This window comes from Theropithecus gelada, chromosome 2 (genome assembly GCF_003255815.1).
Source record: "Theropithecus gelada isolate Dixy chromosome 2, Tgel_1.0, whole genome shotgun sequence".
Lineage (NCBI taxonomy): Eukaryota > Metazoa > Chordata > Mammalia > Primates > Cercopithecidae > Theropithecus > Theropithecus gelada.
Genome location: NC_037669.1, coordinates 97,305,078 through 97,448,935, shown reverse-complemented (window position 1 = coordinate 97,448,935; position 143,858 = coordinate 97,305,078). Strand labels below are relative to the sequence as shown.

The window sequence follows — 143,858 nt, the reverse complement described above, 5'->3', positions numbered from 1 at the left end:
AGGGCCTCTCATGCATGCATTAAGGGTGGCAAGGCAAAATGGAGAAAAATAATTCAACTTACAGAAAAAAAAAAAACTTTTTCCAGCAAAACAAGATCCAAGAAGAGAAAAACATAAAGACCTTTTAAATATACCTAGAACTTGGATATCCACTTTTGTTTTTTTGAGATGGAGTTTCCCTTTTGTTGCCCAGGCTGGAGTGCAGTGGCGTGATCTTGGCTCACTGCAACCTCCGCCTCCCGGGTTCAAGTAATTCTCCTGCCTCAGCCTCTGGAGCAGCTGGGATTACAGGCACTTGCCACCACACCCAGCTAATTTTTGTATTTTTAGTAGAGAGGGTTTCACCATGTTGGCTAGGATGGTCTCAAACTCCTGACTTCAGGTGATCTCCCCACCTTGGCCTCCCAAAGTGCTGGGATTACAGTTATAAGCCATCATGCCCAGCCTTGGATATCCACTTTTAATTAAGCTGAGCATTCCTTAATAAAATCCTTTTAAATCCCTTATTACCCAACTTTAGCCATACCAAGCAGCCAATATTTGTGGCTTTTGATCTTTATTGAAAGTAATTTCACAGGTCAAACCAACAAGTCTCAATTAAGGCATGCAAAGCACACCAGGTTGGTTACAGCTTAAGATCAACCTCATAAATCCTTTCTCATTAATCAGAACTTTACAGAGAATATAAACAGTGATCCTTAGCATTCCTTTTATTGGTTTGCACAGGGAGAGAGAGGCCAAAGGCCTGACTGATAAAAAAAAAATTTTTACCCTTTGTCGGCATGGCAGGCTTCTGGGTCCCCATCCCCCAAGCTCAATTCCAAGCCAACTAGACTGAAGATGAATGGCTTCTTGTCTAGAAAGAGGGAAGCAGGTGTTCCTGGTTCCCTTCTCTTCCTAGCAAATGCCTGGGGTATGTGAGGAAGAGAAGGAACAAGGACCCTCTTTACTTATTCCATCCTTATATCCCTAAGTTCCACTGACCATGAAAGGGTGCTGCCCATGGGTGTCAGTGCGGCTTTCATCCATGTTAACAGGGGTCTAGGTGGTGGGATTATCCACTCTTGCCTATGTACACCCTGTTCCCATGCTATCAGTAGCCTTCAAGTTTATAAGCTTGGAATTGAGTTTGCGACAAAAATATGTCTCGGGGGTTACATGGACTCCTTAGCATAAGCCAAATACTAAAGGTGAAGCTGTGAAATTGAGCCCTCCTCCAACAAGGGAGAGAAAATGGTATCTTGTGAATTTGGGTCCTGGCCTAGTAAAATGTCTTCTAAAAGAAAAAAAAAAGCCTCTTGCATAAAAGTTAACTCCTGACAGGGTAAAGGAAAGATAAAAAACAGCTTAAGTGTAGGGCTGTGTTAACTGCCAACAGGGTAGAGAAAAGAAAAAAAAACAGCTTAAGGGCAGGGTGGGAAAGATACCTGGGGGAAAATCCTCCTATTCTTATGACTATGGGTTTCTCCAACAGGGAGAGAAACATTTTATTGCTGTTGGACTGAGCTGGACACCTTGGCCGGGGGAGGGGAAGACACTGTGGGTGAGTGGCAGGGAATGCTGGCCAGCCAGCCAGCCGCATGGAGCCCTTGGGCCGTGTGCCCCAGTCCCAACTGGGAGGGGAGTGGGGTTGGGGAGCTGCCACTCACCTGTCCATCCTGTGCACATACCTGTGGTCATTAAGGTGGGGGTGGAACACCCCCAATATTGTAAAAGAAAAGATAGGTGACATTACAGTCCCCCCCCAAAGTAAGGAAAATACCATAGAAAAGACTGGCTTGGACAAGGCCGACATTCCCAACCACCTGCGAGTGTCAGTGGAAGGCAGGGAGACTGCAGTTTCCTCTACCTTCAGCAGATGTCTGAGGATGAGAAAGCTCAGAAACGAAGGGAAAACAGATTTTTGGGTCTTCATTTTACTCACCTTTCCTCATGTCCCTGTATGAGCCACCAAAGTGATGCAGAATTTTTGCTCCTTAGTTCAGCTAAAATCCGGGTTCTTGTCTCACGAACTATTAGACGTGCAGACACATTGAAAAGTGAGAAGGGCAGGTTTTATTAAGAGAAAAGAAAAATTCTCAACAAAAAGAGGGGTCCTGCATGCAAGTTTTCCACCTCACAGATTGAATAACAGGCCACCACACATGAATTGAAGAGGCCAGGCTCCTCCCCGCTAAATAAGGCACAAATTCCTGGTGGCCCCACCCCATTCTGTCAGTGCATGTGGGCCCTTAGTCTGAGCCCCTCCACTTTGATTTATTTCCCATATTGTGCATGTGTCGAGGGATGGAATTTTTCACCATGGGCATGTTTAGGCAAGCCCCATGTGCACAATGACCTGGGCAGCATTTTGCTGTCTCCTGTCTCTGTCATCATGATGCACCTTTCAAACTTGATGAAAATATACTCTGAATTCTAGATTCTCTAATGGATAACTTCCCATCTTTCTGAGGTAACTTCCAGATTCCCTACCCTACCTATGTGACTTTTTTTTTCTTGTCACATCACAAAAAAGAATTGTCTGGCCCCAAATGCCAATAGTGCCGCTGTGGAGAAACCCTTGTATAGACCAACACCATCTGGAAGTGTGTTAGTCATGTCTTGGAGCCTTTAAAAACCTGCTACCTCTGAATTTAGGATTGGATCTAGAAAAAACAAGCAAACAAGCAAAAGCCTGTGACAACGGATGAATACATTTCAGCATAAAGGGAACACCAGGGGATGGAACACAAATTTATTAAGAGGAAGAGTTTTTGTCTATAGTGGGTACTCAAATCATTTGTAAAGTCAGTCACTCTGCCTACTTGGAAAGTTAATTTTCTCTCTTAGTCAAAGTGAGTGAAAACACTAGAAGATATTAAAGAGGAACCACAAAAGTGGGAATAGAAAATCAACATAATTTCTCCTAAACAGCTACTGCTGCTCACCCTCTGCCTTACTGATGCAATACTGCTCTTGTCCTAAAGCACCGGTAACTGAGGTAGCATCTGGAGGTATGGGACTCTGCCTTTTCTTGCCAGTTTAATTTTTAAAACTTCTCTGAAGTCACTGCTGAAACAGAAATGATTTAATGGAGATATAGGAGGATAGGGACAAACCCCTAATCCTGTTTCTTAAAGACTAAAACTACAGAATCAGGAAGGCCACATTTAAAAAAAAATCTTAACAAAATCTTTGGTAGTGCTCAAGAGCGAACAGAAGCCCTTTCACTTTCCTGCAATCAATACTAGGTGATGCAGTGGATTTGATTGGTTGCTCCTCCAGCATTCAGTCTCACTTTTATTCTTTGTAATAGGTAGCCACATTTCAAAGCCATATAAGACGGGTTTAACTACACTACCAGCTACCAGTAGGTAAGCCCTGACTGGCTTGAATCAATTCAAACAGTCCCATTTCTTTTGCTACGTTTATTGGTTAGGGATGGGCATGTGACCAGGGCTTCCCCAGAGTGAAGCTCAGTACTTTAAAAAATAGTTTAAGGGAAAGATTTCCTCGCTTTGCCCCTGGATTTAAATTGAATAGCATATAGCCACGGCCACTACTAGTCTATATAGTGCCTTTGTACAAATTAGAAAGAAAGCTTCCCTGTGGAAAAACAGATTAAAGTACAGCCCCTGTGGGACTGAAAAAGATGCTTGATCTAGGTGGAGAACTTAGAAATAGGTACTCCTCTGGGCAGGTGCAGCCCCATAGGTTCAAGTTTGGAGTCTCTGTACTAAGCAAAGTTGACCCTACCTATGGGTGCAGACAGCTTGCACCACAGCTTGCCAAACAGAACAGTTTAAATTTCTGCCCCTACGTTCTTCCTGGAAAAACTGCATAACTATATGTGGAGCCTCCTACATATGGCTCCAGAAGCAAGAGGTAGCTAACTTTCTTGTCACTATGAGGACAAGAGGGAAGAAAATAGAGTCAAGAGAATTGCAGAGAAATGGAGCTGTAGCACCACCGGCACCAATGATAACATGAACTGTTGGATCAGACCACATTTGAAAGCCAAACTACCTGTAGAGTTTTTTTGTTGTTGTTGTTAAATGAACCAATAAATTTGCTTTATGGTTATACCTATAATTCAGATGTTTCTATTATAAGTAAAAGCACTCTGTTTTATGCAGTCAACTGAGTCCCCAATATCATGCCAAAAGGAAATGGTTTGTTAAGTCAGAACAGTATCCCCTTCAACCCTCTCAATGAGTATCCTTCCTCATGTTCCTTTCAGATGTGAACTTGGAGGACCAAGAAAAGGGAAATTTCTCCAATAAGCAGAATCTGAGACAGCCACTTTGCCTTACCGAGGACTCACTCCATTTCCAGAGGACCATATTCATCCTGCAACCATTTGAGTGTGACAATGAGTAGGAACAACATCACTAGAGCTGCAGAGGTGGAGAGGTGGGCCATTTCAGTATTATACCCTTCTTTTCCACTTGACCCTAGTTTGGGGCCTAGGACTTGTGGTTTGCTGGTCCCAACCTTCCACTCTTCTGATGCTTCTCTTGGAAGCTTTAGTTCTGTGAGAGACAGAAAAAACCAAAGTGTTTTTCCCAGTCTCATACCACTTAATACAACACTTCACCTCTGATCACCAAAATGTGTAGGGGTTTCACTCCACCAACAACCAGTTTTCCAGCAAACACCAACTGGGTGTCCTATGATTTGATTCAATTTGACACTACTTGGAGTAGGGTTAGTTCCCACATATTAAGTCACACACTACTGCCTCCCACTTCATGTGCCAATCACAATAGTAGGTTGTCACTTACCCTTCTGAACAACTGGCTACAAATTGGGGTTCACATGACCCTCTTCTTGGATTTCAGTTTGGGGCTCCATTTTTTTTTCTTGGCTTATAAATCCTCTATCCTTTGATTCCTCCAGTCTCCTCTCCTGTGATCTTGTGATTATGGGCCTGGATCCATGGAACTTCCAGTATTCTCAGGTTTCTACCTAGATTAATCTGTGCTTCACCTCAGCATTCTGATAGGTGCCTGTTATCTCCCTTTTGTGAGCATAGAGTCATGCCACCAATATACAATGTCAAATGTTAAAATAGAGCCTGGGGTAGAGGTTCTGTTCAGGAGTTGTGATCAGTCCAGTCTTGCTGACATACTGCCTTAGCTCATGAGAATCATACTTTTCTCAATGAAAGGAATTAAGCCAGAGGTTGACAGTTGTGTCTTTTAAAGCCAGGCCTCAGGTGAGCTTGGGTTCCTTCAAACTTCTGTTCACTTGAGTTTTGAGGTAAGTCAACGGAGGCATTTCATTGAATCTGTGTCCAAAGGCACAGGCGAAGATGTATCCATTTGTATTGACCAGCAGGATGACCTTTGAGAGGTCCCAGGTAGAATGAGATAGATGCACAGAAGTGCACCTGGCCTGAGAGGACAGGATGAAACCTGGAAACAGAGTGGTGGCAGCAAGAGATGCCCTTAGGACGTGGAAATACATGAAGGGCAAACCAAACCAGTTATATGGGAATCTAATCCTTTATTAAACTAATATTTGAATATATTGGCAAAACATCAAAATGCAAGAGGTTCTAACAAACATTTATAGATTATATGATTGATAATTTGGCATTCATTGATCACAGGGTCAAACTAAAGGCCAAAGTTGTTTATATTTCCTGCAGTAAGGCTTTCACAGGCATGTGAAATCATATTATAAACCTCTAACCATAGACCCCAGTATCTGTGTCTCACTTCCTGCCCAGTAGAGGACATTCCCACCTAACAGCTTCCTGCCACTGCGTAATAAAAGCCTTTCCTATGATTTTGCTTCACATCTCTGCCTCCTGGCCTGGTACTTCCCCATATGGCTCTGCCTGGTGTGGCATGCCCCTTCTCTTGGGAGCTGTATGTGATAAATTCTTCTTTCAAAGGCAGTTGTTTCTTTGTCTGTCAATTACTATAACCGATTAAAACAAATCCCAGGTATATTTTTAACACAAGGAGAACCCCACAATGTATAAATTGTTATGCCAAGTAATAGTAAGTGCTATGAAGGACAACAAAACCGGGAAAGGGGATAGAGAGGGATAGGGCAGTCAAAGACAAACTCTGATGAGGGAACATTTGAACCAGAGACTAGAGTAAGATAGGGAGCAAGATATGCTGATGAGTGGGAGCATAGCATTCTAGGTAGAGGGAATAGCAAATACAAAGGGCCTGAGGCAGGAGGGAGCATGCTTGCAGTGTGTAAGTAGAGAGAGAGAGAGAGACATTGAGATGGCAATGCTTAGGAGTGGGATGGGTTCAGAGTATGGGAAGTGGACTGAATAGTGTCCTCCAAAAATTCATATATAGAAGCCCAAACCCCTGGTACCACAGAATGTGACTGTATTTGGACACAGGGCCTTTAAATGGTAATACAATTAAAATGAGGCCATTAGAGTGTGCCCTAATCCAATCTGACTGTTGTCCTTATAAGAAGAGGAGATTAGGGCATGGTAGCTCACGCCTATAATCCCAGCACTTTGGGAGGCCAAAGCAGGTGGATCAACTGAGGTCAGGAGTTTGAGACTGGACTGGCCAACATAGTGAAACCCCGTCTCTACTAAAAATACAAACATTAGCCGGGCGTGGTGGTGGACACCTGTAATCCCAGCTACTCAGAAGGCTGAGGCAGGAGAATTGCTTGAGTCCAGGAGGCAAAGTTTGCAGTAAGCTGAGATCACACCACTGCACTTGAGCCTGGGTGACAGAGAGAGACTTTGTCTCAAAAAAAACAAAAAACAAAAAACAAACAAGCAAAAAGAAGCGGGGATTAGGGCACACAGAAAGACACCAGGGGTGCACATGCATAGAGGGATGGCCATGTGAAGAAATGTCAAGAGAGCAGCCATCTGCACACTAAGGAGAGAGGGCTCAGAGGAAACCTACCCTGCCAGCACCTTGATCTTGGACTTCCAGTCTCCAGAACTGCGAGAAAATAAATTTTGTTGTTTAAGCCACCCAGCCTGTGGTATTTTGTTATGGCAGCCCCAGGAAACTATTATAGGAGGAAATGACATCAAAGACAGAGCCAGGGGTCAGGTCATATAGGACCCACTTGGCTATGGTGATCACTTTGGATTCTGCTGTAAGTATGAAGGAAAGCCAATGGCAGATTTTGAACAGGGGTGTGTGGCCCAAGATAGCTTACTATTGCTGAGTCCTGACTCACATGCTCATTGGTTTTCACATTTTGTGGCCAAGTCTAGATGCAAAGGCATCTGGGAAATACCTTTATTCTGAACATTCCCTTGACCAGTTAAATACAAGGATGTTATTCTTGTTGTTGTTTTATCTCTGTCAACAAGGGAAAAACATTTTGAGGGACAACTAAGAGTCTCTTAGAAGCACCAAATGTCTGTAATACCTGGAACTGTGAGAAGAATTTCTGTAAGTGGGATGGGTAGGTTGAGTTATTAATAGATGTATTTAGGGGAAGGAAGTTATTTTAGTTGTAGGTCTTAGTAAAGATTCACAGAGAAAGTGACATCTGAACATTTGGCAATAGGGATATGGATAGAAAGGAAGGGCAGGCAGGCATTGCAGAGAGAACAGGCACAGGCAGGAACATATTTATGGCACAGATGAAATTTAAGTGTGGCAGTGAAATGTGTGGGCAGGGAGGTAAGGGAGGCCAGGTTGGAGATGATTTGGGGCATACTGTGGAGTCCTAAATCCTTGGGTGAGGGATTGGAGAAACTGAACTAGGCACTGAGGGTGTTTGAGCAAGGAAGTGGTAATGTTTGGTTTTCGCTTTGGCAGTACATATAGACAAAAAGAGTATGGAGAGAGGTGATCCCATTTATTTTTGGAAATGTTTAATGAGCCTTCAAACGTTCTAGCCTCAGATTTTGCCATAGCCTTCAGGCTTCCCTGCACTGGGGTGAGTAGATACAGTGATAGTTGGTGAGTGTATGTGAGTTTACTAGGCACTAGTCTGCCCCAACAGCCAGATAACCAGGAAATGCTAAGACCACACTGCATGCTACACAGTGAAAGAAGGAGTCTGGCTCCATTTTTGATATTTGATTGCTGACGGCTTTCAAGCCCCATCACTCCTCCTTCTCCATCTGCTTCATATCTGGGCAAGCTGATAAAAACCCTCAGGTGCTGCTTTCCTTACCTGTCCCATATGGAGAAACCCTCACTTCAGCCCCACCTTCCAAACACCATAAAACCCAAAACCAGAGCCTTTCCCCTGCTCTCTCAAGCCATTCAGACCAGCTTGGGAGCCTGCCATTACTCGTTATGGGAGTAGTAATTCTTTTTCTGCTCCCTTGGTGTGAGCATGATGTCTTAAGTCTAGAGATCCAAACCAAATTTGGGGTGAGAGACCATGCTGTATCTATAGGGTGACCACAATACATAGTCTACAGACTACTATGTATGTGGTCACCCTACATTATATTTCTGTATTTTACAAGTGCCTATTGTGACACAGTATTTCACAAGTGCCTATTAAGTGTCAGATGCTGAGGACAGAACAGTGAATTGACTGTGTTTGAGTTCATATTGTTGTCAGGAGGAAGAGGCAATAAGCAAAAGGAATAAATCATATATGCTTGAAGGAAAGGAGTTGTGAGTGCTGGGGATGGGTTTGCTATTTTTTTTTTTTTGAGATGGAGTCTCCCTCTGTTGCCCAGGCTGGAGTGCAGTGGCATGATCTCAGCTCACCGGAACCTCCACTTCCCAGGTTCAAGAAATTCTCCTGCCTCGGCCTCCTGAGTAGCAGGGATTACAGATGCCCACCACCACGCCTGGCTAATTTTTGTATTTTTAGTAGAGACAGGGTTTCACTATGTTGGCCAGGCTGGTCTCAAACTCCTGACCTCAGGAGATCTGCCTGCCTCAGTCCCACAAAGTGTTGGGATTATAGGTGTGAGCCACCGTGCCCAGCCTGGGTTTGCTATTTTTAAATGTTTGTCAGAGTAAGACCTCCCTGAAAAAGTAAAACATTGAAAAATATCCTGAAGGATCTTTTCTTTTCTTTTCTCTTTTCTTTTTTTGAGAAAGAGTCCTGCTCTGTCGCCCAGGCTGGAGTGCAGTGGTACAATCTCGGCTCACTGCAAACTCCACCTCCTGGGTTCAAACGATTTTCCTGCCTCAGCCTCCTAAGTAGCTGGGATTACAGGCACCTGCCACCACGCCTGGCTAACTTTTGTATTTTTAGCAGAGATGGGATTTTGCCATGTTGGTGAGCCTGGTCTTGAACTCCTGACCTCACGTGATCCACTGGCCTTGGCCTCCCAAAATGCGGGATTACAGGCGTGGGCTACTGTACCTGGCCCTTGGATATTTTTACTTAACATAAAATTTTGGGTTTACAATTCTTTTCTTTTTGCACTTGAAAAATATTGTTCCATTTAAAATTAGAGCAATGTGCATCAATGTTCCTCTATAAATAATGCATTGTATTTTTCTGACTGAAGGATGTTTTCACTGAACATAGAATTTTGGGTTGGACAGTTCTTTTCTTTTAGCACTTTAAAAATATTGTTCCATTTATGGCCAGGCATGGTGGTTCACGCCTGTAATCCCAACACTTTGGGAGGCTGAGGAGGGTGGATCACTTGAGGTCAGGAGTTCAAACCAACCCAGCCAGCATGCTGAAACCCTGTCTCTACAAAAAATACAAAAATTAACCAGGGAGTGGTGGTGCATGCCTGTAGTCTCAGCTACTCAGGAGGCTGAGGTAGAAGGATCACTTCAACCTGAGAGGCAGAGGATGCAGTGAGCCAAGATTGTGCCACTGCACTCCAGTCTGGGTGACAGTGACAGAGTGAGACCTTGTCTCAAAAACAAAACAAAACAAAAAATGGTTTCATTTAAATTATTTTCTTGTAGCACTTTAAAATATATTGTTCCATTTAAAATTAGAGTAATGTGAATCATTGTTCCTCTATAAATAATGCATTTTTTTTTCTGACTGCTTCCAAGTTTTTTCTGTTTCTTAAATACATTTCTTTTTTTGAGATGGAGTCTCACTTTGTTGGCCAGGCTGGAGTGCAGCAGTGAGATCATGGTTCACTGCCTTGACCTCCCGAGTTCAAGCAATTCTCCCAGCTCAGCCTCCTGAATAGCTGGGGACACAGGCATATGCTATCACTCCCAGCTAATTTTTGAATTTTTTCTGTAGAGACAGGATCATGCTCTGTTGCCCAGGCTGGTCTCAAACACCTGGACTTCAGCAATCCTCTCACCTTGGCCTCCCAAAGTGCTGGCATTACAGGCATGAGACACTGCGCTCAGCTTTTAAATATTTTTTATTCTGTAGTTTGATTATGCTGTATTTAGGCCTGCGTTTGTGTTTATACTATTTGGAATTCACCAAGCTTGAATCTGTAGGTTTATGTTTTTCCACCAAATTTGGAAAGTTTTCAGCCTTCGTTTCTGCAGATATTCATTCTACACCACACTCTTTCTCTTCCCCTTCTGAGACTCTGATGAAGTGAATGTTAGACCTTTCGATATTGTCCTCATAGGCCCCTAAGGCACCTTGCATTTTTCATCTTTTTCTTCTGTTTTTCAGATTAGATAATGTCTATGAATCTGTCTGCAAGTTCACTGTCTTTTTCCTCTGTCCTCTCCATTCTGCCATTGAGCTCATACACTGAGTTTCTTGTTTATTATTATTTTTTTTGTTCTAAATTTTTCATTTGGTTCTTTTGTTTTCTATTTCTTTGGTGAGGTTTTCTGTCTTTCCATTCACTTCAAGAGTGCCCACTCTTAATTGTTTGAATATTTTTGTAACAGGTGCTTTAAAATCATTCTGAGATAATTCTAACCTCTGTGTCATCTTAACATTAGCATCTGTTGATTGTTTTCTTCAATGAAACAATATTTTTTCTGGGTATATTTTTTGTATGCCAAGTAGTTTTGTATTGTATCCTAAGCATTTTGAATGCTGTATTATGAGACCCCGAAGCATGTTTAAATTTTAAGTATAGTGCTACTTTTTAAAAAAGCAGTAAGTCAACCCTGTTGGGCTCAGGGTGCAAAATCTGGCCATTTTTCTTTGATTTTTTTAAAATCCTAATATCAGTTCATTTTTCAAAACTTTTTGTAATACTATCCATATCTGTCCCCTGTGCAGGTTACTGAGGAGCCATTCTGGGGCTTGGGAGGTGATGTATTCCATATTTAGTTCTGTCTATGCTGTTTGGGGTCACATCCATGCATGTCTAACTCAGGAGTAAACCCAGGAGTTTATAAATAACTTTAACAAATTGTCGTACTGACCTCAACCTTCTCTGAAACTTCGCTAGTAGTTTCTGGTCTATTCGTGCTTTTCTTTCTTTCCTTTCTTTCCTTTCCTTTCTTTTCTTTCTTTTTTTTTTTTTTTTTGAGACAGAGTCTCACTTTGTTGCCCAGGCCAGAGTGCAGTGGCACGATCTTTGCTCACTGCAACCTCCACCTCCTGGACTCAAGCGATTCTCATGCCTCAGCCTCTCAAGTAGCTGGGATTATAGGCGCCCGCCACCACACCCAGCTAATTTTTGTATTTTTGGGAGAGATGGGGTTTTGCCATGTTGGCCAGGCTAGTCTCAATCTCCTGACCTTCAGTGATCTGCCTTCCTCAGCCTCCAAAAGCGCTGAGATTACAGGCGTGAAGGTGAGCCACCTTGCCCGGCCCTTGCCCCTCTTTTCTGATCCTCCAGGTAGAAAGCTGAGGTTTTATCTAGACCTCTCTGTTATAAACTTTTTGCAGTTGAAACTGTATGCTATTCCCTTATGGTCACACTAAGCAGTGAGAGGACGGAGAAACAAAAAAAGCAGCTTGAGTTTCTCTCACCCTCTTGAGATCACAGCTCCTCTGATCAGAGAGAAAGATTCTTACTCTCTCTGAGTTTTAGGTTTTGGACAACACCCATTAGTCTTGCTTCTATCCCCAGCACAGATTACTTGGGACTGGGGCATGGAAGTATAAAGAAAAGAAATCAGAGGATTTCTATTCTCTTCCAGAGCATCAGATGACTACTTTCCACTCCTTGAGCTATCATAGAACTCAAGGGCTTCTCCCTTACTTCTGTCTCTGCTGATGCACACTTTCAGAATTTGGGCTATGTACAGTTCAGGTTAGGGAATATGAGAAGAAAAAATGGTAAGCTCAGTGTTGATCTTGTGGTATTTTCACTTCTGTTCCTCCTCAAACAGCTTGCTCCTGTTTACCTTTCAGAGTCAAATACCTACTGTATGCATTCTACCCAAGTTTTAGACCTGCATTTAGTAGAAATAACTAGGTAAAATAGGCTAATTATATCTTACCTAGAACCTCATGCATCTTTTTACTTAACATTTTCTATGTGTTTATATTTAAAGCATGTTTCTTGTATGCAGCATGCAGTTGATTCTTGCATTTTAAAAGAAATCAAATCTTACACTCTTTTTTTTTTTTTTTTTTTTTTGAGACAGAGTCTCACTCTATCGCCCAGGCTGGAGTGCAGTGGTGCAATCTTGGCTCACTGCAACCTTCTCTTCCTGGGTCCTGGTTCAAGTAATTTTCCTGCCTCAGCCTCCTGAGTACCTGGGATTACAGGAATGCGCCATCATGCCCAGCTAATTTTTGTATTTTCAGTAGAGACGGGGTTTCACCATGTTGGCCAGGCTGGTTTTGAACCCCTGACCTCGTGATCTGCCCACCTCAGCCTCCCAAAGTGCCAGGATTACAGGCGTGAGCCACTGCGCCCGGCCTCTGTCTTTTAATTAGTGCCTTTAGAGCACTATTTAATATAATTATTGATATGACTGAATTAAAATCTATCATTTGCTAATTGTTTTATATTTGTTCTATCTGTTCTTTTTTTTCTCTCTTTTAAATCTTCTTTTGAATTGAGGATTTTCTGTGATTCCGTGTTATCCCCATAATTGATTTATTATTTCTACTGAAAAATTTAATGCATGTTTTCAGAGCTTACAATATATATCTATAATTAGAGTCTATTTCCAAATAATATTATGCCACTTCTCATGTAGTGTATGGGTTTTGCAGCACAAACTGCCAAACCTTCTCTCCCAACATTTGTGCTATTTTTTGTCATGTCTTACTTTTACATATGGTATTAACATAGTACCTTGATATGATTTTTCTTTTGACAGTGACTTATCTTTTAGAGTAATTTTCAAAATAAGAAAAAAGTTAATTTTATATTTATTTTCATTTCTTGACATTTCTAGAGGTCATCATTTCTTTGTGTACGTCCAAGTTTTTGTCTGGTATCATATTCATTCTGCCTGAAGAACACCTGTTAACATTTCTTATGGTACAGATCTGGTGGCAATGAATTTTGTTTTGTTTATCTGAAAAAATCTTTATTTCTCCTGCATTATTGAAAAATATTTTTGCGGGATATAAAATTCTGGGTTGATGAGTTCCTGACCTTTCTCCGACCTACCATCAGCACTTTAAAGATGTTACTACATTATTTCTGGCTTGCATGGTTTCTGATGCAAAATTGGTTGTAATTCTTATTTGTGTTTCTCTGTATGTAAAGTGTCTTTTTTCTCTGGCTGCATTCAAATATTCGTGTATGTATATATACATTTATATACACATACTATACACATATAGTATACACTCATATATGCACATACACATACATACACACAAATACATATAGTGACTAAGGAAAAATGAAACAGGCATACTTTTTCTTTTGGTAGATCTTTATTGTGGAGGCTTGAGTTGATCTAATCAGGAGTTAAACTATGTTTAGATGTTTTTGTTGCTATGGTTATCCACAGGCTTTGAATTCTTCCAGTATTACCTTGAATTTAGTGTGTGGGATGGTTTGCTAAAGGAGATTTTCTTAGTGTTTGCACCACTCTCACCCTGAGGCCTTCCCTTCATTCCTGTGCCTCAGAGAGGGGTCTTTCTCCATGTTCTTATCCTTCTAGCAGTAGACTGCTGTTCTTAGTGACTCAGCATTTGATATTTTGATGGTGGTAGAAGGGATGGCATTTTCTGTTGTGATTCAGCTTTAATCTTAGGTAGGCACTGTGTCTCTGAGACTTAAGGGTGGGGTCTATTAAGGGATGTTGCCCTATCCCCAGCTGTAGGAGACCTCTATGGTCTGGACCCAGGATGTAATTCTACGCCTACTTCATGAATAGAGAGCTTTTTGTTCTCTTTCCTCCCCTCAGTTCCACTGGATCTTAACCAGTCCCTAAGGGTGACAGGATTTGCTTCTTCATCCTCAGAGGCTTAGGGCTTTTGTTCTGCTGGGGAAATAGGGGAGAAGGACCTGGATGGGGATTCAGGTCTTTTCTAGGGGGGGAGGTTTTCATAAGATTCTTCTTGCCTTACTGTCAATTGTATGTGTGTATGAGTGTGTGCACACATTTGATGATGTCCATAGAGAAGAATATACAAGAGGGTGGAAATTCTGCTTGTGTCTATGGTTCACAGGAGTTCTGTTAGTCTCTATATTCTCAGGCTAGCCAATACGTGGACCTTAGCAATTCACTATACATTTTAGCTGATTTCTTCTTAACAGCTTACATGCATCCAATGGCATCTGTCTTACGTAAAAAGTGCTTACAACCATCTCTCCTTGAAAGTGCCTGTCTTACATCAGATTTTAGATTAAGTTGTTTGTCCCCAGATCTTAGCTTTCTGATGTGTTCAAGAGAAAATTTTAGATTATCTGGCTGTTTTTTGTTGTTGTAAGGGTGGGGCCATGCTCTTTTCAGTTTTCTACATCTTGAGGTGAATTTCTTGATTTTTAAAAAAGAATCACACTTTTAAAAACACTGAAAAATAAAGAAAAGAGACTGAGCTACCAAAACGGTGCCAGCAGTGACTTTGGGTGGCTCTCACTTATGTCAGGCACAGGGTGAATTCAGGGCTCTGGGCTATTAGGGGTAGACTGCAAACCCCTGCAGCAGATGTGAGCTGCATGTGTGGGCACCTGTGTCAGCCTGTGCTCATTTGTCTTCCTACAGTGATGTCATGTGATACACAATACCCAAAGACAATTACCCAAAGACAATGGAGGTGGGAGCAAATGTCCCTTATTCTTCACACCCTTCACTGCTGGCATCAAGGCAGTTACTGTACCCTCGCCACAGGCTTTGGCACAGCATGTCAGGAAGTTCTCTGGGGTGGCCACACCTATATCCTCTAAGGGCTTTCAACAGGTTTCTCATCATGATAGGTATCCTTTCTTACCTCTAATTGATGCAGTGACGCTGTTTTCCTGGGACAGTGTTAAGCTGTGCCGGACAGGGGATGAATATTTCTTGGGTAAATTGACCACTCTCACTTTGCCCATGGTCCATTGCTAATCCTCTCTGCTAGTGGTAATGTATGGAAGTGAGATGCGTCAGCAACATTGAAACACATCACATTCTAGGAGTGCAACCATTACAGCAATTCAAGAGAAGTCCTGGTTGTATAATGTGTGATTCGTTGATTATGCTATAACAATCCAAATGCTAAATTTAACAAGATCAGTAAAACATATAACCAATCACATTTTCTTGCATATTCTGGGTAAGACTTGTAGTTGCAGTTATTGTAGAATAGTAATAAAGGCACTGGAAGCCAGTATTCAAGGTTGGCAGGATGATGCAGTGTCACGAGCAAGGTGCCTCGACTCAGAACCGGGCTCTGGAGGAACGCGAAGAGCCTATCTCGCCAGCGTGCCCTTTTCCTCGCGGGAATTAGGAGGGAAGCACCAAGATGTGGGGTCCTCCAGGAGTCCTAGAGAGAAATCCAGAGAGTGTATGGGTTGGCCAGTCAGTGTGATGACGCACTTCCGGGACCGCCTTCGTTTTTGTCGCGTGAGGTTTTGGTTTGTGAGGATCGGCGAGGGGCGCCCACCATCTCTGCTTGCTGAAAAGCTGCAGAGGCCGCCAGGAGTCCACGGTGAGCGGGTCTGAGGAGGACGGGAAACGGCCACGAGGGAGGCGGGCGCGGCTACTGCTGGTACTGGGGTCCTCATGCCGATCCCCGAGCTTGGCTCGGTAGCGTCGAGACGGGGAACTGGCAGAGGCCCGGAACGGTGGCCGCGACTCCCACCCCCTCGTTTCTCTGTACCCGGGGCAGCCTGTGGCCCACTCAGAGTCAGATACGGACACACATTCACATGTTAACTTCGAAGCCCACAAAAAGTTTTAACTGTCCACACTCCAGAACCTTCTAGCAACAGAACACGCCCCTCGGTCGCTCCAGCCCCCTTGTCTTTGCCCCGGATGCGGAAACCCCAACCCTATCCCTCAGCTTGTCAGTTTCCCCGTTTTCAGTTGGTCACAGAAAATCAGTTGGTGATCAGTTATTTTCGCCTGGCATAGTGTACGCCAGTCTTGAAACTTGTTACTGTTGTAGAGCAACCAAAAATTTGAGAATACTAAAATGTATTCCCTACCCGTCCGCGGGATGTCCCATTTTGGAAAATATGGAGCCCTGCGATTTGGATTGGCTCATATGAATGTTAAATCTGAAAGGACTAGTCGTATCCATTATGCACCTAATATGTGTCTAGTGTTTAACATAGTTTCTGTGTACAGGATTGGAGATGTCGAAAGATTTCTTGACCTCTTAACATTACTCATTATATTCTTTTCATTACATTCTCGGAACTTTTACTCCACTGTCATAATTTAATTGTCAAGGTTCATAGGTTAACATTCGATGTCCCTGCCATTAGTCGACTATGTTGGGAGTGTGACTTGTTCTCCAATGTGGCTTGTTATTTATGCTTCACCTCCACATAGTTTTCCCTATAGGAAGACACTTCCATAGTGAGTGTTTTGTGTTTTGTAGGGTGGCATCTGTTGTAGTTCTATTTCCAGATGATTTCCCTTTCACAGATTGTCAGCTGTGCACATCAGACCTTTTTGCTTAAGTCCTTTTGTTTGATGTGCTAATCCTGTTAAGTATCCACTGTAAGGGACATTTATTGCCGATACGATTATAGTATCATGATTTTAGAGAATTAGACACTCAACTACAAGGGTTACCTATTTACTCAGGATGAATCACTGCTTTTGTTACCCTTCCTTGGACAGAAACCATCCATGAATTTAGCAGCATTACTTGTGTAGGTTTACACTGTGTTTTCTTTTAAAGTACTTCTCTTTACACTCATAAATATTTCTCCTTACTGGACTCCCTGTTAACTTCCAAGATGCCGTTTCTAGCGTCTCCTGACAGCTGTTTCTTTGACACCTTCAGCTTCCTCTACCTTCCTGAATAGCTTTCTGGATTCACTAAGAAGAGTCATTGGAGGGAGGGGCAATGCACTGGCTTTATAGTCTTTTGTCCCATGCTGTTGCAATATCCTAAGACTTAAGGCAAAATGCAGATACGGAGTTGGAATGGAAGTTGTTTTTAAGGTCTATGAGTACATGCACTTTTATGTGTTTATATGCTTTTTGAATATCTCTGATCCACCTGTTGGCAGCTCTTTGTATTTCAGGTGTTGCCTTTAATGCATAAATATTGATGATTCACTCTTGAAAGGCAAAAGACTTACTTCCTAATGATGAACTAATTAAATGACCCAGAATGAGAGTTGGAACTAGTTTAGAAATGAAATTGTTTTGTTTCCTTACACTATAACATTGGGAACTTGGAGTATTTGGGACATATTATGAAGTTGATGGATTCTTTTAATATGGTAGTGTTTTCTTTCTCATTACCCACTCCCAACACCTTTATAAAACTGAGTATCTTGTATTTAGGGGAAAAATAGTAGTAGGGAGACATCAGAATATTCCTAATAACTATTTTCTTTTTTTTTTTTTTTTTTTTTTTTTGAGACGGAGTCTCGCTCTGTCGCCCAGGCTGGAGTGCGGTGGCGCGATCTCGGCTCACTGCAAGCTCCGCCTCCCGGGTTCACGCCATTCTCCTGCCTCAGCCTCCCGAGTAGCTGGGACTACAGGCGCCCACAACCGCGCCCAGCTAATTTTTTGTATTTTTAGTAGAGACGGGGTTTCACCGTGGTCTCGATCTCCTGACCTTGTGATCCGCCCGCCTCGGCCTCCCAAAGTGCTGGGATTACAGGCGTGAGCCACCGCGCCCGGCTTAATAACTATTTTCAAAGTCTGTTAAACTTTTATTACTTCAGTCGTAGAAACTGTCTTGTTCTAATATTAAGTAGCATGGGAGGAAAAACATGCTGAGGTCTTACAGTGTTTAATGGATTTCTTTTATATAACTCATTCTTATCTGTACTGTATGGATTTCAGGGATCTTAACTGTTCAGAATTCCGACTTTCTTTTCCACCTATAACACTCTGTCCACCGTCTACCTTAGTTTCCTTTTCTGTTTTCTTTCCTGTGATATCTTCTCTGGATTAGCTGAAATTACGGTTTTCTCAGTCCACTTTTTAATGACTCATTTCTTGGATGTTTCTACCTCCTTTTTGCATTTCTCTGTATGCCTGCTATCTCGCCTTTGTGAGACTGATGATAAACAATAACTCATGAACAGTTATTTATATAGCCTTCAAAACAGGATGGGTCAGAGGTTGTATGTAGGACTTATGGTCAATAAAGTTATTGCCATTAATGTTTTTTTCTTCACCTTCAGCACCTGAGACTTTTACCTTTACCCAAGAAAGGAATAAAAGAGGTCAGATGATGACAGCTGTGTCCTTAACAACCAGGTCCCAGGTGAGCTGCTGCTTTTTTCTGTCTCTGTACGTATCCCTGTGTGTATATACATATATGTTTATTAGATACATACATAGAAATATCTATATATACACGTTTACATAAATATATAACATAATTTTATATATGCATATATATATACACACACACACATTTCTCATTGAGGTTTAACTTTTATAACACAAGTCTTAACAGTATAGCTCGCTTTTTAGAACTATGTACACTTGTATGACCTCACTCATAGAAACACATAGAACATTATTAGCACCCTAGAAGTCCCTTTCGTACTGCCTCCCAAGCAATCCACTGCTCATCCCAAAGTTAACCACTATTCTGACCTCTGTCACGATGGGAAAGTTTTGTTTGTTCTTGAACTTCATATAAGTGGAATCATTAAACATGCATTGTTTTGTATCTGCCTTCTTTTGTTCAACATTATGTCTGTGAACTTCACTGACTTTGCACACAGCGGTGATTTGTTCTTTTTCACTACTAAGTAGTTTTTCATTTTGTGATAATAGCACATTTTATTCATTCTATTGTGGATGGACTTTTGGTTGTTCCCATTTTGGGTTACCATGAATAAGAATGCAGTGAACATTCTTGTCTTTTTGTGGACATAGATGCTCATTTCTCTTGGGTATGTCTCTTTGAGTAAAATGGCTAGCTCATAGAGTATACATTTGGTTAGTTTTAGTAGATGCTGCCCAACAATTTTCTGAAATGATTCTTCCAATTTGTATTTCTATCAGCAGTGTACAGTTGCTCCACATCCTTACCAATACTTGTTGTCACTCGTTTGTAGTATCTCATTGGGGTTTTAAAAATTTCCTCATCTCTAGTAAGCAGTGATGCTGAGCACCATTTCATAGGTTTATTGACATATCCTCTTATGTGAACTCCCTGTTCAGATATTTTTTTCATATTTTTTATTACACTGTACCCTTTTTCCTCCTAAGTTGTATTGTTTCTTATTTATTATAAGTCCTTTGTCAGATATATGTGTTACTTCTCCCAGTCAGTGGCTTGCATTTTCACTCTCCTAATGGTATCTTTTGATAAACAGATTTTACTTTTAATGAAGTCCAGTATATCAGTTTGTTTTGTATAAGAAATCTTTTCTTACTCAGACATCATGAAGATGTTCTCATGTGTTTTCTTCTAGAAGATTTATTGTTTTACCTTTATACTTAGGTGTGTGATTCATCTCAAATTAAAGGTGTGAGGCATGGGTCAAAAGTTCTTTTTCCCTCCATACACATATCCAGTTGATTCAGGATTGTGTATTGAAAAATCTATCTTTTATCCACTGAATTGCTCTAGTTACTTTGTCATACATTTGGTGAACATATACGTCTGTGTCTGTTTTTAAAATCCCTTAGATTTTAGGTTCCCTTAATCTCATACTCCAAATTAAGACCATTTCCACTAAAGCTCTATTTCTGAAATACAGAGCTTGACTCCAGGGCTTAAAAACTTGAAATAGCCACCTTTTTAGGCCTATCTTGAGCCTTACGCACCACCGTAGCCTTTCTCAAGTAAGCAGTATTTTCCTATACCTCTCTAACCTCATTACCTCTGCATGAAGACAGGCTGCGGGTGGGAGTTCATTGACTGATGGGAGAGCTTTGTGCTTGGGGTAGTGGGCAAGGAGACAGGCAAGAAAGAAGGATTAGAATGAAAGTAGAATTGGGAAATGGAGTAATATGAGTAACTGAAATAATCACTGGGATATACACAAATTAGGGAGGGGCTTAGAGCTAAGCTGACAGCTATGTTCAGGGGTCAGTTCTCCTTCCACATGTGCACTTCTGTGCTCGGGCCCAAGCCCAGATCCTATGCAGCAGGTTCAGTGTCTGTGTGGAGGTCACATGTTTAGAAGCTCATAGTGGAGGTGTACTTGGTTCTTACTGGGAAAGTATCCTGAACTCTGACTGGCTACCTTTAATTCTGCATCTTCTTCCTCCACACCTAAATTTTACACAAAAAAACTCTGTAGGCATGTGAAGGACCCAATACTGAATACGTATCATTATAGGTGCCCTTCTCAGGTGTCTCATTGACAGATTTGACCATCATGAAAGTACTGAGGTCTGGGAAAGTAGGAACTTGTCATTTCAGGAATCAGTGGCTTTTGAGGACGTGGCTGTGTACTTCACTACGAAGGAATGGGCCATCATGGTGCCTGCCGAGAGGGCCTTGTACAGGGATGTGATGCTGGAGAACTATGAGGCTGTGGCCTTTGTAGGTAAGGCCTCTCTGCTGTTGGTTTCTGCCTGGGCCTTCAGGTTGAAGGGCTCTTTTATAATTATTAGCTGACCCCAAATAGTGATGTCAGAGGTTGCCAGGTATAGAAAGCCCTGGTGTCTATTGACCTGCAAAGAGCTTTCCTTCTTTTTCTGTCGTAAAAGCTGCCCTCCTTCCCTACCTGCCTCAGAGGTGATTCTGAGTACAGTAGGGCTTGAGCTATATCGTGATACCCTTAGACTAGTATTGAACCTCCAATTTATCTTGAGAGAACCCAGCCACTTTGTCTCCCTCTGGGAGTTACTCCTATGAGCCATTTGTCTTTTTCCCATAGTGGCAGATTTTCATCTTCTGACAAGGTAAAAAATCTTGTTGCCCTTTAAATAGAAATCTGCCTTCCAGGATATTTCAGGCTTCCTTGGAAGAACCATCCTGACTCTTCTTCCCAGGATCCCTCCCAGTACCTCTTTAGGGTACCTCTTCTATAGCTCACCCAGGAATTACCCTCCTCACCTCCCTTGCTTGTTCTTGCAGCCATGGGCTTGACTTTGACCCCTATGACTATGCTCATTATTCTGTTATGTTTTCTTCTTTTCAAGCAGTGCCGCCCACTTCCAAACCAGCTTTGGTCTCTCATCTGGAGCAAGGGAAAGAGTCCTGTTTCATTCGGCCACAGGTAGTCCTAAGCAGGAGTGACTGGAGAGCAGGCCTGATAGGTGAGTTAAGCAAGAGGGATCTTCTCCAGCTTTGTCTCTTCCTTTGCCTTCATTTCATCAAAATGAAAGGTGTGTGTTCTCTGTGCCCAACATCATGGAGTACACAGGGATCCTCGATCACATTTTTTCTGACTGATGTGTTATTCATAGCTTCCCATTCCTTTAAAATGTAGTGCACAACACTCTGCTTCTGTATTTCACACACTGGGATGCTTTTATCTCTTGGGGATATGTGGAACAGTTTTTCTAAATACTTTGCAGGTTATTTGTGATCACTTTTTTCCAGTTTCTCCAGTTTTACAAAATTGATAAACTTGGTGCAGTATTATCTTGTCCACTGACCAATAGAACAAGTAGAAAAATTTCTGTTTTTCATGAAAACTAATATATTAAAAATTTTAAATAATTTTATACTGAAATATTTTAAGGTAGCTTACAGTTGTTATGATTTTCCTCCCCTCTAGGATACTTGGAACTAAGAAGATATACTTACTTAGCTAAAGCAGTGTTACGTACAATAGTATCAAAGATTTTTCAAAATCGTCAATGCTGGGAAGACAGGAGAAAGGCTTAATTCTTGATATTTAAATACCAGTTTTCCAAGTAAGGAGTTCATGTAAGAGCCACCTTAAACGATGTCAAACACACATTTTCTTTTTTCTGTAGACTGGTAGATTTAATGTTTTTCATTCATTAAAATAACTCATTCTGATGTACAAAGCAGGCTATCATGTCCTTTTTTAAACAGCTTTGTGGAGATACAATTCACAAATCATACAATTCACCCATTTAAAGTATACAATTAAGTGGTATTTAGAATATTCACAGAGTTGTGCAGGCATGCCACAGTCTGCTTTTAGATCTTTAGAAACCCCTATCTGTTAGGAATTATTCACCATACCCAACCCCAACTCTTGGTTTTACACAACTACCTATCTACTTTTTGTTTCCATAAATTTTCTCATTAGGGATAGTTGGTATTAATGCAGTCATACAACATGTGGCCTTTTGCCACTGGCTTTCACTTAACATAATGTTTTCAAGGTTAATCCATTTTGTAACATGCATCAGTATAGTAGTATACAAGTTATAATGCAGATGTGTTTTCTCATGGGTACATACTCTGGATAGATACTTGTTGGGTCTTAATGGTAACTCTTTGTATAACATTTCGAGGAATGCCAAAACTTTTTCCGAAGTGGCTATACCAATTTACATTTCCTCCAGCAATGTGTAAGGGTTCCTAATTCTTCACGTCCTTTCCAACACTTAATATTGTCTACCTTTTTGGCTGTAGGCATCCTGGTGATGTGAAGTGCTGTCTCATTGAAGTTTTTATTTGCATTTCTCCAGTGACTAATGACATTGAGAGTCTTTCAATGTGCTTATTGGCCATTTATGTATCCTCTTTGGAGAAATGTCTTTTCAAGCTGTGCAAATTTTAAAATTGGTTACTTTTCCTTTTATTTTTGTGTTTTAAGAGTTTTGACATCTGGATACTAAATCCGTGTCAGATACATGGTTTACAAATATTTCATCCCATCTTGTGAATTGTCTTTTCACTTTCCTAATACTGTCCTTTGAAGCACAACAGTTCTGAATTTTGGTGAATTTCTTTGTATTTTCTATATACAAAATTATGTCATCTGCAAATAGAGTTTTACAAACTCTTCTTTTCTAATCTGAATGCCTTTTACTTTTTTTCTTGCCTAATTACTCTGGCTAGAACCTTTAGCACAATGTTGGATACAAGTTGCAAGAGTGGACATTCTTGTCTTATTCTTGATCTTATGGGGAAAGCATTCAATCTTTTACCAGTAAGTATGATGTTAGCTATTATTTTCTTGTAAATGCTCTTTATTAAGTTATCAAGTTGCTAATTTGTTGAGTTTTTGTCGTGGAAGGGTGTTAAAGTTTGTGAAATGATATTCTGTGACTGATAAATTTGGTTCTTTCCTGTATTCTATTAATGTGGTATACATTACATTGATATATTTTGGTGTGTTGAACCCCACCCTCCATTCCTTGGATAATTATAGTCAGTGATGTACAATCCTTATACTACTGGATTTCATTGGCTAGTCTTTGGCAAAGACTTAGTGACATTATGATTCATGAGTGGTTATTTTGGGTGGTGGGTTAGATATGCATTCTCCAAATCCAGTACTATGTTCTCTAACTATAGTATGTATATTATCTTTCCCAAGGAAGTTACAGGCTTTCTGACAGCAGGAATAATATAATACTTTTCTCATTTATGCCATAACACTTTATGCAGAGTTATTTGATATTTTTTGTTGTTTTTCACTTAATTAAGAGATTCTCTCCTAACTTTATGCCTCCCAATTATGTCTCCATTCTTTCCCTACTGTGTCTGAGTCCTCTGTTTCATGTTCCCATCCTTATCTGTTGTTGGTATTTTTACACTACCGCTCATTCCCATAGCCCATGACCTTCCCTTTTTGATTTCTCCTATCTTCTTAGCTGTCTTCTCATCTTGAACTCCCTTTGGACTTCTAAACTCTGATAAAGCTTTCTCTTCCCTCTCGGGATTCAGGACTTTTCCTTTTCTCACTTTATTCCCTAAATGCTCTAAAGGCATTTCAGGTGTGATGGCTCATATCTGTAACCCCTGCTACTTGGAAGGCTGTGGCGGGAGGATTGCTTGAAGGTAGGAGTTTGAGACCAGCATGGACAACATAGTAAGACCCCCATCTCTGAAAACATACCATTAGCCAGGTGTGGTGTTATATGCCTGTAGTTCCAGCTGCTTAAGAGGCTAAGGCAGGAGGATTGCTTGAGCCCAGGAGTTCAAGGCTTCAGTGGGCTGTGCTCACCCTACTGTACTTAGTCCTGGGTGACAGAGTGAGACCTTTTGTCTTTAAAGAAAAGCATTTTATAAGGACACAAAAGCTGTGTAATAATAGGACATACTAATCTTACTTGCTGATTAGTTCAGGCAAACTATGACCCATAGGCCAAAATCTGGCCTACCACTGGTCTTTTTGTAGATGACCTGTGAAATAAGAATGGTTGAATTTTTAGTGGCTGAAAGAAATCAATAGAAGAATATTTTGTAACACATGAAAATTATTTGAAATTCAAATTTCAGTGTCTATAAATGAAGTTTTATTGAAATACAGTTATGTTCATTCATTATGTTTTGTCTATGTCTGCATTCACATTACAATGATAGGGTTGAGTACTTGCAACAGATAATTCTATGGCCTGAAGAGCCTAAAACATTTACTATCTAGTCGTTTACAAGAAATGTTTGCTAACTTCTGGTATACTTCCCTCTAGCATTGCTGAGAGGTGGGTATTTGTATTTCTTCTTCTCTAATCAGGTGGAAAAACCTCGGCTGAGAATGAGCATCTGACGTCAAAACAAATACTTTCTGATAAACACAAATCTTGTGGCATGGTATCAGGTGAATATCTGAGAGGGGGACCTGATATTCAAGATAATTTGCAGATCAAAGGGCAAGTTAGTGAGACATAAAAGAGATTTCCAAGGGATGAAATGAATAAAAACGAGAAAGGTTCTGTGAAGGAGATAATCAGTAATGAGAAACTTCATATAGAAAATACAAACCATCTACAAAAGAAATCAGAAAGAAATACTAGTGTTAGTTCTCAGCATGAAACGCATCTACGAGGACCAGGTATACAGATTTTCTATAAATCTGATGTATGGGACAAACATTGCAGTCACAGTTCAGACTTTTTTCAGTGTCAGAAAAACTACACTAGAGCTCCCCCAAATGCCGTCTTCACTTCTGTCCTCCTTTCTGTGATCTTTCCTGGACTTACATAGGCCCTTTGCCCTTTGTAAATTTCATACTGGCTTTTACATTCAGTCTTACTTGCACCCTCCTCCATTTTGCATTTTTACCTTTCTGTAGATGGCCACAGCATGCTTGCTGGTCAATTTTATACCCTGTGGTGGACATAGGTTTCTGTTTTTGTCTGTTGTAGCAAGGGCAAGAAGCAACGATTAGGTGAAAAAAGGTCAGGAAATATGAATATATTTCCACTGTAAATGAATATATAGCATGATCATTTGAGTACATTATAAGAATGGCAGAAGTGAGTGAGTTCACTCAACTCAGGAAGAGAAGGATTCAAATAGAAACTGAAGATATTGCTGCCAGAAATGGACTTTTTAGAGAGGTGTTTATGCCTTGACCTCATAGGAGGCCGTAACATAGTAGTAAATGGGAACCGGTCCTCAGTTTTACTTTTTCAGGGTTGATTTCATCTGGGGTGCAACATTCATTGAATACTAGCCACTGGGTTCATTTGACATTTCACAGGAGACTGAATTGTTAAACAAAAAGTCAGTTTGTGGCTGGACATGGTGGCTCAGGTCTGTAATCCCAGCACTTTGGGAGGCTGAGGCAGAAGGATCCCTGGAGGCCAGGAGTTCAAGACCAGCTTGGGCAACATAGCAAGACCTCCATTTCTACAAAAAATAAAAAAATGAGATGGGTGTGGTGGTGCACACCTGTAGTCCTAGCTACAGGAGGACCACAAGGCAGGAGGACCACTTGAGCCCAGGAGTTTGAGGCTGCACTGAGCCATCATCATGCCATTGCTCTCCAGCTTGGGTGACAGAGCAAGACCCTGTCTCCAAAAAGTCAGTTTGTTATTTTCTATATGGGGACATCTTTTCTAGGTCCAAAAGAATAATTTACTGTCTACTTTTCATGTGTCTGTCTTTTCTTCCTTCCATAACTGGGTCAAGCAGTGTTATTTATGAAAAAGGTATATAAGCCTTTGTAGGTTGACTGCTTCTAGATGACATTTTCGGGAACAGAGTGATGAATTACTTCCCTTTCCCTTGTCTCCCCTTTGCAAATGTTACCCTTTGTTGTAGGCAAAGGTTGTGCTTTGCAAAGGTTATCCTTTGTTATGGTCAAAGGTTACCCTTTGTCATAGTCAAAGGCTATGCTTGGCCAGAAGCTACAGTTTAGAAAAATGTAAGCGAGCTAGATGTTGGTGACTTTGAGCCAGAATAGTCACAACCTACTTAGAGACCAGTTTATCCAAGGTTAGAAAGTATGAACTCAGAACAAGGTCTTGTAGCTGAAAGCAGCATTGTCACGTAGAGAAATGGTCTAGAGGAGACATACTGTGAGCTGAGAAAAGAAAGAACCTCAGTTAATGGAGTCCACAGATTTATTCAAACAGCAAAGAGGTTTGGGAACCCCAGGATGAGGAGTATCAATCCAGAGAGCAAGAAGAAACATCCCTGGAGGTCCAGGCTGTGGTATTTATGGCCTGAGTGCATTATTGGTAACTACATTGCGTATGATGGATGATGGGTAATGCATCCATGGACTGTTTCTAGATATCTGACAAAAAGGGAACTTGTCCTTGAGATCCGTTCATAAGATTGAGAAGTTACCAGGCCAAGAAGAAGATAAAGGAGACTGAGTACTCACATGAGGCAGTCTGCCCCACCTGTATATTAAGCTCAGACCAACTGGATTATGTTAATCTCATTTATTTGTAATTACCAGCCTGCATGGAACTCCTTGTGTCTGGGGCATATTAGGCCATCCAGACATAGTAGGGAGCTGAAAATATTTAGCGTGATGTTGAGGGTTACTCTAAGAATTAGTGTTGAAGAGGTGAACAACATTTAAATTACTAAGAAGCTGGTATGCCATGCTAATGAGATTGACTTTATTCTTGCCAGGGGAAGCTGATCAGGAGTTTAAAGCAGGGCTATATGTATAGTCAATCTGCTTTCTAGCAAGGTCATTGACAGCATGGGAAGAATTAAGGGTTGGTGAAATAGGAGCCAGGCAAAATAGACCAGCAGTTCCAAAATGGGAGTCTGTGGACTAGGGGAAGTCCGTGATAAAATTTCCACTAATTTGAAGTTAGAAAATGAAGAAAATGTGGTAGAAATCTATGTATATATGAGGTTTATATGTATACATAAGATGACCCACAGTTCTTGGAAACTTACGCATTGTTGTTCTTTCTCTTTTTGGCGTAAAAATTATCTTTTTTGAAGTAATCATGAGCCTTGTATGCTTTTGTTACAGTTATGCATTTGTTTTTGACGTCCTTTATTGGAAAATAAGAAGATGACCATGTGATATTTCTGTTCCTTCTGTCTGCCATTCATGTTTTAAAAACTGTTTTGTGAAATAGAAAAGATAGCTAACCAGTCTTGTATTAGTCAGGGTTCTCCAGAGGGACAGAACTAATAGGATATATATATATATGTGTGTGTGTGTGTGTGTGTGTGTGTATATATATATAGACACACATGGAAGGGAGTTTATTAGGGAGAATTGGCTCACACAATCACAAAGCGAAGTCTCACAGTAGGTAGTCTGCCAGCTAGGGAAGAAAGAAGCCAGTAGTGGTTTAGTCTGAGTCTGAAAACCTCAAAAGCAGGGAAATTGACAGTGCAGCCTTCATTCTGTGGCCAAAGGCCCAAGAGCCCCCAGCAAACCACTGGTGTAAATCCAAGAGTCTAAAGGCCAAAGAACCTAGAGTCTGATGTTCTAGGGCAGGAGGAACAGAGGGAGGCATCCAGCACAGGAGAAAGATGAAAGCCAGAAGACTCAGCAAGCAAAGATCCTACATTCTCCCCCCTGGTATGTTTTAGTTGTGCTGGTAGCCAGTTGGATGGTGCTCACCCACATTGAGGCTGGGTCTTCCTCTCCCAGTCCACTGACTCAAATGTCAGACTTCTCTGGCAACACCCTCACAGACACACCCAGAAACAGTACTTTACCAGCTACGTAGGCATCCTTCAGTCCAATAAAGTTGACACCTAATATTAACTATCATAAGTCTGCTAAGCTTTTCTGGATCGTCTTTGGAAAATTGAGTGGAGGTTAAACCAGAACTTTCCATACTGCCTCTGGTTAAGGATTAGTCTCCCACTCCCCCCACCAATCTTTCAGAGACAAATAAATGCTTCTGTTGCACATGACTAACACATAGTTCATGCTTCATGTGACCCGTTGATGGGTTCCAAACTGGTATAAACCTTGTGTGAAATGAGTTCGCTGATCATATGCTTGGATGTCCTGGCAATGTAAAATGCTATATAAATTTTTAAACATTTATTCTCAATTTCTGGACTTACGAGGCCATTGAGAAAGAGTCCACAGATGGACACTAGCCCACAAACCACCCTTTGAATTGTAGGGCATTAGACTGTCTTTATGGATCAAATCAGGAGTCTGTCAGGTTAGTGGGTTGAACAATTGAAGAGAATTTGTTGGCCCTACAGTCAGAGTACCTTCGGGCAAAAGGCAGTGCTTTTCCTGGGATCTTGGGAGCTAAGGGAACTCCATTAAGCCCTGGAGAGATAAGTAGTGTGACTGGACAAGAACTTGGGAGTGTAAAATTCTCAGAGGAATAACTGGAACCACCAAGAACCCTTCTTAAATAACATTTTTGCTTGTTTGATTGTTTTGATACTGAGTCTTGCTTTGTGGCCTAGGCTGGAGTACAGTGGCACAATCTCCGCTCACTGCAACCTCTGCCTTCTGGGTTCAAGTGATTCTCCTGCTTCAGCCTCCCAGGTAGCTGGAATTACAGGCACCCACCACCACACCCCGCCAATTATTGTATTTTTAGTAGAGATGGGGTTTCACCATGTTGGCCAGGCTGGTCTTGAACTCCTGACCTCAGGAGATCCACCCACCTCGACCTCCCTTCTCCAAACTGTGAATTGCTTTTAGGGTAGATACTGTGTCTTTTTTTTTTAAGACAGAGTCTCGCTCTTTTGCCCAGGCTGGAGTTGGAGTGCAGTGGCAAGATGTTGGCTCACTGCTGCCTCGACCTCCCAGGCTCAAGCACTCTTCCCACTTCAGCCTCTCCAGTAGCTGGGACTACAGGCATGCACCACCACACTTGATTTAATTTTTGTATTTTTTGCAGGGATGAGATTTTGCGTTGTTGCCCAGGCTGATCTTGAACTCCTGAGCTCAAGCAATCCATCCATCTCGCCTTCCAAGGTACTGGGATTGCAGGCATGAGCCACTGTGCCCGGGTGAGACTGTGTCTTAATCACATTCCCCGCCCCGATATCCATCCAGTTGGTGTTAGTTCCTTTTTATTAAAATGCATTGATGGGCATTAGGACATTTCTATCTGTGAGCTATTGCAAATAGTGGTGTTCTCAACAATGTCATAAATATAGTGCTTTTTTCCCTTTCTTTTGAATGATTTGCTTGAAATAAATTCCCAAGAATGAGATTAACCAAATCCAAAAATGTAATTATTTTATGTTTTAAAAACATGCTGCAATATTGCCTTTTTAAAAGGTTGTACCAATTTATTCTGCTATTAGAAATGTATGAATACAGTACTTAATTTCAATCTTATCAACAATAAATATTACAATTTAAAATTTTAAAAGTTAATTGGTATGATTGTTTTTATTTATATTTCTGTTTTTTTTTTGAGATGGAGTCTCGCTCTGTCGCCCAGGCTGGAGTGCAGTGGTGTGATCTCGACTCACTGCAAGCTCCACCTCCCGGGTTCATGCCATTCTCCTGCCTCAGCCTCCCAAGTAGCTGGGACTACAGGTGCCCGCCATCACGCCCGGCTAATTTTTAGTATTTTTAGTAGAGACGGGGTTTCACCGTGTTAGCCAGGATGGTCTTGATCTCCTGACCTTGTGATCTGCCCACCTCGGCCTCCCAAAGTGCAGGGATTACAGGCATGAGCCACCTCACCCAGCCTTGTATTTCTTTAATTAGTGAGGTTGAATTTATTGTTAGTTTACTAATTTTAATTCCACAGTGAAAAATTTCTCTTTATGTCATGTGCCTTTTAATATAGTAAATTCTTAATGTTATACCTAAGAATTTGAGATATTTAATGCAATATATAAAAACCCATTGTTGGCCAGGTGTGGTGGCTCACACCTGTAATCCCAGCACTTTGGAAGGCCAAGGTGGGTGGATCACCTGAGGGCAGGAGTTTGAGACCAGCCTGGCCAATGTGGTGAAACCCCATCTCTACTAAAAATACACACAGACACACACACACACACACACACACACACACACACACACACACACACTAGCTGGGCTTGGTGGCATGTGCCTGTAACCCCAGCTACTTGGGAGGCTGAGGCAGGAGAATCGCTTGCACTGAGCTCCGGAGGTGGCAGTGAGCTGAGATTGCGCCACTGCACTCCAGCCTGGGTGACAGAGCGAGACTCCATCTAAAAACGGAAAAAAAAACAAAAACAAAAAACCAAAAAACCCATTGTTAATCAATCTTCAGAAAAGTGATACCTACTCATTTCTACTTTATGCTATATTTAGCAAATATAACTTGATTTAAAAGCATCTAACCACCTGGAATTTTTTTTTAAATACCTAGAAGTATTCCTGTAAGTAAATAAGTATTCTGAGACCCGTTGATTTATGATGGCTCTCATAATCATGTGTTTAAATTCTAACATAAAATGGGATTGATTTCCAGGCTTTCTATTTTGCTCCATTAATCACTGAATCTTTTTTTCTTTCTTCACAGCAATATGTTAAACTATTAATTATTAGTTGCTTAGAGATTGTTTTAATTTCTGGTGGGACTATTATCCATTCATTGAGTATATTTCAAGTACATTTGTTTCAACATTCCCTGTACTTTCTTAAATATTTAAAATACTTCATAATTTTAAAGTGTAAGAATACATACCGTGTAACCATCACCCAGATTTTAAAAAATGTTAATCTGTTATGCACTCATTTATTTTTCCACACTCTTTTTCTTTTTTCCAAGTACTTAAACATTTTTAGAGCACTTTTAGGTTCACAGCAAAATTGAGAGGAAAATACAGAGATTTCCTGTATATCCGTTACTCCAACACATGCGTAGCTTCCCCAATTATTATTATTTATTTATTTATTTATTTATTTATTTATTTATTTATTTATTTTTGAGACAGAGCCTCACTCTGTTGCCCGGGCTGGAGTGCAGTGGCGTGATCTCAGCTCACTGCAAGCTCCGCCTCCCGGGTTCACGCCATTCTCCCGCCTCAGCCTCCGAGTAGCTGGGACTACAGGCGCCCGCCACCACGCCCGGCTAGTTTTTTGTATTTTTAGTAGAGACAGGGTTTCACCATGTTAGCCAGGATGGTCTTGATCTCCTGACCTCGTGATCCACCCGCCTCGGCCTCCCAAAGTGCTGGGATTACAGGCTTGAGCCACTGCGCCCGGCCCCCCAATTATTAACATCTCTTACCCGAGGGTACACTTACTGCAGTTGATGACCCTACATTGACACATCGTTATCACCCAATGTCTATAGTTCACCGTAGTGTTTGCTTAGCTCTGTTGCCCCGCCTGGAGTGCAGTGTCACGATCTCGGCTCACTGCAACCTCTGCCTCCTGGGTTCAAGTGAGTCTTCCGCCTCAGCCTCCCCAGGAGCTGGGACTACAGGCATGCACCATCATGCCTGGCGAATTTTTTGTATTTTAGTAGAGATGGGGTTTCACCATGTTGCCCAGGCTGGTCTCGAACTCCTGAGCTCAGGCAGTCCACCCACCTCGGGCTCCGAAAGTGCTAGGATTATAGGTGTGAGCCACCGTGCCCAGCCTTGTTATAATCATTATTATATATGTATAAATTTTAGTACCATACAGAATATTTTCACTACCCTAAAAAAAATCCTCTGTACACATTTCTCATGGTTATATTGAGCTTATCAAATCTTAACATTGAAAAAGTGAGAGGGAACATTGTGTAACAGCATGAATATGAAGCATTATTGCGAAGTTCTTTTCTCCCTATTTTACTGACTGACTTGTCCTTTACTTCATCTTTTGTTAAAGCCAAGAATCATGTTGATTACTGTGGGGATAGATCTCCACTGAGGAAAGAGCACAAAGACCCTGCCTCACAATTATGAAGCTCAAAGAGTACTTGCCAGTTGTGAGGTCAAATTTGTGACCCAAAAAACTAGTTTCTTCTTCCACCCAAACAGAGGTCGATTTATAAAGTGGATTGGAGGGAGAGTTTGGGGAAAATGATCCCTGCTACCTCTATCCCTTCCTGGATAATTCAGGGGAAGAAGTGGGATGGGAGACCTAATCTTGTCATGTCCTCAAGTGAGGTGACTGAACTGAGGGCCAAGTTCCCACATCTTTGGAGTTTACTTATTATGGTTGTTGTTGTCGTCGTTTGAGACGGAGTCTTGTTCTGTTGCAAGGCTGGAGTACAGTGGCGCAATATCGGATCACTGCAACCTCCACCTCTCAGGTTCAAGTGATTCTTCTGCCTCAGCTTGCTGAATAGCCTGTAATAACACAGGCACCCGCTACCACGGCCAGCTAATTTTTGTATTTTTAGTAGAGATGGAGTTTAACCATGTTGGCCAGGCTGGTCTCGAACTCCTGACCTCAGGTCATCCATGTGCTTCAACCTCCCAAAGTGCTGGGATTACAGGCGGGAGCCACCGTGCCCAGCTATGAGAGACCATTCTTTGCCTGCCATGTCTTAGCCATGATTGTTTCTGCTAAGTGGAGTTTGGCATGGGGGGGTTACAGTGTTTCCAGTAGGCATAAGGTAGGCTATGGAAACGGGATCCTAAAGTGGTTTGGAAGACCCACAGACTTCTCTGTAGTGAGAGGAATCTATTAGAGCTGTTGGAGTAGTGAGAACGAGTGGCTTGCCTCAGTAGTATTGCCTATGCCAAGAAACTGCTCAGATCTAATTGGGACATGAGTCTAACAAGCCACACCACAAAAGAATCTGCATTGCAGGCCATATTAGTCTGTTTTCACACTGCTGATAAAGACATACCTGAGACAGTAATTTATAAAGAAAAGAGATTTAGTGGAGTCACAGTTATATGTGGCTGGGGAGGCCTCACAATCATGGCAGAAGGCTAAAGGCACGTCTTACATGGCAGCAGGCAAGAGAAAATGAGGACCAAGCAAAAGGGTTTTCCCCTTATAATACCATCAGATCTTGTGAGACTTACTCACTACCATGAGAACAGTATGGGAAAAACCACCCCCATGATTAAATTATCTCCCATTATATCCCTCCCATAACACGTGGGAATTACGGGAGCTACAATTCAAGATGAGATTTGGGTGGGGACACAGCCAAACCATATCACAGGCCATCCATGCCAAGGAGCCAGCCACCAGACCAACAACTTGAAGGAAGGAGAAGCCCTGAAATACAGTTTGAGCTGGAGAGTTATTGAGATGATACATAAAACAATTTCTTGACAGCACCATATTTACTGGATTAGACTTCAATAAAGGTTTTTTTTTTTTTTTTTTTCTCCAGGCAGAATGAGATCTCAGAAGTGTCTATGCAGTTATAACAAAAATGGTAGTTTACTTTTACTGAGTTTTGTAGCACAATGGGAACTGAAACAACATTAATTGCAATGCTAGGAAGTGAGTTACGTTTTTATGAACTTCACCCCAAAGTTGCAGCTAATAGGGATGTAATAGACCAGTTCTGTGTTTTAAAATACCATTCAGAATGTTTCAACTTAAGATGATGAGTTGAGCACAGACATCCAACTCTCTAACTCCCCACCCTTGTGGCCTGATGTTGACCTGAAAAGAATAAAAGACTACGTAAAGAGGAGAGTGAATCTCAATATACCACTTGTCTGAATCTGTTAGTGCTGCTATAACAGAATACCTGAGACTGAGTAATTTATAAAGAACAGAAATTTTATTTCTCATAATCATGGAGGCTTGGAAGTCCACTAAAGGCACTAGAAGATTTGGTATCTGGTAAGGGTGTGGTCTTTGCTTCAAAGATAGTACCTTAACCCTGCATCCTCTGGAGGGGAGAAATGCTGTCTACTCAGAAGGTGGAAGGGCAAAAGGGAATCAAACTTCTTCCATCAATCCTCTTTATAATAGCATTAATCAATTCCCTCATGACCTACACACCTCCCAAAAGACCCCACCCCAGCATTGTTCCTTTGGGGATTAAATTTCCAACACATGAATTTGTGGGACACATTCAGACCATAGCACCACCTTATTGCTTCTAATTGATGACTTTCTTCAGGCTGGTACAGATGGGTCTGGACTGAAGTCTTCTTTGAGAAAGACTCAAGACCTTTTCTGAGAAAGTTTACAGTAATTAGAGTATATCCACGCAAGATTTTACGAATGTCCCTGAGTTTGGAGGCACTAGATAGAGCATGCTAAGTTACTGTGGAGGAATCAAATGAGAGTGTCAATATTTGTTGCAAAAGCCACGTAGCAATAGAAGCTCTGCTAAACAAAGCCTAAGAAGGTTAGGCCTTTTCTCTAACATGGAACAATAGTAAAAGGAAAGAAACTACATGCAACAAGGCCTGAGGTCAGTATGTGGTGGATCGGTGGCCTCAAATACAAGAGAAACCACTGTGCTTCCTCAGTGACAGTTTTTACCAAATTCTTTTTTTCCTGGGAGTGGGCCAGATTTCTTTGTATGCTTTGTAATTTTGTTGTTGTTGCTGTTGAGAACAAGACATTCTGAATATTAACTCCAGAGTGGTAACTCTGGAAATTTGATTCTTTTACTACTGAAGAATTGTTTATTTTTGCTTGTTGAGTGCTGCAGCCATCCATTTGTGTCTTTTCTGAACTATTTTTGCAAGATGTGTATTCCTTATTTGTGGTCACTGAAGTTTCTGATCCATTATCGGTGGTCAACCAGTCACCAAAACAAGACTGCTTACCCACCCTCCCACCCCCAGGCAGTCTGTTCCTTCACTGAGCAACCTGGTTGTTTTAAGTATCTGATCAGGTTCCAGATTTCTGAATGAGCTGATTCCAATTGCTCTTTCCAGCCCAGTGTTTGCTTTGGCAGAAAGACCAACTCCTAGAGCTTCCTATGCTGCCATTTTGTGTGGTCACTTGTCCTCAATAATGTTTTATAGTTTTATGTGTAGCATTTTAAAGATCTTTTGATGGATTTATTCCTAGATACTTGACATTTTAATGCTATTATAAATTGCACTGTGATAGGCAGAATAATGCCTCCCCCCAAATATGTCCATGCCCTAATCTCTAGAATCCATGAATATATTGCTTTATACATATTATACATGGCAAAAGAGACTTTGCAGATGTGGTTAAGGCTAAGAACCTCAAGATGGGGAGATTATCCTGGATTATCTGCATGGGCCCAATCTAATCACCTGAGACCTTGAAACTGGAAATCCTTTCCTGACTATAGTCAGAAAGGTATGTGACTTCGGAAGAAGACGAAAGTGATGCAATGTTACTGGTTCTAAGAATGAAGGAAGAGAATCATAAGCCGGAAAAGGTAAGAAAATAGATCCTCCACTAGAGGCTCCAGAGATCAATACAGCCCTGCTGATACCTTGATTTTAGCCTGATGATACCTGTGTCAGACTTCTGATTTATTGAACTATAAGATAATAAATTTGTCTATACATTAAAAAAATTTAAAGAAGTAAATTTGTTATAATTTGTTACGGCAGTGACAGAAAATAAATACAAGTAGATTTTTAAAGATTTAATTTGGCCAATGTTACTGTTATGTAGAAATATAATTGCCATTTTTATATTGAGTTTATATCCATGTATTGTACTAAACTACTAATTCTCATAATTAATTTGTAGATTACTTTAGATTTATATCATTTGTAAATCACAGTTCTGTTTCTGTCTTTTAAATCCTCACACTTTTTATTTATTTCTCTTATTAAACCAGCTAGAACCTCTGTTACCATGCTGAATAGCAGTGATGATAGTGAGCTTTCTTGCCTTATTCCCAATCTCAATAATTTCATTATTAAGTATGATCTTTACTGTAACTTTTCATTATTATTATTATACTTTAAGTTCTAGGGTACACGTGTACAACATGCAGGGTTGATACATAGGTATACATGTGCCTTGTTGGTTTGCTGCACCCATCAACTTGTCATTTACATTAGGTTATTTCTCCTAATACTATCCCTCCCTCAGCCCTACTGCAACTTTTAATAGATATTCTTTATAAGATGAAGGGGAATCCCTCTGCTTCTAGTTTTAGCACGGTTTTTCCTCCCTCCCTCCCTCCCTCCCTCCCTCCCTCCCTCCCCGCCCGCCTTCCTTCCTTCCTTCCTTCCTTCCTTCCTTCCCTCCCTCCCTCCCTCCCTCCCTCCCTCCCTCCCTCCTTCCTTCCTTCCTTCCTTCCTTCCTTCCTTCCTTCCTTCCTTCCTTCCTTCCTTCCTTCCTTCCGTTTTGTTCTCTTCTCTTCTCTTTCTTTTTTTGAAACAGAGTCTTATTCTGTAGCCCAGGCTGGAGTGCAGTGGTACAATCACAGCTCACTGCAGCTTCAGTTTCCCAGGCTCCAGCAGTCCTCCTGCCCCAGCCTCCCAAAAGTTGGAACTATAGATACGTGTAACCATGCCCAGCTAATTTTTTTTTTTTTAATTTTTAGTGGAGATGAAGTCTCACTATGTTTGTTGTCCAGGTTGGTCTTGAACTCCTGAGCCCAAGTGATCCTTCCTCCTTGGCCTCCCAAAGTTTTGGGATTAGAGGTGTGATCCACTGTGCCCAGCCAGTAAGGTTTTTGCCTTCATTTATAATTAGGAAAGAGAAGAAGGTTGAATTTTATCAAACGCTATTTTGAAATCTATTGCAATGAACATAGGATTTTTATCCTTTAATCTATTAATGTAGCCGATTACATTGATTGATTTATGTTAAATCTTTCATCCCTGAAATAAACTAATATTTGTAATGATATATTAGCTCCCTCTCCCCTTTTTAAAAATTGATGTTTGATTTACTATTTGTAAATATGTATACTGTATAGTATTATATAGCAAACTTCCCTGTATTTACTACTTTATCCGCATCTCCAAATTTTGTTACCTTCATAACAGATATGTATACTATATTGTATACTATAGAGTATTTTGGCATCCATGCTCACGAATGATATTGGGCTCTAAATTTTCTTTTTATACCATCCTCATAGGGTTTTGTGCTATCAAGATTGTGATAGCCTCATACAATGAGTTGGGGAGGATATACCTTTTTCTTTCTTTCTCTGGAAGACTTTATTAAGATTAGCATTGTTTCTTCCATGTTAATTTTGTGGAAGCCCAATTGAATGCTTCTGGGGATGGAGATTTCTTTGTAGGAAGATTTTAATCATTGATACAGTCTATTTCATAGGATGATTTCAGATTTTTAAAATTTCTTTCTGTTGTATTTTTCTGAAAAAATTTTCATTTCTTGTTTAAATTATAAATGTAGTGACATAAAGTTATTCATATCATCTTATTTTCTTTTTAATTATTGTAGAATCTGCAGTTATGTCTTTTTCATTCATGATATAGGTTATTTGTGACCTCTCATTTTTCTTGATCAATCTCACTAGAAGTTTATCCATGTTATTAGTCTTTTCAAAGGACTTTAAATTTCACTTTAATCTTCTTTATTGTATGTTTGTTTTCCCTTTTATTAATTTTTGCTCTCATCTTTACTAACTTCTTCCTTTTATCCTTTGTTTTTGCTTTTCTTTTTATAACTTCTTGGGCTAGTGTTTAACTCTTTAGTTTTCCACCTTTTTATTTTTTAATATATGAATTTAGGCTGTTAACTTCTCTGTATTTACTACTTTGTCTGCATCTCCAAATGTTGTTATCTTCATTTTCATTCAGTTTCAAAAATTTTCTAATTTATATTATGAATATATTCTTTGATCCATTTGTTATTTAAAAGTGTATTTCTTAATTTCCAAATATATGAGGATTTTCTAGTTATTTTCTGTAACTGATTTCTAGCTTGGCTGAATACTTTGTAAATAATATACTCTTATGATTTCAATCCTTTGAAATATGTTGAGACTGTACAATGGATGCTTAATTTTAAGAAATGTTCCATACTTTAAAATAACATGTGTATTTTGCAATTTTTGGTTGCAGTATTCTGTAAAGATCCATTAGGCCAACTTTGTTTTATATTCTTCTCATCTCTTATACCTTGACTCAATATTTGTCTGGTTGTTCTATCTGTTATTTTAACCTCTCCTATTGATTCTGGATGTGTCCGTGTTTCCTTGTTTGCTTGGTAAACTTGGAGGCCATATTTTCAAGTCTGTAGAGGGCCTAATGAGTTGGAGCTGCCATGACTGAAATGTCAGTAGATGGGTAGGCTTCATGCCACTGTCTGTGGTCCTGAAATGTGCTCAAGATCCATTTTTAATTTTTTCTCTTAACCTGGGGCAGCAGTGCTTCCTATGGATTCTTGCAGGGATTCTGAGACTGGGTAGGGGAAAGGTAACAAGTTGGGGAGAAAGGAGAGAGGAGAGAAACAGACAAGGGGTCAGGAAAGCAGAGTTGCCAAAGGAATACCAGGGAGGGAAAAGAGAGGTCATTATTTTGAAATGTTTTCAAATATTCCTGGTTGCCAAAAAGGGAATTATTACTTTTGCAGAGAAGGTTTTGAGGGCTTTGCCCTATTGCTTCCCACCATGCCTTCAAATGCTGTCCTTATGAAGATGGGTATTTTGTATTCCTCAAACACAGCGGAAAACTCAGCTTCTTGCTCTGTGAAGTCCAGAGGTGACCCTGCTCAGACTCCATGCACAGCATCCTGTTCTCTTTGACTAGAATTCCTCTCTCCAACCCCCAATTTATAGTCCATCTGGAGAACTACTCATCCTAAACACTCTTTTGACTAGAAGCCCTGGAGGCCTTAGCTCATTAACTCAGGCAAGTTGAATTCCTCTTTCTCCTCCAGGTATCAAGAGAAGCCTGCTAATTCCTTTCTTATAGCTCTGGTTATATTATTCATGTTCATAAGTGTCTGTTGCCCACCTAGAGATACTTGCAGGCAGAGGACTGGTGTTCTAGTCATCTTTGTCACCCTAGCCCCATACACAATTATTGGCACATAGGAGGTACTTAATACGTATTGAATCAAGGAGTGAGTGAAATGATTTCTGAAGTCAGTAGATATATCATATATTGAATAGTTGAATCACTTTTATATTAGTTTGCTCAAAAACATTTATTAAGCTCATTCTCCATGCCAAGCATCATGATTGGTGCTAAGATTACATCTTTGAATAAACTGTCCTCATATTGTTCAGGAAAACCCATAAGTAGATAGGCAGCCATATATGGTAGAAGACAGGAACTGTGGCAAGAAATATGTTTTTATAAACCCCACATTGAGAGTTCAGCTGGCAGTAAATCGGAGTAGGGTGGGGTTTGTACAGGTTAAAGTATATAAAATGCCATGACAAGAGGTTGAATTAGAGCCTCATTATGAAGTTAGGAGGCCCAAAATACAATGGGCACATATCCACAGATCTTGTTGAGGAACAGATGGAGGGATCAACTGTGCTCACTGCCCTTATTTATCTTATTTCTCTCTCCACCCCTCTGAAGCCAGGACATTATACAGTAGCTAGGAAAGACTCACGGCTGAATCCAGGCGTAGAATGACTTCCATATGGAATGTTGGCCACTTGGTGGTGCTATTTGCTGCTTCAAATTCTCGTTATATTTCTTTCTTGTACCCTTGATTCTGGGATCAGCCTGGATGTGTCAGACCCTGCCTGCCAGGCTTAGAGCTCAGTGCATTTCTTCCCTTTTATTCCTGCCGACGGGATTGCTGGCCGTGACTGGTGAGAAGAGATATCAAGGAACCCATTACTATGAGTTCTCAGGTTTCATCTTCAAATCTCAAATGATGTGGTCAGTTAAACCAAATTAAAAACAAGCTCTTGTTAAAGCAAGTTAAAAACAAGCTCTTGACCTTGCGAAGAAATGATTGGTATTAGGAAGACTGTTGAGCTGATACTGCCCTTCATTCATTCTCTACCCTGGTGCTTGGATACAGGAGAAGAGTAAGAAAATAATCACAGCTTTATTGAGGGCTCTATGAGCAAGGCTTGGTGAGGATGGAAGAGAAAGGGGCTATCATTTGATTAGAACCTACTAGGTGTTGAGCTCCTTTCATCCATTGCCTATTTAAAACTTTCTAACAACTTCATGTATAGGCGTTATCCTGATTTTAAAAAAATAGATGTGGAAACTGGACCTGGAGAAGGTGTGTAATTTGTCCAAGGTTGCACAGGCAAAGGGGCAAAATTCAGCTTTAAACCCAGGACTGTTTCCACAGCTCCAAGTTCCCTTTCTTCATGGGATTTGTAAGCTGGAGCCCCTGCCACTGTAGCATTTGTAATTTACTTTGGAGAACAAGATTCCTGAAAGTATGTTTAATAAAAAAAGATGTCCAGCTATGTGCGGTGGCTCATGCCTGTAATCCCAGCACTTTGAGAGGTCAGGGCGGGAGGATAGCTTGAGGCTAGGAGTTTGAGACTAACCTGGACAACATGGCAAGACCGTGCCTCTAAAAAAACAAAATTAGCCTGGCGTGGTGGCATGCACCTGTAGTCCAAGCTACTCAGGAGGCTAAGGTGGAGGATTGCTGGAGCCCAGGAGTTTGAGGCTGCAGTGAGCTGTGATGGCGCCACTGCACTCCAGCCTGGGCTTATACAGACTGAGACCCTGTCACAAAAAAAGAAAAGAAAAAAGACGTCAACAACTTAATATTAATGAAAGAGATCTCTTTGCTGACATGTAAATGGTCACAATATATTGTTAAGTGAGAAAAAGCAAGCTTGAGACTAGCAAGGTAGTATTTAGCAGAGGCAAATAGTGAGATTTATTGTACCCTCCACCCAGATCAAGGTAGCACAGACGGCTTCCTCAAAGTTTTCTTACAGTCAGTCTCCTCCCAAGGGTTAGTTACCATTATGATTTCTATTACTATAGGTTAGTATTATCTATTCTACATATAAATAAAATCATTTAAGATATACTCTTTTATGTTTAAATGCTTTCACCACAATATATCTGTGAGAGTTATCCATGTTGTTGTATGTAGCAGAGGCTTTTTAAAATTGCTGAATACTCTTCCATTGACTGAATATACCACAAGTTGATGGATATTTGGTTGGTTTTAGATTTGGAACTATTGTGAATAAAGCTCATATGGACATCCTTTCATATGCCTTTGGGATAACTTATTCAGTACTCCTTTTTGGAGATATATATATGTATATGTAAATATATACATATACACAATATATGTATATGTATACTAAACATATGCCTACACGATAATAAAACAATTCCATTCCCATATATATGTATGTGTATATATGTAAATATATAGCCTGTATGAAAAAGCAAGCTTGAGACTAGCATAATCAATTTGGTCGTAATATACACTTTTTTTGATCATAATATATGCATACGTAATATACACATACATATATATGGGAATGGAACTGTTATAGGGTAGGCAATTGCATTTTTTACATTTTAAAGGGTTGTGACAACCCTGCATTGAGCAAGCCTATCAGCGCCATTTTTCCAACATCATGTTCTCACTTTGTATCTCTGTATCACATTTTGGTAATTCTTGCAGTATTTTAAAGTCCTTCATTGTTATTAAATCTGTTATTACAATCTGTGATCAATGATCTTAGTTGTTAGTATTGTAATTGTTTTGGAGCACCGTGACCTTCACCCATATAAGATGGCAAACATATTCAGTAAATGTTGGTGTGCTCCACCAAGCAGCCATTTTCTCCATCACTCTCCCACTCCTCAGACCTTAATCATATTTAAATTAGGCCAACTAATAACTATAAAATGGCCTCTAAGTGTTCTGGTGAAGGGAAGAGTCACACATCTCTTACTTCTAATTAAAAGCTAGAAATGATTAAGCTTAGTGAAGATGGCATGTGAAAAGTCAAGACAGGCCAAAAGTTGGGCCTCTTGCCCCAAACAGCCAATTTGTGAATGCAAAGAAAAAGTTATTGAAGGAAATTAGAAATGCTACCCTAGTGAATTCACGGAAGTGAAATAACCTTAAGTTTTAGTGGTCTGGGTAGAGGATTAAACGAGACACAAAATTCCCTTAAGCCAAAGCCGAATCCAGAGCAAGATCCTGACTCTCTCCAGTTCTATGAAGGCTGAGAGATGAGGAAGCTGCAGAACAGTTTGAAGCTAGCAGAGGTTGGTTTGTGAGGTTTAAGGAACGAAGCTGTCTTCATAACATAAAAGAGCAAGATGAAGCAGCAAGTGCTGACAGAGAAGCTGCAGCAAGTTATCCAGATCTAGCTAAGATAATTGACGAAGATGTCTACACTAAACAACAGATTTTCAATGCAGATGATACAGCCTTATGTTGGAAGAAGAGGACTTTCATAGCTAGAGAGGAGAAGTCAATGTCTAGCTTTAAAGCTTCAAAGTGCAGGCTGACTCTCTTGATGAGCTGATGCTGCAGGTGACTTTAAGTTGAAACCAGTGCTCATTTACCATTCAAAAACAATCCTAGGGCCCTTCAGAATTAAGTGAAATCTGCTCTGCCTGTGCTCTATAAATGGAACAACACCTAGATGACAACACATCTGTTTACTGAATATTGGTTTACTAAATATTTTAAGCCCGCTTTGATATCTGTTACTCAGAGAAAAAAGATTTCTTTCAAAATATTACTGCTCATTGAAAATGCACCTAGTCATCCAGGAGCTCTGATAGAGATGCACAAGGAGATGAATTCATGTTGTTTTCATGCTTGCTAACAAAACATCCATTCTGCAGCCTGTGGACCAAGGAGTAATTTCAACTTTCAAGTCTTATTATTTCAGACATACATTTTGTAGGACCATAGCTGCCATAGATGGTGATTCCTCTGATGGATTTGGACAAAGTAAATTGAAAACCTCCTAAAAAGGATTCACCATTCTAGATGCCATTAAGAACATTCATGACTCATGGGAGGAGGTTAAAATATCAACATTAAAAAGAGTTTGGAAGAAGTTGATTCCAACTCTCATGGATGATTTTGCAGGGGCTCAAGCCTTCAATGGAGGAAGTCACTACATATATGTGTGTGTATACATATTGCTGGATTTATTTGTTCATACTTTGTTTTAAGACTTTTGCGTCTATGTTCCTGAGAGGTAAGGGCTTATAATTTTTGCTCCTTGTAATGTTATTGTTAGGTTTTGGTATCAGGGCCTCATCAAATGAATTGGAAAGTGTTCCTACTTTTCTTTCGTCCTCTGATAAGGTTTGTATTATTTCTTTCTTAAATATTTGGAAGAATTAACCTGTGAAGCCACCTGGGACTAGAGTTTTCTTTGTGGGAAGGCCTTTAATTTTGAATTCGATATCTTTAATTATATTCAAAATTTCTATTATTCTTTTGCTACTTTTGGTAAGTCGTGTTTTTCAGAGTATTTGTTCATTTCACCTATCAAATTTATTGGCATGAAGTTGTTCATAATATCCTTTTATGTTTTTAATGTCTGTTGTAAATCACTCTGCCAGGTGGAACCATTCACCCACCCATGCATCCAAAATTGGATTGGGTATCAAAACTGATGGTGCCACACATGTACAAAGAGGATAGGAGGGAATTTTTACTTAAATATTGAGGCTTTCTGGGGAGGGCTGGGAAGGCACCCAAGCCAGTCTGAAAGTAGGTTAAAAGAACAAGGAAGGGAGAGTGGCTTGAAGTTTAATTGTGGTTATGGGGTAGAATTGGGGTGAGGGTTCCCAGTGTGCCTGCAGGGGCTTACATGGTTTCAACTTGCTGCTAGCACCAAGGGAGGAAGCCCACAGGCATTCTAATAGGCTTGTCCAGGTGTGGGCAAGAGGGTAAGAGGAAGAGGTGGGAATCAAAAGTGTTGGCTGTCAAACGTCAATAGTGGAGTTAGACTATTACAGTGTCTGTAAGATCTGTAGTGGTGAGGAGATAATAAATGTTTATATTCACGGGAATAATACTTACCTAGTGGCCTGCACTTGGAACACAAGACAAATAAGGATAAAAATGAGATACTCATATCTTAACTCTTTGGGCTTGGCCAGTGAATTAGTCTTTAAATGTGATATATCTTTTCTGGTTATGCTGTGACTGTTTGCAAGTGAGAACTAGTGTTAGAATTCCAGAAAAAGTACAATTATTTATACTATTCAGTTATAAATAAGTAATAAGCTTAAATAATATGTTTTATCTAAATTCTTCTAATTGCTTGAAAAAGTGGAGAGAGAGAGTAATTTTGTATTTTGATAAGAAGCTTATAAATGATAAATGGCTTGCCCACAGTACAACCTTCTGAAGCAGTAATTTTAGACCTAAGATTTTGAAACACAGTGTCAGAAATGTATTTAAAATATTTAAATAATAATTTAATTATTTTAACATTAAAATAATTGCACATGTATATAGTGGATTGGTGTGAAAGAATTTCATGCTAGCTGTGAGGTAATGGTCATGTGCCTTGGGGGTCTGAATTTTCTCTGGTTTGACAGAGTCTTTTACTCTTGTCTCTCAGGCTGGAGTGCGATGGTGCAATCTTGGCTCATTGCAATTTCCACTCCGCCTCCCAGGTTCAAGAGATTCTCCTGCCTCAGTCTCCTGAGTATCTGGGATTACAGGCAACTGCCACTGCGCCCAGCTAATTTTTGTATTTTTCAGTAGAGACAGTGTTTTGCCATGTTGGCCAGGCTGATTTCAAACTCTTGACCTGAGGCGATCCACCCGCCTCGGCCTCCCAAAGTGCTAGGATTGCAGGCACAAGCCACCACACCCGGCCAGGGATGCAACTGTGTTTTGTTTTTTTTTTTATCTGACAGAGTTTTGCTCTGTTGCCCAGGCTGGAGTGCAGTGGTGCGATCTCGCTCACTGCAACCTCCACCTCCTGGGTTCAAGCGATTCTCCTGCCTCAGCCTCCCGAGTAGCTGGGACTACAGGTACCCACCACCACGCCCGGCTAATTTTTGTATTTTTAGTAGAGACAGGGTTTCACGGTATTGGCCAGGCTGGTCTTGAACTCCTGACCTTGTGATCCACCTGCCTCAGCAACTCTTAAACAAGGTCCCAATCTTCCAGGAACAAAGTAAGTCACCAGGAGAAGTAAAGAATAGTGGGATTATGAGGCCCTAATTCATTCGCCTATAATTTGCTGTCCTTTCCTTAGAGTTCTCCAATTTGCTCCTCTTTGCCAGTATGTCTGATCTTTGGTTGACTCAGATATGATTCCTCTCTAGCCAAGGAAAGGACAAAAATCCATTTTCCTCTTTCCCCTAGTCCATAAGTGATGGAGTCTAAATTTTTAGCCTCAGTTTATCCATCTATAAAATGGAGAATGTAATAAAATGGAAAATATAACAGCTACTTAATGGGGCTGTTAAATATATTTAAAAAATTAAATGTACATGAAAATACCTTGCACTATACTTGGTACATTGTGGATGCTCAGTAAGTGTATCAGTTGCTAGTTGAATCCATCTGTTCTGAAAGTGGATATGACTGATATATCCAGTGGGCTTCCTTTAATCTAGGGTGACCAACTGTCCTGGTTTGCTCAGTACTGTTCCAGTTTAGCATTGAAAGTTCCACGTCCCAGGGAACCCCTGCTTGGGACATGAAAAGTTCCAGTTTTTGGTGCTGGTTGGGGAAGACTGGGAGAAAAGTACATAAACCACATTGCTGGCCAAAAAATAGGGGCTGAAAGCAATACTAGTTTTAGTGTCAAATGGATAAGGTATAGATTATCTGCCTTTTGTAGCTGCTCTTTCGTATTTTTCCCTTGACCACCGATGTTGACAACCATGATTTGTGGTTCACAATAATGGAGTATTCATTGTAGCTTCACTCCAAGTGATGTGACCTAAGGGTCCATCTTAAGTGTGTTGTAATTGTGAGTGTTAACAGTCTGTTTTTGATTTTGTCTGGATCAGCTGTTGAACTTTGTGTTGAGATAGTGCTGGTTTAATTTTTAACATTGTGAATATTATGGCCATGTTTTCTGAGAGTTCAGATATTGAAAATAAGAATTATTATTATACTATTGCCAGCATGACCCAGATATCACTGCAAAAAAAGACTAAATAACTTATTTTAATGATAGATGGAAGGACACATCCAGCCAGATCAGGGAGGTGAATAACGGAAACAAAGCATGTTGTACCCTGTTATGGAAAGAATTTGGGATTGGGCGTGGTGGAGAAGGAGATATGAAAATGCAGATGGAGACTGAATCTCACAAGTCTAGGATAAGAAATTCAAATACTTCTAAATCAATCAAAAGTATTTTTTCCCTTCTCTTGCCCAAAGGACATCAATGTTCAGTCAAACATAGAGGCCACTGAATTAGCTTGGGCATACCACATGAATGAACAAGCATGCATTATTTTATTGTTCCTTTGATTGCTCTATGAAACCGAGTAAGGTTTTTTCCCTGATTATAGAAGTTGCAACTAAAAAGTCCTGTGGGCTCTTAGAGGGGGAAACTGCTGTGTTAGCCCCCTAACATATAGAGCTGATTCTGTCAAATCTTACCAATGATCATACTTTCTACCATACATTAAGTGATGTGTCAAATCATAGCAACAAAAAATGTCCCTACCTGTTAGGTAGTTTGATTTGAAAAATGAGGTTTCAAATCATTTTCTTGATTTCTATTAAGATCTTAATAAAACTACAGAAAACACAAAAGATAATTGGTATTGTGTTCAACTACAAACTAGACTTTACTCAGCAATCTGCCTATTCAGCACACAGTGCAAATACAAATTTTGGCAAATTCCATTCAGTCTATAAATTTCTTACCAAAGAAAGAAAAAGAAAACACCTTACCTACTAAATAACCTGCATATCTTATATACAATACTGCTAAAAAGGCATATAATTTGCTTACGTGACATTGAGCCTTTTATAATGAAAATTTTTGGCCACTTAAAAATTCCTCAAAACCTGCAGAAACACTTAATAAGATTTTCGACTATATAGAAGTGGAAAACACCTCTTTAGACATGGCTGTCATTGTTGTCAACCATAGAAAAGATACTAAAATGTTGGCCTGCCGTAAAATAATATTTTCCAAGTGTGGGACAAAAGGATGTCTGTTTTAGTAGGCTTGGGCTGCCTTAACATAGACTGGATGGCTTAAAAAGAGAAGACTGGAAAGCAAAAGAGAAGCAGATAAGCTATAAGCCTGCCTTTCTTCATGGTCCACGACATGTAGCCTTCTTGAGTCCAAGGATCACCAGACACCTGCAAGTTAGCTCACTGCAACCTTGGTGTTATCAGTACTGCACAAAGCCCTCTTCAGCATAAACACTATTGTATGAAATCTCTAGCAAGCCCTTTTTCTTTGCAGTCAGCTCTTCTCATGTTGATTTACTCATTGCTTTCTTGGAATGTATTTTCATACTTTCTCTAACAAATCTGTCTTTGTTTATTTAAAACTGTCTTGGTGAATTCTTTTCCCTCTCCATGTCATGGGCCCAGCTAGTCATTGCCCACCCATGACACAAGATAAATTTATTTTCTCATGGTTCTGGAGACTGGAAGTCCAAAATCAAGGTGACAGCAGGGTTAGTGTCTTGGCGAGGGCTCCCTGGGTTTGCAGTCCATAACAATGTTCTTCTTCAATTTGGAAATATATTGAGGATGAGAATGGAGAAAAGATTATAGTAAACACGTTTATACACATTTATATGCTGTTTCTCCAAAACTGTTTGATGCTCTTTGAAGAGACCAACAAGGAGCCTGAAAAAGGATGAACTGACTACACCTGAGTCGTTTGATGGGTATGCGTAGGTTGTTTCAAAAACTTTAGCAAAAAATGACTTGAGCTTTAGAAGATGATTTCAGAATTTCAAAAACTGTCACCAGGAAAGGGCAGCCAAGATAAATAGGATTTAAAAATTTTCTTTATTAAAGACTGTAACTTATTTAGAATACAACTTTAATTTCAAAATATAAAATTACCTTTGTGCTTGTTCTTCACATGATGCATCATCAGAATGTAAAGCCAAGCAATACTGCACAAGCACACAGAGTGCTTCTGTTTGCTCACGTCTTATTGGTCAGAGTTAGTCCATGGCCAACCCCAACAACAGTGCCGTAAAGATATATGCTCTGCTCGCAGCAGGGGGAAGGGGAGTAAAATGGTTTGGCTGTGTCCCCACCCAGATCTCATCTTGAATTCCCACATGTTGTGGGAGCGACCCTGTGGAAGATAATTGAATCATGGTCTTTCGCATGCTGTCCTCCCCAGCCATGTGGAACTGTACATCCAGTTAAACCTCTTTTTCCTCCCAACCACGGGTATGTGTTTGTCAGCAGCGTGAAAATGAACTAATACATTAAATTGGTACCAGTAGTCTGGGATGCTGCTGAAAAGATACCTGAAAATGTGGAAGTGACTTTGGAACTGGGTAACAGGAAGAGGTTGGAACAGTTTGGAGGGCTCAGAAGAAGACAGGAGAATGTGGGAAAGTTTGGAACTTCCTAGAGACTTGTTGAATGGCTTTGCCCAAAATGTTGATAGTGATATGGACAATAAGGTCCAGGCTGAGATGGTCTCAGATGGAGATGAGGAACTTCTTGGGAACTGGAGTGGAGGTAACTCTTGTTATGTTTTAGCAAAGAGACTGGCAGCATTTTGCCCCTGCTGTAGAGATTTGTGGAACTTTGAACTTGAGAGAGATGATTTAGGGTATCTGGCAGAAGAAATTTCTAAGCAGCAAAGCATTCAAGAGGTGACTTGGGTGCTATTAAAGGCAATTTCATAAGGGATGCAGAGCATAAAAGTTTGGAAAATTTGCAGCCCAATAATGGGAGAGAAAAGAAAATCCCATTTTCTGAGGAGAAATTCAAGCCAGCTGCAGAAATTTTCATAAGCAACGAGGAGCTGAATGTTAATCCCAAAGACAATGAAGAAAATGTCACCAGGGCATCTCAGAGGTCTTCACAGCAGCCCCTCCCATCACAGGCCCTGAGGCTTAGGAGGAAAGAGTGAATTCGTCGGCTGGGCCCAGGGTCCCCATACCGTGTGCAGCCTAGGGACTCGGTGCGCTGCGTCCCAGCTGTTCCAGCCATGGCTGAAAGGGTCCAATGTAGAGCTTGGGCTGTGACTTCAGAGGGTGCAAGCCCCAAGCGTTGGCAGCTTCCACGTGGTGGTGAGCCTGTAAGTGCACAGAAGTCACGAATTGGTGTTCGGGAATCTCCACCTAGATTTCAGAGGATGTATGGAAATGCCTGGAAGTCCAGGCAGAAGTTTGCTGCAGGGGTGGGGCCCTCTTGGAGAATCTCTGCTAGGGCAGTGTGGAAGGGAAATGTGGGGTGTGAACCCCCACCCAGAGCCCCTACTAGGGCACTGCCTAATGGAGCTGTGAGAAGAGGGCCATCATCTTCTAGATCCCAGAATGGTAGATCCACCAACTTGCATTGTGAACCTGGAAAAGCCACAGATACCCAACGCCTGCCCTTGAAAGCAGCCAGGGCGGTGGGCTATACCCTGCAAAGCCACAGGGATGGAGCTGCCCAAGGCCATGGGAGCCCACCTCTTGCATCAACATGACCTGGATGTGAGACATGGAGTCAAAGGAGATAATTTTGGAACTTTTAAGATTTGACTTCCCTGCTGGATTTCATTTACATGGGGCCTGTAGCCCCTTTGTTTTGGCCAATTTATCCCATTTGGAATGGCTGTATTTACCCAATTCCTGTATCCCCTTTGTATCTAGGAAATAACTAACTTGTTTTTGATTTTACAGGCTCATAGGTGGAAGGGGCTTGCTTTGTCTCAGATGAGACATTGGACTGTGGACTTTTGAGTTAATGCTGAAATGAATTAAGACTTTGGGGGGACTGTTGGAAAGGCATGATTGGTTTTGAAATGTGAGGACATGAGATTTTGGAGGGGCCAGGGCAGAATAATATGGTTTGACGGTGTCCCCACCCAAATCTCATCTTGAATTCTCACATGTTGGAGGGACCCTGTGGGAGGTAATTGAATCATGGGAACAGATCTTTCCCGTGCTGTTTTCGTGATAGTGAATAAGTCTCACAAGATCTGATGGCTTTATAAGGTGGAGTTTCCCTGCACAAACTCACTCTCTCTTTGCCTGCTGCCATCCATGTAAGACATGACTTGCTCTTCCTTGCCTTCTGCCACAATTGTGAGGCCTCCCCAGCCATGTGGAATTTTAGGTCCATTAAACCTCTTTCTTTGGTAAATTGCCCAGTCTTGGGTATGTCTTTATCAGCAGCATGAAAACAGACTAATATAGGGAATAAATATTTGCTGAACAATAATGTAAATTACCTCAGCCCCCCTCAAATGCTTCTGTGGGCTCCACCAATGACTTCCATTTGCTTCTTATTGGCTGTTCCTTTTTGCAAGGGAGGTTGTGAAATATATAATTTTTTGGCTAAGTGTACTGCTGCCCCTTAAAATATAGGAGTTAAGTGAATGAGAAAAAAAGAGAGAATGTAAACTGGATGCTAACATTCTCTGCTGCAAAAGAAGTTTTTTTCTCATTCGTCATTCTTGGATTCAATAAATGTTTTTGAATGTTTACCATGAGAAAAGTCCTGTCCTTGATGATGTAACTTATATGAGCGCACTACATGGTTGCAGGAATCCAGGGAGTTAGGCTGGGCTGGGATGATGGTTCTTACTTGTCAGATGAGGAACTTGAAGTCAGTGGAGAGGAAGTAGCTTTGCTGAGGACCCATGCTCTGTGAGTGGTAGATGCAGTTTTGAACCTCAGTATTCTCTGTCTCATTCCTTTATTCAGAAGCATTTATCAAGTAGCTACTTGGTGCCAAGGAGATGAAGACAGAAGGCCCAGAATGGTTCTTTCCTCTAGGGAGGGAAGGTCACAGGAGATAATATTTGCAACAGAGGAACTTCAGGGGACATGCTGTGCTGAACCTTCAGGATGGAGAGGACTGGTGCAGGGAGATATGTCAGGTTGGAAATAGGAATGTGTCAAGAAAAGGCTTTGAGATGGAGGAAACTGCCCTGAAGGAGGTTTATGAGTGTGTAAAAGGCCTGAAGAGGTAATAAGAGGTCAAACCTTGAAGAAGTCTGAAAGCTATCCTGCTGAGGAATTTGCACTTAATCCTGAGAGTTATGTGGAACAGGTCAGTGGCAGACCAATGTTTATGTTTTGGCAGTGATGTGCAGGATGGATTGGAGAGAGCAAAAGTAGAGCCTGAGATGCTAGTTGAGTTTCTGAGAGTAGTGTAAGTGATGACAAAAGTTTGAGCCAAAGAACTGGCCATGAGGAGGAGAAAGATTCCAGAATCATTTAGAAAGGCCATTTGGATATGGGAGCCAAGGAAGAGGAATTGCTTAGTTCAGCAGTTCTCAGCCCTGGCTATGGTTAAACAATATAAAGACACTCAAGCCTTGGAAATTTTGATTCAGTAAGTCTGGAACGGAGCTAGACATGGAATCTTATTAGAGAGTGGGCCTGTTGGGCAGCTGCCTGACCAGTTTATAAGAAACCCTAAAACGTCCTTAGAGCAAGTTGGAAATCTCCTGCTAACTGGTGAAAGAGAGAGTCACTCCTATTGAACTTGGAAGCACCCTCTCATGAAAATAATAAAATATTCCTCTCTAGCACCAACCTGTCTCAGTTGACTGAGTTGAGTGTTTCCTACTTGCAAGGTCCGCAGTGTAACCAGAGGCTCTGCCAACAACCTGGGAGCAGCCAACCACCAATCAACCAAAATTTGGAAAGTAACAAAACAAGAAGTGTTGTTTCCTAGAAGGGAGGGATTTACTGGTTATCTAAATTTAAAACCCTTTAATACAGTTTCCAAGAAGTTGCCTAGTTCAGGAAAAAAAAAAAAAAAAAAAAAAAATTACAAGGTGGAACTTTGAATTACAAAGAGGAGTGGAGTGTATAATCTTAAATAGGTCAGGGAAGGCTTCACTGAAGAGGTGACACTTGGGCAAAGACCTGAAGGAGATGAGGGAGCAAACCATGGGGATATGTGGGGCATTCTAGGGAGAGGGATAACAAGTGCAAAGGTCCTGTGGTGGGATCATGCCTGTAATATGCAAGGAACAATAAGAAGGTGAGTGTGTCCTGGAGCACAGTGAGAGAGAGTGTGCAGAGATAATGTTAGAGAAGCAATGAGGGCCAAAGTGTGAAAGGACTTGTAGACCCCTGTAAGATGTGGCATGTTACACTGCAGGAGATGTGAAGCCTATGGTAGGTTTTGAGCAGAGAAATGACAAAAATCTGATTTATGACTCTTTTCAAGTAATTCTTCTTAAAAGTAATTTTATTCATGTTATTAGGATGGACCAGGATATGCTATAACAACAAACAATTCTTTACAACTTACCCATGTTCTTGTGTGACATTTTATTTGGCTGGGCTAGATCCTGCAGCAGCTTTTCCCAAGTGTGTTCCATGAGTCATCGGAGCTGCTTCTTTTGAAAAACATTTCTGCTTCCAGTAATCCTGGAAATACTGGGCACTCTCTTCCTAAGTTAATGATTTGAGAGCACCATTAAAAATATGTAAAATTGAAATAGAATAGAAAATGTCAGAGTGCATTACATGAAGTAATGTTTTATAAAACGTTCTTTTAGTTACATTTATACATATATGTTTAATGTACATCTTGTGTGGAGTCACAGTCAGAAATGAGACTCAAAAGATCACAGCGTCTCCCTAAACATCTAAATACAAACCTGAATGGTTTGTACTGTCCTCCTCCCTCTTCCCTCATTTCCCAACCAGGGCTCAAACTCTCTGTCCTTTCAGTACTCCATATGCACTGACAAGCTGCAGTTTGCAGTGCTACATCCTGCCTCCTGTTTCTGCCGTATTAAGTCTTCCTCTTCGTTTCATGTTCTAGCAAATAGACTTGGATTTGCTAAACTGTTTACTGGCTATCTGGTCTCAGGAGAGTTACTTCACCTCCCTAATCCTGACTTTCCTCATTTGCAAAAGTTTTCCTTTTAGGATCGTTTGTGATGATTAAATGAAATAATGTACAGAAAGCATCTGGAATGTTAAGGACTCAATACTTGCCCTTCATCTGTTCCTCCCGCCCATATACACATACACAATTTAAGGGGACCCTCTGGATCTTTGCTTCCTTTTAGAAGCACTGCCATCAGTGACAACCTCAAATCATTCTGGGGCAGATGACTGCTGGGAAGATGCCTGTCTTCGTCTAACTAATGATGCTTCCTGTTAGTTTCAATATTGGAGGCTAATTTTTCAGCCTGGCCCCCAAATTCTCTCAGGACACCCTACTGCTGAGTCTGCCTCACCTCCATCTATTGCCTACAGGCTCTTAAGAATCCTGGGGTTCAAACATTGGGCCACTGGGGGACACAAGTCATAAAGACGTCTGGGGACTGGTCGATGGTCATCCAGCTGTGAATAGTGGGGCTAGCCCTGATTTGGGGACTACAGACCCCCCTAAGCCCAGGACACTCCCCAATGAGGAGCAGATACACTCTCAGGTCTTGCTCTGACTGTTCCACTGTTGGCAGTAGGTGACTCTGCAGTAGGTGACAAAGGCACTGTCTGTACATCCAAAGCAGAGAGGTATCAGCCACTTCAGTCACTTTAACAGTGATTAGTTCTCAAGGACAAAAACTCTTCATTGTTAATTAATGTAGTGGTCAACGGATTTTCCTTCCAAATCCTCTTGGGGACCGAACCCAAACAAAGCGAAGAAGTGACAGTAAAAAAAGACTTGTCCTTCTGACAAGCGACAGTAAAAAAAAAAAAAAAGACTTGTCCTGCTTGGCAGGAGAGGGTAGCAGTTTGGGCAACACTCAGCTCTATTGCCGAGTTGCAGCGAACTCACCGAGCACCCTCACACCTTAGAGGCGTCCCTCACCGCCCAGCCTTGACGCATCACCTGGCAGGCGGGCAGGCAGGGCGTGGACCTTTCCTTCCTAGCACCTGGGCCCCTACTCCAGAAGACTGCGGCTGGCCGAGCCCCCGGCAGGGCTTTTATTGTGAAAGGAGCTCCCCCCTCCCGCGCTTTCGGGGGAATGGGGAGGCTGGGCCGGGACGCGCGGCAGGGACTTTGCAAACTGCAAACGTCCCCAATAAACCGCAGAGGCTCGCGGCTGCGGGTAGGCTCCCGCAGATCCCCGCAGATCTCAGTAGATCCGGCGTGCATTCCCCACCCGCGGAGTATCCCGGCGTGCAGCGATCTCCCGAGAGTTGGCGCGGGGCCACTTGGCTGCAGGGAAGGTGTGCACCTTGAGTCCGGGAAACACGCCCCAGCCGAGTAGCCGTGCATCCTGTGGAGCCTGGCGAGCCACGGCGCCGGGGGCGGCCAAGGGGAGGCGGGATGAGTCTGCGAGCCGGCTGAGCGCGTCGAGGAGCCGGCCAGGACACCGCCGGGGACATGGTAGGACTCGCGGGAAGGAACGCGCAAGCAGAGGGTGGGGCGATCACCCGGACAGGTGGCTGCTGGCAGCGCGCAGCGGCCCTGGGCGCGCGCAGCCTGCGCGGCCTCCCGAGGCTGGAGTTGTTCCCCGAAAGTTGCATGGGGCGGCGGCGGCTTTCATTTCTGCACCAGAACTGGGGGCAACGGCTCTACTGCCGCTCTTGGCGGGGCGGACGGTAGTAAGGAGGCTTTTATTACGGATCCTCACACCTTAACCGAACCGTAACCCACTCGCAACTCTGCGCAATCTTCATGCAATCCACAGGGTAGGGAGAGGGGAGCATTCCCTGGGGAACCCACGGCAGCCTCTGATGAGAAGCTTTTGAAGTCATTTTAATACTCTCCAAAATTTATGTGATTATGTACTATCTTTTCTAATTTAGCTATGTATTGACATTAAAAATAATATCCTAACGTTTATTACTACTGAGTTAAATTGGCTTTAGTAAGGTTCCAATCCGCCTCCCTCTACCTCCCCGACAGGAGGACTATCGGGCAGTCGTGGAAGCACTGGTGGGTCTGGAATGTCACGATGAAACCAGGGTCTTGTGGACGTGGTCCTTCCATTGATCAACCTCACAGACACTAACAGGCAGAAAAGAAAAACCCATTGAGAATATGGCCCAGGCGGCTTAGCTAAAGGACACATGCAACCCCAGGAAAGGGGCGTCCCTCAGGCCCGGCCACTGGTTAGTTGCTCTGCTTCTCTTGCAGCAGAAAACCCCTGCAACCCCAACTGGGCTCCTGCAGTTCACCAGGCTCCCCTGTCTGCTTCCGTGCCCTCTCGCCTCTTTCCTTCCCTTCCAAGCTCACAGAGGGCAGATCGGAACCCCACCGGAGATGCTTCGTGGGGAGTTTCGCTGGGCCTGGAGTTTAGAAGGCTGTCTAGAGACTGCGCTGTAGGATGGAGGGTCTCTGAGAGAACAGCTCCTTTGCGTGCAGGGAGGCCTGGCAGATGGCTGGAGCAGAGGTGGAGGGCTGGTCATCAGGCGCTGGGGGCTCAGGAAGGGTACCTTTGAGGCCAGGGGTGTGTGTATGTTTCACCCCTCCTAACACCTATCCAGCTTCAGGTTTTTTCTCAAAGCTGCTAAGAGAAGGAAATAGTGGAATCTTAAGCTTCAAAAGGGGGAATAATTGGGGGTACAGATGTGAAACGAAAAGAGTGGAGATACCCTATTACAAATTCCCTGTTTAAGAGCAAGAGTGTTGCCAGAACTGAGGCCACAGCCATCCACTCTGAGGGGCATTAGCATTGTGCTGGAGTCTCCTGGCTTTAAAGGCAGATGTAGCAGAGGCTCTGTGGTCTGCTGCTGAAGCAGAGTGCCTGGAGGAGAGATGGTACCTGCCTTCTGCTCAGGCTGCCTAGGGGAACATTGGTGTGTTTGCCCCACTGCCAGTGCAAGCTTCCAGTTCTGCGAGTCAGTGCCGCTTCCCCGTTTCATGTCCCTGGCTCTGGGTTCTGGTATTGCGTTAGGAAGAGGACTTGTGTCAACATTTCGTAGTCTCAGTGTTCACTTGCAGAGAGAGGGGCCTGGGGGCATCCTCTGGCAGTGAAATGGCCTTGGACATCTGAAGGCTCTCCTTTGTTTCTCCCTCTGAATGAAGGCTCCTGAGGTCCAGAGGCCACAGGGCAGCGTGGCACTGGCTGGAAGCCACATGGGAGGAGACAGGGGGCTAGGAATCCTTTGAGGATCTTAGTTTCCTCTTCTGTAAAATGAGAGATTGGACTAGATGTTACTGAAGGTGCCATTTAGCTCCAAAAATGGGTGATATGTGAATAACTTTGAGATTGGATCTCAATTCTAGTGTTGAGCTATGCTTAGCATGAACAACTAAAAAGGTGTGGGGAAGAAATGGTTCTCAGCCCTGACTCAGGCTGCCCCCATCCCCCAGCCCAAATCCAGATGAGACCCAGACCAAGGGATGTTTTCAGGCTCTGCAGGTGAGCCCAGTGTGCTGCCAGGGCTGAGAACCACAGGGCAAGAAGGCTGAGAGAATGGGGGAAAACTGGGGCTCAAAGCTGCACTTCCCAAGGTATTCTTATGTCCATAGAGTGGTCATTCCTTGAGATAGTCCTAAAATAGTTTTTGGGAAATGATAGATGCTATGTCATTTCCCATTATATGATATCGCATATATCATATGCTATATCTCTTTGAGGGTCCTCCCGTAGAGTATCCTCTTTTAATTCATTACACTGAGATTTGAACTTGCCCAGCTTGTTTGAATATGGTATCCTTTATTCAGTAATTTCCTAATGCCATCCTGTTATTGGTCCGAGGTACGTATGATGGGAAACTCTGGGTTAGAAGTACACAAATAAAAGCCTAGAATCCTTAAATGTCTTTTTGGAAAACGAAAAAAAGAAAGAAAGAAAAGAGCATTGAGCTGCAGTATCTGTGGGGGCATTTTTGATCATCCTGCGGGGTCAGGGGTCGTGGCTTGGTATGTATTTAAGCTAAGATTGGAGCACTTGTCAGTTTCTTTCCTTGCGATGGTGGTGGGAGGTTTGGTGTTTGCCAAGGACTCTGTACTTGATGAAAAATATTGATAGAATCAGATGTATATGTGTTAGGTTAAAAATTAAAAAAGAAAAAATATTGATAGAGAAAGTTGAAACTATTACTGCCAATTAAAAAATGTTTTCCTCCTGATTTTTGAGAAAAAATATACAACTTCTACAGGAACCACGATTATCATTTTGGCATATTTCCTATTCTCTTTGAGTATTATTTTAAAGAGCTGAGATTTCACCACACATGCAGTTTTGCAGTCTGATTTGTTTTACTTCAGTTTATATCAAAACATGTTTCCATGTCTACATCTCTAGAAAAATCTTTCATAACCGTACATTTAATGCTCAGTACGATGACTTTGATAATCGTCTCCCTGTTTGTGGACATTTAGGTCACTTCAGGATTGGGGCTGATTTCAGTGGCATGTGGCCACCGTCTCATTATCCATGGAAATGAGGACCTGAGTGCCCAGCTAAGTGGAAATCAGACAAATTCATAAGAACGAATTGCTCCGGCCTCTTTCTCTATCCAAGCTTTTACTGTAACTACCCTCCCAGGGCCCAGCGTGCTGTGGGAGGAGTTTCCTCTTGCCTGTCTTCACTCTGTGCTGTGGGCAGGTCATCAGGCAGGCAGCAGTGGAGGAAAGGGAGTCCCAGGGGAGCCCACACGGGCCAGTCCTCCTTGGGAGAACCAAGAGCTAAAATCCCTGGAGGTTAAGACTCAGAGGAGGAGGAGCTGAGGCTGGAAAAGGGATGTGGCCTCTTTAGGGTCACTTAAAGCCGGGCTAGGGCCCAGGTCTCCTAGGGCCCAGGTCCCCCTCCACTCCCTATGCAGGTCCTGTCACAGGCACTACAGCCCCATCATAGACTTGGATGTGGTGTGGCTTGGAGTGGCAGAGGAAAGGCCCGGGGTTTGCCGTCAGAATGGGGTTTGTGCTGGGCTAGGTTACCGTGTGGCTCTGGGTAAGTGCTGCCTTGCTCTGAACCTCAGCCCCTTATCTGTAAAAGGAGTCATTGTGAGGAGCAAATGGAGTCATGGAGGTGAAAACACTTGGTGTCTCAAAGGTGCTGTAAGATTGGGGGCTTTACAAAAGACCCACAAAAATAGGTTTGCTTTTTGTTAGGGTCTAAAACAAATGGTAAGGAAGTCACAGGCGCCTTTCATTCAATACCAGTCAAGGGGGTGCTTATGGAACTCTTCTCTAAGTAAGGATCTAGTATAGACGGAATTTATCCTCAAGTAGTTTTCTTGCTTCTTTTAAGTCCATCTTCCCATCAGGCAGGAAAACCCAGCCTGCAGATGTTTGTCCAGTCTCCCACGCACCTCCTTGCACAGTGTTGCTGACTGGATGAGAATGTAGCTCCCTGAACAGCCGCAGGCCCTTGGAGTCTAATGCTGGGGTCCCCTCATTGAGTCCCTCTGCACTGAATGAGTCCTAAAAGTTATCAGGCTCAGCTGAAGAAGAGGTTAAACTGGTACTGGAACTTTGAAATGCAGCCCATGGAGCCTGTGGGAAATTTGATCCCCTCTCTCTTCTGGGGTACAGCCCTTACTTGTAGCTCCTGCTGCATACCTAACCCAGGCTTTGTGCAGGGCTGGGCAGGGAGCAGAGTGTTTTAAACCATCCACTGGCCCCAACCATACCAAACAGGGGTTGGTCCAAAAAACAGGGATGTAGGGGATGGCGGGAACAGGTCTCACAAAGAAATGAGTTCCTTAGTTGTTTTAGGGACTAGTGAGAGAAACATGCTTCAGCTTGGCCTCAAAGATGCTGACAAATCCCTCCAAGTAGGTCTGGGAGGCCCAGTATCCGCTCCCACCTAAGGTACTAGTAGAGAAACAGAGTGCATCAGTTTTCTTTGAGGCATGGTTGCTGTGAGTCACCTGGGGCTGTCTTTGCTTGGATCATCTTGTGATGTGACTGCTAAAATGTTTCCGCCTAGGGAGTTTAGGACGTGATCCCTTCATTTTCTGGATGTGTCTGCACAGGACTGCGTGTGAAGGACCACTTGGCCTGAGAGTGAGAATGAGAGGGAGACATGATTGTGGGAAAACCCCAGGACGCCCTTCTTTATGTGGATTTCACTTCCTATCTCTCTCTCTCTCTCTCAGACACACACACACACACTCACTCTCACACATCACACACATACTCATACACACACACGTGCATGCACACACACACTCACGCATGCACACATACTCCTGGGAGTGGCCTGGGATCTGATCCTATTCCCCAAAGTCCAGCGAGTGGAAGATGGAAAGTCTTTATGATAGCATCTGGTGAATCCTGGGGTCAAGGAGGTTAAGAGTGGAAGGGAAGCAGGATGAGGGCTGATGTGAAGGGTGAGGAAACAGCAGGAGTGTAACCGAAATGCAGATTCAGTCACTCACCACTTGTAGAGTCCAATTAACCAGAGTGAGGTCTGGTATAAAGAAAGTGACTATATTCTAAAGCTTAGCCTAGAGGAAGAGGTACAGGCTCCTGCCTTTAAGGATACTGCTTTGCTTTAGAGCAGAAAGCAGGGTCCTTTAAAGGGATACTTGGCATGAATGGCATGCAGGGGAGTGAGCAAGCCGGTGGGGGTCTCCATGACTTGCTTGGGTGCCTTATCTACCAGGGAGTTGAGCTAGCACCATCACAGGCAGATCTAGGTTGTAAGGTCGTCGTTGTCTTGAGATACTCTGCAGGTGGGAGAGAGTTTTGGAGTGGGCATAATTTAGGTTGTAAATTGACTGTTACCTCTCGAGGCAAGCTCCTGGTGGAAGGTAGCTCAGGCTTTGGAGCTTCTAAGTAAGCACATAGTTAGATAAGCTTTTCATGTAGGGAGTGTTTAGTGAAGGGAAGGTAGAGCTTCTAACTGCATTTCTAAAGAGCTAAGTAGGAAGCAAGGATTGAGGGAAAAAGAAGAAAGAGAGAAGAAGAAATAATTTTAAAAAATTTATTCTCTTTGTCTTAGACAAATGGGGGTACTTGGTTATAGGGGCCTCACTCTGATCTCTAGGCCTTCATGAGCTCTGAAGGAATGAGTGTCTCCATGGGCAGGGGCTGAGTCTTGCTCCCAAGTGGCTTTGGAATTCCTGAGTGGCATATCAAGAAGGCCACAAAAGGAGGATTCACGTTCAATGTGTAAATGTGTGTTAATGCTCCCTCTGTCTCCCTGCCGCCTTGTCATTCATTCATTCATCAATTCATTTAGAAAGTGTCTTCTTTAAGCCAGACATTGTGCAGGGCAGAAAACAGAAAAATCAAAAACACATACTCTGCCTCTGAGGAGTACACAGTCTATTGAGGCTGCCTGTGCGTACGTGTGTGTGTGTGTGTGTGTGTGTGTGTGTGTGTGTGTGTGGGCAGAGGTGGTGGGGGCAGGTGGTAGGTGCTAGGTTCAGGGGAGAGGGAAGCACAAAGAAATGCGTCAGCCCTGTAGGCCAAATGTTCTGCTGAAGATACAGAGAAAGGATAGACCCAACCTGAGGAGTGAGTAGGGCAGAGGGAGGCTCCAGGACAGGGAGTATCCGAGGAGGATCTGGATTCTGTCAAGGGAAGAAAGGAGAAGCCACTGTACATCTGTTAGAATAGTTAAAAAGTGAAACAAAACACCCTGACAACCTCAAGTACTGGTCAGGATGCCAGCAACAGGAACTCTCCTACATGAAAGTGGGAAACAGTAGAAAGCAGTTTGTTAGTTTTTCATAAAAAGTTAAACATACACTTACCATATATCCCAACAATCCCATTCCTGTGTATTTATGCAGGAGGAATGAAAACACATGTCTACAAAAAAACCTGATGCAAATGTTTATAATAGCTTTATTTATAATTGCCCCAAACTGGAAACAACCCAAATGTCACTCAGCTGTAGATTGGATAAACTGTGGTATGTCCATACGGTGGACTACTCCTCAGCAATAGAAAAGAACCATAGATCCATGCAACAATGTGGAGGGATGTCAAAGGCATTATGCTGAGTGGGAGAATCCAATCCTACAGGTTACATACTGTGGTATTCCTTTTATATGACATTCTAGAAAGGGCAAAACTATAGGGATGGAAAACAGATCAGCAGTTGCAGGGGTTAGGGGTGGAGAGGCTGTGATTATAAAGGGGCAGCACAAAGGAGAATTCTGGAGTGATGGAAGTGTTGTGTCCTGACTGTGGTGGTGGACATGCATATCTAATACATGTGTTAAAACTCATAGAATGATACAGAAGAGTTTCAGTTTTACTGTATGTAAGTTAAAATATATATATAACAAAAAGAAGAGGGAAAGAGGCATTCTAGCAGAAGGAACAGCACGTGCAAAACCCCTGGAGGCAAAAATGAGCTGTTAAAAGTTGGCTGGGAAGGAGCTGGGCTGGGACCACAGGGGAACTTCCTGGAGATGGGACTGGGGCCAGGGCCTGGTTCTTGGATGTGGGTGCTCTCCCCACCCAGCTAGGGGTTTGTGTTATTGTCCCTAGGGCGGAGGGGACAATGGAAGGGCTTTTGAGCTTAGAGAGGTGGGATTGCATTTGCATTTTAGAGAGCAGTTTTGGGGACTGAGAAGAAGGAGTGTGATCCAGGGGGCCAGGATGGAGGTATGGATTCTGTAGCAGGCTGGAGGAGCAGGTAGGAGGATGTTTGGGCAGGAGAACCTCCAGCCCTTGGTAATCTCAGATGTGGAGGCTGAGAGCAGGTCAGGAGTGACTCCAGGTTCTTGTTCAGGCATCTGGATATATGGGTCTCTGTCAGCCTTCCTCCTTTCTCTTCATTTTTATTTAAATTTAGCTTTTGGTGTTTCTTTTCTAGTCACACTTAGAAATTGTTAGGAATAATGCTCAAATCCTAAGGAAATTGAAGATGCAAACAAAAGATTCTTAACAAAGCAATTTTACTTCTGTGCAGAGGGTTTCCTCCTTGGCCAGTTACCATGAGAGCACACCTGAACAAAGGGGCACGAGAGCCTTTATTCCTGACACTAGTCCTGCCCCTGTACCCTTTCCTCATTGGCCGGGGTCGGGTCATACAATCTAAACTAATCCTGGTGGGCTAAACATTTGATTTTTTTTAGATAGGGTGGGCACGTAAAAGAAAGTGGAGAGGAAGGGGAAGGGGGTGTCTGTAATGAGCTAGAAAGTAAGTCCTCTTTCCAAATAAGGAAAGGAACGCGAGCTGGTACTGATAACGCCTGGTGCTGTGGCGTGCCTGGGCATCTAACAAAGGCAAAAAGGAAAAAAAAGGAGAAAAAAGCGGGGGGTGGGGAGTGGGTACTATGAATTACAGAATAAAAGATTGATCAGATTATTTGAAGAGAAACCGCATCATATCCCACCAAATGATCATATATAGAAGTCACTTAACAAAGATACTAATCATTTTAGTTCTATAAAATCACTTATGTTATATTCTTAAAAGCAATGGTGAAATGTTGATACTTCTCCTTTAAGCCTTTGAACTGATTTTGTACATATTGCCTTGATAATCACAAGAGTAGGATAGAGAGAGGCTGGGTGTGGTGGCTCACACCTGTAATCCCAGCACTTTGGAAGGCTGAGGCAGACGGATTACCTGAGGCCAGGAGTTTGAGACCAGCCTGGCCAACATGGTGAAACCTCGTCTCTACTAAAAATACAAAAATTAGCTGGGCATGGTGGCATGTGCCTGTAGTCCCAGCTACTCGGGAGGCTGAGGCAGGAGAGTTGCTTGAATCCAGGAGGCAGAGGCTGCAGTGAGCTGAGATTGAGCCACTGCACTCTAGCCTTGGTGACAGAGCGAGACTCTAGCTCAAAAAAAAAAAAAAAAAAAAAAAAAAAAGGGGGATCGGGGGTAGGATAGAGAGAATTCCAGTGATAATTGTGTGTATAGGTTTATTTATGTCCCCCAAGCCACCTTGCCTGTGGTCCCTGATGCTCTCCTGCAGCCGGTATAGACACCTGGCTCCCTTCCTTCTGGCCTCCAACCCAGCTGACCACCACTGCTGGAGAGTGGGTAGGGGCTGTGGCCGCTGCATCCTTCCTAGCCCAACTTCTCCACCTGCCATGGGCTTGGATTTCTGCTAAGTGGCCACAGGAAGGGGCTGTATCACATGCTGTTTACTTGTGGGCAGTTTTTGTTTGGCTTTTGAGGGTGTTTGCTTGCAATGAGCAAACAGCCTCTTCAGAACCAGCTGGAGGATTCAAATCCTCCCATCTTGGGGAAGCAGGTTCATGGTTCTGTAAGAGCCAAATTGGGTAGGGATTTTTCCAGAAATGCCATCAGCCAAAGAACTGGTCAGAGACAGCAGAGGGGATAAGAGTAGAAGAGAGAAAGGGAGGGAAAAACGAGAAGAGTCAGAGCCAAAGACACAGGGATGCGAGATGAAGAGAGTGAGGCACAGAGACAAACGAGACCAGCTCTGTGGAGAACCCTTCACGTCTAGGCATGGTTCTGAGCCAGGCAGGCGCCCCTTTCAGCTTGTGAGCGTGCCATGCAGCGGGGCTCCTGGACTGCGTGGAGCACATTCTTCTGAACTGGCTTTCGTCAATGTTGTTGCCCTTTGGCAGAGCAGTGCTGTTTTCTGCTGGCCTGGATGGACTGAGGGCTGACTGCCACTGCCTCTCTGTGCTTCACATGCTCCAGGGCTGTCCCTAGTGTCAGCTCTGTGCTCCTGCTGGGGGAGGCATTATCAGCAGGACAAACCCAGTGGTTCCACTGGCCAGTCTTGCTTCTAGCTAGACTGGCTTTGCAGCAGTGTTGTGAGTTGACTTCCAATGCACTGGGCACTAGGAAATTCTCAAGATATTCTGGCAAAGTAACTGTAGTGTTTTTAAATGCTTGGTGGTATCTTTGAGATGGGAAGGGAAGACCCAAATACAGCCAACCCATAACATTAGAGGGGCGTAATTTCAAAAAGTGCAGAAGCCGCAGTCCCTTTCATTCTTATCTACAAAGGAGATGAATGAACTGCAGCCCAGGGATAATGTGATAACTCTTACTGGCCAGGTGGAAGGAAAGGGGGAGACATTGGTAGGGGGAGAGGGTTGCAGGGAGGAGCAAGGAACACATTTCCTACAGAGCCTGGGAAAAGGCGCATTAATGGATGGGGCGGGTCCTCACGTTTGCTTTCTGTCTCCGGGTCTGTGCAATCTCTTTCTTCTAGGTGCCCCATTCTGTCTGTCTGGACTTCCCTTTTAGGGTTCAGAATGCCATTGATCTTTCTTTTTGGTGAATGTAGAGTTGAGGTAAGATTCTTAGAAACTTGTCCTTTTGCATATTGTCACTGCTTCTCTTCCTGACCTGATCATAGGGGAACGTTTTCCTCGATTCTCCTTTTGGGCCTGATAGGGTTTTGCAACTCTCTTGTTTTATCTCTGTCTTTTGTAAATTGTAAGAGCAATACCTGCTTATTGTGGAAAATCCTACCTGCTTTTGGGTCTCTTTGGAGGCGTCTCTGTGTGGTGTTCCCAGCCTTAGACTCACAGCATAGACAGATGGACCTGCTGGGAGGTCTGCATGGTCAAGAGTCCCTGTGCAGGGCCAGGTGTGTTGGCTCATGCTTGTAATCCCAGTACTTTGAGAGGCTGAGGAGGGAGGATCCCTTGAGTTCAGGAGTTCAAGACCAGCCTGGGCAACATAGGGAGACCCTATCTCTACAAAAAGTTAAAAAGGTGCATGCCTGTAGTCCCAGCTACTTAAGAGGCTGAGGTGGGAGGATTGCTTGGGCCCAGGAGGTGGAGGGTGCAGTGAGCTATGATCATGCCACTACACTCCAGCCTGGGTGACAGAGTGAGACCCCATCTCAAAAAAAAAAAAAAAAAGAGGTCCCTATGCATACACCCTTGGGGATAACTCCCAACGAACTTCTCAGAGTACTGCTCTGCCTGCTTCTGGGACAGCAGCGGTGGTTGTCTGTGGTGGAGGAAGGGACGACAAAGGAAACCCACATTTACGAAGTTTGTTTATCAGAGCGGCATCTGCCTGCCATGTGCCCAGCCTCCATTTGAGCATTGAGATGAGAATGAGCATGCCTTATACCCTGGGCCCCTCAGGAATTCCGAGTCTTGGGGAGGATGGGGGCCAGCCTACTTGCCTACTTAATGACAGTGCGTCGACTGCATCCCAGGTGTGAAGCTCTGAGTCCCAGTGTGATGTTCTGAGAGTCCCAGGTGTGATGTTCTGAGTCCTGGCAGTGTTGTTCTATGTTCCAGGCATGTTGTTCTGCGGGCCAGGTGTGTTGTTCTGTCAGCTAGGTGTCACTCTTTTTTATTACTGAGGAAACTAAGGCTCAGAGGAACCAAATGCTTTGCCTGAGCTCTTGTGGCTGGGAAATGGTAGGGTAAGGGGCTGGACCCAAACCTGAATGAGCTCGAGGCCTGTGCCTGGGGCGACTGTGGACAAGTAAGCAAATGATGGGTGCGGTTATCTCACTCTTTTCACCCCAGCTGGTTGGGAGGAGGTCTGGGGACCCCTGAAGTCTCTTGGATCTGTCTAGGTGGAAGCAGTGGGGGTGGGGGCCAGGCCAGGCCACTGGCTGGGGAAAGTTCCTGTAAGGATGTCGTCTGAGGTCTTGGGAGTCTCCTGGGGACTTCTCTTCTGTAAATTTCCTTTTCCTGCTTTCTTTTTTTCTTTCTTATTTTTAGTAGAGACAAGGTCTCACTTTGTTGCCCAGGCTGGTCTCAAACTCCTGGCCTCAAGTGATTCTTCCCTTTCAGCCCCCTAAAGTGTTGGGATTATAGGATTATAGGCATGAGCCACCGCGCCTGGCCAATCAGTCTTTTTCTTGCTGTTGTCTCTGCTATTCATACCCTCTACAGAGTCACGCAGATATACACACACACATCCACCCACTCCATGCACTTAGATGCATTATTCACACACTCACACATAAACCACATGCTCACATTGACATTCACAGTGTCACAGTGAAACACACACACACCCACACACTGGTAATCTTGCATACACACTCACACACCCTCATACACTTGCGTAGCCATAGAGCTGCTGCAGAGGTGCTGCCTGGGCTCTGAAGCAGAGGTGTTTGATGGAGTAGTGGGACTGGAGCCAGGCTCAAGCTGTGCCCAGACTGTGGTGGGGGCTGCGGTCACGCTGCCTGGGTGCCTGGGCCCAGCGGAGGTGGAGGCTGCAGGCAGTTTGAGGGCTGGAGGCTGTAACGGCCAGTGAATGGGCCATTTGGATGTCTGTGCCTGTGCTGGAAGGAGAGTGAGTGGGACACACAGGGTTCTTTCTCAAGGACAGAGTGGCTCTGTTGTCTGTCCACATAGAGGCTCAGTGTGTGCCTCCTGGGGACCTGGACCCCAGCTCAGGGACTGGCTGCTGGCAGGGTTGCTTCCTGGATAGCACGGGTGCTCATTCCCAGCCTCCCTACATGCCTGGCCACTGTCTGCAGGCCCTGGACCTAGTGGGCTCTTACAGTTACTCACCACATTCTGGCCCCCCACCCCCACCCCTCTGCCCAAGATCCTGTTGCAACTACAAAGATGCTATTGTATTCCTTTCTTTCAGAACATTCTCCCCTGAAACTCTGGTTAAAATCCTCTCATCTCCCTTTAGGCTGACTGGGCAGGGATGCCTTGTGTAGTCACTTCGCTGGGAGTCTGGAGAGGCTCCTGGCTCCTGGTTCACACTCACTTCCCTCCCTGGCGGTGGCTGAGTTTAGACTGTAATTGTCGTAATATCTTACTTGGTGTGGCTTTAAAGCATGAAGGGTTCAGAGGATGAGTTGTAATCAGAACTGAATTCAAACCCTGCTCACCACCTTGGGCATGTCAGTGAAGCTTTAACTTCTTAGCCTCAGTTTCCCTTGGCAATACCAGGGCCTCCTTGTGGGACTGTATGCTCAGTGCTTTAATGAGCATGAGGCACCTTGCACAACAGTCAGCACATAATCACTGCTCAGTTAATGGGAGCTGTGATTACATTGTCCTTGGACAACAGACAGGCCTGAAGGCACAGCAAGGCCTGGGCTTCTAGAACTGTCAGGAGGATCCTTCAGTGCAACACTACGATTAGGAGTGGGGGATGCCTTAGACTCTGGCTCCCCTCAGAAGGAGTTTGGGATGTATGCCAAAGAGGGGCTGCCTTTGCCTCATCCCCAGGGATCCATCCCTATGACGGTGAAGTGGAATTCAAGGAAGGGGAAAGGGATGCCTAGTTCAAGAGTTCTTGATCTGGGGTCCAAGCATGTGATAAAAGAAAAACTTCAGCCGAATTAAATGTAAAAGGGTTTAATTGAGCAGTGAATGATTCGCAAATCGGGCAGTCCCCAGAATCACACAGAGACTCCGGGGGTGCCTCATGGTCAGAACAAATTTATAGACAAAAAAGGTAAAGTGACGTACAGGAATCGGAAGTAGGTACAGAAACAGTGAGATTGGTTACAGCTTGGCGTTTGCCTTATTTGAGCAGTTTGAACATTCGGCAGTATATGAGTGGTTGAAGTATGGCTGCTGGGATTGGTGAACACTCAGCCGTTGTTACTGCCGCATACTATTAAGTTAGGTTTTTAATTTTGTCTGACTATTAAGCTAGGTTACAGTTCATCCACAAGGACTCAAATATAGAAATACAGAGTCCTTCTCAGGCCATATTTAGTTTGCTTTAACGCATGGAATTCAGGGGAGCACTAGGTTAAACAAAGTTACATCTTTATTTTCACTCATCTCTAACTGGAATTCAGTGTTTCTTCAATAATGAATGTAGGCACCAGCCACAGTAGCATTGGCAGGACCTGTGACTTTGTCATCAAGAGAAGTCACAGATATTTTATGTAATGACAGCAGAAGCAGATACTTTGAAATATAGTTTTCATTCGTCACTGCTTTGAAAGTGCATTTGTTTTTAGATATACTGATAGATACTGGTTTTTAATGTGTTAATAAGGAAGCACGTGTAGAATTATATCACACATTTGTTTTTTAGAAGATCTGGATAATTATTTCAATGTAAATGATTATCTTGGTAACCCTGTATTTTTCATTTTATACAATAAAAAAACGCATCTTGAGAAGAATCTTCAGCTTCACCAGGTGGCCAGAAGGGTCTTTGGTATTAATAAGATTCGGAACCCCTGCCTCTGCGTAGATATTCATCAATGTGATCTGTTTCTGGGGGAGTGACAGAAGCCCCTTTGCCTAAAAGCATCTTTCCCCAGCCTCTACTCCACGGCCATTAAAAAATAATCTTTAAAAAAATTAAAACCTGGTGTGTGCCAGGCACCGTGCTGGGTGTTGGAAGATAATTTCCCCTCAGTGATAATAACATACTGTATTTACAACATATTGTATTATGTCACTGTAGCATAACAACCCAATAACAACAATGCCCAAAGCATTAGACTTTGTAACTTTCTCATTCATCATCTCCTGGAATTCTCATCCTTTAAATGTTAAGACTACTGTGTGAGACTCATTTTAGAGATCCGTAAATAAAGGTTCAGTGAATCTGAGTCATGGCCAAGTCATGCAGTTCATAAATATGAAGGACTTCCAGGTGGGCCCTCCAGTCACAAATGCGATGCTTTTTCCACTCAATCAACCTGAAAATTCCCACACTTGGACTTAGCCCTTGCATTTTGATATCTAGTCTTTGGAAATTTTTTTGTTAAAAATAAATATCCTTGGAAATTAGTTTGGTGCATCAAGCATTGTCCCAAGGGTCTAGGTCTCAGGGGCATCTTGTATAGACAGAGGAGAAGAAAGGGCAATACTAGATAATGGGCCCTGGGTCTGGATTTGGGGAGGCCTGGGCAGAGGACAGCCCCAGGGGAGGCATGGAGGCAGGAGCCGGGCCTAGAGGGATGGGGAAGGCCAATGCTGGGGAGGAAGCACTGATAGGGAGGGCAAGCTCTGAAGCCCAGTTTGACTCTCTTTGTGTGTTTTGCTTGGGGAGCCTCCAAGACACATGCATGGAGACTCAGCCTCAGTCTTCTAAGCAGCATCTTCATGAGAGGGCTGAGGGAACCTCCATTTCTGGAGGCCACCGATGCAGTTTTCTGCTTGGGACTGGGCCGAGAGGGCATGCGGTAGACAAGCAGAGCATTTTCTTTGTGCCATGGACACAGAGACCTGTTCGTCTTCTCTGAATCCAAGAGGGTCCATCAGACACTGCGAGGCACTTCTTCTGTCTTTGACTGAGAAGTCAGAGACTCTCTAATTAGGCTTTCTCCCTAATTCTTGGAAGGCAGCGGCCCCAATGTATATCATTTCCCCCAACAGCGTCCAGCACAGTGTAGATGTGGAGGATGTGGGCAACAGATGTTTCGACTGGTTGTTAGCCTCCTACATCTTATATTTAAATATCTCTGGAGTTGTCCAACAGAACTTTCTGAGATGATGGAAATGTTCTATCCTGTGCTGTCCAACATAATAGCCACTACTTGCAGGTGGCAGTTGAGCCCCTGAAATGTGGCCAGTGCAACCAGGAATGGAAATTTTTAAATTTTAATTAATTCAAATGTAAATAGTCACATGTAGCCAGTGGCTCTCATATTGGACATTGTAGCCCTGGACCAAGAGATATAAACTGAAGTGCAGATGGAGGCCAGGCTTCTAGCATAAGTGAAGGAAGTGGGCTGGGTGTAACGAAAACAAATCCGCCTATGTTTTGTTTTTTTCAGGTTTAATTGAGCTGTAGTCAGAGAAGTGTTCATCTTCTGTAAGAAAAACAATAAGGCAAATGAGATGCCAAAGGCAACTGTCCTTCCTTGGTGTTGGGAGACAATAGGGAGTTGTGGGGCCTGTGGGGAACTTCAGGGAGCATATCATTGAGAGAGAGTGCCATACTCTACGCCAGCCGTATAGGGACCTGGGCCCACAGTGTAACTAGAACTTCCCCTTTTTCGAGGGAAGCTGGAAATTTGAATTTTTATGTGAAATATCCTGGATTTTAAATATTGGTTCAAATTTATTTAAAACACTACAAGCCAAGCAAAACACATCTGCAGGCCAGATTTGGCCTGTAGGTCCTGGTTTATAAGCTCTTCTCTAGGTCTCATCCTGTATGAGTCTCTACCGCCTCCTGGAGACTAGGGTGGATGTCCGGTGAAGAGCGAGGTGGATTCTGTCCTGAAGTATTCCCAATTGGCTCGGCCTCCCCTGTTGTCACGTGTTTAGTCAAAAGAGAGTCAAAAGTGCACAGGGAAGGCACAGACTTGCTCCCCTCCCCTTCTTCTCTGAGGTTGCATCTTGGCCTCTGAGCAGACAGGGAGCAGAAATCTCTGGAAGGTTGGAAAGGTATAGCCCAGAAAGAAACTTGCTTTATGTTTCAGCAGCAATCCCCACCCCTCTTGATCCCAGCCCCACTCTCAGATCTGAGAGCAAAATATGTGGCTGTTAATACAAAGGCAGCCAGAGAAATTTTCCAACAAATGACAGGGTCTCCAAAATTCCATCTGGCCTGTGGTGTTCCCACACTGGTGCTCTTGTGAGCGGGAACAAAATGCTAATTCAGCTGTGGATGCGGAGAGGGCTCCTGGGGCCAGCAGGGCTGCAAAGCCCCAACGTATAATCAACGTGGAGCCTGGACCAGGGCAACCAGCAAACTGGGGGACATAAGGGACACTCCGTTGACATTCCTGCCTATGGGGCTCTTGCTCTGAGCACAGTGCCAGGATCCCTGCCATGGAGTTGATCCCATGGGCGTTGTTAGAAAATTACCATCATGGTAATAGCAACAATCCTAATGACAGCTAACATTGACTGAACTTAACTGCATGTCAGGCTCTGTTTTGAATGCTTTATCTACAACACCTCATGTCACTCTCATAGTGTTTAGTAGAGTGATTTTATTTTTATGATTGACAAGTCACATTCTTTTCCTGTCAGAGTGTCACCACCATAAGAGGGCTTTTGTCTCTTTTGTTCATGGTGTTTCTCTTCTGCCTGGAACAGTGCTTGGCTCAGGAAATACCTGCTTAATGAACTAATGAATGGACCACCCTATGAAGGAGGTACTAGGTACTGTTATGACCCCCATTATACAGATGAGGAGATCAAGGCCCAAGGTCACACAGCAAGGACACAGTGGAATTGAGATCAATGCCCACAGTGGAGTTGGGATCAATAGCCCATGTGTTGTTTGCAGCTATGCTAGGCTGGTGATGGCAGGAGGCCACGGGGACCTGGCCATCTCCCCTCTAGGCCCAGAGATGAAACTTGTCAAATAGTTTGGGGACTGGAGAAAGGTCATGGTCCTGTGGTCAGGGACTGAGGGGTACTCCCTGTGACCATTTGGGTATAGGATACTCAGTTCCTGGCTCAGCCTGTGCCCCGTGGGCTATGGGTCATCCACACTGAGTCTCAGGACTTGTGGTCTCCTTGGAGAATGTGCACAAACTCTGAGAGGCCATTTGTCTTTCTGATGACAAGTAGGTCACTCTGTCCCTGGAGCAGAGAGCTGGCAGCTGCATGTGCGAAGAGCCCTGTGCAGAACTGCACATCCCGTGCACCCTTCATAGGCCGAGCAGTTTCAGAGCGGAGGCTGGAACCTGGGCTGGAATCATGTCCAGGCCGAGGGGCCCTGCGATGAGCAACCCCACCAGCCAGGGTTCCTCATCTGGGACAGGAGATGAATGATTTTTTTCTTCCTGCCCACACTCTACCCTCTGCTACCTGCACCTTGGGTGACATCTGCAACTCCATTTCAGAGAGGCAGAGGAACATAGTTTTGTGTGTGAAGTGTCTGGGGTCGAGTTGCTGGGTCTGAGGGTGAGAAGGCCTCAGTAAGTCTTGCTGATCCCACCTCTGGCCTCTGCTCCCTGCTCTTCGGAGCCCCCTTTTGGCCTGACTTTCTGTGTTTCAAGTGTCAGGTATTACATGTTCAAGCTACTACTTTCACATGCATGAGAGACAGAGAGAGAGAAGTGAGTGTGGAAAGAGAAAGAGAGAGAGATAGATCTGGGATCCACAGAGATGGAGAGAATCATCTTCAGATTGGAAAACAACACATGCACATTCTTTTTCAAAGGTGTGTCTCCCAGGGGCCTCTCCTCCATGGGCTGTTCTGGCCCTCACTGGGTGCAGATTCTTCCCTCCTCAGTTGTACCTGGAATAAAAACTGCACAATAGAGGAGTTCTCCTCCTCTTCTTCCCCCTCATAGCTTATGTTTATTGAGCATCTATTGTGGGTCTAGAATAATGGTAAGCATTTGACAGTTATTTCATTTAATTAGTATAATGGCCCTATAAGGTTGTGTCTTAGGTTGGCTTTCTCCAGAAGGAGACCTTGAGACCAGGATTCCAGTGCAAGCAGTTTATCTGGAAGACGTCACCAGAAGACAGCAGCAGGTAGGGAGGAAGCGAGACAGGGAAGACAGCCAGTGCAGGGTGCATGAGAGGGCAGGTTCCTGCTGGGGACTTTGGGGGCTCGGTCCTGCTGGGAACTTCTGGGAGACCTTGAGGAACATGCCACTCTTAGGAGTTGTCCTCCCCCACAGGTAAAGAGGATGGAGTCTTTATTCGCCAATTTCTGTCTACCATAGGTTGAGGGCTGCTCCTGGGGATATTAGCTTCCCAGCAGGCACACTGCTGCTGACCACTTCTGAAGTCCTTTAAGGGGTCTGGGACATCGCCTTGCTGTCCACTATATGGAGGACATTGGTTGTGATGAGCTCCAACACTGCAGAAGACGCAGCTGGGAGAACTCCTAATGGAAGGGGTCTCCACCCAAGAGCTGGTTGGATGAAGGGTCAGCTTTTGTGGAATGTTCTGTGGGCCTCATATCTGAGAACCAGGAGAGGCTGAAGGAGAAGAGGTGGTGGGGGCAGGGCAAGTGATGGAGACGCACTCGGGACTGGGCCTCCTGGCAGAGTTTGTGGCTGGTGGGTGTGTCTAGCGTGGACCGGGAGCTCAGCTCCTTAGCCCAGTTTACCCTTTGCTGTAGCTTTTTCTTAGCAGGGTAATGTTAATAATGGGAGCGACCACCTTTTGAACAGTTACTATGTCCCTGTGACTTTTATAGAACTGTATACGCATTAACTCATTAAACACTCATATCAACCCTAGGAGGTGGGTGCTAAGCTTTCCACCATTTTAGAAATGAGTGAAGAGCTAGGATACCCGGGACAGGTGTCTCAGCAGGAGTGTGCGGCGGGCACACTGCCTCCTGCTATGACAGACTGCCTGTGTGGGTGGCCCTCTCCTCTTGGCTCTTCCTCCCACCTGCTCACTCCTGCTCCCTGTGACCTTAGGTGCTAACCTGGGATTTTCTGGTGCCAGTTCACCTGATATCACTTCTCTGGTTATAACTGGTGCTGACTTGTTCCTCCATGGCTACTAGTGATGCCTAGATTTGGGTGGAGGGACCCTCTAATCCATGTCAGCTTCCCTAGGTTTCAGAGGGTGGGAAAAGCCTCTTTGTTTCTTACTGCCACAACTATGTCATTTTATGTGTTGGCTTTTGGACTTTTTTTTTTTTTAAACCAATATGCATAGGGATACATTTTACATTGTGACCCAATATATGTGTGTGTGTGTGTGCACATGTACATATCAGTGTGTATAGCTGAAATTAAAGTCTCATAAAATAATATACCCTGATGACTTACTTTTTTCCTCTCTTCTTTTTCTCTTTTCTTCCTTTTCTTTCCCTTGTTCTAATGGGTTCCAATCACAGTGTGACAATCTGATTGAACTCCTCTCTCGTTTTAATGGAGCTGCCCCTCTTCTGGAACTTGGTTCAGGTTGGTGGGTATGAAGCCAATTTGGAAGGCAGTGCATGCATTGTTGTATTTTCAAATCACCGCTCCTGCCTATGTATTCTCCACATTCTGGACGGAGCTGGTGCACACTGGTGCTTCTCCTCCACAGGTAGGCGCCTTCCACATGCAGCAAACCCTGGGGTGAAGGTGCTCAGCAACCTCTGTCCTGGGTCTAGCTGTCAGCCCCAAGCCTGCCTCCCCACTGTTCCTCCCAGGGCAGGGCTGTCTACTGAGGCTTGTCTACTGAGCTTGTCTACTGAGGCTTCAGTGGCTGGCTCTCTCGCAGCCCACCCTGATGTACTCAGATTCCTGAGGTGGGCATGCGGGGCCTGGCCCTCTTGGCCCCCTTGCTGCCCAGGGACTCCTACAGTAGAAAGGCATCTTAAAGAGGCCATGCCTCCAATCTCTGCAGCAGCCAGTGTAGGGGTTGTGTTCGTTTCCCATTGTTGCTGTAACAAATGAACACACATTGAGTGGCTCAAAACAACACAAATTTTTTCTCTAAGGCTCTGCTCGGAAGTCCAAAACCAGTTTCACTGGACTAAACTCAAGTTGTCAGAAGGGCTGGTTTTCTTTGGAGGTTCTAGGGGAGAATCCTTTTTCTTGCCTTTTCTGGCTTCTAGCAGCTGCCTGTGTTACTGGCTTGTGCCAGGAATTCCTCTATCTTCAGAGACCATCATTCCAGTCTCTGCTTTCATCATCACTTTGCTGTCCCCTCTTCTGTATTCATTTCTCCCTCCACCTGCCTCTAATACAGACACTTGTGATCACATTTAGAGCCCACCCAGCTAATCTAAGACAGTCTCTTTCTCTCAAGAACCTTAATTTTATCACATGTGCAAAGGTCCAGGTCCCAGAGATTAGGGCCTGAACATCTTTGGAGTCAGTATTCAGTTAACTACAGGGGCTGTCCAGGCTCTGCCTTGAGGACCATGTGTTCTTACCCATCATCGGTTGGCCCAGTCCTGTGAGAGCGGTCAGGCTGGGGCTGTGTGCTCCTGGGACTGAGTTAGACCAATGTGGCCTTTCCAAGGCTTTGTGACTCCCATCTACCAAAACAAGAAAAATCAGTAGTTACTAGATATTTAACAAGTAACTGCTGTGTTCTACCACTTCCAGAGGTAGGGATTGGCTCTTCAGTCAGGTTCCTCTTTGAGTTTGTGGACAGGCAGCCAGAGTCTCAAAAGCAGAAGGAGATCGCATAAACAGGGGACTCAAACTGGAGGCCCCTGGGCCAATCAGCAAGATTCTCCAGGCTTGGCTTTTGATGCTAAAGAGAGAGATGAAGGAATCTGGGAAATCTTCTCCCAAGACAGCAGCCATGCCTACACGACCATGCATTTCCATATAATTCTATTTCACACATCGGAAGGCGAACATTCCCTTGGCCCATGCTGCATATTATCTTTGTAACATTCCTTGTCACATTTCCCAGAAGATGAATAAGATCAAGCTCAGGTTCTCAGGAAAGCAAGCAGGAAAATGACATTCATACCTTGTAAAGAATATCCTTCTCACTTTAGTTGTAGAGTGCTGCTCCCAAGGAATTAACTGTACAGTCATTCAACACATGGATGAGGTGATGGACAATTTCATTGTCATTGTATTTTGGGGCAAGGTGGGGCACGGAGGACAGTGAAGATTAATTTCTCCTGCTTGCTAGTTTTGTCTTTGAAAATCTGGCCTGGACTCATTTCCTCAACTGAGTTTTACATTTCCATGAAGACAGGAAAAGCTTTGTTCTTTTGAGACTCTATGGCACCATCATGAACTGGTGGAGATGCCTGGGTGCCTGTCACAGAAAGGTAGAGGGGATTGAGTCCCCATTTCCCTGCCTAGGAGGAGAGCTCTCTCCTTGGCTCCTCTTCCCCTCCTCCACCCCTGCCCCGCCCTGTCCACCAGATGCATCATTCCAGACGCCTCAGTGTTGGGAACACCCAGTGCCAGATCTTCACCTTGGCAGAACCCTGAGCAGGGCCCAGACATTGTGGGCCTAGTCCAGAAAGCTGACCCCAGGTCATGTGCTGCAAGAAGTTCCACGTCATGACACAAGGGAAGGAGCAAAACCCTTCCAGCTGCTGCTTTTCTCCGTGGAACTTGATGATATGCAGTCCGGGAAAGCCATCATTCCTTCTAACGCTGGATACAGCTAAATCCAAACAGCACGTGGCCACATCTAGCCTGCAACGGACTTGGCCTGGCCAGAGCAGGGCAGGAGGCCAGAACAAAGAAAAGGAGCCAGATATTATGAAATATTGGTCTGTGCTCAGCAGGCTCATGCAGCCTCAAGCATGTGGACAAGAATGCAGAGCTTGCCTATTTGTTTGTGAACATGAAGCTGCAGACAGGGAGCTGAGGGGAAATACTGATTAATTTGATCCCTTTCAAAAGAGAAGAGCTGAAATCCAAGGTGAGGGGCTATGGCTACTTACTTCCAGGGACACTTTATTTTTCCAGGCGCCTCAGTGAGACATGAGAGGAGGTGAGAAAGGTGAAGGTGGGGACAGGTGGGCCTCTGCGGGTGTAATTAGACTGCTGGCAGTCAAGTTTGCTTTGGAGGAAGAATTTCTGAGGGGTAGGGAGGCTTCCTGTGAGGTGGGTCCTTGCCTTGCCCCTTCCCCTTCTCCTGCAGGCTCCAGGGGTCTGACCAGCTGCCTGTCTCTCTTCAACCACCCTCTTTCCCACCCGCAGCTGTGGCTCCTCAAGGCTTCCTGGGTGCCCTGCCCTTTCTACTGTCACGTATGCCCTCCCTTCCCTTTGGGATGCTTTTTATTACTAAAAGTTACACAGCATAGAAAGCTCGCTGATTGGAAGTTTTGGAAATCAGCTTGCTATTCTGGTGTTAATAATCGCTGGTCTCCTTTTAAATGTGAGTGGAGCCAGGTAGGTCCGCAATCAAACATTCTTCTTCCCAGAATCCTCCTTGTCAGATGGTTTAGTTTGTTTCTCAAGACTGACAATCCCAGAGGCTGAGTATGTGACATAATTTTCCAACTCTGCGGTTTTATTTTGTTGAGACAAAAGACTCAGCATGTGTCCTAAGACTGGAGGAAAAATTGATGGTGTATCAATTTCTTAAGGGATTTTCAAGGGTAGTTCTGATCTGGACTTAATTTTTGTCTGATTTGCTGTATTCAGAATCTGACTCTCTGATAAGTTGGGACTCTACTGTACCACAATTTTTTATGCTTGCTTTTGTGTTTTTATTGGTCTGAGTGATCTGCTGCTGTTTATCCTTTAGTATCGCGTTTCTCAAGCATTCTTTGGGCTCCTGGGGCTCCAAGGACCTCTGCCTTGGTTTAGAGCTGTGCTGTTCAATATTGCAGCCACCAGCCACATACTGAAATGTAGCTAGTCTGAACTGAGATGTGCTGTTTGTGTGAAATACACATTGGATATCAAAGACTTTACAAAAAATGTAAAATATCTCATTAATAGTTTTTATACTGATAACATGTTGAACTGATAATATTTTTATGTATCAGGTTAAATAAAATATATTATTAAAATCAGTTTCAATTGTTTCTTTTTCATTTTTAAAAAATTTGGCCACTAGAAACTTTGAAATTTCCTATGTGGTTCACATTGTATTTCTATTGGGCGGTTCTGAGTGAGGAAAACATTGGTTTACAGCCATCTCATTCTTCAGTTCTTTTATGCTTGAAAATGAAGCTCAACAATTCCCACCTTCCTTGTTTCCAGACTTTTTTCTCTGATTTTCATTTCTGAATGTTTGAGAATGACAGGTGTTCATTATGCCTTAATTCTCTTATTCAAATGTGCCTGGACTCCATTTGATTAATTTATTTCTGCAATGAATCTCTAGGGCGCTGATCTTAATCTTGGTGATCCTCCTGACTCACACAGCAAAATAGCTACTTTACTTAGTCCCATAATCCCTTCAGATTATGTCTAGTACACTGTGGATAAATATGCATTTTAAAAAGAGAATAGATGTGTTAAAAGTAAAACCTTAGAGGACGGACATGGCGGCTCACACCTGTAATCCCAGCACTTTGGGAGGCTGAGGCAGGCGAATCACCTGAAGTGAGGAGTTCGAGACCAGCCTGACCAACATGGCAAAACTGTGTCTCTACTAAAAATACACAAATCAGCCGGGCGTGGTGGCAGCCACCTATATCCCAGCTACGTGGGAGGCTGAAGTGGGAGAATCGCTAGAACCAGAGAGACGGAGGTTGCAGTGAGCCGAGATGGCACCACGGCACTTCAGCCTGCGTGACAGAGTGAGACTGTGTCTCAAAACAAAACAAAACAAAAAATAATAATAGATGATAGACAGACTCAAACTCAAGTCACTCCCTGCCAGAGTCATCTTGTGTGTGAAGGCAGTCTGCTACTAGATCAAAGGTCTCAAAGTGGGGCTCAGCCACTTCAGTGGGTACACTAGACAGTCCACCAGGTGCAGCAGGAAAATATCAGAACTGCTGTTTATGTTTATTTTACCTAATTCTTTTATGATTTTAAATTTATTGTCCATGTTTTATAATGAATATATTTATGTAGTATTACATGCTTCTAATTTGTAAATAGTGGAAAAAAATGGTTTGTAAATATTGGAAGGATGTTCTCAGATTTTTTACCAGTAAAGGTAAATGACCAAAAAGTTTTGGGACTACTGGCCCAGAGAAGGTGATTTTGCTCCCTAGTGATAATTGAATCCCACTACTGTATCAGTGACTCTTTTGAATATACGCACTCCATTCATTCATTCATTCATTCCTTCATTCATTCACTCATTCTTTCATTTAGGATCTATGAGGCTGTCGTTGTTTTGGTAACATTTACCTGCCCTCTGAGAGCCTGGATTCTGACTCTGTTATTTTCCTGCCTGCCTCATGGTTGAAGAACTTTGGCAGGCTTCAGGTGTTTGGGAGTGGCAGAATGAGTGAGGAAGGCCTTTTTTCTTAAGCTTCCCGAGGTGAGTTTTTAGTATTTAGCATGTCTTCGATGGGGAGAGATGTCTGGGTCAGGCCATGGAAAATAAAACCTGTTGACTTCAGGTGAAAGCTATTTCGTTGGCCAAGGAGATGTTTAGCTGCTCAGAGCGAAGGCTAATGAATGACTTCTCACCTAGCAGTTGACACTGCAGATGTCAGATCTTGCCAATAGTTCCCCCAGGTTAACAGGGGGATGACTAGGTTAACTGATCAGCTGTTTCATTGCTTAATTAAGACACAAAACATAAACTAGCTTATGAGTGATCATCACACAAGAGCCCACACCCACCCACCCTCTTCTCAGGAGAAGATGACTCACAGGATAGCTCAACTACAGCTTCTCTGGAGTTCCTTTTCATCATTTATCAAAAATGAGGGTGGAAAACTGGAACAGTGCTTCCCAAACTGTTCTCAATTTTGGCCATTATTTATTCACTCCCTTCTCTGGAAGATGAGGATTTGGGCCTTTCACCACGTTTCCCCACCTCCAGTACAGACACATCATTCTCATCCATCCATTCCCCCAATATAATTAGGTAATAATTTTGGTGAGATCAGTGTTTACATTATGACTACTTAAAACCTATTCACAGCTATATTAGCTTCGTATTGGTGCTGTAACAAATTGCTAGGAACTTGTTGGTTTAAAATGACACAAATTAATTTTCTTACAGTTCTGGAGACTAGAAGTCCAAAGTAAGTCTTATATGGCTAGAATCAAGATGTTGGCAGGGCCGGTTCTTTCTGGAGGCTCTGGGAGAGAATCCATTTCCTTGCCACCTCTATCCTTTAGAGGCCACCTGCAGTCCGTGGCTTGTGGTCTCCACCTCCATCTTCAAAGCCACCAGTGCAGCATCTTCTCTCTCACTGACTCTGATTCCCTGTTTCAGTCATCACATGGCCACCTTCTTGCTTCCCTCTTAAAAGGATACTTATGATTACATTGGGCCCATCAGATAATCCAGGATAATCTCCCCATTTCAAGACCCTTAATTTAATCACACGTCCAAATCCCTCTAACCATGTGAGGTAACTTGTTCACAGGTTTGGGGATTAGGACATGGATATCTTGATGGCTGAGTGCTATCCAGTAGTACCCCTTATCCTTGGTTGCATTTTCCACAGTTTCAGTTACCCAAGGTTACCTTCAGTCTGAAAATATTAAATGGAAAATTCCAGAAATACACAATTTATGTTTTCAATTGTGTGTTGTACTGAGTAGTGTGATGAAATCTTGTGGCATCCCGCTCTGTCCTACTTGGGACATGAGTCATCCCTTTGTCCAGTATATTCACGCTCAGACGCTCTCTGCCCATTAGTAACTTAGTAGCTATCTCAGTTATCAGATGACTATTGGAGTATTGCATTGTCCATGTTCAAGTAAACCTTATTTTACTTCATGATATGGCCCCAAAGTGCAAGAGTAGTGATCCAGCAATTGGAGTATGACAAAGAGACGCTGAAAGTGCTTCATTGAAGTGAAAAGATGAAAGTTTCTCGACTTAAGAAAAAAAATCGTAGGCTGGGGTTGCTAAGATCTGCAGTAAGAATGAATCTGCTATCTGTGAAATTGTCTTCTGAAGAAAGAAAGAGAAATTCATGCTAGTTTTGCTGCTGCACCTCAAACTGTGGCAAAAGTTACAGCCACAGTGTGTGATAAGTGCTTGGTTAAGATGGAAAAGGCATTCAATTTGTGGGTGGAAGACATGAACTTCCAGGAATGTGTTCTGATTTATGGCAACTGGGTTTGGTACTGTCCAAGGTTTCAGGCATCCGCTGGGGGGCTTGGAACGTATCTTCCAAGGATAAGGGGTGGGGACTGCTGTATATGTTATGATCACTTTTCCTTTCCTGGGCACCTTTCTGTTTCTCTGTAGTTAGTAATCGTCTTTTTTGTTTCCTTAGTTTTTTTCATGTACTTATCACAAGTTAACTTCCTCTTAATAGACTCAAGCACACATCAATTTCACCTTCTTTGGAAACCCCCTGCCCAAAACCTTTTGACCTGCCCCTTCTGAGCTGGTCGCTTTCTTGGTTGCTGCACAGCTGTTGGCTTAGGATGCTCCTTTCCCAGCATCCCGCGAGTCTCTTTGCCTCTCTTGGGTTGCATCTTTGTTTCCTGTATCCTGTGTCTTCCTCTTTATTGGCTTACCTCCTGGTTTTAGTGGAGTAATGTATCCAAAAGCTTGTTAAAAGTGGCTACAGGAGGGGTAAACCATGTTGAAATGTTATATGCCTGAAATTGCCTTCATTCTACCCTCATATTTGATTGATAGTTTGGCCTAAGTATAGAATTATAAGAAATAATTTTATGTCAGATTTTGAAGGCTTTGCTCAATGGTGCTCTAGCCTCTGGTATTGTAGTAAAGAATTCCACAGCCATTCTGATTCTTGATTACTTGGTATAAAACTTGTTTTATTTTTTCTCCCTCTTTCTCTGGAAACTTGGAGGATATTTTCCCCAGTGTTCTGAAACATTACATTGATGTGCCTTGGTTTGTCTTAACCTGGTTTTCTAATAACAGAGCCCGAGGCTGGAGGCTTATGTGCTGTTATTTGGGAGTACAATCTCAGGAAACACCCAAAGAGAAGCAGGGAAACAGGAGAGATGATATGGCGATGTATTATCAAGCTGGCTGCTGCTACAGGCAATTGATTGTGTGATCCTATGGACCTATCCAAGAAGCTGCATAAATTGAATTCAGGACCACTTGAATTTACCCACTGCCTTCAGTCTCCCAATGATCAAAGCTTTGCTCCACTTGACATAAATTTCGCTATACTTCCGGATTGTGTACCCCTCAGTATCACACACCTGGTAGTCACAGGGAAGCAGGTGAGAGGCACAGCACAGCCAAGTGGTGAAGCTCAGGATAGGTGACCCCAAGCAGCCATTGCTATGGAAGTTTTTGCTTTTAATGGCTGCAGCAACCAACTGTCTCCATGACCGTGGAAACAGGACATACTGTTGCTAGGGGGTGATCTCGTCAAAATGCAAGTGTGTGGGACAATTGCAAATAACTGAATTCTATACCACTAAGGTTTCACTTTTTAGCCATTGTGTTGGATACCTAGGGGGCCCTTTCAATAATTCAATGTTCAGCATGTAAATGTTCTCTTAAAACTCCTGTTTTCAGTATAGTCCCCACGGCCCTCAACTGTCCCACATGTCTCCCAGCATGTAGATTCCCTGGTTTTCTCTCTCCATAGAACAATCTTCAGTCTTTTGCTGGGTGCAGGAGGGGCATCTGCCTGACATCACGGTATGGAATAAGAGATCTGGGTGTCTATCTTCTTCTTAAGTTAACTTTCAGCCAATGCTTTTGTTTTTTATTCATCTTTACTGCCTCCTCTGGAGGCACCTGGCAGCACCAGTCCTTGACCTGTTAGGGGATCCCTTGGTGTAAATCATGTTGAGTTTTGACCTGCCTTCTAGTTTAGGATTCAGCTTTCATGAGTCTGCTAAGGCCATTGCTACTTATTCACCTGCTTTCCAGCTTCCTGAATTTTGCTTTTATGGTTGTCTGCTTTCCTGTTCTCTTTATCCTTAGGGGTTTGTTCTTTAAAAATAAGAACACTTTATTATTATTTTCATATTTCAGGAGGAAAGAAAGAGAATGGCAGGTGCTTAATCTACCATTTTTAGCTGAACAACAGCATTACTTTTCTAAATCGAATTGTCTGGTTCCAAGCCTGTCCTCACCCAGGTGACCTGATATCAGTCAGACAGCCCAGCTCAATTTACCTCTAGGAGCCTTGCTTGGCTTTTAAAGCAAAGGCCTTTTTATTCTATCCTGGGGCAGAAAGAGGTTGGCTTCCAGCTCTCCAGGTTTGCTTGCTTGCTTGCTTGCTTGGAGAAGGGAGGCAGGTGGAGAAACAACTCATTCTTTTAGGCTTCTATAATAGCAGGGTCAAAACTCCGGCTAATAAACTGATGGAGTTAGCTAGACCTGGGTTTGAGTCTAACTCTGCCACTTAGCTATGAGGCTGTAAGAAACCAACATAAGCTGTCTATGTCTCAGTTTCCTCAGCTTCCCAATGTGAGGAATGATACCTCCCTTCCAGGGAGGTAGCAGGAAGCAGAGGAACCATCGTGTCAGGTACCTGGCACAGGGCCTGCCATGGGAGATGCTCAGCAATGCTGGCTACAGTTGGTGTTCTGGAGTCTCTCAAGGGAGGACCTCCATGCCTCCATGGTGCCACGTGCATCCCCAGACGTGGCTGACTGCTTCCTTCCTAGTCCTCTGAAGCCGGAGGTCACCTGGCTGAAAGGGGCTCTATGCCCACGGTTGTCAGGAAATGCCTCATGAGCATCCCAACTGCAGGGCCTCTTTATTTCCCATTCAGTTTACAGACTTCCTATCTGATAGACTCACTGAAGGAAAAAGGAAAGATTTAATTTTTCTATCTCAGATTTCAACTATAGCTTTGTTTTAACCTTCTCAAGTGCCAATCTTCTAGGTATTTTGTGTCTGAGCCCTGATCTTCTGCTGCCAGGCATCTGCCCAGGAATGCTTTCACCCTCGCCAGGACCCTACAGGTGTGTACAGAGCAGCCATGCTTTAGAAGTCAACTGCACTTGGGAGCAGCAGAGCAGGGAGTCAGAGGTCACTCTTTTGGTCACTTGAGCAAGTGGTGGCTCCGAGGAAGCACCTTGGCATCAGTCCCTGAAACCTCTTCACATGCTTTCTTCTCAGTCATGGTTTACCAGTGTTCAGAGTGCTGTGACCCTAACTGTTACCAGCCCATCCACAGATGGAGAGAGTGTGGCAGGGGCAGTAACTTAAAGGAGATGCCGGAGTTACCAAGTACCTCGGAGATTTAATAATCATGAGATTTAATGATAACGCTAAGTAATAACTATAAAAATGTATGCAAGGCTCTGTTCTCAGCACTTTATATATATTAAAATGTGTTGAATCCTCACAGCAACCCTTTGAGGCAAAGGAGGAACCATTTTCATACTCATTTTTCAGATGGAGAAACTGATGTGAAGTTATATGCTCATTAGTGGCAAAATTGGGGGTTGGACCTAGAGAGTCCAACTCCTGTGTATCCTTCAGTGCATCCTTCCAGATGCTGCCTTTCTGAAGTGAGTGTAAGTATTCGTTGAAGGATAACACAATTCATCATCTCCTGTGCCTCAGCTGGTGTCAGAACCCCAGCCCATGTAATGAAGATACAGATCAGGTATTTCTCAGGTCTTTAAAATCCTTCTGCTAGCACTGCTTCCCCCAGATTATCTGGGAGCATTGAAAATGCTTCTGGATAAATCCCTCATGGCCCAAGCTAATTCTTTCCCCATGTGCCCTTAAGTCCCCAGGGCCAGAATTGGCTCCTGTGTGCTGGGAAGGGCTTGGTCTCTGCAGGCTGGAGGCCAGAGTTGGAATCCCAGCTCTTCTACTTAGATGGTATGTCACCTTGAGCAAATTTCGAGGTCTCTTTTTCAAGTTCCTCAGCCATAAAACGGTATGATATTTGCTTCCTATGTGCTAGAGCCATTGTGAGAATATCTGGAGGTAACATCCTTCTAGCCATAACAGTGAAAAACATGTAACAAACTCATGGTGTCATCAGACGTTGGTGGAGTCCTCAGGTGGTGGCACCCAGAGCTACTGTCCAGCTTTCCATGCTTCACCAGCCCTGTCCCACAAGCTTGGAAAGATAAGTGGCCTGAATGTAGGCAAGGCTAAATTTGCCAGAATTGGCATGGAGGAAATGATTAGATTATTACCTCTTCGCTTGAGACAGTGAGTTGCTGGAGGGCAGAGGCCAAGCCTTCTTCACAGTGGTGTCCTTATTTCTTGGTCCAGTGCTTGGCATTAGGGGAGGTCAGAATAGAAGGATAGAATTATAATGCATCACAATTTGTCTGGGGAGCAACCTCACCCCTACACTGTTCCTTTGGAGGAAGCTGCCTCCTGCCCCAGGGTGCTCTGGATTCCCACACTGGTGCCCTGAGGGTCTCCAAAGTGCCTAACATCACATGCCTTTCCCAGTATCCTTCACTCCCTGTTGCCTACCAGACACACGTTGGCCTCCAGGCAGTTATAGATAGCAACTCAATACCTACAACAACAGAAACCACTCTGGTGAAGGAGGGAGTCTGAAAAGGTGAACTCATACTCAGATATTACCCAGCCAGAGCCTTCTTCCTGCTAGGCCATACTCTTCAGTAGAACCCTAATGCTTTCAAGGCTTTTCAAGAAAGCCTACTTCTTGAGGCTTTCTCAAATCCCCGAATTTGAGAAACAACATGATAGCATTTTATGTTCTCCCATGAAATGCAATAGAGTGGGCTGTAAGAGTTAAAATTTCAATTTCTATCACTGTTCTTGAAAAATAATTTTTACCTTGGCTGAAACCTTTGCTGAAATGATTTTTTGAATTGCTTTTCTTATTTCATGAGGGTGGAGAATTCATTTGGATTATAGATTTCTGCAATCTCTAAGTCTGACATTCCTTTCTTTATTGCCTTAAAAGCTAATATTTTCTGGGTCTTGTCTCCCTGTGTACCACTCCCTCCCCATGCCCATCCCAACTGAGAACCATCATTTTCTAAGGCTTCTTTTGGTTTTTATTCCTTCCCCAGCACTAGCTATTGCCATTTGTTCACCAAGGAAGTTTCCATCGCCTAATAAGATTACAATATCCCTGATATTATGCTATGGAAGCTAAGCAGCAGAACCTGGGCAGACAGCCATGGATGTGTGGCTGGCTCCTCCTACTGTATTTGCTTGAAGTAAATGAGATTCAAATCTGAGCTCAGAGGAATTTCAAATTATACCCTGCCATGGACCTTTAGCCTCCTACCTCCCCCAGCTCCCACCTCTCCACCCCCCAACAAATCCATTAAGGTCAAATATCTATAGTGCTTTTAAGTGTTCAAAATAGTTTTCTTCAAATGTGGCAAGAGGGCATTTGCTTAGGCAGATTAAGAAATGGGCCGGGTGTGGTGACTCACGCCTGTAATCCCAACACTTTGGGAGGCTGAGGTAGACAGATCATGAGGTCAGGAGATCGAGACCATCCTGCCTAACATGGTGAAACCCCATCTCTACTAAAAATACAAAAATTAGCTGGGTGTGGTGGCATGTGCCTGTAGTCCCAGCTACTTGTGAGGCTGAGGCAGGAGAATCACTTGAACCCGAGAGGCAGAGGTTGCAGTGGGCCAAGATTGTACCACTGCACTCCAGCCTGGCGACAGAGTGAGACTCCATCTCAAAAAAGAAAAAGGAAAAAAAAAAAGGTTAGGAGGAGATCGCAAGAGATTTTTATGGCAAATAGGAACATTTTTCTGTATGTAAGAACCCACTGTGTGAGCTGTCATTTACAAGGCAGGGCTGGCTTCTAGGATTTAGCACACACTGAATTGCAGCAAGTCAAGGCTGTGTGAAGCCATGGAAAATGGTTGTGTGAAGTCACAGAAAGGGATAATGTGAAGTCACAGGAAGAAGCAGAGTGAAGTCACAGGAAGAAGCAGTGTGAAGCAATAAAAAGGGGCTGGAAGATGTCATGAGAAGAAATTGTGTGAAGTCACAGGAAGGGATTGTGTGAAGCCAGAGAAGGTGGCTGGGTGAAGCCAGAGAAAGAAGCTGTGTGAAGCCACAGGAAGGGGCTGCACAGTGTCAGTATGAAGTCAAAGGAAGGGGCAGTATGAAGCTACAGGAAGAGGCAGTGTGAAGTCAGGAAGGGGCTGTGTGAAGTCACTGGAAGGGTAGTGTGAAGCCAAAGAAGGGGCTGTGTGAAGTCACTGGAAGGGTAGTGTGAAGCCAAATAAAAGGGCAGCGTGAAGTCACAGGAAGGGGCAGTGTGAAGACAAAGGAAGGGGTAGGGTGAAGTCACAGGAAGGGGCAATATGAAGCCAAGGAAGGGGCCATGTGAAGTCACAGGAAGGGGTAGTGTGAAGCCAAATAAAAGGGTAGTGTGAAGTCACAGGAAGGGGCAGTGTGGAGCCACAGGCAGGGGCTGTGTGAAGCCAAATAAAGGGGCCGTGTGAAGTCACAGGGGCAGTGTGAGGCCAAAGGAAGGGTCAGTGTGAGGCCACAGGAAGGGGCTGTGTGAAGTCACAGGAAGGGGCAGAAGGAAGTCACAGGAAGAGGCTGTGGGAAGCCACAGAAAGGGGCTGTTTGAAGCCACTGGAAGGGGCTTGTGAGGTCACAGGAAGGAGCAGTGTGAGGTCACAGGAAGGGGCTGTGTGAGGGCACAGGAAGTGGCTGTGTGAAGCCACTGGAAGGGGCAGTGTGAAGCCACAGGAAGGGGCTGTGTGAAGTCGCAGGTAGGGGCAGTGTGAACTCACAGGAAATGGCTCTGTTAAGCCACAGGAAGGGGCAGTGTGAAGCCACAGGAAGGCGCAGTGTGAAGTCACATGAAAGGGGCTGTGTGAGGCCATAAGAAGGGGCTGTGTGAGGTCACAGGAAGGGAAGTGGAAAGTCACATGAAGGGACTGTGTGAAGTCACAGAGAGGGGCAGTGGAAGTCACAGGAAAGGGCAGTGTGAAGTCACAAGGAGGGGCAGTGTGGAGCCACAGGCAGGGAGGGGCTGTGTGAGACCACAGGAAGGAGCTGTGTGTAACCACAGGAAAGAGCAGTGTAAAGTCACAGGAAGGGGCAGGGCAGTGTGAAGTCACAGGGAGGGGCAGGGCAGTGTGAAGTCACAGGAAGGAGCAGTGGGGTCATAGAAAGGGGCTATGTGAAGTCAGAGAAAGGGTCTGTGTGAGGCCACAGGAAGAAGCAGTGTGAAGCCACAGGAAGGGGCTGTGTGAATCATAGGAAGAGGAAGTGTGAAGTCACAGAAGGGGCTTGGTGAAGCCACAGGAAGCGGCATGGGAAATCACAGGAATGGGCTGTGAGAAGTCGCAGGACAGGGCAGTGGGAAGTCACAGGAAGGGGTGTGTGAAGCCACTGGAAGGGGCAGTGTGAAATCACAGGAAGGGGCAGTATGAGGTCACAGGAAGGGGCTATGTGAAGTCACTGGAAGGGTCAGTGAGAAGTCATAGGGAGTGGCTGTAGGAAGTCACAGGAAGAGGCAGTGTGAAGCCACAGGAATGGGCAGTGTGAAATCGCAGGTAGAGGTTATGTAAAGTCACAGGAAGGGGCAGTGTGAAGTCACAGGAAGGGGCTGTGTGAAGTCACAGGAAGGGGCAGTGTGAGGCCACAGGAATGGGCAGTAGGAAGCTACAAGAAGGTGCAGTGGGAAGTAACAGCAAGGGGCCGTGTCAAGTCACAAGAAGGGGCTGTGTGAAGCCACAGGAAGGGGCAGCGGGTAGTCACAGGAACAGGCATTGTGAAGCTACAGGGAGAGGTATTGTGAAGCCAAAGAAGGGGCAGTGTGAAGCAACAGGAAGGGACAGTGGGAAGTCACAGGAAGGGGAAGTGTGAGGCCACCAGAATATGTGGTGAGAAGTTATAGGAAGGTGCTGTGTGAAGTCACAGGAAAGGGCTGTGGGAAGGCACAGGACAGGTTAGTGTGATATCACAGGAAGGAACTGGGTGAAGCCACTGGATGGGGCTGTGTGAAGTCACAGGAAGGGGCTGTATGAAGTCACATAAAGGGGCTAGGTGAGGTCAGAGGAAGTGGCAATGTGAGTTCACAGGCAGGGGCTTTGTGAAACCACAGGAAGGGGCAGTGGGAAGTCACAAGAAGTGGCTTTTGGAAGTCACAGGAAGAGGCAGTGTGAAGTCACAGGAAAGGGGAGTGGGAAATCACAGGAAGGGTAAAGTGAAGCCACAGGAAGCAGCAGTGTAAAGCCACAGGATGTGGCTTTGTGAAGTGACAGGAAGGGGCAGTGTGAAGTCACAGGAATAGGTTGTGTGATGCCAGAGGAAGGAGCAGTAGGAAGTCACAAGAAGGGGCTGTGTGAAGCCACAGGAAGGGGAAGTGTTAAACCACAGGAAGGCACAGTGTGAAGTCACAGGAAGGGGCTATGTGAAGTCACAGGAAGGGACTGTATCAAATCACAGGAAAAGGCTTTGTGAAGTCACAGGAAGGGGCTGTGTGAAGACACAGGTAAGGGCAGGGGGTAGTCACAGGAAGGTGCTGTGTGAAGCCACAGGCAGAGACAGTGAGAAGTCATGGGAAGAGGCAGTGTGAAGCCACAGGAAGGGCAGTATGAAGTCAAAAGGAGGGGGATTGTGGAGCCACAGGAAGGGGCAATGGAAAGTCACAGGAAGTGGCTGTGGGAAGTCACAGAAAGGGGCTGAGGGAAGTCACAGGAAGTGGCTTTGTGAAGCCAAAGGAAGGGCAGTGTGAAGCCAAAAGGAAGGTCATTGTGCAGCCACAGGAAGGGGCATTGGGAAGTCACAGGAAGGGGCATTGGGAAGTCACAGGAAGTGGCTGTGGGAAGTCACAGGAAGGGGCTGAGGGAAGTCACAGGAAGTGGCTTTGTGAAGTCACAATACGGGGCAGTGGGAAGTCAGAATGAGTGGCTGTGTGAAGCCACTGGAAGGGACTGTGTGAGGTCACAGGAAGTGGCAATGTGAGGTCAGGAAAGGGGCTGTGTGAAGCCATAGGTAGGGGCAGTGAGAAGTCACAGGAAGTGACTGTGTGAAGTCCCAGGAAGAGGCAGTATGAAGTAGGAAGGGGCAGTGTGAAGTCACAGGTAGGGTTGTGTGTGAAGCCACAGGAACGGGCACTTTGATGTCGCAGGAATGGGCAGTGTGAAGTCACTGGAAGCGGTGGTGTGAAGCCAAAGGAAGGGGCAGTGTGAAGTCGCAGGAAGGGGTTGTTTGAAGTCACAGAAGGGGCTGCTTGAAGCCACGGGAATGGGTGGTGTGAAGCCACTGGAAGGGGCTTGTGCGGTCACAGAAAGTGGCAGTTTGAGGTCACAGGAAGGGACTGTGTGAAGCCACAAGAAGGGGCAGTGTGAAGCCACAGGAAGTGGCTGTGTTTAGCCATAGGAAGGGGCAATGTGAAGCCACAGGAAGGCACATTCTGAAGTCACATGGAAGGGGCTGTGCATAGCCACAGTGTGAAGTCACAGGAAGGGGCTGTGTGAAGTCACATGAAAGGCCAGTGGGAAGTCACAAGAAGGGGCTGTGTGAAGCCACAAGAAGGGGCAGTGTGAAGTCACAGGAAGGGGCAGGGTGAACTCAAGGAAGTGGCTGTGTGAAGCCATAGGAAGGCATAGGAGGCCATAGGAAGGCAGAGTGTGAAGCGAAAGGAAGGGGCTGTCTGAAGCTACAGGAAGGCACAGGCTGAAGTCACAAGAAGGGGCTGTGTGAAGACACAGGAAAGGGTAGTTTGAAGCCATAGGGATGGCACAGTATGAAGTCACAGGAAGGGGCTCCGTGAAGGCACAGGAAGGGGCAGTGTGAAGTCACAGGAAGGAGCTGTGTGAAGGAATAGGAAGGGGCAGTGTGAAGTCACAAGAAGGGGTTGTGTGAAGTCACAGGAAGGAGGCTGTGTGAAGCCTCAGGAAGGGGCTGTGTGAAGCCACAGGCAGGGAGGGACTGTGTGAGGCCACAGGAAGGGGCAGTGGGAAGTCGCAGAAAGGGACAGGGCAGTGTGAAATAACAGGGAGGGGCGGTGTGAAGTCACAGGAAGGGGCTGTGTGAAGCCATAGGAAGGGGCAGTGGGAAGTCACAGAAAGAGTCAGGGTGGTGTGAAATAACAGGGAGGGGGAGCGTGACATCACAGGAAGGGGCAGTGGGAATTCACAGGAAGGGGCTGTGGGAAGCCACAGGAAGGAGCTGTGTGAAGCCTCTGTAAGGGGCTTGTGAGGTCAAAGGAAGGGGCAGTGGGAGGTCATAGGAAGGGACTGTGTGAAGTGACAGGAAGGGGCATGAGAAGTCACAGGAAGGGGCTGTGTGAAGTCACAGTGTGGTCACAGGAAGTGGCTGTGTGAAGCTACAGGAAGGGACAGTATGAAGCCATAGGAAGGCACAGTGTGAAGTCACATGAAAGGGGCTGTGTGAGACCACAGGAAGGGGCTGTGTGAAATCACAGGAAGGGAAGTGGGAAGTCACAGGAAGGGTATGTGTGAAGTCACCGAAAGGGGCTGTGTGAAGCCACAGGAAGGGGCAGTGTGAAGCCACAGGAAGGGGCTGTGTGAAGCCACAGGGAGGGGCAGTGTGAAGTCACAGGTAGGGGCAGTGTGAAGCCACAGGGAGGGAGGTGCTGTGTGAGGCTACAGCAAGGGCCTGTGTGTAGCCACAGAAAGGGGCAGTGTGAAGTCACAGGAAGGGGCAGGGCAGTGTGAAGTCACAGGGAGGGGCAGGGCAGTGTGAAGCCACAGGAAGGGGCTGTGTGATGCCACAGGAAGGGGCACTGTGAAGTCACAGGAAGAGGCAGTGCAAAACCACAGGGAGGGATAGTAGTGTGAAGCCAAAGGAAGGGGCAGTGTGAAGCCACAGGACGGGGCAGTGGGAAGTCACATGGAGGGGCTGTGTGAAGTCACAGGGAGGGGCTCTGTGAAGTCACAGAAAGGGGCTGTGTGAGAGCAAAAGAAGTGGCAGTGTGAGGTCACAGGAAGGAGCTGTGTGAAGCCATGGGAAGGGGCATAGGAAGTCACAGGAAGTGGTTGTGTGACGTCACAGGAAGAGGCAGTGTGAAGTCATAGGAAGGGGCAGTGTGAAGTCATAGGTAGAGGCTGTGTGAAGCCACAAGAAGGAGCAGTGTGAAGTCATAGGAAGGGGCTCTGATGACAGGGAAACAGGCTGTGTGAAGCCACAGGTAGGGGCAGTGTGAAGATGCTGGAAGTGGACCTGTGAAGACACAAGTAGAGGCTATGTGAAGCAACAGGAAGGAGCAGTGTGACGTGACAGGAAGGGCAGTGTAAAGTCACAGGAAGGGGCAGTGTGAAGCCACAGGAAGGGCTTGTGAGGCCACTGGAAGGGGTTTATGAAGCCCCAGGAAAGGGCTGTGTGAAGCCACTGGAAGGGGTTTGTGAAGCCCCAGGAAGGGGCTATGTGAAGCGTTATGAAGGAGCTGTGTGAGGTCACAGGGAAGGGCTGTGTGAAGCCACTGGAAGGGGCTGTGAGAGTTCACAGGAACGGGCTGTGTGAGGCACAGGAAGGGGCTGTTTGAAGCCACTGGAATAGGCAGTGGGAAGTCACAGGAAGGGGCAGTGGGAAGCCACAGCAAGTGGCTGAGTGAAGTCATAGGAAGCGGCAGTGGGAAGTCACAGGAAGTGGCTGTGTGAAGTCACAGGAAGAGTCTGTGTGAAGTCACAGGAAGGGGCAGTGGAATGTCACAGGATTGGACTGTAGGAAATCATAGGAAGGGGTTGTGTGAAGCCACAGGAATGGGCAGTGGGAAGCCACAGGAAGGTGCAATGTAAAGTGCCATGAAGGGGCTGTGTGAAGTCACAGGAAGGGGTTATGTGAAGTCCCAGAAAGGGGCTGTGTGATTTCACAGGAAGGGTCTGTGTGAAACCACTGGAAGGGGCTGTGTGAGGTCACAGGACAGGACCATGTAAAGTCACAGGAAGTGTTGTGTGAAGCCACAGGAAGGGGCATTGTGAAGTCACAGGAAGTGGCATTGCGAGGTCTCAGGAAGGGGCAGTGTGAAGTCACAGGGAGAGGTAGTGTGAAGTCACAGGAAGGGGCAGTGTTAGGTCACAGGAAGGGTAGTGTAAGGTCACAGGGAGGGGCAGTGCGAAATCACAGGAATTGGCAGTCATAAGAAGGGGCAGTGTGAAGTCGCAGATAGAGGCAGTGGGAAGTCACAGGAAGGGGCAGTGTGAAGCCACAGGAAGTGACTTTGTGAAGTCACAGGAAGGGGCAGTGTGAAGTCATAGGAAGGGGCAGTGGGAAGTCACAGAAAGAGGCAGTGTGAAGTCACAGGATGAGGCTGTGTGAAGTCACAAGAAGGGGCTGTGTGAAGCCACAGGAAGGAGCAATGTGAAGTCACAGGATGGGGCTGTCTGAAGCCACAGGGAGGGGCAAGGGGAAGTCTCAGGGAGGGTCAGTGTGAAGTCACAGGAAGTGGCAGTGTGAAGTCACAGGAAGAGGCTGTGGGAAGTCACAGGAAGGGCCAGGGTGAAGCCACAGGAAGGGGCTATGGGAAGTTATGGGAAGAGGTAGTGTTAAGCCACAGGAAGATTCAGTGTGATGTCACAGGAAGGGCTGTGTGAAGTCAATGGAAGTGGCTGTATGAAGTCACAGGAAGGGCTGTTTGAGGTCACAGGAAGTGGCTGTATTTAGTTAGATGGGAGGGCTGTGTGAAGTTACAGGAAGTTGTTGAACAAGACAGCAAAAATCACAGCAAAATCCCAGGTTTCTTCCCCGTGCTTAGCACCCCCGTATACTCACATCTTTATCCTGAGATTCTGGATTCTTCCCTCATCCTTGTGTGTGAAGTGAAAACTACATGGACTATCAGAAAAATTTAAATCTTGCCTGCCGCTAATCTGAATTTCTACCATTGTAATGTTATCATATTAGCACATATGTTGTAGGATTTTGAGAGTTCCTGGCACATGGTATGTGCTCAGTAAGTGGTCATTTTTATTGGGATCTGCTGTAGTCACCTCACAAGTCAGATGTTTTCAGTTTCCTGACTGATAGTCTGGAGAATTCTTGACATGGAACTGGGGCACCATCTGGTTCTGGAATGAGCAGGAAGCATAGAACCTGCCTGGTTTAGATATCAAGCCCTAGCCTAATTGGAGGATAACAGATTATTGGTAAGCTGCTTCTGATAGTACCTCTCAAATATTCCAGATTGGAGTGTATCAAGTGTGGTGGCATTTTTCTCAATGATATTCTTCTATTTCTCAAATAAAGAATAAAGGAGGACAAGAGACATAACAAAGCTGTTTTGAATGAAAAACATTTAGCCTGAAAACATTATTTTTCCTTAATTTGTCCTGATACAAAAAGGTTGCAACCTGCCTTTGACTTGATTCAAGCCCCACACTATGGATGAACTGGCCAGTCTTGAACAGATAAGCCTCCTTTGACAGAAGGCCCACTCCTAAGACCTAGTGCAGTCTTTCGGAATTAGGACTGGAGCAGAGGCTTTAGGTGGCAGCTTCTTCCTAGGGTGGCACAGCAACTAGGTCAGCTAGCTCTGAAGCCAGGGTTCCTGCCCTGGTGCTGCCCTTGCCAGCAGTGTGAACCTTTGACCTCTCTGTTTCCTTATGTGTTGTTTTCCTCACCTGTAAAATAAAGATGATAACAGTAGTATATACCTCATAAGACGGGCATGAGGATTAAATTATAAGTAAGGTTTTCAAGCAGTCTCAGACATGTAGTAAATGGTGAATCAATGTTAGTTATCATTCCTTTGGTTTTCTTTCTTTTTCCTGGAATTGGCTGAGCCAGAAATTATAGGGGCAAAAGTCCGCTCTTGTCTTGAAGTTGCTGATGTGTGAGGAAAAATCAAAGTCCTCTGATGGAGCCTGGCCTGGTGGTAGCTTTGGAGACAGGATGCCTGTTATTCTGCCCACAGTAGAGCAAACAGCCCAGTCTCCCAGGACCCAGCAGATCTGACTGGAGAGGGATCCTGTGTCTGTTGCCTTTGCCCCAGAGTCCGGTTCAGCTCTCCCTGCCTGGGGTCTGACTTTGGGAAGTCAAGGAAAGCAGGGTTGCCTGCTGAGTTCCTCCCAGGGCTGGGACTTGTGGTTTTAATCCAGCCCTCTGAAAGTCTGCTCATATATTCCCTTTCACTCCAGCCATAGTTTTGTTATGACAAACCGCACTTTAAGAAATGGAACAGAAACTCCAAATTCCCAAATTTTTGCCAGTTTAACTCAGAGCTTAAGCAGTGATGAATCAGACAGGGTGGCTGTTTAGAAGGGGGCAAGGGTCGGGGAACAGAAACTAAGGGGTTGTCATACCTTTAGTGATGACTCCAGAGTTAGACCCAAATTCAGTTTTTAACACACACACACACACACACACACACACACACACACACACACAATCACATGGTTCCCTCTACCCCTTCTCCCACCCAGAAAACTCTTAAAAAACACTTTACAAGGGCTTTGTGAGTTTTTTCCCTTTGGGTGGGGAGAAAAGCATGTGATCTGTCTTCTCCCTATCTTTCCTGCCCAACATGTTATCCATTGTCCATGGCAGTTTGGTGGAGGACCAGATTTTTGTCATCCTTTTTTCATATCTGGTAGTTGAGGAAAGATGACTTAGCCTCTGTCTCTGCCAGCTGGTCCCTGTGCAGTCAGCCAACTGCAGTCATATTTGTAAGCAGTGGAGGTGTCAGGGTGTAGAGTGGTGCAGGGCGTAGAGGCAGTCTGGAGAGTGGTGATCTAGTGCTGCTGTCAGGCAAGATCCTCACTGGATTTCCCCAAAGAAGAACTTTCCTTTCCCTACAAAATGAGGAAAATCTCCTGCTGCCTATTACAGTACAAACTATAAACTACAAGTTCAGTTCTTTCCTCCAAGTGTCCCTGTTTCTCAAGCTGTCTCTGGGCAAAGTTCATTTGTACTAAACGTTTTCAGAAAAGTCCTTAAAAGACCTCCATTTGACAGAAGCCTCCCACCATACCATCTTACTGGGGAAACTGGTTCAAGAGATATATCTGTGACTGCATTGCACCATCATCCTCATCACAGCCTGAGCCCCATTTGTAGAGACAGCACTACACTCTTATTAACTGAGGGAGGGGTACTAGGTTTCATTGCTAACCTGCCTGCCTGTTTTCTGACCAAGGGCACACATTGAGCCCTAGAGATGCCACCAAAAGGTGTGTATTAGTTGGGTTTTGCTGTAATAATGCTGCATAACCAATAGCCTCAAAGTCTCAATAGCTAACCAAAACATATGCCTATATTTTGGTAATAGCAGTTGGGTAGGCTGGGCCCAGTGAGCATGGCTGGAGGTTGAGTTCAGGTTTGCTCCAGGTGCTTCACCTGGGGCAAGCTCTTCTCATCGTGAGGACAGATTTGCAAGGAGGCAAGCCAAACCACAAAAGCACATTTAAAGCCTCCCATAGGACATGGTATATGGTATGTCCACTCACATCCTGGTAGCAAAAGCAAGTCACATGGCCAAGGTCAAAGAAAGTAGGCAGGGAAGTAGACTGCATCTGCAGTGCGACCATGGTAAGGTGGGGAAGAAGGAAGAATTGTAAACAAACAATGCCATTAAGGACACTGCCCTTGATGGTTAGAACTTCATGGTTGAGAAGTGAACTTCCCGGTTGAGAGCTGTTTCCACCCTTATGGAGGCAATGGCAGGGAGTTTGGTAGTGGCTCCTGCCCCCTGCCCCACACAGTTCCCCAGCTTCTCAGTGGGCTGGGCTCCTTCAGGCAGAACTCTCCTGGTTTCCCTTCCCTCAATTGCTAGGCAGCCCCAACTCCGTTCTTGTCGGAATCTCAGTCTTCTCCTTTAACTCCCTGACATACTTCCCTTCTGGCTCCCACCCTTTCCCTTCTCACCTTCCCACGTGATTTTAAAAGGTCAAGAAATTCTTTCCTGTTCCATCCTGGTTATCTTTGGAGGCAGCTTCAGCAGACAGTGAGAACCTTCTCACTGCCCAGGTGGCCTCCTCCTGGCTGACGCTTGTGATTTTACAATGAAAGAGCTTCTCTTTCATTGCTCCCAAATATCCCCGTTTTTACTCTGACTTTACAATGAGCCAAAACCCAGGAAGAGAAGTGTTTTCAGACCCCAGAAAGGTAGACTGTATCCAGAAGTGGGGACAGAAAATTCCGGATCCCACCACTCATGTAAATATACCCAACCATGTAGTGGGCTTTTACATACTTTGACTCATTTATTTATTGTGTCAACTCCTGGAGGGAGAAGATATCTCATTCTCCCCATTTTACAGCTGAGGAAACAGAGCAGAAAGGTTGTGTGACTTGCCTATTGCAACACAGCTCAGAAGAGCAGAAGCAGAACTCAGAGGTGTCTTCCACAAAACCTGTGTGTCTATTTATCTGGCTATCCCCCTGTTTTCACTGCTCCTCCTCTGCAACTGTGGGTGGATGGGACTGTTAAGCCCATGGGCATCTTCTCTGAGGAATTAAGGAGGGGTATTTGTGAAGGGGTGGGAGGTAGGGGCTTGACCGGGAAGGAGAAAGAAGGTAGCTGTAGATTCAGACAGTGAAGGTAACTCCGTTTCTCTTTCCCTCCTGCCATGATCGTTGCAGGGCAGAAGAGACAGGGTGTGTAACTTGGATGGTCAGAATTGAGGGGAGGAGGTGGGTTCCCCCACCCGCTCCGGCATGTCTGCAGTGACAGGGTCAGTTTGGATCTCACCGGCAAACTTTGTAGTAGATTCTGCTTCATTCCCCTTTATGTTTTCTCTAATGTACTCTTTATTCTTCAGCTGAATATTTCTCTTCAGATGATGTTTTCTTTCAGTCTGATCAAAGCTGCTTTTCTTTTCCCAAAACTTTACTTGGGTGGCCCTGCCTGGGACATCTGCTCATGGCCGTTTCAAACTTTTCTCTGCACAACTGCACAACCGCCAACTTTCCCCACGTTTTCTGAAGCCAAGTGAGGCTGAAAGAAGGATCAAAACAGCCTGTCTTCTTGAAACATTTTTAAAAGATGATTTATTTTTCCCTAGTGGTATCCAATACTTTGAGAATACAGATTAGGAATTCAACACATTTTTCATGGTAGAAGAAAAAAAAAACCAAAAAACCCAAGCCAACTTGTCCATGGCCATTTTCCTTTTTAGTGTTACTTTAGTATTCTTGCCAGCTATATGGCCCTGGGCAAACATTGGCACTCTGGACCTTTCTGTTTTCTCAGTTGTAAAATAGGAATTATATAATTGTGAGGATTAAAGGAGATAGTAACTTATATATGATGAAAGGGTAAGGGCAATAAGAAGGAGTTGGACCCAACAACTTCCTCTCTTGGCGGCATCTCCTCTATAGAAATGTTTGCATTCTTTCCAAGAGCTGCATTTATTGGATGTTCACTGCAATATTGTTTGTTATAATAAGAAACTGGAGATGATCTAAGTATCTTCTGTAGAAGGATGGGTAAAGAAATCATGGCACATTTCCACTGTGAAATATTATGCAGCAGTTGAAAAAGAGTAAAGTATCTCTATATGGATAGATATGGAAAAAGCTTCAGGGCCTCATGTCAACCAAAGCAAGTCATGGCATAGTCATTTCCTCTATGCTGAAAATAATTACCACATGTAGTAGGCTGAAAAATTATCCCCAAATGCTGTGCGTGTTACCTCATTTAGAAAAAGGATCTTTGCAGATCTGATTTGGGATTTTCAGATGGGGAACTTATCCTGAATTACCCAGGTGAACCCTAAATGCCATCACAAATATGCATATAAGGAAGAGGCAGAGGGAGATTTGACACAAACAAAAGAAGAGACCGTGGAGGCGGAGACTGGAGTGATGTGACTACAAGACAAGGAATGCTGACAGCTACCAAAAGCTGGAAGAGGCAAGGTATAGATTTTCCCGTAGAGCCTTTGGAGGTAGCACGGCTCTGCTGACACCTTGATTTTGACCCGGTGAAACTGATGTGGAACTTCTGGCCTCCAGAACTGTGAGAGAATACATTTATGTTGTTTTAAGCCAGCAAGTCAGTGGTAATCTGTTATGGCAGCTACAGGAAACTAATACACTGTGACATATGCATATATTATAATGCAAAGAAAAGCAACAGCCTGAGAAGATGCACACCCTAATTGCTAACTGTGGCTTCCTCTGGGGAGGGGAAGGAGATGTTCGATTTTGCCCTGATTTATTTGGTATTACATGGGTTTTTAACAGTGCATATCTATGCATGTAGTACCTGTGTGTTTTTTAAAATAGCAACAGAGACCAAATTAAAAACATATCTAATTGGGACAGAAATTTAGGATCTCACTTCAGAAAAATCATCAGATAAAGGTATCTTAGGGGGTGACAAGGCATCATTTGTTTTATAGAAAAGAGGCTCAGTCCTATCGAGCACCCTTAGTTGCAACCATATTGAATGCCTCTCAAAAGGGAGGTTGGCTTATTTACCCACTGACTTTTGTTCCCTATTGGTTGAGGGCTGTCACCAGAGGTGTTAATTTCCCCTGAGTTTCCTGGCACAGCAGGCAAGAAAGCGGAGCAATCCGGTCCTTGAGGTGGGGACTGGCAGTGCACAGGAGATTGTCTGCTGTGGGGGCAGCTGGAGTCAATCGGGGGCCACGGGGACATAACACAGGTGTGTTCACTATATTCTCTTATTTTCTGGTTTTTTGATGCTCTGGTGTCTGGTGCCTTATGGACTCAGGGAAGGACTGCCCCTCCCAGGGTTAGCTAATTCTTATGAAGAGAGAGTAATCAAATGGCCTGTGAACATACCTTTCGTGTGCAAACCAACCAATTCTGGGTCTATATCACCCATCTTCTTTTATCAGGTTTCTGTCTGTACTCTGCCCTATCACCTATAGCCTAGAGTCTGCTGAAATTATTCAATTTCAGTTTGCTTCACTTTCCTTGCTCATTCTGGACTGTGAAAACCACAGTAAAGGCTTCAGCTGCATTTGCTGTCTCAATTTGCCTGCCCATCTCAGCTCCTGTGGCCCTGTGTGGCCCTGTGTGGCATGCTGCACCTCCTGTTTCTAGTGGATTGTGAATGTAACAAAAATTTATTTCATGGCAATTATTTTTGTGTCTGTGTGCCTTACCATACTGGCTTGAAACAAATTCTGTGTACATTTTAAAATAATGGAGCACAAAACACATCTGCTGTGTTGGGTCGTGGGTGGGGGTGGCTGGCATTCCAAACAGAAAAGAGCCTTGGAGATTGGAGGAGCCCTCTTCACCAGCAGACATGCAGTGCCACAGGCCAGGGAACAGTGTTTCCACCTCCCTGATAACCCCTCTTATCTGACAGCTCATTTTGCAGAGAGCTTCTCATGTGCCAGGCACTGTGATAGTCTGGAGATGCAATTGTGAGCCCATGTCCTGCCTGCATGGATCAGCCCATCCATTGAGAGACAGACATTAAATAATCAAATCCAGTACAGAGTGAAAAGGGGTGTGCTTGGGGAGGAACAGTGTGTTATGGGAGCACATGGTGAGGGCATCCAATTCATTGAGGAGTCTCAGGGGAAGGCTTCCTGGGGGAGGTGGTGTCTAAGCTGAGACCTGAGCAATGGAAACAGGAGGAGGGGTCTATTCCAGGCAGAAGGATCAACACGTATAAAGGTCTGGAGACAGTGGGTCTGGTGCTGTCCAGAATTGAAAGAAGTTTGGTATGGCTAGAGCCCTTCTGGCATTTAGATCTTCTCTAAAGAGATTTTGAAGGGTATGATCCAGTTTGTGGCAAGTGGCCTGCAGAGGAGCAGGAGTGGGAGCCAAGGGGGCGGTTGCAGGTGTCCTGGTAAAGAAGAGGGCACCTGGGCTCAGTCACAGAGGGTCTAATGAGAAATGGACTGGTTCAAGAGCTGTTTAGGGGAAAAAATTTGCAAGATTTAGATGTATGGGGCAGAGGAAAGGTGGAATGAAGGTCAGGCCCAGATTTCTGGCTTGGGTATCTGGGTGGACAGTGCTACCTTTTAGCCAGATTGGAAACAGAAGGAGGGGCATCCATAGGAGGGGGGATGAGATGGTGCATAAAGTATAAAGTGGAGAACTGCTAGGTGACCCTGTGGTCCCTCCCTCTCTCCTTGACTCTTAGAAGTCTAACTGGGATAGGTGGATCACCTCACTTCCTGGTCCATGTCACTCCAAAGGGCTTCAAGGGTGGTCTTTCCAGAAGAATGTTGCTAAGTGATCGGCCTGGAGGCTGCACTCAATTCACACAAAGCTGGTGAATAGATCTTGTGGAAATGTGCAGCAGGAGCAAAATCCTTGGAATTCTCAGGGCTGTTTGGGTGCTGTGTTTCCCAAGCACAGAAGTTGGAAAAAGGTCGTTGCTCTGAGGGCCGATTAGTCACTGCATTCAGTAAGGGCACCCTCCTTTCTTCTTAAAAATGTGCCATTGAGGACTGCTGGTATAAACACGGCAGCATAAACTCCGTATCCTCACCTTATCCTGGAAGCTAGCAGAAAGCAACAAAGAAGATGGAAGACAAAATGCAAATTCCTTTTTCAGCTAAATTAGGAGGCAGTCACCAAAATACTTGGGAACAGTGCAAGCAGCAGCTAGTTTCATGCAGGTGCAGTGTTGGAGGAAGTGAGAAAGAGTGGAAGAGGGAGCCCAAGTTGGCAGATCTCAGAAAGCACCACTGAAATATACCTGAAGGTGAGTGACACGCCTGAGGAGTAGAATCACCATCTCCCACTTGTCTGCAAAAGAGGGTGTGGAAATGGGATGGGGGCAAGTTTAGTGGCTCAGAGGATCCAGCTGGACAATTGGGATTAGAAAAGCAGAGGACACTGTGATACATAAAGAGCCATGCTAAGAAGCCATATTTCAGGATGCAGCCTGGCCATGGGGTAGAAGAGAAGAAGAGAGTATCTGCATTATGAAAACCAGATGATTTCAAATTCCACCGGAATTTGAAAGGAACCTCTTTCAATTGACTGGTCCAACTCATACAATAAAAAGAGTTCAGCATCTATACTAAGACACTGTGAGAAAAAAGGAGACAAAGAACAGCAATGTTTCTTAACAGATGAGGGCTGGTCACCTGAAAATGTTACCTGGAAACAGTGGAATTTTGAACAATCTTATCACAATGAATTTTTAAAACTTAAAATACCCTCTGTGAATAAATACCACAAAGCAGAAATGCAAGAACTCAAGAAAAAATGGTAAGATGGAAAGATGTGAAATATGAGTTGGAAAGAAGTAGGGAAAAGTGGAAAATAACAGAAAGGGTGAATAAATATTAGATAAAACACAATAAGTCAAATAGAGTATAAAAACAAGAACAGTGAACAAAATGAAATGAAAATAGTTAGAAAGGATTAAAGAGAAGGTAAGAAACATATAAGGAAGATAAAGCAGAGCCACCATGTACATAATTGAAGAGCCTAAAGAAAAAAGTAAAAATAAAGTCATGGAATGGAACAAATATTTAATATTTAGTTCAAGAAAATTCTGATGAAATAAAAAGACTTGTGTTTACCTTTTCTAATAGGGCATACTACGTGCCAAGAAAAGCTGACCTGAAACAGTCAACACAGATAGATCTTAGGAATGTTACTGGATATTAAAGAAAAAGAAAGAATTCTTAGGGCAGCCAGGCAGGGTAAAAAATCAGTTTAATCTTAGATTTCCCTTAACGTTACAAAACAGTGGAGCAGAACCCATAAGCTATTCAAAGAAAGAAACTGTGAGCCAAGTATTTTCTATCTAGGCAACTTTACTTCACGTATCAATGCTGTAGAAAACAGTTTGAACATGCAAGAAATCAGAGAATATTGTTCCCATGTGAACTTCAGTCAACCAAGAAATAATGGGAAACTGGGGCCAAGGGGACAGGAGTGTGCGTAGAATATATTTAACTGAATAACTAAGACCTCAATAAATGTAGGTATTAGAGTGATGGAATCGAATGTATATGCTTCCTATTGTACCAATGCAGAAATGACACAAATATAAACAATTGGAAGGGGGATGAAGGCAAAAGGTGGGAGAAAGAAGTAATATGCTGTTTACTTCATTAATAATAGCAGAGAACTAAAGAATATCATTTAAAGCTGAGAAATATTAGAAATGTAAACATATTTAATTGTACAAAGATAAACATTAAAAAAGGTAATACTAGTGATGAAAATTGATTGGTAGAGGAAAGAGAGGGGGAGGAGGGGGAAGAGGAAATAATTTTAATATTGTTCTTTTTAGGGGATTAAGAGCTACAGTCTAAAGAACCAGACAACTAAGGGCATACAATAATAAAGGTAATAATTAGGACCCAAACCAAAATTTCCTAAATATTACAAGAAATATACACCAAAAGACAAAGTCATAGTAAGTGAAAAGAAAACATAGTATAAGACTTCAAATATTATAAATGTTGTTGATGAAAAGGTCAAACTGTAAAATATTAAAGAGATTTGTTCTGAGCCAAATATGAGTGACCAATGGCCTGTGACACAGCCCTCAGGAGATCTTGAGAACAGGTGATCAGACTACAACTTGGTTTTATACATTTTAGGGAGACATAAGGCATCAATCAATACATTTAAGATGTACATTGCTTTGGTCCAGAAAGGAAGGACAACTGGAGGCAGGGGTTCCTAGGTCATAGGTAGATTCAAAGATTTTCTGATTGGTAATTGAAAGAGTTACGTTATTGTCTAAAGACTTAGAATCAATAGAAAGGAATGTCTGGGTTAAGATAAGGGCTTGTGGAGACCAAGGTTTTATCATGCAGATAAAAGCCTCTAGGTAGCTGGCTTGAGGGAATAGATTGTAAATGTTTCTTATCAGACAAAGAGGCTGTTCTATCAGTCTTAAGGTCTGTGTTAATGTCCATGCTGGTCAGCTGGGCCTAAATTTCAAAAGGGATAAGGGTATAATGAGGCATGTCTGGCTTCCTCTTCCCATGATGGCCTCAACCAGTTTTTCAGGTTAACTTTGGAAGGCCCTTGGCCAAAAGGAGGGGTCCATTCAGATGGTAAGGGGGCTTAGAATTTTATTTTGAGTTTACAATACAGAAAATATAACATAAAATATTACAACAGAACTAAGACTAAACATGTATGGCATATCAAGTAATGTAAATTAGCTAAACCCGCCGTAAAGAACACAGAGCTCCCTTGGTGGAAGTGTATGTGGGTGTGGGTGGCAGTGGCAAATGCAGAGCACACAGAGTCATCTCCTAACCCCCCACCCCATGGTAGAACATGAAGGAAGCCCCAGAGCAAGTTTAAGAACCATTGTTCTGTCCCATCTCTGGTAAGCAGGAGGAGATTCCAGATGCAATCCAGGTTTGGGGAACACAGATTGTCTAGAGGACCACACAACTGACAAGGAAAATATTCTCTAGGCTTTGTCTCCCTGCCCTGTGGTCCTGAAGGCCCTGGCTGAAGTGAGAGGGACATCAGAAGCATGACCTCACCTGATTTCCCCACTGTTTATTTAGCTTGCTGGTCCCCACCCCACCCCTCCTTAAGCAAGGTGTCCAAGCAGGGCTTTGTGGCCCTGGGACATAGGCTCACCTGCTGGCTTCACAGAAGCATGAATGCATGGGGTGTCAGGTGATGGGGGAAGATATTTTAGCACGTGGGTGCCAGAGGCCAGAGGGGTTTTCTCTACTGTCTCCTCCCCTCCACGTGTGGGGGAGGAAAGGTTAGCTTAATTGGTCCCTCCAGCAGCAACTTCAGGTAGATGGAAAGTGTCCATTGGCCCTGAGTCACCCTGTATTGGCGTGTCCCACTGAGTCTTGGGGGATCAGTTCAGAGCTGCAAGGGAGGCTTTGGTTATCATGGTCTTACTGTTCAGGCCAAGGTGGGTGATTGGGTCTCCCAGTGGTGACTGGGCAGGGGCAGAAAACCCTCATCTCAACCCTTTTCTCTGAAAGCCACCCTTAAGGGCCTACATTGACTTACTGGGCAATGGTGGTGTGTGGGTTCTCTTGTGCAGCTTTATTCTGCTACAGGTGCTTGTCATGGACAGGAGGAGGTTCAGGGGAGACCACAGCTGAGTCAGTTCACCTCCACTGTCCACCAAGAGTTAGCATCACTGGGTATTGGGGGAAGTGAGACCTCAAAGGCTATTTCATCCAACCCAACCCCTTGTAGATGAGGAAGCTGGTCCAGAGAGTGGGTAAAGGTGGCCCCACAGACTGCAGCCTGCTGACTCCCGTCCAGCGTTCCTTCCACCACCACACACTGGCTTCCTGTGGCTGAGATGTTTGGCAAAAGTGGGGCCGAGAGACATCAGTGCACCATTCATGGAGGCACTAAGAGGGAGATGCTGGCCTCATGTCCAGGAAGCAGAAGGGGTTAGGACAGGGAGAGAACCAGTGTGGAGGAACTTTAAGGCTGGGTTGTAACTGAGATTTCCCACTTCTACTTCCTTTTGATTATTATCTGATGTTTACAGTGCTGAGAAATGTGTTTGGCTCCTGCAGCAACTGTCACTGACTTAGAAGGGACTGAAAATGCAGACAAATTAGGAAATTCATGAGGGGCGGCATTCCTCCAGGCCATGAGGTTGGAAGGAAGGGGAAGGTCAAATGGGTACTGAAGGAGGAAAGGCTCTTTTGGGACTTTTTTTTTTTTTGAGATGGAATTTTGCTGTTGTCACCCAGGCTGGAGTGTAATAGTGTGATTTTGGCTCACTGCAACCTTCACCTCCCGGGTTCAAGCGGTTCTCCTGCCAGGTTCAAGTGATTCTCCTGAGTAGCTGGGATTACAGGCACGCGCCACCACACCCAGCTAATTTTTGTATTTTTAGTAGAGACAGAGTTTCACCATGTTGGTCAGGCTCGTCTCAAACTCCTGACCTCAAGTGATCCACCCACCTCGGCCTCCCAAAGGGCTGGGATTACAGGCATGAGCCACCGCGCCCGGCCAGGAAATGCTCTTTTAATTGTAGAGGAAAGGGAACTCAGAGATGATCTGAATTAGGCCTTTTTGGCTGCATGTAGCAGGAGTACCCACGATCCGCAGCTCAGGTGTAGAGGGAGAATGGGTTACGTGGACGCTGCTCAGTCCCGAAGAGCCCTAGGCAGTGGCTACTGCTGTTCCTGGGCCAGGCTCAGAACTGGAACCGCAGCGCAGAAAGCTGGGCAAGGCTCTTCCTTCTGTTTTCATCTCTGGTTTGCCTATGCAAGTGTTTCCTTCTCTCTCCCTGCAGACTGGCTCTCAGCAGAGTATGGCCCACTGCTGTCATCTTTGGCTGGGTGGCAATGGGCCTCTGCTCTCTATTTCATGAGCAGGACAAGTCAGCCTTGCTGATTTATCACAAGCCTATGCTCCCAGGACTGGGTTGGGGGTGAGGATCTGTTGGTCCATTGTGGGTCAGGATCCAGGATGGCCCCATCAGCTTAGGTCATGGATCAGGGTCCCTGGATAGATATGGCTCGGGTAGATTGTGGGGGATAAAGGTGGCACTTTTGAGAGAAAGAAGGAGGCTACCGATGATGGACTTCACCCACATGTCCACTGCAGATCCTGGATAATACTCTTTTGACACCCACAGGGGAGCTTCTCAGAAGAGCAAGCGCATGCAGGGAAAAAAGTGGAATCTGGTTTGTTTTGTGGGTGTTGTTTCTTTGACACCTTTAAAATTCTGTTTACCTGTGTGCCTTTTCTGTGCATTCCAGCAAATTGCCTCACACTGCATACAGTATCAAAAATCTCTAAGGAATATCTCATGGATTTAATAAGTAAACTTAATTTGGGGAGTTTTTTTTTGGTGATTTGGACTAGATTTTCCATTCATTTTGTCAGTCACATATCTGTTGAATCCCATTATGTACCAGGGCTCTGCCTGTAGGTCTGTCACATAAAGGCTCAGAGACTCCCAGCTGCAGGCTGCACTGCTCCAGACACTGTGTTCCTTCCCTCTTGTGGCTCATGATGCCTTAGACCAGTGGCTCTCAAGCTTAAGCCCACATCAGAATTACCCAGAGAACTTCTTAAAACATAGGCTGCCCAGCCCCTGTTTCTGATTCAGTAGTTCTGGGGTGGGGCCCTGAGAATTTGCATTTCTGACAAGTTCCCAGGTGATACTGATACTGCTGGTCCAAGGACTACGTGTTGAGAAATCACTGCCCCTAGGGTGTGTTCTTGCTAACATGTGCAGAGCTGTTGCTGCCACATCTGTGTGCAACCAGCAAAGATGGTGAGAGAGAAAGGCCAGGGCAGCCAACTTCCTTTGAAGCATGTGGGGCTGGCAAAAGTGGTTGGCTTTCATGACATAGTCAGGGACTTGGTCATGTGGTCACACCCTGTTGCTAAGGAGGCTGGCAAAGTCATCTCTGACTGGGTTTCCATGTGCCTGGAAAAGGGTAAGGGCATGTGTGTGGGGACATCAAGAGATCTGCCAGAATGGGCCCATGGAGACCAAAAGAGAAGGCCAGATCTTGGTGATGGGGACAGACATGAGAAAAACCCCTTAAGGTGCATGGTGACGGTGTTGTAATGGCAGTTTATTCGAAGGGAGAATAGGGCAGAAGAGCATGGGTCTGCAGGCCTCAGCAGAGGCTGCCCTAGAAGGAGAAGCAAGCCAAGCTTGGAAGCAGGAGTGCAGTTGGCTGGAGTTGCCCATTTCCTCTCTTGAAGGCAGCCAGCTGTCCCTCCACTTGGGCTGTGCTCTTCTCAGTCTCTCATGAACTGGGCGTCTCCTTTGCTTCCCATCCCCATTGTTTTGTGGGTTGAGCTGTTGTATTTCCCAGGTCTTAAGCTTTTTTTTTCTACCCTGTCTCCCAGGCGTCTTGGCTCTGGAGAAGGCTGCGTGGCAAGAGGCGGCCAGTGATAGCGTTCTGCCTCTTGATGACCCTCTCTGCGATGGCTGTCACCCGCTTTCCCCCACAGCGCCCATCTGCCGGCCCAGACCCTGGTCCCATGGAGCCTCAGGGGGTAACTGGCACCCCTGCAACCCGTATCCGGCAGGCTTTGAGCTCCAGCCGGAGGCAGCGGGCAAGAAACATGGGCTTCTGGAGAGGCCGTGCTTTGCCCAGGAACTCCATCTTGGTCTGCGCTGAGGAGCAAGGCCATAGAGCAAGAGTGGACAGAAGCAGGGAGTCCCTAGGAGGGTACCTCAGGCATCCAGGAAGGGTCAGGAGGGATATTACTTTGTCAGGACATCCAAGACTCAGTACTCAGCATGTTGTGCTCCTGAGGGAGGATGAGGTCGGAGATCCAGGAGCCAAAGACCTGGGTCACCCCCAGCATGGCAGTCCCATCCAAGAGACACAGAGTGAGATGGTCGCCCTGGTCGGTCCACTCCCAGGGAGCGACGTGGCAGCTTTACGGGCTTGGAGAGCTACTGCTGGGCTGACATTCTGGCCCCATACAGCAGAAGGCAGGGATCTGCTGGCAGCTGAGAACAGAGCCTTGACTGGTGGGCGACAAGCAGAGGATCCCACCTTGGCCTCAGGGGCTCATCAGTGGCCTGGCTCTGTTGAGAAGCTGCAAGGGTCAGTATGGTGTGACGCTGAGACGCTGTTGAGCAGCTCGAGGACTGGTGGGCAGGCTCCCCCGTGGCTGACAGACCACGACGTGCAGATGCTCCGGCTGTTGGCGCAGGGGGAGGTGGGGGGCAAAGCCAGGGTCCCCGCCCATGGGCAGGTGCTACAGGTTGGCTTCTCTGCTGAGGGTGCCCTTCAGGGCATGTCCTCTCCCAGGCTCAGCCAACTCTGCTCCCAAGGGCTCTGTGGCCTGATCAAGAGGCCTGGGGACCTGCCTGAGGTCCTGTCCTTCCACGTAGATCGCGTGCTGGGGCTGCGCCGGAGCCTACCTGCCGTGGCCCGCCGCTTCCACAGCCCCCTCCTGCCCTACCGCTACACAGATGGTAGAGCGAGGCCTGTCATCTGGTGGGCGCCCGATGTGCAGCATCTGAGTGACCCGGATGAGGATCAGAACTCTCTGGCCTTGGGCTGGCTGCAGTACCAGGCCCTGCTGGCACACGGCTGCAGCTGGCCAGGCCAGGCCCCATGCCTGGGCATCCATCATACCGAGTGGGCACGCCTGGCGCTCTTCGACTTCCTGTTGCAGGTAGGTGGGGTTGGGCAGTGGGGGTAGAGAGCTGCAGAGGTAGGGGGTTCTGGGTGGAGAGGCCTGAATTGCCCACCTGAGGTTGGATGGTGACTCTCCCCCACGTCCTGGTTTTTTGACCACCAAGCACCTGTTTTTGTAATTTTCCTTCCTCTATTTATTTATCCAGTGGTTACCAGAGCCAGCTCATCAGTTCACAAGAGCTGATGGCTAAAATTTTCAGGAATTTTGTACCTAGTTGTGAAACACAGGCATTATGAAAAAATTGAGTTGTAGAAACAATAATAAATTATATTAGCAACGAAGGTAATAACTACTCAGAATGCATTATTTCCTAAGTATTTTCCTATCATCTGTGCTTTTGCAGCTTCGTGTCTATGTAATAAATGCTGGCTAACAGTGTGCCACTGCACATCTCTCAACAACTCCACATTTGCTTATGTTGGTAGCTTGAAATCCATCAGGGTGTGAATATCTGTTTACACCATGGAAAGCAGCAAATGCTACAAATCTGGACTCCCCTCTACTCCTGGAGAGCTGATTGTTCAACATTTACCAGCACACCACTGTTTATAACTTTACATCTTTGACTCAACAAGGATTCAAGATGGTCGTATAATTTTTTAAAAAGTGAGAGAGGGAGAGACGGAGATAGCGATGGAGAGAATGGGAGAGGGAGAGAGAAAGGGAGGATGCTTGGGCACTGAAGAATGAGAGGGATCTGCGCTGGCTGAGGCCCCTGACCTGTCAGGAGTTAACCCTGGAGTTGCTGGATCGAGGGGTAGTGTGGGAATCCCAGGGAAGGGGTTGGACTGTCGGTACACGGGCTGACTGGGGGACTACAGGCACCAGCTAGTTACTGATCTGTTAACAACCAGTGTGGCTGTTCTGGTGCCCATGAGCTGGATGTCTGCCATAGATATACATGTGGGGAAATATGGCCAGACAGTAACAAAGACAAAAAACAGATAAAGCTCAGTGAGGGTGGATGTGTGCACCAAATGCACATGGAGCCAGCCCCCATTTCTATAGAGACCCCTGTTGAAGAAAAGGGTCCTCAATGTCAGCCCTTAGGGTTACGTGCAGAGGTGAGTGGACCAATGTGCGGTGTTTTCATTCACACGGGTTTGGGTTTCTATTTTAGAAAATTCTTAGATAATATGTAATACTTCAGAGATTTACTATAAAAATCCAGCTTCCCTTGAAAAATTGGATGGTTTAGTAATACTGGTCCTTCATTCCCATACAGCAGGAAGCAGCCTGAGCTGAGCATCTGCTGCCCCCTGTGGAGGCTGCCGTACTCTCCTTTTGGCCACAGGCTCTACCTCTTTATTGTCCGACACTCATCTACTGTCCTTCTGGCCTCTTGAATGTTACGCCAGTCTGCCTACAGATAAGTCTGTTTCCAGTCACGAGACTAGCTGCTCTCCTGTCGTCCTCCCAGCTCCTCCAATCTATGTCCCCGTTGCTGCTATGTGGAAGGAGGAGCTATGGACCCTGATGGTCAAGAGCATGGGCCTTGGCATCAGACCGACATGGGTTTGAACCCCCACCCCCAGGCCACTTCCCACTGTGTACTCCTGGGCAGATTACCTAGCCTTTCTCAGCTCTACTTTTCTCACCCCAAAATGGGGCTGTGCACCCCAGCCTCATCCCCTTGAGCCTGACCATTTAGTACCTGGTATACTCCTGGTTGCTGGCACCTGCATCTGCAGGCTTGCTCGCTTGCTGCACTGGAAGTGCTGGGGATGAGTACACTCCAAGTAGCGTGGCCAACCATGCAGGTTGGGAAGGAGGGGTTTCCCAGTTCATAGATCATAGGACTTTCAGGGCTGAAGCTGGGACAGTCGTGAGCAAACAAGGCTGTCTCCAGGAGCAGCCTCCAACTGTAACTGAGGAGAGTAGGTGTATAGATGCCCTGTATGCATATTCTACACGCCTCTCAGTTAATCTGGCAGGATTGGAGCCCAGTTATTCACAGTGGTAACTGCTGACTCTTCCCCACTCTACTTGTGTTTCTTGGAGTTAGCTCACAAGTAAACTGCTCTCAGTTGAATCCTGGTCTGTCCTCTTGGGATGCCAGCCTTCGTCAGATAATAACATTGATCACGCTTAGTTTCTGGATGCAAGGTCATTCATGTAATGTACTTAGTACAGTGCCTGGAGGATGGCACACACTCAATAATAAGCAGGTACCATCCCACTTTACGGGAATTTACTCATCCACTCTTCATGGCAACTTATGAGTGAGAAATTGCGGCCCAGAGAAGTTAGGTTACTTGCCCAAGGTGGCAGCTGGTGGGCTGAGCAGCAGCCTGGATGGTCTGACTCTGGAGCTCAGTCTCTGAATCACAGTCACTATTCAGCTGTCCATGAATGAGGGCAGGAAAAGGGGATGCTTGCAGGGGTGTCCTGGGGCGTTGATCTCTGAGGTACAGCTCCTTGCAAAGCCCCAGTCCAGCTGATGTGCTCGCAGCTGCTCTCTGCTCCACACAGAGCCCCTCTGTTCACCTCTCAGGGTTGCAGCGTGGGACTCTTCCTCAGCTGCCAAGCCCTGCTGTGGGGACAAGTCTCTGTAGCCAAAACACACACAGGTTGGTTGTATGGGCAGACATGACTCGGCTGGACTCGTGCCACTTCTTCCCTGCTTTGCTGAATGCCAGTCCAGTCAAACACCCCCTGTCTGGCTAATGCTACCTTCCTAGAAACCACTGGCAAGTCAGAGAGATGCAGGGCTATAGAATGTGGGCTTTCCTGCCCAGGAACCTTCTGATCAGGGGCTGGGTACAAACTGCGTTCAGCCCACTCTGGGGTAGGTTTTATCCTGTAGAAACCCTTGTTTTCCTGTGTACATCTCCACATCCCATTTACTTAGGCACAAAACACAAGCTTGCACACATACACATCTCTTATACACCCTATAAAGCCTACCTATGCTTCACAAATCCCATATAACACTCTGTATTATTAGTGATTGCTGAAATAACACTGTGTATGTAACAAACCTCCAAAACTCAATGGCTTACAATGCCAGCTCTTTATTCTTGCTCCAGGATCTGTGGGTCAGTTGGGTTCAACTGAGCTGAGCTGCAAGCTGTGGGTTGGGTTCAGGTCTGCTCTCATTCTGGTGGCCGAGGCTGAAAACAAATTCACACAGAGATCATTTTGTTGTGGCTGGGTTTATCATAGTTTTATAACCTTCTGAGCCAAACCTTGACACCTCAAAATATCTAGCAGAGACAAAGATAAAACCCAGTCAAAAGGGTATGCTGACAATCCCAAAGCCACTCCTATTTTTACTTTACCAAAATCTCAGGGCCAGTTTGTTTATTAAAAATTTATTTAAGTCACATGGACTTGAAAAACACTTGGACTTATTTATGAGCACTCTTGTATTTATAAACCAATTTGGTAGATACAATATATAATATGTGTAAATACATCTAAACATGCATACACACACACACACACACACACACAAAGATCCAATAGTTTTTTTGATATTTGTTTTGATTTGTTTTGTGTTTTCAGACAGTGTCTCACTCTGTTGCCCAGGCTAGAATGTGGTGGCACGATCACAGCTCACTGCAGCCTCGACCTCCTGCACTCAATTGATCCACTCACCTCAGTCTCTTGAGTGGCTGGGACTACAGGTGTGAACCACGATGCCCAGCTAATTTTTGAATTTTTTTGTGGAGACAGAGTTTTGCCATGTTGCCCAGGCTGGTTTTGAACTCTTGGGCTCAAGCAATCTGCCTGCCGTGGCTTCTTAAAGTGCTGGGATTATAGGCATGAGCCACCACATCCGGCAAGATTCAATAGCTTTTATGTCAGAATTCTAGCCATGAGATAGCAACACAAACTCACTGTTTTATGAACATGTTCACATGGCTAAACTTTGCTTGCTCCAATAGGTAACACAATCAACGCTGCAAACCAAAATTTTGGGTAAAGCAGTTTCTATGGCAGCTTGTTTTTTTAAAGGCCACCCCTGCCCCCGACTCCAGAGAACACTGGGCCAAGCAGCACCACAGCACATCACGTACTAACGAGATCAGATGAGATCGGGCACATTCAGGGTGCTATGGCTGTAGACTTTCCCTGGCTCCATCAGCCTACAACACATTCAGACCAACCCTGAAGAGTGCACCCAAGTGGGCTGCACTCTGGGATCAAACTTTGACCTCCCATGACTGTGTTGACACACACACACACAGAGTCACTAAAATACAATTCAACCGCTGCAACAAGCGACAAGCCCTAAGAGTTTCCAAACTGAAACAATCAGGATGCTTTCCTCTCTCAGTCAGTTGGGCTTGTTCAACATGCAGATGGATATTCCTTCAGCTCCCAAATTGAGAGGAGCCAATCCTGCTGTCTGGTACCCACAAAAGCCACTCACTTGTCTGGATGCACATGTCAAATCTCAAAGGCTTCCTAGACAATCAGGAATGCAGTTGGGGCCAGCGGTGACGAGGCCGGAGAGAGAGCCCAAAGCCAACCACTAGGCCAAATGTAGTCAGGCAGCAGCTTCGGAGGCTTCTGAAACTCTCCCAGCCTGTGGCAGCCGACCCACAAGCAAGGTGTTTCTGGTCAGAACCAAACTTTGTTACTGAACACCAGGGTTTCAGTTTAGGTCCCATTGCTTGCCTCACAGAAAACCAATCATTGAGACAAGTGTTGCCAGGGAAGAAGGCTTTATTATTTTACCAGCGATGCTAGCCAGAGAGACAGAGCACCAAATCTCAAATCCATCCTTCCTCCCTGACCAAAGTTAAGAGTTTATATAGCCAGGAAGGAAAACAACAGGCGCAAGGAAGAGGAGTTGGTTAACAGGCAGCAGGCGGTCTAGTGTCATTGTAACCAGTGGGGAAAAACAGGAATTAGGGGTATGGAAGAGGAGCCGGTCGACAGGCGGCAGGTACATTTTATTGTACAAATGTACGTTTCTTAAGCTTCAGTTCTGTGGGCATCCAGCTGGTTGGAAAATTGGGCCAGTTTCAAATATGAAGGAATGTTACTCCAGTGATTAGTTTACGATCAGTTAACTCTGAGTTAATTAAATAGATTATCCTGTGTGGGCCTGACCTAATCTTTAAAGAAGGTGAAGCACCAGAGAATCTTCTGCTGGCCTCAAGGAAAAAAGTAAACAGCCATGTTATGAACTGCCTATGGGGAGAGGAGACATCTAGAAGGACCGTGGCAACCCTGAGGACCTCAGTCCTCCGACTGCAAGCAATGGTCTCAGCTGGCAACCTGAATAGCTTAAGAGAGGACCCTGAGCTAGAGTGAGATCCAGCCCTGGTCCATACCTTGATTGTAGCCTGGGGAAACCCTGAGCTGAGAACCTAGCAAAAATGTATAGGCTCCTCACCCACAGAATCTGTGAAATCACAGATATGTTCTTTTAAGCCACTGAGCTCATGGTAATTTCTTACATGGCAATAGAAAACTAACACGTGAGGCAAGGGAAGTTTCCAAGGTGCAGAAAATTAAGAGCATGCTCACTCCTGGGTGCTGACCCTGCGATTGCACAACACTGAAAGTGAGTACCTCAAACCAGGCAGCGATTCAGGGCAGACCTCCTTATGCTGCTGCAGCGGAAGAAGTGGCCACAGAACCTAAGTCAAAATCTGGGGAATCGAAGTCCTCTGTCTTCAGACAGGTCCCTGGCTGAAAATGGAGTGATGGCTGAGGAGAAGCCGACTCCCAAGATGAACGGGACCCCAGGTGATGCCAGGGCCCCCAGCCACTCTGAAAGTGTCTTGAATAATGACTCTAAAACGTGCAATACAAATCGTCATTTAAATGCACTAAGTACAGACAGCCCTTGTGGCAGAGAAGCTGCTCTGGAGGCAGCTGTCTTAAATAAAGAAGAGTAAATGTATTTTTTATAGAGGGTGAAGGATGCTGGAAGGTAAGGATTTAGGAATATCTGGAGAGAAAGAACTTGCAGTTATGTACATTTTGTCCTTTCTGTAAGAGAAAAATGAGGACTTTGGAAATTCAGATCCCTCTTTAATATCAGAGATTTAAACAATACATTTTAAATTTTAACCAGTTATAGTCAAAATGCTATAATAAAACAAAAAAGAGAAAGAAAATGAAGAGCATTTGACTCCCACTCTTAAAATGAGGTACACATAAAGTTTAATAAACTGGTTATGACAAAAGCCTATAATTGTGTTTCTTGAAGTATAAAGAAAACACATTTTGGCAGTCTTGAAGTCTATATAGTTTAAAATACAATTTTTAGTATTTGGCACCATATGCATGCCATTATATTTGATTTTGCATTGCTGTTTCACAATGAAGCTTTCCTTAAGGTTTGATGTTTATGACTATGAAAGAAATAAGGCACAACTACAGTTTTTCTTTCTTAAATTTCATCACTGTTGATGTGGTTCTTTTGTGTTAAAAAAAAAAGTGCAACTATCAAAACTAAAAAATTATACAGTAATATTGCTGTTCTGCTGATTTTAAATATACAATACATCATACATACTTATGAGCAAGTTAAATAGAGATAAAGTTGAAATAGAAGATGCAAATGACCTTTCAAAATCAACACAATGTGTTCTGAAACTTTTCGTGACTCACACCATGCATCTGTGATCAATGAACTATGTGGTTTTGAATCGGATGTAGACCTTTAGTACTACTACTTGAGCTAAACTTCTGCATGGTTCGTAATTTTTGAAGTGTGTAGTTAATATTATGCATGTTATCGTCCTTTCTTCCATTCTTATCAGTATGTGCCCATTTGCAAAACAAAAATGCTAATAATCAGTAATAGTCCTAGAAAAGATGTTAACTCTGTTTAGTCATTGACTGATCTTGCGCTAACCTTGCAATTTTATGATTATTGACCTCTGTTGCATTTATTCTAAAGCCCCCCCAAAATTATCTAGCCATTTCGAACATCAATATTACACTGGTGTATTCACTGCTGTATGTACTGTTGTTCTTTGTTGCTGTTTAATGCTTTCATATTAGCAAATATGAAATTCTGTGGAAAAAAACCCTTTGATCTTAAACACACACACACACACACACACACACACACACCCCATTCTGTAGCAGGAAGCAAAATGCTTGTTCTTGAGAACTTTCCCATTGAGAATTTAGTAGAAGCAGGTATGTTCCTATCATTTTGATGTTTTTGTTAATGTTTCCAAACAATGTACTTTGAAATCAGAATCACTTCTTATCATTTTCATATACTTCTGATGCTCTTCATCACATTAGTGATCAGAAATGAGGTGTAATCCCCAACCCCTGCCCACAAGAACTAAGTAGGATCTTACTGTAAGTTGAAGGGAGTTCGGCCCTGACACATGGATTGTGCAAGAATGAACTGCTGTTGGGTTTGATTGACTGTCGATGGATTGTGGTGTATCTGAAGGCTACTGAATGCAACTTACAATGCTTAATAAAAATCTTTATTCTTTTAGTATATATATATAAAAAAAGAAAGTGAGTACCTCTTTTGATTTTTTTTTTTTTTTGGCCTCAATCTTAGTCCTGCTTCTGTTTAAAAGCCTTTTAAAAGACAAAAATACTATCCACATTCTTTGCCCCATTTTCTTTTCTTTTTTAAAACATCTATTTTTCTTGCTACCAGCACAATCTGCCACCAGGTAGGTTTTTTTTTTGTTTTGTTTTGTTTTTTTTGAGACGGAGTCTGACTCTGTCGCCCAGGCTGGAGTACAATGGCCTAATCTTGGCTCATTGCAAACTCCACCTCCCAGGTTCAAGTGATTCTCCTACCTCAGCCTCCCGAGTAGCTGTGATTACAGGCGCCCACCAACATATCTGGCTAATTTTTGTATTTTTAGTAGAGATGGGGTTTTGCCATTTTAGCCAGGCTGGTCTTGAACTCCTGACCACAGGTGATCTGCCCGCCTCGGCCTCCCAAAGTGCTGGAATTACAGGTGTGAGCCACTGTGCCCAGCCTAGGTAGGTTTTATTTATTTATTTTTAAAACTTTTATTTTAAGTTCAGGGGTACATGTGCAGGTTTGTTATACAGGTAAATTGTGTGTCATGGGTGTTTAGCGTACAGATGATTTTGTCACCCAGGTAATAAGCATAGTACTCGAGAGGTAGTTTTTCGATCCTCTCCCTCCACCTTCAAGTAGGCCCCTGTGACTGACCGTTGTTCCCTTCTTTGTGCGGCCCCTGTGATTCCTTTCTTTGTGTCCATGTGTACTCAATGTTTAGCTCCCACTTATAAGTGAGAACATGTGGTATTTGGTTTTCTGTTCCTGAGTTAGTTTGCTTAGGATTATGGCCTCCAGCTCCATCCATGTTCTTTGCCCCATTTTCTGTTGGGTTGTTGGTCTTTTTCTTAATGATTTTAAGAGCTTTTTATAGATTAAGGAACTTAGCCCTTTGTTTTCCATTGTAGTATATAATATTTCCCTTAGATTGTCATTAAGCTTTGTTTGTAGTCTTTTTGCAGTGCAGAAAGTTTTAAAAATGTACATTGTTAAAATGACCAGGCTTTTCTCTGATTTCTAGGTTCATGTGTTATATTTTAAAAGGCTATTCTCATTTCAGGGTTATTTTTAAAATTCTCTCATGTTTTTGATATATCTCTGATCCATCTGGAAGTTATTTTGGAGTAAGGGATAAGGTATAAAACAACTGTTTTTTTTTTTCAGATGGCAACCCAAATGTCCCAGTGACATTTGTTGAATAATCAATCTTTCCCTCAACTTGAAAGGCTACCTTTACCATAGAGCCAATTTCCATACGTATATAGGTCTATTTCTGGACTCTTTTCTGTTCCAGCAAAGGGTCTATTTATATGCCAGAGTCACACTGTTTGAATTACTGAGCTTTATATTTTATGTTAATAACTAGTAGGACTTGGTCCTTCTCACTGCTCTTTTTTAGAATTTTTTTGATATTCTTGTATACTTTTTTGCTTGTTACTTCCTTCCCCTTCCCAGATCCTTTTGAGATTTTCTTGAAATCAAGTTGAGTTTTTGTGGATTAATATAGAGAGCGTTTACATCCTGAAATACAGTCACTCTAGCCGAGAACAGGTTATGCCTCTCCATCTGTTCACGTTCCTCAGAAGCATTTTGATGTTTTCTTCAGCTGGGTCTTCACTTTCAGGTTGGGTTATTCCTGGGCATTTTGTCTTCTTGTGGCTATTGGAAATAGGACCTTTTCTTTCATTACATGTTCTGGCTGGTAGCTCTTTGTTCATATTTAAGCTATTTCTTCTGCATATTAACTTTGCCACCATCCACCTTCTGACTTCATCTTGCTTTTATTTTTTTTTAAATTTTTTAATTTTTATTTTTTTGAGACGGAGTCTCGCTCTGTAGCCCAGGCTGGAGTGCAGTGGCCGGATCTCAGCTCACTGCAAGCTCCGCCTCCTGGGTTCACGCCATTCTCCGGCCTCAGCCTCCCGGGTAGCTGGGACTACAGGTGCCCGCCACCTCGCCCGGCTAGTTTTTTGTATTTCTTAGTAGAGACGGGGTTTCACCGTGTTAGCCAGGATGGTCTCGATCTCCTGACCTCGTGATCCGCCCGTCTCGGCCTCCCAAAGTGCTGGGATTACAGGCTTGAGCCACCGCGCCCGGCCCATCTTGCTTTTAATGTTTGCTCAGTTTATCCTCTTGGGCTTCCCCTGCATACCATCATTTCATCTGTAACAAATTGGATTCTATCTTTTCATTTCCTCCTTCTTACTCTTACCTCATTACATTTACTGGTGTCACAGAGCAATGGTAAATATTAATGGAATGATGGACATGATATGTTTCTTACAGATTTGGGACAATTTCTAGTGTTTCACCATTAAACAGAATGCTGGCTTTTGACCAAAGACGTGATGAATTATTCATTATTCCTGCTTTATTAAGAGTTTTTCAGGCCAGGTGCAGTGGCTCACGCCTGTAATCCCAGGACTTTCCATCCTGAAGGCCCCAGGCCTGTGACTCTTCCCAGTTTGGGGAAGCGTCTCTGTGCTGGGGGCATGGGCCACCAGGGACTGGCAGGTTGCTCTTCTGGACTCTATCAGACCCAGATCAGGCACTGCTTGAGGAACCCTCTTGGCCCCAGAGACATGACATGTTTCTTACAGATTTGGGACAATTTCTAGTGTTTCACCATTGAACACTATGCTGGCTTTTGACTGAAGATATGAGGAATTATTCATTATTGCTACTTTATTAAGAGTTTTCAGGCCATGTGCAGTGGCTCACGACTGTAATTCCAGTTTGAGTGGGCCAGGTGGGAGGACTGCTTGAGCCCAGGAGCTCAAGACAAGCCTGGGCAACATAGGGAGACCTTGTCTCTAAAAAAAAAAAAAAAATTAAAAATTAAAAATTAGCCAAGCATGGTGGCATGCACCTGTAGTTACAGCTACTCAGGAGACTGAGGGGGAAGGATCTCTTGGGCTTAGGAGCTGGCAGTTGCAGTGAGCTGTAATCACGCCACTGCACTCCAGCCTGGGTGACAGAGCCAGACCCTGTCTCTAAAGAAAACAAAAACGAAAAAAGAGTTTCATTGTCAGGAATGGATGTGTAATTTTATCAAACGCCTTTTGGGTATCGTGGAAGAGGTCACCATATTTTCCCCCCTAATTATTAAAGTGGGGACCTTTTGTGACAGTGTTCCAATGGTGATTCATCTTAGCTTTCCTGGTCAGAACCTACTTTGCTGTGGTGGATTCATCTTTTAACAGCTGCTGGGTTTTGTGTTGATGTTTAAAATTTAGGAGGCTCCACAGATGTCTTTTTAGATAAGCCGTAGTCCTTCTCAATCCAGCTCCTCAAAGCCCATCAGGTGGCCTATTCACTGGCTTCCAAAGATGGTGCTGAGACTTCTGGCCTCGGGGTTTGGGCAGATGAAGCAGTCTAGATGTTCCCTCCCTGGAGCTTCCAGGGAAGATGCCGTGTATGTGGAAAGGCAAGGAGCACAGCAAGGTGAGTCTTTAGAGGAGAGTGAGAGTCAGTGCCGAGTAACTCCCTCCTCTTCCACACTCTGACCTTCCCAAAGCCTCACCAAATTCTTCAACAGCCAGCCAGCCAGTATGGGAGCAGCCTGCCACCCTCCTTGGAGAGAGGTTTTGGAGTATGGGAAGGGGAGTTGGCTCTCCTCCTGCCTCCAACTATGCTGCAACTCTCTGACCCCCAGGCAGTGAGCCTGCCTAGCCAGCAGCCACCCTTTCCACCGTGAAGGTCCCAGGCCTGTGACTGCTCCCAGTTTGGGGAAGCATCTCTGCTCTGGGGGCATGGGACACCAGGGACAGCAGATGGCTCTTCTGGACTCTACCAGACCCAGATCAGGCACTGCTTGAGGAACCCGAGTCTTGGCCCCAGAGCCTTCACCCTGTACCTTCCCACCCCCACAGCTGGACCTGGTATCCCTCCTTGGCAGACTGCAGTATCTTGTCCCATGCAGATGTCCTGTTTGGGAGGTCACAGAGGCAATGACCCTACTATATCCTTCATGCTGGCAGCCAGTCATGCGCTTCAATTTGTTCTTGCATCCAAAAACCTTCAACTAAGTCTCTGGTTATGACAAACATGTTCTGGGGGCTGGATCACATTACTCAGCATTTGTGACTCATTATTCAGCCTCATCTTTGAAATGGGAACAATAACAGTATCTATCTCTTGGCTGCTAGCAGGGGTCAAATGACTTGTGATAGGTAAAGCACTAAGGATAATTCCTGGCACAGAGTAAGGGCATTACAATGGCTTAACTAAAATTAAACAAAAACTTCAGTCCACACGATTATGTAACACTGCCAGAAAACCTAAACTCTAAAGGTTTATCATTTTTTCTTGGTAACTCTTCATTTTTTCAAAAAGGGGAAAAGAATCAAATCTTGAAGGAATATGGGAATGAAAGTTAAGCTTGGTCTTGTTTGGCTGCTAGTCTTCTACTGTTTAAACCTAATTTCTCTTCTGTAGAAAAAGCCAACCAGACAGCACGGCAGAATAATCAAACTGGCAAGTGTGCCAGCCAAGCCCTCACTGTGAAACATTCAAATGGGTGTAGATTCTGGGAAGCCAGCACTGCACGCATCATATGGGCCAGTATTTCTTGTAGCTTCCTCTGGAAATAAATGCTGCTGCAAGTTTAAATCTGCATAGAAAGGCCTTGAGACGGGAGCAGGGAGGGTTTGGTGGGAGCAAGGTGGTTTGGCTGGCCACGCAGCTGGTGTGAAGCAAAATCCAGAGCCGTTATTGCACTTCAGGCTTGCTAGAGCTGTCCTGACATTTGCTCTCCTGGCCCAAGGTAATTCAGCTGGTGGGTTTCTGTCTCACAGATATGTCCATGCTCCAAACACTAGACTTGTGCATGGAAGAGATACTAGACCATCATAACTTCCTTTATGTCAGACTCTGGTTCTCAGGCCTGTAGTGCTGGGTGAGTGGGGGGTGAGGCCAGCACTTTTTAGGAGAGAACCACTGGCCTGTCCCCTCCAGGGCCAGAGACTTCTGGGAACTCTCCATAACATCTGCCTCCTGGATTACATCCTGTGTGATCCTCAACACGGCCCCATGGGAGTATCACCTCCCCATTTTGTTGATGAAAAAACTGAGGCATGGCAAGATGAGCAATTTTCTGAATTCACACAGCCAGGACATAGTGGAGGCAGTATTCATCCCCAAATTCATCTGAACTTCAAACTGGGGGTCACAAACTAAACCATGGCCCACAATGCCGCCAAATTTACTCCTCACCTGTTTGTAGAATGGTTTAGAATGATTTTAGCACTTTTAAGTGGTTAAAAAAATTGAAAGAATAATATTGTGGGACATCTAAATTTATATGAAATTCAATTTCAGTGCACATAAGGTTTTGCCTGTGTTCCAATATGTTGGTAGAAGAGCTGAGGCAGGACTGGCTTGTCTGTCATAATATAAAAGAGTCTTGGAAGATGTCCTGGGTCCAGGGTCTAAAACCCCTCATGGCCTTTGGGACACCAAGCTCTGTGCCAAAGGGTGGAAGGGGAAGGGGTGATCACACCCAACACCAGGCCGTGGGGGCTACAAAGTCCGGCGGAGTCAAAGCAATGAGAAAAGACAAGTTAAGAGGGCATAAGGTGGGTCCAGGGGGCCAACGCTGGTATGGAGGCTGTGAAGGCCCTGAGCTCTGGGAGCCCACACTATTTATTGGTGATCAAACAAAGAAGCAGATGGTGAAGACATTGAGGATGTGGGGGTAAACAGGTGAGGGCGTGAGGATGTGGGGGTAGAAATGTAGCGGTGCATCAAGAATAGCTGTGATGGTTTAGCATTTTCTTTGACACATATAGAATATACTCTGCTGCTTGAGATAATGGAGAGGATGTTTACAAGCCTGGGAGAGCAACCAACAAGTCTGTGCATATTGCAGAGGCTACAAGGAGTTTTATGCCCTGAGCCCTGGATTCCATCCAAGTCATGAGGGGTTTTATGCCCTGGGCTTAGATTTGTGGTGCGGCAGGGTAGCCTTCCACCCTTTGACATAGAGCTTGGTGTTCCAAAGGCCACGAGGAGTTTTAGACCCTGGACCCCGGACATCTTCCAAGACTCTTTCATATTATGACAGACAAGCCAGTCCTGCCTCAGCTCTTCTACCAACATATTGGAATATAGCCATGCCTATTTGTTTATGTATTATCTATAATATATAAGATATGCACTACAGTGGCAGACTTAAGTAGTTATGACAGAGACTGTATGGCCTTCAATGCCTAAAATATTTACTCTCTGGTCCTTTATAGAGAAGTTTTCTGATCTCTACAGTAAACCACTGTGTTGGTAGCCTCTGGTGACTCTTGCTAAGGATGGGGTGCATATGAAAGCATGGAGTAGGCTCATATATGGGTGGTGATGTGGTTTGACTGTGTCCCTACCCAAAATCTCGTCTTGGATTGTAATCCCCATAATCCCCACATGTCCAGGAAGAGACCAGGTGGAGGTAACTGAATCATGGTGGTGGTTTCCTCAATGCTGTTCTCGTGATAGTGAGTTCTCATGAGATCTGATGGTTTTATAAGTGCCTGGTAGTTCCTCCTGCATTCATTCTCCTTCCTGCCACCTTGGGAAGAAGGTTTCTTGCTTTCCCTTCACCTTCTGCCATAATTGTAAATTTCCTGAGGCCTCCTCAGACATGCAGACCAGTGAGTCAATTAAATCTCTTTCCTTTATAAATTACTCAGTCTTGGGCAGTTGTTTACAGCAGTATGAAAATGGACTAATACAGTAAATTGGTACCACAAAGAGGGAGGTACTGCTATAAAGGTACCTAAAAATGTGGAAGTGACTTTGGAACTGGGAAACAGGCAGAAGTTGGAACAGTTTGGAGGGCTCAGAAGAAAACAGGGAGATGTGGGAAAGTTTGGAACTTCCTAGAAACTTGTTGAATAACTTTGAACAAAATGCTGATAGTGATATGGACAATGAAGTCCAGGCTGAAGTGAACTCAGATGGAGATGAGAACTTGTTGGGAACTGGAATAAAGGTGATTCGTGCTATGCTTTAGCAAAGAAACTGGCGGCATTTTGCCCCTGCCCTAGAGATGTGTGGAACTTTGAACTTGAGAGAGATGATTTAAGGTATCTGGCAGAATAAATTTCTAAGCAGCAAAGCATTCAAGATGTGACCTGGATACTCTTAGAAGCATTCAGTTTTTTGCATTCACAGAGATGGTTTGGAATTGGAACTTATGATTGAGATGGAATCAGAGCATAAAAGTTCGGAAAATTTGCAGCCTGATGATGTGGTAGAAATGAAAAACTCATTTTCTGGGGAGAAATTCAAGCTGGCTGCAGAAATTTGCATAAGTAACGAGGAGCCAAATGTCAATGCCAAGATAATGGAGAAAATGTTTCCAAGGCATGTCAGAGGTCTTCACAGCAGCCCTCCCATCACAGGTCCAAAGGCCTGGGAGGAGGAAACGGTTGTGTGGGCCGGGTCCAGGGCCTTGCTGCTTTGTGTAGTCTTAGGACTTGGTGCCCTCCATCCCAGCTGCACCAAAAAGGGGCCAAAGTACAGCTCAGGCCGTTGCTTCAGAGGGTACAAGCCCCAAGCCTTATTGGCTTCCACATGGCGTTGTGCCTGTGGCTACACAGAAAACAAGACTTGAGCTTTGGGAACCTTCACCTGTATTTCAGAGGATGTATGGAAACACCTAGATGTCCAGGCAGAAGTCTGCTGAAGGGGTGGAACCCTCATGAAGAACCCCTGCTAGGGCAGTGTGGAAGGGAAATGTGGAGTCAGAGCCCCTACATGGAGTCCCCAGTGGGGCACTGCCTCATGGAGCTGTGAGAAGAGGGCCACCATCCTCCAGACCCCAGAATGGTAGATACACTGACAGCTTGTACTGTTGCACTTGGAAAAGCTGCAGACACTCAATGCCAGCCAGTGAAAGCAGTCGGGAGGGGTCTCTACCCTACAGGGCCAGAGCTGCCCAAGACTGGGAGACCATCTCTTGCATCAGCATGAGAACAGACTAATACAGGCGGTATGACACTAGCTTTAGTGATTTAAAATGAACTGGAAGGCTGTGAGGTCTCTGGTGGTATGCTGCAGGGCTCTCTAACCCTGTCCTAGCCAACATTTTTATTAGTAGCCTGAATGAGGACACTGGGCTGTAGGGGACCCAGCCAGTCTCTTGTAGTCCTTCCTCACAGAGCCCTGATTTGATTCACCTTCCACCTATTCCTGGATTCAGAGGCAATGGGTTCAAGGATCAGTGCATTAACATCTTCCACTGAGTGCTATTGGTCCAAGAATGTGTGCCTCTTAATTTGGCTGAAGGGAAGGCCTTCTATTCCATGGTTGTTGAGGGGAGAGATTCCTTCTCTCTCTCCCCTTCTCTCATACTCTTTTTCTTTCTCTCCTGCTGGACAGGAACAAGGAAACATATTCCCACAGCACCTACCTGCAGGCATCCTAAGACAACAATGGGATGCTGTTAACATTGTGGGTGGTATGTGGAGGGCAGAAAGCAACCCAAGTCCTTATCATGACAATATGGAGCTGCTAAATCCACCCAGCCTGCCTTTCCTCAAGACTTCCTTCTGTAGATAATCTCAATCTTCCTTGTGGTTTAAGCCATTTTGAGTCAGGTTTTCTGTTACTTGTGGCTGAAAATACTCCCATTGGTATAGTAGCTTACTGGTCTGGCTGGCACATAACCTAAAATTGGCAGGGGAAGGAAAAGCAAATGAATGTGACAACAAAACCATCGAAAAAATATTCAATGGGTTGCAATGAAAGATTAAAGGAGGAAATGGAATAGTGTTAAATGCAAAGTCTTCTACTGAGGGCCTGTGAGTCAGTGGTATAAATGCAGGTTAATGAAGCCCTGGCTGAATGGACATATATGAGAGAGAGACTTGCTAATTTTGGACATGCAAAATATGTGTCAACAATATGATGAGATTGGCAAAGACGCAAATCTAGTCTTAACATCTGGAATCAGGGAGGCAATGTTTCTGTACTACTCTATAACTTGATTCTCTGCTGTTGTGTCCAGTGCTAGGTACTAAAGTATGACAAGAATACTGACCAACAAGAGCTTGGACATGTGACAGCAATAGAGACTGTGATGGGTTTCTATCTAGGTTTGAGGTCCCCAGAAAGAGACTCTGACTAGAATTTGAATAGAGCAATTTATTTGGGAGGTGGTCCTAGGAAACCTGGTGAGCAAATGGGGAAGTGAAACAGGGAAGGAAGAAAAGCTAATGAAGGGTACAGTAAAGGGCAGGCTGCCACATGAGCAAGTGAGGCTGAACCCAGATGAGGGCCCTTGACAGACTTTGTAGAACACTGCTGTAGGGTATCATTCCCCTGGGAGGTGAGGGGCTATGATATTTGTACACTAACTGCCATAAGTCATTGGTTGAAGCTTGCTCCTGGGAGCATTGATTTTCCAGCACTTTCAGCCTACTGCATGGGTAGGTTAAGCCTGTTATGGGCAAGAGTACCTCTACATATGGGCACTGTATGGTTGGGACCTTCTGTAGGTGAGCCCTAGGTTCATGGGTTGGGGGCATCAAAAACATCTACCATAGTTTCAGAACCCAAGTGTGTTTTAACCTGGAAGAAGGAAAATTCAGGGGGTGCATCACTTGAAGGGAGTTTGATTCCAAGCAACAGAGACTAACTCTGATTAACATAAGCAAGGAAAGAATCTGTATTTGGTAAGACATTAAGGGCTTCAAGGAATGGAAGAAAAAGGCCTGGGAAGCCTGAAGAGTCAGGGGAAAGATGGAGGGTATATGGTTAGAGGAGCTTGGACCCCATCTTCACTTCATGGCTGGATATGCAGGGTACTTGGATTGATGATGCCACCAGACTGTATCTAGCAGGGAAGATTGGTTCTCTTATAGGAAAACCAGGAACTCTAATGAGCGGTGTGCATGCCAATATATTTAGAGGGAAATTTCTAATGTCTGCAACTTACTTTGAAATGCATAAAAAATAAGAAATAAGATGATTTAATGAATGGATATAGAGATGTATCGATGGTTAGATATGTCATAAAATAAGTAAAATATTCATGGTAGAATTTTGGTGATGGGTATATGGGTATTCACCATAAAATTATTTCAAATTTGCTGTATGTTTGGAATTATTCATAATAGGGTATTAGAGGAAAGAAGGAAAATTGGGTATTGGTTACCCAAAGTTCAGGAGGCCAAAGCAGTAAAGAGGGTCCTCCTCAGGAAGTCTTGCTAATTGGCTCACTGCATAAACAGGGCTGTGGTTCTTTGCCAAGCTGGACCAATCTTCTGGACTTTGTGCATTGGCCTCTGTGCATAAACTTGCTTTTTTACCAGAATCAGTGGATATATTTAATCCATTTGGTCTACTGCTACTAATGTGGCCTCACAGAAATGCCCTCAGCCTGTCTAGACCTGAGGTGTGATTTCTCCGTTTTCAACTGTATAAAACAGAGAAAATAATGTTTGGGGACAGTACTTGGGACTATTGAATGCTGTCTCATTTCTCAACATCTGGTTTTATGAGATTATTGGTGACTAGGACTATAGTTATATTCTTGTTGGTTGCACTGGGATAACCATTAACATCTGGATTTATAACAATCTAGGTCAGATTACCAGCAATTTAATAATGTAAAAAGACCTTCTTTCTATATAAATCTGTTCCCCTCCCACTTTTATGCTATTCTTGTCACAAATTACATCTTTATACATTTTCTGCCCATCAGCATAGATTATAATTATTGCTTTAAGCAGTTGTTTTTTAAAATCAGAGAGGAAAAAAGAAGTCCAGACCAAAAAAAAAAATACATTTATACTGTCTTTTATGTTTATGTATACAGTTATCTTGAACAGAGCTTTTTAGTTCTTGATATTAATTCAAGTTACTACTTAGTATCCTTTCATTCATCCTGAAGGCCCCCTTTTAGTATTTCTTGTAGAACAAGCCTGCTGACAATAAATTCTGTTTTTGTTGTTCTGTTAATGTCTTCATTTATCCTTAATTTTTGAAGGATAGTTTTGCTGTATATAAAATTCTTGGTTGACTGACTCTCTTTTTTTAAATTTAATTTCAACACTTTGAATGTTGCTCCTCTGCCTTTTGGCCTCCATGGTTTTTGATAAATCTGATACCAAACCACTCTTTGAAATAATCCTTTTTATGTGATGAGTGACTTCTCTCTTGCTGCTTTTAGGATTCTCTCTCTGTCTTTGGTTTTTGACAGTTTTATTCTAGGTGTAGGTCTCTTTCAGTTTATATTAATGGAGTTCACTGGACCTCTTGGATGTGTAGATCAATGCTTTTCACCAAATTTGGGGAGGTTTTGTACATTAATTCTAATATTATTTTCACATCCTCCTCCCTTCCTTTTAAAAGTCCTCTTATATATATGTTGGTACACTTAATGGTATTACATGGGTCTCTGAGGCACTGTTTATTTTTCTTCATTTTTTTCTTCTTATTCCTCATACTTGATAATCTCAGTTGACCTATCTTCAAGTTTTCTGATTTGTTCTTCTGCCTGCTCATAACTGCTGTTTGATCCTCTCAGTGAATTTTTAAAAGTTGTAGTACTTTTCAACTCCATAATTTATATTTGGTTTCTCTTTATAATTTCTATCTCATTATTCATGTAGTCTATATGGTGAGGTATCATTCTCATACTTTACTTCTCTAGGCCTGATTTCCTTTAGTTCTTTGAACATATGTAAAATAGCTAATTTAAATTTTTTCTCCAACATCTGGGCTTCCTCAGGAACAATTTTGATTGATTGCCTTTTTTCATGCATATTGGCCATACTTTGTTTCTTTGACTGTCTCATATTTTTTGTTGAAAACTGAGTATTTAAATAATATAAGATGGCCACTCTGAAAATCAGATTCTTCTTTTCCCCAGGATTTTTGTTGTTGCTGTTTGTTGTAGTTTTTTTCATTTGTAGTTATTTTCTTTGTTATTTGCTTGTTTTATTTTTATGAACAAATTCTATATTCATCTGTATTCTTTATTGTATATGGCCACTGAAATTTCTGCTCAGTTGGTTCAGTGATCAGCTGATGATCAAGCAGATTTTCATGAATTTCTGGAGCCAGCAAGTCTCCTAGTGTTTGCCAAAGGGTCTGTGTGTGTGTGTGTGTTGAGGCATCTCCAACACGTATGTATGCAGTTGATAAATCTGCTTTTGCCTTCACTCATGCTTGTACAGTCTCAAGGTCAACCAGAGGTGAGAGCTTAGGGTCTTTTCAAGTTTTTCCTGAACATGTGCACAGTCCTACACATGTGCATGTGGACTTCCAGATTTCCAGGAACATACTGGAGCTTTTCACAGCCCCTTGGACATTTCATTTCTTATCTCTTCCTTTTTAAGCTTTTTGGTTAATCTATTGTTTGTCCCAACTGTTATCCATTGTCTCAGACAGCCATGCTCTTGAAACATTTGGCAGTAAATGTTTTCAACAAATGTCCTCTACCCGTCCAGGAGAAGGCTTTTAGTACTGGGCAACCAAAAAAACCATGCCTTTTAGTGGAGTTTACCAGGGAATCACCAGACAATTCAGATAATGACAATTTTCTTGAAATGAGGTCTGCTCTGCTCCCTTCATACTGAGTTTCCAAGTTCCCAGGCTGATGTCTTCCTCTCCAGTGGTGTTCCTAGGCTTTCTAATTCAGACTAGCCATTCTGCAAAGATGGGATCAGAGTGTCCAATCTAGGTCTTCCCCACAGCAGGCTCTTTCAGGAACTTAGTACATTTTGCAGCCTGAGAGTTAGATACCTATGTGATTCATTGTTCTGATTGGTAGATCCCAGAGGTCCTCAAGGCCTCCCCACTGACTTTCACCACCACCTGAGAGATTTAAGAAAACAACTAAAACCCCTGGTCCCATAACCTGTGGGGTTTGGAGCCCTTCCTAGGATTTGGATAAATCCCAAGTAGTGGATGGACTCCTTCTGTTTGATGTGCCATGAGCACCACCTTGACTTGCCCCACACCAAACCTGAACTCAAAGCTCAGCATCCACCAAACATTTCATAAGGGCAGCAGCTTCACTGCAGGATGGAGAACTTATGGGAGAGTACATCTCACAGCCCCAGCCTTCTGCTGCTCCCTGCTTCCCTTCACCTTCTCTATTCCTCTGTCCTCCCACTTCCACAGCAAGAAACTAACTTTTCTTCTTGTCCCATGCAAAGCAAGTCCTCCCACACCCAGACCTCCTGTAATTTCACCTTCTACCCTAAGCACTCGTCAAGGTATTGCATCAAACCAAGTTTCCTTTGTAAAAGGAAAATAGAATGAGTTTTCCCAGGCTTGCACATCCTGTGTGTGATGGTGATTCCCTGCTGCTCAGCCGCGCTCACTTCATCTTTCATCCACTCCCTAGCATCTCCCAACCCTTCTCCAGACCAGCTCCTCAGTTCGACTATTCTCCCTTTCCTGTCTTTCTCCCCACAGCAAACCCTCCCCTAACCATCCTCAGAGGACTCTACCAGTTCTGCTTGTATGCCTCTCCATCCTCAATCTCTTTGTCCTAGACACTTACAGCAGATGCTATCCTCATGTAGGTCAGGGCTGGGGCAGACCACGATTCTTCCTACTGCTGACTTGTAGGCTGTGACTTTCCTTCTGAAGAAAGCATCGCAGAAGCAACTGAGTGGGAAGCGTGATTCTAGGAATCCTCTGATCCACTCTAAAATGCTGTGGGTGTCATCTGTATGCATCTATTCAGGGGAAGGGTGGCAAAGCTCCTCAGAACTGACCGCACACCACATTGAGGATGCCCTCCTCTTTCCCCGGCTTGATTCAGGCCTGCTGCAGGGTGAAAGAGCTGTCCAGTTGGAGCTGTTGAGATGATCATTAAAGGACTTGCACCTCTAAAGAAAGGAGGAATCCCTGATGTAGCATTTGCTGCTTAAAGAAAAAATAGAGTGATGTAGAATCTCCCTGGGTAGACAGGCAGACGGTCAGCATTCGGAGCCCCAGTGGTGATAGGCTAGAGCTCAAGAGCAACAGTGTAGGTCAAGCTGTGGGCACTGGGTGAAAATCCACACTGGCCTGAGGCATGAGCAAACAGCTCCTGGTGTGCAGAGTGAGCTGGCCAGAGGAGGAAAGCGGAAGCCCCATTTAGTAATGACCAGCACAGAGAACCACTGAGAGTCACCCCTGCTGTGGCCCCAGCGTCATGTAGGAAACAGCAGGTCAGGTGGCCTCCGTGCTGTGCCTGGTGGAGGCAGGCCCCCTGCCCTGCCTCACCCTACCAAAGGCTGGGTGTCTCCACAGGTCCACGACCGCTTGGATCGCTACTGTTGTGGCTTCGAGCCTGAGCCCTCAGACCCCTGTGTAGAAGAGAGGCTCCGAGAGAAATGCCGGAACCCGGCCGAGCTGCGGCTGGTCCACATCCTGGTACGTCTCCACACCATCCCCTTGTCACCCCAGAACCAGGTCTTCCTGTGTCCTTCAGAAGATGCTAACAAGTTTCAAAAATCATTTGTTGCTGGGGTTTCCCAGTCTTGTTCTTTTCAGCAAAACCAGTTGTTTGAATATTTCCAGGAGTCTGCAATATGTAAACTGATAAAATGGAGCTTTAAGAATGTGCCTGAGGAGGAGTGTGGCATGAGGGCTGGAGCCCCGTTTTCACTGTCTCCACTGCCCCTAAGAGGCTCCAGAGAACAACTAGGGCTGCTGGAAGTAGAGTTTGAGAATGGTGTGTCTAGTCAACATCCTCGTTGTGCCAGTAAATGAGGAGTTGCAGTCTGGAGGGAAAGGAATCTCCAAGGCCATATGGTAGCAGCATTAGGGCATGAACCCAAGACCCCAGTGGCTCACAGGCTGCTGCTGCTCCTGTCAAAACTAGAGTCCAGGGTGGGAAGCAATGTGCTGTGGCCATCGGAGAGGGCAGAATAACCATTTCCTCTGCATAAGAAGCAAAGTGCTTCCCCCAGGGAAGGGCTTCTCTATCTTCTCCTGCAGTGAGGCATAGTGTCCCCACAGCCTCCCTTTCCTCTTGGAGGGTAGCTGTCAGCATGGTGTCCAGGGATGGGCTTCAGGGAGGCCACATCACCCAGAGGCCAGGATTGCTTAGTGGGGGTGCTGGCAATTCTCCTCCTCTACCCCCAGAGCCATCTCTCCTTTTCCCTTGTCAAAGGTAAATATCCACGGGAGGGACAAAGCTTTAATAGCCATTGTTTACCCCTGGTGAGCAGGCATTTCACAGATCTTTTAGGACAGCAGTTTCTAGAGGGAAGAGCCACCCAGCTTTGAGCAAAAAGTGATCCTGACATGTGGAGTGGGGTGAGAAAGGAGAAGAGGCAGAGAGAAGGGAAGCTGGGGTCCTGGAAACAGAAGTTCATAGCTTAAGCCTAGGCCGCTGGAGAGGATTGTGGGAAATGCCCATGGGCTTTTGGAGGCTATGTGGGAAAGGAGTGTGTGCGTGGGAGTGGGGACCAGAAGAGATGGTCTCCCATTCACAACCACACCATATTCTTTAAGGTACTAAAGAATTCTCCGGTGCTGATTTTGGTTTTCAAAATGTTTAGGAGCTGCTAAACTCTTCTGTAGAAACAGAGTGTGGTCACTGCTTTTCGAGGATAAAGGACATCTCTGTGTGCTCTCAGTGATGCTAAGGGGGATGCCCAGGTGCATAGGCACAGGTGGCACAAAGGGGTGACTGAGTGTGTACACATGGGAGCAGCACATGTGTGATGCCTCTCACAGCGATGGCCCTGAGGAGCAGGCTACCTCGGCACCTGCCGATTCCCACCTGTGCTCCTCACCCCTTCAGCCACCGAAACAGGATCAGTCCTTTGGCCTTGCAATTTAGCAGATGGTGCTCTGCCTTAGCCCTATGGGTCCAGGTTTGAAACAGCCCAGCTACTTACCAGCTGTGTGATTTTGTGCAAATTGCTTAACTTAAGGTGCCACCATTTCTGTAAAATAGGGCTAACACTAGTGCCCGCTTCCTAAGGTTACTGGGAGAATTAACTGACAGGATGCCTGGAAGCACTTAGCACAGTGCCCAGCATAGAGTAAGTGCTCAGCTGTGAGGACTGTTTGTTAGCATGGACTGTGGGACTGACAGCTCAGGGCTCTCAGCCCCTTAATCTTGACCAAGTCCATAGGTGCCAGCTGTAGCTGCACCCTTACCCACCTCTCTCTCTGTCCACCCTCTTCCCTGAGGTCCGGAGCAGCAATCCATCTCACCTGGTCTACATCGATAACGCCGGCAACCTTCAGCACCCTGAGGACAAGCTGAACTTTCGGCTGCTGGAGGGCATAGATGGGTGAGGGTCAAAAGGGTCGGGTGGAAGTTCACGGGACTGAGACCTGATGGCCTTGCTGCAAACCTTGGGACCTTGAACTATGGCCCTGAGAAGCCCACGGTCCATCAGACAAGCTGTTGGATCAGAACTTTAGGTGGTGGTGGGGAGCCCTGGGAAAGCTGAGAGGGGACACAGTTGGCAGGGCCTACCCCAATATCCAGAGGGCCTCCTGTGCCTGCAGAATACTAGCTGCATTGCTAGGGTGTGGAGAGGCTAGTCCTTCCCTTGTTCTGGGTGGGAGAGCTAGGCTGAAGAGTCTACCCTCCCTGCTCACTCTTGGCAGGCAGCTCTGCCTTCCCAGGATTTTTTCTGGCCCTGCATTTGCCAAATGGAGCCTGGGATAGCAGCATTTTTTCACCTGGCTTCTCTGTAGGATGGGACCCATCTGAAAGGTCTATCCCCTGCCTTCACAGCAGAGCTAGGCAAAGGGTCCTCTGTTAATGAGATAGCAGGTGCAGGCCTGGGGAGTTTGCAGGGTGACTTTGCCAGAGTTCCTCAACTGTGCAAGCTCTGGCCATCTGGCTTCACCTGTTATTGAAATTCTCTGAGATCACTGTTGCTTTTTCTTTCTGTTATGGGGTTCTGGGGCCTTCGCTCCAGGTTTCCTGAGTCTGCCGTGAAGGTTCTCGCATCAGGGTGTCTACAGAATATGCTGCTTAAGTCGCTGCAGATGGACTCCGTGTTCTGGGAAAGCCAAGGTGGGGCCCAGGGGCTGAAGCAGGTCCTCCAGACCCTGGAGCGGCGAGGACAGGTGCTGCTGGGACACATCCGAAAGCACAACCTCACACTCTTCAGGGACGAGGACCTGTGAGCCTCACACCAGCCCTGAGTCAATGAGCATCCATCCTGATGGCCACATTTTCTTGGGCTCAGTCATCTTGAGGACAAATGGGAAAAGCCAGAAGCCAGAGAGGCACAAGGATGTCATGGGATATTTCACCTGCCCGGGATGGTGGAGGTAGCATGGGGTTTTCAATCTCAGTGCATCCCTTTCTGCTTTCTCGGCTCTGGCTATTTATTCCCCTGCACCAACAAATACATTAAAAAATGTTCTGGAGCTGCTCAAGATACTGTAAAAATGTGTGATGCACGTGCATATGCAGAGCTGGAGAACTTTGTGTGTGTGTAGAGGTGTGTAGGTGTGGGTGGCATGTGTGCGTGCCTGCATGCAATACATGAGACAAACCCAATAAAGGTAAAATCTTCATAGAACTGCACTTGCAGCCCAGAGTTGCTCTGGCTGAAAGTAGACTCAGGTCTAATAAACGACACATAATGTGTTTGTCTTTATAGACTTTAACTTTTCAATTATTACTCAGTTATGTTTTTTGGTTTAAAAAATTATAAAAGTCTAAAAGTAATACATGCTCAGTAAAAACAAGTTCATAAATAATAGAAGCATATGACAAAAAGCATAAGTTCCACAAACTCTCTAGCAGTGTGTGTGTGTGTGTGTGTGTGTGTGTGTGTGTGTTATTCATGGTCGCACTACTTGCAAATTAAAAAATAAAAGTGTGCTCATGCTTTGTTTGTCAACTCACTATATTTTTACTTTATTAACTATATTCTGTATCAGCCATCTGATTTGACCCAATCTTTATTGGTGACTGCATGAAATTCCAAGGCAGGGATGTGTCATATTTTCTTTAGCTGGTCCCATAATCATGAACATTTAAGTAGCTCCAAGTTTTCATCAATTACAGACATTGCTGCCGTGAACATGACTGTGTGGCATGCAAATATTTCTGCGAGTCAGATTTCCGTAAGGGATTTCTGGGGCAAAGGGTATGGGCATTCAGTATTCTGAAAGAAACTGCCAAATTGCTGTCCGAAATGGTGGTGTCAATTTACATTTCTCCCAAGAGGGTAGGAGAGTGATTATTTTTCCACACCCTCACCAACACTTAACATTCTTAGACTTTTGGTTTTTAGGAGGAAAACCTATTTAAAAACTGCATTTCCTTAATCATGAATGAAGTCATCTTTCCACTTATTTGCCAGACATTTGTATTTTCTTTTCTGCATTGTCCTTTTCTTTTAAGATGCTTGCCCTTTGCTTGTTAATTTGTTGGAAATCTTTGACTCTAATGAGTGTAATCAATCTTTTCTCTGTTGACTTGGTGTAAATGTTTTCTTCCAGCCTATCATTTGTCTCTTAACTTTGTTTATAGTCTTTTGCCATGTGTAAAATGTTAATTTCCACGTAGTCAAATTTGTTTATCTTTCCCTTTAAGTCTTTTGAGTTTCATGCCTTCTTAGAAAGGTTGTCACCACTTCAAGATTATTGAAATAATCTCCTGTGTTTCTTCTAGTATTATATAATATTTCTTATATATTATGTAGTATTTACTATATATTTTCATATACTTCTTATATATTCCCTGTAAATTCATATATAAAACCTATATTTTATGTGGATTTAAGCAGAGAATGGTGTGAGTTAGGGATCTAACAAGTTTCATTTCCCTTCAAATGGATAGTTAGTTGCTATAACATTATTTCATAGTCTATTCTTTCTCTACTGCTGTGAAAGTATACTCTTATCAGATACTAGGTTCCCACATGCACGGAGGTCCATTTGTGAACTGTGTTCTGATATTATTTTTCAGTTCCTGCATTAGTATGACAGTGTTTTAATTAAAGTTACTTTATTCTTTTCTTTTTTGCTGTCTGGTAGACTGAGTTCCCATATTTTTCTTCTACTTTAGTTTTTTTCCTTTGCTATTTTTGTGCATTTGTCTTTCATGTGATAATGTCAATCTATGAAGCAATGCCACCCCTCTCCTATTATCCTCAAAGTCCCATTGGTGTTTTGGTTGTGATTATATTGAATTTATAATTAGTAGGAATCTGACTTATTTGAATATTGAGTGCTCTCATTCAGGTTTATCAATCCACCTATTCTTGGTTTATCAATCCACCTATTCTTTGATAATCTCTAGCAATATTTTTTTGTTTATTGAGACAGGGTCTCACTCTGTCACCCAGGCTGGAGTGCAGTGGCAAGATCTCAGCTCACTGCAGCCTCAGCCTCCCGGGCTCGGGTGATCCTCTCACCTCAGTCTCCTGAGTAGCTGGGATGGCAAGTGCACACCACCACGACCAGCTAATTTTTGTATTGTTTTGTAGAGATGGGATTTTGCCATATTGCCCAGGCTGGTCTTGAACTCTTGAGCTCAAAGCACCCGCCCATCCCAGCCTCCAAAGTGCTGGGATTACAGGCATGAGCCACTGAACTCTAGTAACATTTTAAAGATTTCTTTGACAAATAAGCTCATTTTAAAGTTAGCTTGTAATTTTTACTCCTATTGAGAATGAGTTCTTTTTCTTGATTAGATTTTTCTAGATAGACTTTTAGGTGCATATCTTATAGTTTTTAAGTAGAAAATAATACTTTCAAATAATGATAATTTTACATTTGTATTTCACAAGTGTGTTTGTGTACTCCTCTCATTTATTTATATTGTCTTATTACTTAGGTTGGGAGCTTTCTGGAGAGCAACAATAGTAGGCATCCACATCTTATTTCAGACTTTAATGGGAACACCTCTGTGGTTTCTACTAAGTTTTGTCAGGTTTAATGAAATCATTCTGATAAATATCTTTCATCAAGTTAAGGAAGTTTCTTTTTATTCTTAGCTTACTAAAATAATTTTTCAAAAATCAAGAATGGGGATTGAATTTTATTAAATGCCCTTTTCAATATATATTGGGCATTTAGTTTTTCTCCTTTATTTTCTAGTGCTGAATAATCTTTACATTCTCAGAATAAACCTATCTGGCTGAGGTATGTTAGTATTTTGGGGACTGCAGAATTTAACTTGCAAATATTTTATTTATAATCTTTGCATATACATTCATAAGGTTTTCTTTTTTGGGCACTCCATGGCTGTCTTACTATTAAATTTAAACATACCTCATAAAATAAATTCAGAATTATATTATCTTTTTAATGCTTTGTAACAGTTTAAATAAGAACCATTTATTCCTCAAAAGTTTTATAGCACTCTCCCATAAAACCATCCGGGCCCTGTGCCTTTTGCTAGATCTTTTACAACCTACTGTAGGAGATAGGTAGCAGGGGCCTGCAATAAACCAACATGTCTGGCATATTCAGTGGGCGTGGAAATGTAGAAGTGTCCTGGGCAAGACTCAGGCCCTTGGAAAAGGGAGTTTGGATTTAGAGAGTTCAGGCATTTCTTTTAAGGTCACCAATGTTTTTTTGACTTTGATTTTTTGTCTTTTCTCCTCTCTTCTTCCTGTGTTCTCACTTCTTTCCAAGGATACCCTTATCAAGTGATGCTGCTCCTCCAGGCCTCAACCAGTTTCTGTTTAACAGTCTCTGCTTTGCCTTCTGCCTGGTAGACCTACACTCAGCCAGAGGTGGGAGTGAGACACTTGTCATCCTAGAAAATGTCAAGGAGAAAGGAATACAAAGAAACATTTCATTGCAAAGCAGAGTTGGAGCTCTCACATCAGGATGAGGCTCATTCTACTTTGTGACTTAAACAGCCCCTTTGAAATAAAACAGATCTAATCCTGTCTCACCACCGAGAGACTGAACATGCAAGTGGACAATGACCAAACTACATATAATAATAAAACTCCACCCACCACCTCTGTAGCAGCTCAGAGAACCAACCACAATGTCTGTAGCATCTGCCCAGTAGGGTGAGGACCTAGTCAGTGACTGCCAGCTTTCTTACTTTTGTCCCTACTTCCAACTCAGGATCAATCAGAGAAAGCCAAATATGCTCCCCTAATCAATCACTTAGGATGCCCCACTTCTAGTTTGCCCTCCTCCAGTGTCTCTCGTGCCAGCAGCCTCCAATCAGGGTGCACCTGGAGCCTTCCTTTTCTTTCTCACTATAAAGCTTTCCCAGTCCCTGCCTGTCTCGGAGTCCCTGCCAAATGCAAGTGATGGTGTTGACCCCCTTGCCATAGCAAGCCTCTGTCTATTCTCCCTTGGGTGGTCTTTGTTGATTTCCATACTGCCTGGCTGTGAGGATTAAACAAAGTTAGCTGGTAATCCAGGTGAATGCAGTGGCCCAGCACCTTGAAGAGCAGGCAAACTGAGCCACATCCGGCGAGCAGATTTCCTTTACACTGAAATGGGGCAGAGGTGGCCGCCTAAGAAAGGAGGGGAAATCTGCCTGGCAGGGTTGCCTGGTTTTGTGTGTGTGTGTGTGTGTAGAGTTTCTCTTTGAAAAGACCATGCCAGACTCTTCCTGTCAGTGAGCAAGGCCCCAGCTTGTACCAAGCCCTTTTGTGTGCTGATGTGAACAGGTCTACTCAGCACAGACGGGGGCCATGTGGGCAGATATGGAGTGGCCCCTCTCAGCCTGCCCAGTGCAACCACTTGTAGCACTGTGGCATAGGGCCAGCTCTCCCTCCTTAGCTTATCTGGCAAGGACACCATTTCCGGGCACTCCCATCAACACTGACCTCTTCCTCCCTGGGGTTGGGAGAAGGACAGGCTCCCTAGGATAGGTGGTTTACATGGATCAAAGCTTTTAACCTCACAGCAACCACATGGGGAAGTGTGATTGTTACTATCTTCATTTTACAGATGAGGCACAGAGGGGTTAAATAACATACCTGAGGTCACCCAGCTTGTAGGTAGAAGGGTGGGACTTCAAACCCAGCAGGAACTGTGCTAGCAAGTCTCTCCTCCAAGACCACCACTTTTCCCACCACGCTGCCCAGCCTAGCCACTCGGACAGTTCCTCTTCTGTTAATCCCTTTGGATTCAGAACGATTAGCAGAAGAACTTTCTGTTAATGATGTGGCAGGGCTAGTTCTCTGGACCGGGGAGCCGCAAACTGCAACTCCTGGTCAAGCACATTCACATGCATTTGGCTCTTTGCTTGTTAAAGTCTGCCTAATCTATTAGCTGTGTCTTTCCTGCAAACTGGAAACTTCATCCACTTTTATCCTTTTCAAGAAAGCCTCTTCACCTCAGTGCTTGCTGTTCACCCAGCTGTTCCCTCTGGAATGAGAACCATGTGCCAAGTGAAGCAAACAGCTGGAAATCAGGATGTTCCCACTAACCTTACAAGAGTCTGTAGGGTTGGAGCTGCCATGGGTCTGCAGTGGGTGGGGTGGGGTGGGGGTTCTGCTCCGCTTCAGGCAAACCGGCCTCAGAGGCTCTGCTGAGGCAATCATGATTGCCAGCCTCCGTGCTGCCAGACAGGCCTCACCCCAGGTCCAACCTGCTCCTCCTGCATCCCCAGCTGAATGGGCTGTTCCAAGAAAAATGATGGTTTCCAAGCTGGAGGAGCTGATGATAGTAACATAGGTTCACAACCTTCTAGATGCAATTCCAACAATTCCCGAGAGCATGAAAATCAAAAGCTTTTTTGTATGTTTGATGCCAAAACTCATGTCCCACTCAGTGTGAATACTTATACAACTTACTACAGAAATAGCGATGTGTTTTGTTATTGGGTGTACCCTCAGACTCTGCTGAGGGTACTGCATAATGCACAGCATGTGCACCATATTACCTTTCTAAATCTGAAAGATTCAGAATTCTGAATCACATCTGGCCCCCAGGGTTTGAGTATGGGATTCTGGACAGACCTGTAATAAGTCATACTATGGGCTTTATACAGATTATTTTATGAATGACTTACAACAACCCCAATTTGATTATGGTTACCCTACAGATAAGGAACGAACGACAGAGGTAGCGGGGAGGGAAAAGAAAGAGGTGGCTTGCCTGAGGCCACACAGATGTGAGCAGCAGATTTTAACCTGTGATACTGGATAGATGCTTCAGGGATCCTGAGATCTTTGACTTCAGAAGTTTCCAAGGTGGAGGCTCTGGGTGTGGTGCATCTTGGCCATGTGGCCACCGCAGCATCTGAAGGCTCTGTGATCCTGAGGCTACCGCCCTGTTCAGTGCAGCCCTTCCTAAGCTTTTGTCAAAGAGCCCTTCTTTTGTTTTTTTGTGGCCTTGGTATTGCTGTTGTTATCTCCGTTTTACAGATGAGGCACAGAGGCGTTAAGTAACATCTGTCAGCATTCCTCAAGATGCACTTTGAGCCATCCTGACTTGGCTCAAACCCCTCTGTTCTGCAGACAAGGATCCTGAAATCCAGGGACAGGAAGGCCTGGCCAAGGATGCAGGCAATGGCTCTTCCCTGGAGGGGTGAATGCGATGCTCCTCCTCCCCTAGCCACGGCCCCCACCCTAAGTGGAATGTCAGACACAGGTTCCCTGAGTTGGGTTGGGAGCCAGGAGATTGGAAGGAAGCCAAGCAGCCTCTTGGCCCGTTCATCCCCCATGAGGCTGGAGGGGATGTGAGGAGCTGGCCCACGTGCCTCAGTGGGCTGAGGTTTAACTGACTTCTGCCATACTGTAGGCCCGTGCTGGGCAGACTCTTATCAACTGAGTGGAAGTAGGAAGCATGAGTGCTTCTGCTCCTCTGTCCGCACCTCCAGGCACTCTGTTTCAAAGGCACCAGAGAGCTTGTGGCTGATCCAGAGAGCGAGTGCTCCGACAGACGAGAATGGCAGTGGGAAGAATGGGCAGAAGTTCCCATAGCCTAAGCCATCTGGATGGCAGGGCTCCACCCAGGCTGGAGGGTCTGCCCCTCCTGGCAGGAGCTGGTCTCTTCCTTGTGCTCTAATTCCTGCAGTGTGCAGCTCACATGCGTGGAGTCCTGAGCAACCTCCTCAGTGCAGGAGCTCTGGGCTAGCTCCACCCCAACTCTCAGACATCATCCCGGGTCCCCTGGCCTGCTGCTGAGTCTGAGAGCCTGAGCAGACTCTGAAACCATCCGTCTGTGGCTGCAGCTGCGAACTTGAGCCAGCATCAGAATCATCTGGAGATCTTGTTGAAACACAGATTGCTGGGCCCCACCCTCAGAATTTCTGACTCAGTGGGCCTGGGGCATGGCCTGAGAATCTGTATTTCTATCAAGTTCCAGGTACTACTGGCACTGCCGGTCCAGGCATAACATTTTTCAAGTCTTTGCTGTTAAGGAAAAGGTGGAGCCTTTCTGGAGTTTATGAAAATGCCAGGCAATTTGGAAATTGTGATGGAATCATTCTATAATGTATTTGAGAACTAAGCAAACAGCTTATTCTAGCAAAACCTGAACTATGTAAGTCCCTCCAAAAGGAGAGTTTGGAGACTGATAGGAAGACTCAGGAGGGATAGGAGTTTAACCCAGCTTTTAATCCAAAGGAAGAAATCTCTGCAAAGAAGGCAGCCATTGGTTTTGGTTTGCTTAAGGACGAGACAAATACCTGAGGTCCATGTGAGAAGAAGCGTCAGGCCTGTAACTGTTTTCTGAGGCTGCCATGACAATCTACCACCAATGGGTGGTTCAAAACCATAGTTCTGGGGGTGAGTCAAAATCAAGGTGTTGGCAGGTCCGTGCTGCCACCTGAGGCTCTGGAGAGAATCTGTCGCATGCTTCTTCTAGCATGTGCTGGCTGCTTGGCATTCCTCCTGTTTTGTTTGTTTGTTTGTTTTGAGATGGAGTTGCACTTTTATTGCCCAGACTGAAGTGCAATGGCGACATCTCAGCTCACTGCAACCTCCACCTCCCAGGTTCAAGTGATTCTCCTGCCTCAGCCTCCCAAGTAGCTGGGACTACGGGCATATGCCACCACACCTGGCTAATTTTGTATTTTTGGTAGAGATGGAGTTTCTCCATGTTGGTCAGGTTGGTCTTGACCTCAGGTATCCACCCGCCTCAGCCTCCCAAAGTGCTAGGATTACAGGCGTGAGCCACCACTCCTGGTCTTGTTTTGTGTTTTGGTTTGTGGCTGCATCACTCCAATCCTTACCTCTGTTTTCACATTGCCTTCTCCACTCCATGTGTGTCTGTGTCGAATCTCCTGCGGCCTTGCTCGTACAAGGACACTTCACTTGTTATTAGATCTAGGGCCCACCTGGATAATCCAGGGTAAGAGCCTCCTCTCAGAATTTTTAGATATCACTTTCACCAAATAAAATAATATTCAGTCTTTTGCATTTAAGGTAATAATTGTAGATTCTGGGGAGTAGGAAGTGAATATTTCTTTGGAGGGCCATTCTTTCAGCCTGCCACAGTGAAATACTGTAGTCTGTTCATATTGGCTTTTAAGAGCTTATGTTGTAAAGCACAGCCATTATTTAAAAAATTAAACTATATGCTGGGTGTGGTAGCGCATGCCTGTAATCCTAGCTACTTGGGAGGCTGAGGTAGGAGGATCCCTTGAGCTCAGTAGTTCAAGACTAGGCAATATAGCGAGGCCCCACCCCATTATTTTTTTTAAAAAAGCATATCCCAATTGAAGGGTATTAAAAAAGAGAAAAAAAACCCTATATATAGTTACCATTAAATAAATTACATTGAAACAGAAGTAATAAGTATTCAAAATATACCACTCACAATTATTTTACTATATTTTGCTTTCATCTATGATCTCGAGGTTATTTACATCTATTGTATATCTGTACAGTGGAAACACTGTGTAAGTGTGCACTACTATGCATTTCTTTCCAACTCTGCATTCAGTGATGTCACACTGGTGGCCTGGAATCTGCCACGGTAGGAGTATTTATACCATGGAAATCAGTAAATGCTACAATTCAGGGCTCTTTGCTTTGGAGAGCTGCTGGAAAGGATGGTCCCCCTGAGGAATGCCAGAGGGGTCTCCAGATTTCAGGTCCACTTAGGGAAGACAGCTGGGTGGGGAAGCCACATCTGCTCCTTGCAGGAATCCCAGGCAGAAAATGCTGCCCCCTGTTGGTGGAGAGAAATATGGTCATTGTTCCTCAACAGGAGCGCCTGGGTGACTCCAGGGAGGCAGCTGCCAGGGGCTGTAGCTTACCCCAAAGGGGCTGGTGGCGGAAGCAGGTGGTGTGGGATGAGGGGATGCCCAGGCCACATGATGTTTCAAAAGGTATGAAGGGAACGATAAACCACTCTGCTTGTGAGAAGCCTGTCCCTGCATCCCTGACTGGAACATGTCACCCTTGCATTGCCTTGTGAATGGGGCAGCATTGAGCTTGTCTGAGGGAGGAGGCTCACTCTAAGACAGCCATAAGCACCACCTGGCATGTTCTGAACATTTACAGTGGTCTCACACCATGCCAGAAGCTTTAGATACTTCCTCATCTCAAACTCTCACAACTCCACAAGGTAGGCATTATTGTTCCCACTTGACAGATAAGGAAACTAATGCTCAGAGAGGCTGGGTCACTTGCCCAAGGTCACACAGCAGGTAACTAGTGGAGCTGGGATTTGAACCCAGGTCTGTTTGACTCCAGAGCCCTTGATCCCAACCACTATAGCATTCTTCCTTCCTTCTTACATTCATTCATTCATTCACTTATTCAACAATTATTATCAAGCAAATTTCCCACAGAGAACGTAGAATTTGGAAGGAGTAAGAGGCCATGCTGTGGTGGCCCCACGTTCCAGATGTTTGGGGACAGGCCCAGTCTTCCATATTCCGTCTGGCTGTCACTGTCTGTGTCTTGGTGTTGTGTATGGTAAGCACGTCTCCTGTAACTGAGGATCCAGAAAGCCTGGGAGGGTAGACACAGCACTGTTGGCAAAAGGGGGTCAAAGGAAGATCTCTGCCTACACAGAAATGCAGGAGAGACCTCTGTGAATATCTGAAGATATTTTCACTTGGCCTGGGCTTGTGGGTGAGTAAACAGCCACCACCTGACCCTCTGAGGTGCGCTGGCCGGCTCAGGTAGACTTCCTCCATCCCACTCCTGGACTACCCATTTTCCTTTTGCCCAGGCAGGAGGTTTTGGCTCTGAAGCTTGCCTTGCTACCAACACTGGTCTTTCCTCCCCTCATACATGCACCTACTCTGCCCCAAGGTCTCTTCAATGGGGAGGAGGCCCAGGGGGATTTCTTATGATCTCTCCGAGGAACTGTGGAGTTCTTCCTCCTCTGTTGCCTCCCTCTCCCAACCCTGGACCAGCAAAAGTGCTGCCTGAGGCCTCTCCTGAACTATCTTGGGTTCTGGTTAGCATTGCTCAGGGGTGCTCATTTGGGGGGGCTGGAGATATGGCATTTGGGTATAGGCACTGAAGACTTTTGGGGTGCCTGAGAGCTCAGCCTCTGGGACCTCTGGGCAGGGCACATTGGGTGGTTTTGTCCAAGCAACCAGGGAAGAATCACTGAGTCTCCAAGGCAATGTAACCAGAGAGGAAAGTGTCTCTAGGTGGAAACTCAGGGTTCGACACATCTCACACAGCAGCAGAGGTAGCAGCACCCAGTTTGTGCAGGAAAATAGCAGTAGGGGTCATGGGTCCAGTGGACTTGGAGGAGGCTGGGTAGGGGAGAGTGCTGGACTGCAGGACTCTGGGAGGCTGTGGGGCAGAGGAGGAAGCACCTCTTGGGGAGATGGTGGAGTGAGGCCCAGGGAACCCCAGTGGTGGTGTTGGTTGGAGGGGTGCTGGTGATGGGAGGGGCTTGGCCTGCAAGAAAGCAGCAGGCTTACTTGTAGATGAAGAAGGAGCCACATGTGAGGTGTGATCTGAGAAATGCTAGGAAAGTCTAACTTGGCCCTGCTGACCTACTGCTAGTGTCCAAAATTCCACTGTAGGACCTAGCTCCTCGTAAGGATTCCTAGGGAACATCTGGCCTTTT

At 44.5% G+C, this 143,858-nt stretch overlaps 2 protein-coding genes across 3 annotated transcripts; both read left to right on the top strand.

The window, feature by feature from the left end:
• Positions 1–15,750: 15,750 nt before the first annotated feature.
• Positions 15,751–22,292, top strand: KRBOX1 (KRAB box domain containing 1). Of its 2 annotated transcripts, XM_025375600.1 has the most exons (5): positions 15,751–15,858; positions 18,527–18,609; positions 20,731–20,857; positions 21,459–21,572; positions 22,037–22,292. In XM_025375600.1, the coding sequence occupies exons 2-5, from the start codon at positions 18,574–18,576 to the stop codon at positions 22,144–22,146; spliced, it is 387 nt and encodes a 128-aa protein (XP_025231385.1). In that variant the 5' UTR covers positions 15,751–15,858; positions 18,527–18,573; the 3' UTR covers positions 22,147–22,292. The 2 variants fall into 2 exon arrangements, with proteins under 2 accessions (XP_025231385.1, XP_025231386.1); XM_025375601.1 differs by lacking the exon at positions 15,751–15,858 and having other exon boundaries at positions 18,368–18,609.
• A 32,115-nt stretch (positions 22,293–54,407) lies between these two features.
• On the top strand, positions 54,408–134,390 carry FAM198A (family with sequence similarity 198 member A). Its single transcript, XM_025375599.1, has 5 exons — positions 54,408–54,784; positions 107,177–108,463; positions 130,209–130,331; positions 132,105–132,208; positions 132,848–134,390. The coding sequence occupies exons 1-5, from the start codon at positions 54,782–54,784 to the stop codon at positions 133,056–133,058; spliced, it is 1,728 nt and encodes a 575-aa protein (XP_025231384.1). The 5' UTR covers positions 54,408–54,781; the 3' UTR covers positions 133,059–134,390.
• The last annotated feature ends 9,468 nt before the right edge of the window (positions 134,391–143,858 follow it).

Bases quoted from the DNA above. Each gene is read 5' to 3' on its own strand.
- KRBOX1 (XM_025375601.1), top strand. From the start codon at position 18,505: ATGTTTTTTTCTTCACCTTCAGCACCTGAGACTTTTACCTTTACCCAA. The intron at 18,610-20,730 runs GTGAGCTGCTGC...TTGTCATTTCAG, and splicing joins CCTTAACAACCAGGTCCCAG to GAATCAGTGGCTTTTGAGGA. The intron at 21,573-22,036 runs GTGAGTTAAGCA...CCTCCCCTCTAG, and splicing joins CTGGAGAGCAGGCCTGATAG to GATACTTGGAACTAAGAAGA.
- FAM198A (XM_025375599.1), top strand. The intron at 108,464-130,208 runs GTAGGTGGGGTT...GTGTCTCCACAG, and splicing joins TCTTCGACTTCCTGTTGCAG to GTCCACGACCGCTTGGATCG. The intron at 130,332-132,104 runs GTACGTCTCCAC...CTCTTCCCTGAG, and splicing joins TGCGGCTGGTCCACATCCTG to GTCCGGAGCAGCAATCCATC.